A 144,179-nucleotide genomic window follows, 5' to 3' on the forward strand; every position below is an offset into this window, starting at 1 on the left:
GTCTGACAGATTCTATTTTGTTTATGTCAATAACAAATCTTCTTCAAACTCGTCGGCCCCATATGTTCTGTCAGCTCCTGCCTTCATCATTGATTCTGGTCTGCCACTGTCTGCAACCCTTGGTCAGTTTGGTTCTGCCATTAACCCCACCTGCATCCTCTGGTCTTCTGCCCATTACTGACAGCGTCATCTGAATATTGGGTTCACCAGCAAAAATCCTTACAAACAGCCCAATGACAAATGGACAAGTTGTGAGGAAAACTGCAGTACCACTCAGGTCCAGCGAGTAGCGACAAGAAGACAGCATAAGTCAAACAGACTTCTTTCTTTCTGTCTGCTCAGGAACCGCAGTGGTATGGGGTGTGTGACTCTAACGGACAGGGGAGACAAGACTGATCTATCTGCTCCAAAGTTTGCTAAATGCAATTTAAATGTAGCTTTATGATTGTATTTTTGCCATGGCGAGAACGACCAGCAGGATTTCCAAGTACAATGCCACAGACTTTTGATCGCATTTCTTGTCAGTAGCATAGTTTGTTTAGCCACCTGCACACATCTTTTGTGGCTTTGTTGTTACTTAGAGCTGCTAGAGTGTGCTGCACCTAAAATCTACTCAGATAGGACCTTTCACAGAGCCAGTTGGGGAGTGTCTAAAGCAAAGCATTTAGTGCTAAGGGTCAGTTGTGCTGATCTGAAGATGTAAAGCCAGCTAACTTAAAACCTTCCATTCCTATCCCTGCATTTTCTTGTTGAACAGTTTACCTGTGAACCACACACCTACACACGATTCAACTTGACCCAGAACATGGAAGGTGACAACAGCCAGGTGGAGATGAAGCTGTCTTCTGACATGGATGAAGAGGTTGGGGAGAATCATCACACTTCCAACGGCAAACCCTACATGGTTCAAAAGCTCGGCCAGACACCCAAGGTCTTGTGCTTCATAGTGTCTGCTGCCCTCCTCATCGTCTTCATTGGTAAGATAGAGGTGCTTAGGGAGGAGTGTTTTTATAGCAGCATGGCACTGCTCTGAAGCTTATGCACTCAGTTGGTGTCTAGGATGAGTAGCAGCAATGTGACATCCATCATGATGTCTGCTTCTGGGAAAATGAAGTACGTCTGACACATTGAGTGATTTATTTTATACGACAAAAGCAACTACTTGAACACATTGATTTAATAAGAAAATAAGTGGTCTGTCTATATGAAGTTTGTTTACTTTTTTCTATATCTTCAGATCATTGTTGAATCTCTGTCCTCCTTCATGCCATTAGTTTCTCCCGCTATATATTCCATCCATCCTTCCATCCATTTTCCGAACCGCTTAATCCCTCATTGGGTCGCGGGGGTTGCTGGTGCATTCACTGGGCGAGAGGCAGGGTCGCTGTAAATTCTCCTAACCTAAATCCATTGATTGCTTTCAGGATTGTTGATTGGATATATAGCTGTAGGGAAAAAGCAGGTGGCTCCTGTCTGTGCATCCGCCGTTAGCCTCACAGAACCCTCAGTTCTCCACGAGACCGGCGCTGCCCCCCTGATGGACTGGGACGATGTCAAAACCCTCTTTGCTCAGAAATTAACTGCTGCTAAACTACAAAATGCCCTCAGGTGATTAGAAAGTTAGCCTGTTCAATTAAAAAAGAACTTTCACTTCCAGCAATGGTTACACTACAGGTGCAAAATTGTCTTTATATTCTATTGCAGTGAGTTTTCTCAAGTCAGCCACCGGGCTGGTTCTCCTGAAGATGAATCCCTGGGAAACAAAGTGCTGCAGAGGTTTAAGGGGTACGGTATGAACACGTGGACGGATGAGCACTTCATCAAGGTTCAAGACCCCCCAACGTCTGGAAGTAACAGAGTCGTTTTCAAGAACACGTTAGAGGAGTTTCCAAAGGGATTCCTGTCCTACAGCAACACTGGATCAGTAACGGTACCAACATGGCCCACAACAGAGAAAACATCCTACCAGCTGTTGTCTGTAGTTAACCAGACTGTTGCTCTGTATGTAGGGCGCCGTGCTGTATGCTCATTATGGCCTGGAGGAGGACTTCAGGAAGCTGCGGAGCAGGAACATCAACATGAATGGAAGAGTCATGCTGGTCAGAGCTGGAAAAATCAACTTTGCTGAGAAGGTGACTGGGTTTAAAATGCAAAAAATATGTTTTCCTAATTTTTAAATTTTTTTAAACCGTTTATTTTTACCAAGATTTTGTTTTTCATAAATGTAGCCCTTTTGTTTTTGCTTCTTTCTGTTTCCAGGTTACCAATGCTGCTAAAATGAACGCCTCTGCAGTTTTGATCTACCCAGACCCAACTGATTACTCTATCGGAGACAAGACTGAACTTTATGGACATGTGAGTGGGGCACACTGTTAAATCAGTGTGTTTAGGCTTTGAGATGGAGGAACTAGTTCTAAAGCACAGAAAAACAGAGAACTGTAATAATGGTGTAATTAAGTCTGCTGGCTAATTATGCACAACAAAATTTGGGAGGGGGCCACTGTGACTCAGTAGGTAGAGGTTTACCATCCACTCACCACCAGACATCGTTATGGTGTTTTGTGTTAGCAGAGGCCCTGCTTTTCATCTGGGTAAGCAAAACTCTGTAAAGCCTTCAGATCATCTGTAGGAAGTGAATCCGGTGTGGCCCGCATACGCAAGGAAGTGAAAAAAGGAAGTGTCTGAGCTTCCTGTTTTGCACCAGTCTTATATGTAGATGGCACACTTACAGACATCAATGAAGCTAGGGAAATGTATTGCATCTAAGTCAGACACTGGGGGGGAGAAAATCTGCCCATCTTACTGCCTCAAACCAATATCATTAAGTATAAATTATGCTGGTACCAAACCTTTTCAAAAAATAATAGTGTTTTTTTTTCTACAATCACTTAGGAACCAGTGGGATGCAGAGCTTGAAAAGCTGCGCCTGTACTGATGGAATCTGGGGTTGCAATGCATAAAAAGTGTTATATTTCCTATAGAATTCTGCCTTTATTATTAGTGGGCTAAAAGCGAAACAGAAAGGAATCATTCCGTCCGCTCCAACCACAACAAAAAAGTATGCGGAGAACTTTAAATTCAGCCTTTGGCTTGCGAGATTGCTCTCTACAGCGTCTGGTCAGGGCGGAGACTCAGATGAGAAACCGCCATGAAAGGTGACAATAAAAGTTTAGAAACTGTAACAGTCTAGAAGTGCATGGAGCTGAAAAGAGGAAAACATCAGCAGTTGGATCATGCGTAAAGACGCAGAGCCACAAAAACAAACAATAAAAACTTCAAAAGCTAGCATCTCACTGGGTTAAAGGCCAAAAAAAGATGTTTTAAGAGAACATTAATCACAGAAAGTGAAATGGGCTGCCTGATATGTAAAGGTACTTGAATCCAGAGTTTTGTGCAACGACAGAGAAAGCGTGCTCACCTCTCAGCACTCTCTTTGTTTTTTGGATGACTGATAAAAACTGATCTGCCGACCTGAGTAAACGAGAGGGAGCCTGCAGATGAATCAGGTCTGACAGATCCTGGAAAGCAAGGCCATGAAAACATTTAAAAACAAATAAAAGAATTTTAAAATCAATCCAGTAGCCAATGAATTGCTGCTAAAACTGGAGAGATGTGCTCTCATTTTCTGGTGCCAGTTAAAAGAAGAAAATCAGCATTTTGGACCAGCTGTGGTCAAGCCACAAGAGTTTTGTTAAGCCCAGAATAAAGTGCAGTGCAGTAATTTAAGCAAGTTGTAATTAAAGCATTGATTAAAATCTTTAGTCAGCTGTCTCAGTTTGAAAAAGCTGGACTTGACCACAGATTTTAACTGTGCATCAAAGTTAAAATTACCATATTCTGTAGTCTTACACTCAGGTCTGTACCAGTCAGTGTCAGATACTGACTTTAAGATCTCACTCGTCTTAGAAACATAAATGCGCCCAAAGAACATAAACTTTATTTTTAGAGCAACTATTCTCCTTTTCAGTGTCATAAAAGTCTGACTGTCTTTTGCCTAAAAAACAAGGCTGAACACTGGTTTCTGATAACTCACTCCCAAGGCATGGGATAAAGAGAGAATAGGCCAAGCATGGAGCCTTGAGGCACTCAGCATGAGTGGTACCTTTTAATACATTGAAATAAAAAAACAGTTCTCTATTCTTAAAAAAAGCAGTGTAATAATAACTATTATTACTTTATTCTGTGATGATTTTCTACACTGGGGTCTGTTTCATTTGACCCCTTCACTCAGGTCTATCCAGAAACAAAATTACAAGAATAAAGCAAACAGCTGGAATGGAATCAGGGAGGTGGAGTTTTGGTGGCAGCAAAGAAGTTCTGGAGACGAGTGACTATCAGACCAATCTGCATTTTCGTAAGAAATCTGGAAATGACCACAGAGGTGTTTACTTGTTTAGAAGGTGCAATATTGAGCGTAAAAATTGTGAATGGAGTCTAAACAGAAGTGACTCTCCTCACATTAGGTAGTCTTGGTATGTTGAAACGATCACAGGAGAAAAGTTGTATTTCTTTCTGTTTTTTTTCCGAAAATTAATACAATCTCACTCCTAACTTTCCTTAAAAGCTGTTTCCTTTTGAATGTCTTGATCCACATTCAACCCCCTAGCTAAAGGTTGTTAAGGGGACCTCATACTGTATCATGTAGAGTAGCCTGTACCTTAATTAAACTGCTTTCTTGAAACTCTTTTAATCTGAAAATTCAAGGACTGAATTTGCCTCGGGCAATGCTAGGTTTAGTTAGCATTGCTAGTGGAGTAGTAGGCTTTTAGTCTATATATTAATTAATTTGCCACACAAGATGTCAATAAACACTCATTCACTACAACAAAGAAAAAAGAAAAAACATAGAGGTGCACATGAATAGTTAGGATTTTGTTTTCAATTCCCATTCTTTTATTTTGAATTCAATCTACTGAAATTAGCTACTGAAGCCTCAGGAGTTTTAAAGACTCTTTAACAACTTTTTCCTCATAATGTTTTCTCAGAAATACCTCTTTCTTTGATAATCTTCAGGCCCCTGTTTAAAAGTAAATGTACAGTTAAAAGAGCTCAAATATAAATTTAGAATCACAGCAAAATTTCATTATGGATATATGATGACAATAAAGATGTGTTCATATTCATAGGTTCAAAATTTCTGCTGCTAAAGATCTTTGCCAATTTGTAATTGGCAAACAGCAGGTGTTAAAGTATGACTTATTTGCAACTTTTCTCAGACAAAGAACAAATCTCTTCTAATCTCTCTTTTGGTTTGATCTTAACAAAGCTCTATTTTTAGAATGTCTCTGCAAAATTTAAATACAACCAATCATTTTATGGTCTACTTAACCCCAATCATTGCAGTATTAAACTTCTGTTTTTGATGTCCTTTATTCTATCATGTTCATTATCATAAAGTTTTCATCATATTAATTTCCTTTATTCATCATATGTATTCTGTCATTCATTTCCTTTATTGTTTATTCTATCAAGTTTTATTTTGCACCTCAAAGGATCAACCACTCCATTCACCTTCCATCCCCATTTCAACGGTTCCATCCATCCATCCATCCATCCATCCATTTTCTGACTCTCTTATCCCTCATGGGGTCGCAAAGGGGTGCTGGTGCCTATCTCCAGGCGTTTGTATCAATCCCATTACTTCAAATTACTTAAGCAAACTGCAGCTATTGCAGTTTTAAACTAAGAGCAAGCAAGTCTGTATTTTTATTCTAACACAGCATGGAAATTATTATATTATTATATCGTTGTACGGACTTGATTGGGATACAGTGCAAATCAACAGACCATATTGTCAAGAAGAGACACAGCTAATTTAACCTCTTCAAGCAGCTGGAATAAAGAATTAATCATTTTTTTCATTCAAACTGTACCCCTGTATTTGCTGTATCAGACTGTGTGGAGACTAGTATGCCCTCTGAGTGAATATTAAAACTATTCCTAGCTTTTTCACATGAAGTCTCTCTCCCTCAGTGTTGTATAAAGTACTGAAATCTCGGAGTCAAGTAAAAGTATAGGTACCTCTCCAAAATATGACTTTGGTAAAAGTCCAAGTCACTGACTGAAATGTTACTTGAGTAAAAGTCTTAAAGTATCTGAAATGTCTTGTACTTAAGTATGAAAATGACTGTAAAAATAGATGTACTCAAGTAATGTAATAACAAGTAAAAGTAAAAAGTAAAACAAAGCAAATGCAGTTTAAATTACATTTTTTAGATTTTGGAATACTTTGAAGGTCATATTTACTTAAAATGATATACACAACCAAGTGTTGGAGAAATTTAGGCCAACTTTAGACAGAAAACACAACCTTTTTGTAAGCTTTCAGTTTTCCTTCTTCAAATAAGGTCAGTGCTATGCACTTTAAAATTGTACACAACCAAGTGTAGGCAAGATTTAGCGGGTGTATACTAAGAACATGGTGAAGTGATAAACCAGGCTTAGTGAACCTACAGGAAGTGGTAAACCTGCTGATAGATACACCTGCAGGCAGGCCAGCTGACAGCTTTGCTAGGACCCGGGACAACACAGTCTTTTTGGGCCCCCCCTCTACACCTGCCGCCACCACACACACACACACACACACACACACACACACTCACACACACACACACACACACACAAACCAAAAAAAGTCAAATTAACTGTATACTTCATGCCCTGGAAATCTCTGCATTTTATATTTTCAACCCATCTATTGAGTTTAGTGCATTAGTTGATCTTTTCTTCATAAGAGAACAGCAAGCACTGCAGCCAGAATATGGCCTTTTTTGACCTGCTGTATATCAGCCAGTCCCTAACAAATTTTCCCTTCCATTGCAGGAGGCAGAATATGTTAGATACTTTGGGAATTCTCTGCCCTCTGAATCTGCAGGCAGTTAATTTTCCGTTGCTGAGAAAGGCTTCGTTTTTGCCATTTAACGCACAACATTTATTCGATCGGAATCAGTCATTTTTGTTGGCCATAACGCAGCATCGCCAAAATTAACGCTGTGATCTGTCTCTGAGCCACTACGCTCAGACTATCCGATCGGGCAGTAAGCCCCTCCACCTGCACTCTGTCTCCTCCTCAAACACACGCTGTTCCCTAGACCTGTTCATGACTCGTACTCAGCAGCTTTCACCTATTTAATGCAGATAATATTTAGTTTCTTAACTGGGACTAGTTTCATAGTCTAGTATTACAACACTGGAGAAGATAGAGTAGAAACACAAAAAAAGCACAGGAATCCTTTCTGTGTTAGAAAGTGTAGTGGCAGATGATCTGCCCTCCTGGATGGTGTCACAGCTAACAGAATGCCAGACCAGGTGTGACTACCATGAAGAGAAAAAAAGAGAACAAAATGTTAAAAGTTGACATAACAACAAATAATACAAATTGAGGAACAGTAGGAGAACTCAGCAGACAGGAAAAGATCTTCATATCCTCCAGCAGCTTAAACCTATAGCAATGTAACTACAGATATAGCTCAGGATAACCTAAGCCACCCTAACTATAAGCTAAATACAAAATTTCACATTAAAATGTCACAGATGTGTGTAGTTCTGTCATGTATAGGCTGTTAATATTTGGTCTTAACATGAAGGTTTAGTTTAATTGGGGGGAAACTGAAGGTCAGACTGTATCTGGTTCTATGAAAGATGGATGTATATTAATTACAGTAGTAGATCAGATCTCCTAACCTTTTCCTGTGGGTCTCCCACAGGTCCACATGGGCTCAGGGGATCCTTATACCCCAGGCTTTCCCTCTTTCAACCACACTCAGTTTCCTCCTGTGGAGTCTTCAGGCCTACCCAGAATCCTGGCGCAGACCATCACACAGGACATGGCAATCAAAATCCTCCGGTAACGCTCATACTGATCTTTCAGTAATGTTGGAGATTGTGTTTTGCACATTGATGTCCGTTAACTCTGTAAAATTATGTTCCTGTGGACCCCAAAGTCAACTCGAGGGTCAGAGAATGCCAGACGAGTGGGAAGGTTACAGCAAGTTAGGAAACGAGAGTGACATCATCACTGTGGAGGTCAAGAACGTCCTTGCTGAGAAGAAGATCCATAATGTGTTCGGCGTCATCAAAGGATTTGTCGATTCAGGTAAAATGGGAGTGAAACTCAAGAAAAGAGAAAAATCAGTATGTGTGTTTGGAAGAGATCGTGGATTAAAACTCTTTTATGACTTTTTCCAGACCGCTACGTGGTTATTGGTGCCCAGAGGGACGCATGGGGTCCAGGCTTTGCAGCGTCAACTGTTGGCACCGCCGTCCTGGTTGAACTGGCGCGCTCCATCGCAGATATGGTGAAGAACGGTGAGTATCGGCTCACTGAACAGCGACATGTCTTGTTGTGCTCCTGGGATCATTTAGAAGCCATGAAGGTGCTCTCCAGATGTGGCGCTGGAACACCCTACAAATAAACACCTGTAACCTTTGTTGACAGATGGGTTTAAGCCGAGGAGGAGCATTGTGTTTGCTAGCTGGAGTGCTGGAGAATACGGAAGTGTTGGCGCCACCGAGTGGTTAGAGGTGAGAAGTGCAGGGCATTTTTTCTGAGCTGCTCTTTTTGTGTTTTATTACTTGTAAGAGCACTTTAATAAATTGCTTGTTGTTTATACAATCCTCACTTTACATCAGTCTAAAACTTCTGTGTTTGTAGGGATATTTGTCTTCTCTGAGCACAAAAGCCGTCTCTTACATCAACCTGGATGGCATTGTAACAGGTACTCGCCACTCTGTTTAAAACTGAAAATATCTGTTTGTTGATTGATATATATGCTATATAAGGCAGAATTTTCTCTTTTATTGAATAAAATTTCTTCTTTTTAGGTCAAAAAGGATTTAAAGTAGCAGCTAGTCCCTTATTGCACACCTTGATTCAAAAGACTCTAGAAGAGGTAAATATCCGGCAGATTTAGCTTTTATGATAAATTTGTTTTTCAAACCTATTATAGAGTTAATGTGCACATTTTTGTCCCTGATAGGTTAAAAACAAAGATCTGACTCTTTTGAACCAATTTGCAAAGAGCGACTGGGAGTCAAATATGTAAGTGTGTTCTAGATAAAGACACATACCATCACACCCTTGTGTCCATAGTAACATGTTTTACACATAATATGCAACATTTATTGTGTCTATTCTAATCTTCCTCCCTCTTGCTGTTTTTTTTTTAAAGTCTGGAGCCAATGGAACCGGATAACGCTGCATATTCTTTCCTTGCCTTCTCTGGAATTCCCTCAATATCGTTTAGATTCTCCACTGAAAATTCAGTAAGTCGTTCTTCTTCTCTGCAATTTTTTTTAACCTGCCATGGTTCCTTAAACCAGCAGCTGATGACACCTTATATCTCTTCCTGTTTTACCTCTCAGGGCTACAAGTTCTTTGGCACACTGCAGGACACCTCCGACAACCTGAACATCGCCACATCCAGCCAGGTTCCTCAGCTGGCTGAGGCAGCGGGCCGCTTTGCTGGCCATATAGCTCTGAGGCTGGTCCACGACCATCTGCTGCAGATGGATGTGATGAAGTACTACAAGGTCATACGTTCTCATGTGGCCAAGATCAATGGAAAAGTCAGGGAAGTTCAGCGGGTGAGTTGGATATTATTGGTTAAAGTGACCGATTTCACTGCTGGTGTATTTGTCTTTATGGGAACTGCATAGTAAATTTGTCTAAGTAAAATTTATTCAAATTGAAGACAATTTTTTTGAGTGGGACCAAATGTTGTCTTTTCTGAGTAAATTTTCTTTAGTTTGAGTAAATTTTACTTAGACAAATTTACTGTGGTATTTGTCTGGGTCACAGTTTTTGTATTTTGCCACAAGTCACTGGTCGATGTGAAGTTCTGTTAAATTACCTAAAAATATTATATAACACAAAGATTTAAAATGTATTGGAATAGCTTTTATTTAAACCATAAACAGCAAAAATTCTTCCTACTAACACCATTATACTTTATACATGGTTACCTTTGTTATCTATAGCATTTGTCAATTGTTAGGTTGTGATACTTGGACTTGAGCAAAATATTGACTAATTATTAATTGTTGCCAAATCTGTCTTGCTTTAAAAGAAAGCAAACATGTCTCAACCTTCTTGCAGCCAGCTGACCAGCAGTGCACAGCATCAGTTGTAGATCTGCTTCTGTGTGCTTCAGTGAGAGAAAACTGTGACCTATAATTTCACTATATTGGAATCTCATTAAAATAACTTTAAACCGTAGGTAGAGTTTGATGAATAATTTTAGCCTTAGAGGCCACAACCTTTCTAAAACCTTGGTAAACCTTTTTGTTGGCCAGCAACCCCTGCCTGTTTGCCACTAGCCTCTTCAAAGCTCTGTGTTTTGGTTCTTCTAGGTAAAACCAGAGCTGTTGCCCAAAGCCCTGACGGTGAAGTGGCTGATCTCCGCTACGGGTTCATACAGCCGTGCCGCTCACAACCTGCTGACTGACATCCAGAACAGTGACCTGGAGGACATCGAAATGTGTCGACTCATCAACGACCGAATCATGACGGTAAGGCCTCCTAAAGTCTGGTCAGCATCAGAGCGCAGAACTGTTTAATTTCTTGTTACGAGGTGGTGACATCACTGTATGAACTATTTCATGTTGTTGATATTGCTACATCTGTAAATGTTTGACGACAACTAATGATTTTGATAATTTATAGTGGACTATTATATTGATTAATGTTTCTATTGGTCAACTAATCACAGTCATTTTTTGTATGATCTCCATCATCACTTCAGTTGCTTGTAAAATATTTTTCCTCACCTGTTGTTGTCTACACACCTTTGAACACCTCTTTATTGCCTCTTGCCACTATCCTTTATTAGCTTTATAAATGATCCTCTGTAAAATATGACTGTTAAATTTAACTTACTTGGTTTATTTTTAAGTATTCTATCAAAGTAGATTTTTTATAGTAAAAATGTTTTTATAACAATCTTTCGACCTTCAAGCTTTTACCGTTGCTTAATATTTTAAAAGAGTTTAAACTATAGCCTAGAAAGAGGGCCATGCTTACAGTCAGACTTGTTCTCTTTAATATAAAGAGCAATATTCCAAGCATCAATATTAAGATCGAGCAAATTATAAATTTTCAAATAAACTCCATTGCTCTTGTCAGACATTAAAGTTCCATTATTGTTATTTTTACTACAGGAAGTATTTGCGTTGCAGGATGTTGTACAGGCGAGACCAGGTTGACTAAAGGCTTTAAAACTGTGGCTCGATTCATCATCCATACAGTGGGAATGAAGTCCACGGCAGCTGTGCAGCAAGCTCTCTGCCGTCATCCAATTACAGGACCACAGCGGAGAGCTTGTCACACAGCTGCACCAGACAATGCTCTTACATTTGTCAGACGATATAGCATTTAGAAATTAAATAAACATACATGTAATAACAGTGTTGTGGATGCCACCTTCAGTGTTGGTACAGAAGTTATTTTCAAAATCAGTTTGTTCGAAAACCCCAGCTTGAACTCACCCACACTCAAATGCGCTGAACATAGGGCTGGACGATATAGAAAGAAAGCATATCGATAAAATAGAAATCACATTGATCGATTTCAAAAATGATCAACAAATTCAAGCATATATTTTAAGTGCAGCCCTGGCCATTTTATGCAGTTGTTTGATTATGTATTTTTAGATAAAGAACACACAAACACTAAATTCAAACTCAACTTTTCAACCAACCTTTTACCAAAACTGCAAGTTTTTAGAATAGAGAGCATGCTCTTTGTACTCTTTGAAGGGGCGCAGCTTGGTAACTGCCTGGGTTGGAGTTTGTGATCGGTTGGGAGGATGTAATGACTGTAATATTAACTTACATTATATATACGTTACCTATTGCAGTCTAGCCTATAATGTGTATATATTATATACATTATAGGCTTAGAATGCAAAAGGAAGGAAAACTTATTGTATTGAACTTTTTACTGACCCTTTTTTCTGTCATCGATATGTCTATCGATTGATATTTTTTGTTATTGAATTATCGTCCAGCCCTAGCTGAGATGATAAGGAGCAAGGGAAAAATGGAAGGCCCATGAAGGGGTCTTCAGTTTAGCCCCGCCCTGATGGCAAAACAGTGCCAGGTTGTAGTGACATCGTAGCTGAAAGAGCTCTGCAGTGACAATGAAAACATCTCTCATTGAAGAAAAGCTGCAGCTCTTTTCAATGTTGCTGCAAGCCGTCACTGTTTTAGTTCCATACAAATACTTTCTGGATGCCATTGTTTCTGATGAAGACAGATATTTTCTCCTAAAGAGAATCTCTGCAGGACAGCATTAATGATCTGGCCTCCAATCCATTCTTTTAAGTCACTTCTGATATTAGCTTTTCTGATCAGTCCGGTTACTTTAATAAAAACACTTGAAATTTCACTAATGACCAAACAATTGTAAATCTAAACTTCCTTCTTCTATCCTGCAGGTGGAACGGAACTTGCTGTCCCACTACGTTTCCCCCAGAGAGAGCCCGTTCCGCCACATCCTGGTCGGCTCGGGCCCCCACACTCTTAAAGCTCTCCTCAAACACCTCGACGATCTGAAGTACGACAACCCCGACGCGGATGCTGACCTGTTCCGCAACCAGTTCGCCCTAGCTACCTGGACCGTCCAGGGCTGCGCCAACTCCTTAGCGGGGGACATCTGGTCTCTGGATAATGAAATCTAACCTGCATTTGCACAATCTTAAAATTAACTAGAAAAAGCTGTTCCTGTGTATCAATGAGTGAGAATGCTATTCTGCAGAATGATTTGAGCAGAAGATGCAGAAGATCCCTGCAGAAGAGCAAAACTAGCTGAAAAACACAATTAAATGAAAGAAGAACCAATCTGAACATGAAAGGACACCAGCTGAAGGATTAGAAGAATGTTATGAAAAAGCTAAACCAGTTAAACAGCAGTATCAGTAGTAGTATTGGTAGTAGTAGTAGTAGTAGTAGTAATATCGGTAGTAGTAGTTGTAGTAGTAGTAGTAATATCGGTAGTAGTAGTTGTATCAGTAGTAGTAGTAGTAGTAATAGTAGTAGCAGCAGCAGTAGTAGTATTAGTAGTATCAGTAGTAGTAGTATCAACAGTAGTAGTAGTGGTAGTAGTATTAGTAGTAGTATCAGTAGTAGTAGTAGTAGTAGTAGTATAAGTAGTAGTAATAGTAGTATGAGTAGTAGTATCAGTAGTAGTATCATTAGTAGTAGTAGCAGTAGTATTAGTAGTAGAAGTAGCAGCGGTAGTAGTAGTAGCAGTAGTAGTAGTAATAGTAGTATCAGTAGTAGTATCAGTATCAGTAGTTGTATCATTAGTAGTAGTAGCAGTAGTAGTAGTAGAAGTAGCAGCGGTAGTAGTAGTAGTAGTAGTAGTAGTAGTAGTAGTAGTAGTAGTAGTAATAATAGTATCAGTAGTAGTATCAGTATCAGTTGTAGTACCAGTGGTAGTGGTAGAAGTAATAGTATCGGCAGTAGTAGTAGTAGTAGTAGTAGTAAAAGTAGTAGTATCAGTTTTTGAAGAATTTGAAAAAATTTGCATTGATTTCAATTAGAGCAAAAAATGCACAAAAAGTTAAATATTTTAAAAAGTATAAAGGTCAGCAAAACCAAGATGTCATAATGTCATGAACGAGCTAAACGTTTTGATATGAAAATTGGTGAAATCGGTTGAAGTATGCAGAATGTTGTATCAGCATTCTCACTGAAAATAAAGAAAACAGGAAAACAATAAGTGTCTCTCTTCTTTCATCTCTATTTTCTATTCACGTGGGATATTTTGCTGGTATTAATGTCAATATCCCGGCCATTGATGTGCCCTTACCTGTCAGCCATTCTTTTTTAACCTGTGCCACATGATTTAAATTTACCTGTTGTGCTGCTACTAAAGCCATGGAGTGACCCAGATCTCTGAACTGCTGACCATTAATATAAATCTTATCTACAGCCACTCTAGCCTTGATGCCCTCTGCAATGTATTTTTTCCTGATTGGGAATAATACTCTTTGATCAAGGATTTCCTTTGGAAGCTGGTCATTGATGCTGAAATTAGTTCCTCTCAGCTCTCAGAGAATAATTCATGGAGACTGCGCAGTCCACCTAATTTGAGGGAAATCAAATCTGCCCTTGATGGAAAAGTGGTAATAATAAAGTCAAACTCATGATTAAATTATGTCATGTTATCAAGTCCTGGTAATGAGCCACCCATGATGGTCAAGTGTGTTGGATCGTCCTGAAGTTGCAGGATGGTTTAGATCAAACACTGATGTTCACAAACACCCTCAATCAACTCTGAATCTGACCTCAGCCTCTTGATGTCCAAAGGTGGTAGAGACGTACCTCAAATGGGTTGCAACACACCGTTGTTCTACAAGGTATTCAAAATTCCTAGGAAAACTTTGACATTTTTATTTGTGAACATTTTCAAAAACTGTGAATCTGTTCCACTTTACCGCCAGACAATCCTTTGTGTTGGTCCATCACAAAAAACAAAAAAAAAGAAATCTCAATAAAATCCATTGTAATTTGAGGTTTAGAATGTGTTGGTTATAAAACCTTATACTAACTTTTTGAAATATTTCTTGTTAGAAAGTTTCCAAATGAATGGCCACTTTTGTTAATTTTAGAAGTTTGATCGTCTGCTTAATGTAGATTAGAACATCTTCTCCACTGATGTTCAAAAAGAAATAAATTCTAATTAAAATGAAGAAAAAAACTATCCTCGTTATAGATGCTATTTTCTTTTTATTTCTATTCAGTCTACTTTGTCCAGTGGCAGTAGAAGTTGGAGGTCTTTGCCCTAATAAATCCCAATACATCTAATTAATCCTCTTTAACTAATTACTTTTGTACAGAATTTCCCTTTACAAACCAAATTGCATTTTCTTGTTAATTTTGGTAGTTGTCTGAGCATTTTTCAACAGTAATCAGTTACATTTTCTTTGCGATTATGGGACCCCAGTTATTTATGTCCTTATCTGTTCTTATTTTTGAACGTTTTTGTCTCCCATTCTGAAAGTCTGAGAGAAAAACTGTAATGATGAAATTCGACCAGGTGAGGGAGACAAAGTAAACTATGTTGAGTGAGAAGGGTTCTGTAAACTGTTAGCTTCCCACAATTTAAAACTGTTTGTGTTTCACAAGATTGTTCACTTAAACCGCAGTTGATTACTGAGGTTTTATTTTAGGCATTTGTTCTCAAAATAGGATAACAGTACTGAAAAACAGATTACTCAATTAATCCAATAATCGAATTATTCTCGGTAAAAATGACATAAGATAATGTATTTAAATATGGTGAAATCTGACCACTTTCCTTACATAAATCAAGTTTTGCATCTCTAGTCAGACATTTACCCGTTTTACGTATTTTAAAGGCAGCGTGGTCCTTTAAGAGTGGGCACAGAGCGCTTATAAATACCCAAGATGTGGAAAATTGAAGAGATCTCACTTCGTCACTTCTGAAATGAGGACTCCAATTTTGTAGATTTTAGCACAGTACTTACACTGTTTTATAAATAAACAGTCAAATAACCTAGTTTATGCCTTTTATGTTTTTGTTTTTATTGGGACAATTTAAAGCAATAATAAGAAAATGTTTCCTACAGAGGAACTGTGAGAATAATGAATTGTAATTCCCAGTTGGACCAGGAATATACAACTAAAGCTACTGCTTAGGGCCAGTTTAGCAGAAAATGTAAGAACATTTGTGTTACATTGATCTCCCCCTTGTTGTAAAACAATACTCGCTGGCATTAAAGCCTAGATTCTTGGACTGCAGAGTTTAGCATGTGGACTGTACCCAAAGGAAAACTTACCAAATCATCTCTGCCAATGGCAAACAACCTTTAATGGAGGCAGAAGTTACCTCCGGAATTTGTCAGAGGAGAGGAAGTAATGGTGAGCCTTCAGTGGCCACTTCATCCCTGTTGAACATTTGTGGAATCAGCTTGGGTGGGCTGGTCATGTTGTTCATACTGGTTAAAGAGATGACATCCAGAGTGTAACCCAGCTGGCGAACAGAATGAGGAGGTGATGCCACGCTGCTGTGTTTAGTTCATCCATGCATTACTTAGGAATGTAAAAGGAATAAATTGCTGAATGCTCTATAATCTCGTTCGTTCAAACTTCTAAATCCAATGAACGACACAACAAACAAATCAACAGCAGGCTAGGCCGTTGATTCATTTGAAAATAGATGTACGTTTTTGAACAATTCAATAGCTTATTTGAAAAAGAGTTGAGTATATGGGCGGAGGCCAGGTTGCTTACGGGTGCAGACCACGTTTTTAAATCATGTTACTCAACCTACAGATGCATTTTTCTTTCAAACTTGGCAACATTTAAAGGGCAATGAACAGGCTTTCCAAATGGGTTAGATTTACTGCCAAAACTCATTGTTACAAAAAGATATAGCTGAAGAATACATGTAAACAAAAGTATAAATCCTGCTATATTATAGTGAAATAATTTTACAATGGACCTGACTGTAAAAGGAACGTGTAAATGAGTACCCCGATCTCTGGGCAAAGGTATTTTATCCGCAAGTAAACTCCAAGATTAATTTCTGCTTACGGTCCGTTCCAACGCTGATTTAAAGAAACAACTTGAGGGGATTCGAAATCAGATTCCGGTTTGATTTTGGAGCGACGCATCGCGACGGTCATAGACGATCTTTGTGTTGCATAAAGCCTGCTTAGAAGCGACGCCAGCATGCAGAGCGTTTAAACTCGCGCTGGTGAGCTGAAACTTTTACCATCAACGCCCTCTGACCGCCGTAAATCCGAGCCCTCAGCGGGATGTCAGGACTTGTTCGTCCGTAGCCGGCGGCTTGTTGTGGCGGTAAAGCAGAGCGGAGCGACAGACAGTGACAGCGAGAATCCGCAGCCGAGATTGACAGGTAGGACTGATTGGAGACGGAGCGTGGGGCTCAGAAAACATCCCAGCACGCCTTTTTCACGGCCAGAACAACGTAGCCTTTCTGTTGAAAGCTGACACAGAGAAATGGCAACAACGAGGGCGACCAGCGGCTACCCATAGTGAGTTCTGACGTCATGACGGCGGCTGCAGGAGGCTGCGGGAGAGGGGTCACCTGTGGGTCAGGTGAGACCCCACCGCGCGGTGTGGCCCTCTTTAACCCCATGGACTTAATGTATGGTTACACCTGGCCCGGCTGTGAGGGCAGGCGTCCCAGTATCCATGGCAACAGATACAGGTGGAGCCGGCAAACTGAGGTGCCTAAAGATGAAAAGATAAATAACTATTTAGGCTGGACGTTTAATCTGAGGATACCTGCTCTTTTAAATGACGTTACAGTGCCTGTGATGCAGTGGTGTTGGCTGACAGGTGTACGTTTTTCACATTCTTCTCCGATTATTGTTCAGATTTAAAATCTGCATTTTAATTGACAAGGGCTGCATGGTGGCACAGCTGGTAGCCCCGTTGCCTTGCAGCAAGAAGGTCCTGGGTTTGAATCCGGGAACCTTTCCGTATGGAGTTTACAGGTTCTCCCGTTGCATGTGTGGGTACTTTCCGGGTACTCTGGCTTCCCCCCACAGTCCAAAAACATGACGGGTAGATTAAATGGTCTCTCTCAATTTGGGCTGGGCGATATGCCCTGGAATTAATATAGCAATATGTTGAGGAGTTCACCTCAATAACAATAAATGGATGTGCCCAAAACGCTGTACTGACATCCATCTATTAAGCTCTGCAGCTTTAACTATTTTCGCACCGTTGTCAGTAGTAATAGAGACAGGGGCCTGTTCATTGATGTCCTACGCAGACAGCATCGCGCTTAAACCTTGTCCGACCACCTCCGTGGTATCGGCTGGAAAAGATGCCGTCTTGAGCTCTCTGGCAGGCAGTTTCCATTCATCGTTGATATATTTGTTCATATATTCATCGTTGATGGACCCCTTTCATTAGCCAGACTAACACCTTTTTAATTTTTTAATCTTAAATTTGAGTTCTTAATTTCTTTTAAATTAAAATTATTTTTTTTAAACTGCAAAAATATCAACATGGGCAAAATAACGTTGCTTATTGTCGGAAATTTCAGTGTTGGTAAATTTTCCGTTTATCGCCCAGGCTTACTCTCAATTGCCCTCAAGTATGAATGTGTGTCTGTGGTTGTTTATCCCGTGTGTCTGTGCTTCCCTGTGATGGACTGGGGACCTCTCCAGGGACAGAGGGGAATGGAAGCAGGAACAAAACTCTGTCAAATCCATGCGCTTCGGACCGAGGAGCACGGGTTGGTTAGAGTTTTTACAAGCCTGTAGTTCCCACAGAAAACCATTTTTAACTTCCTTTTTGTGAGTCAATAATGTATTTAGTACTTTCAGGATGGAAGGATGAGGTTACCCAGTATTACGGAAAGTGTTTCTGAACAGGATTACCAACTATAGCTTTAAATAAAACTAGATGACACATATTTTTCGTGTGTGTGAAAACTACACATTTAGTTTTCTTTACTGGTGTAGATTCTCTTTCCTTTCACATAAAGTTCCAAAAGAATACCTTGAGGTTTGTGTTTCTAAAGTGATCTGAAAAAAAAAATCCGATAAAGGTCAAGGAATTTAAAAGCTTTTGCGAGGCCCTTCGTGTGATAATGTTTACCTTGCATTGGTGTCACAAAAATATTTTTGCATCTATAGATGAACACTTTTTTTTATAAAACTCCTGACTGAAATTTGACATTTTGAGATATACGTTAATGTAACATTTTTGTTTGACTTTATTATGGGACTGGATTTTTAAAATATTGTATCGACCCACTGTCTTTTAAGCGAGTCCAGCTCAATCTGGTTCAGCAGGTTGTTGCAGCAGGTAGCTTCCACATCAGCATAAAGGTATAAAACGAGGCTTTAAATATATCTCACCTTCTTACTCTTCTTGTCAGAAAGTATTTCTCCTCTTGTTTATGATTTTTTAATCCTGCAGCCGGTTGGTTGCACAAACCAAGCGTCATCACAACATTTCTCACTGACCGGTGGAGCCAGCTTATCGCCCCACCCGACAACACCCACACACCCACTGGTGCTTTCACAGAACATCTGGAGAATGCTAAAAGACATCTTAATCCTGTCGAAGTGGTTTGCGAAAGGCGCTATAACTTTGTAGAATCATCTTTGGCTTAAATAACTGCTCCAGATTTTCGGAGAGTTTACGTCTCTACCAGCTTTGCACATTTAGAAGCTAGATTATTATTTTTTTGTTTGTTTGTTTTTGCTGCCATTCTTTCACTCCAAGTCCGACTGGATGGAATTTGTCTTTTTTTTTTTTTCCTGCCAAGTAAAGCGCTTTGCGTGTAGGGCAAAAATGTCAGTTTTAATCTCATTTGACCAGGTCACCTTCTTTCACATGTTTCGTGTGTCGCCTACTTTAAACTGGACATCTTGTTATATTTTTAGCAATAGCTTTCTTAACTCTTTCATAAAGGCCAGATTGGAAAGCTGTTTTCCACCTGAGACTTGGATCTCTGCAGCTCCTCCAGAGTTACCAAGGCCCCTGGCCTGCTTGATGCGTTCCATGGCTGAATAGCATTTGTGTCATAGCATTTCCATGTTTGGATCATAGACTGAACAGAGCAGAGACTAAATCAAACACAGGTGGACTGTTTACCAATTCGGTTACATGTGAATGCAGTTGGTTGCACTGGCAACAAATGCACATGACCCTTCTCAGATGTTCATTTCTAAGTTTTAAAACTGTATCCTTTTCCCAGCACCTAACGATAATGCGATACGTATCTTAAAGCTCAGAATAATTGGATAGTGTTGAAGTAGAAATGAGTCCCATCAAGCAGGTATTCTAAAAGTCTGTCCATATAAAATAGATTCACAGTGTTGGACTGCCATAGAGCCAAGCAGAGTCTGAGTTGACTCACTGTCTGAAGTCAGAAGACGTCTAATTTCATTACACGCTGGCTGTTTGAATTACTTAACTTGTGGGACGAGGCTGACGGTCATGAGACATAAATGCAATACAAAATTTAGAGACAATGTCATGGTGCTCGTCCTGAGGGCAGATGGGCAGGGCACAATCTTTTTTTGAATAAATTTTTGGCTCAATGTTCAGACTTATAGAACCAATTCATTGTTGCTTCTGGCATTTTATGCAAAAGCTGGTGAAATGTACTTGGAAGGGCTTGACTTTCGAAGACTTAGTTGCGGGGTCAGGTATATCTACTTACTGCTCATGTAGGATGCAGCTAATAGATTGCATTGCAGTAAATTTTGAGCTAGGTTGCAAACCCTGAGGTGTGTTGAGGCTTGCAGAAAGTTGATTTTTTTTTTTTCTTTTTTTTTTTTTTGTATTTGAAATTTGAGCAACTTCCTCTTTCAGAAGTGAGAGAGACCGCATAAAGCTAACTTTTTTTTTCTTTGCCCAGGATTTCTAGTTTCACATATAAGTTGGGCTATTTTTTGCCATTGTTAAATCATACCTTTTCTGTAAGAGTTATCACTAATCACTCCCATATTACTTGAGAAACTATAAACAACATACTAATGATACCAGGTTGTAATATTTATAATCACTGCCCTAAGGGAAAATAATAAAGCCAGCACTTTATACTCAACATATTAAGACCCTTATAGAGATATAGAGTGTTGTTACGGCTGATTGGCTACTGCCTGATGCATTGAAAGGACACATTCTGCTTGGTGTTCAGTTGTCAATTTCACAACAGGATGTTAGTCATCAGGGGTGTTGGGCTACCTTCCTGCATGGGGAGAAAATATTTGAAAACTCCACAGTAACTCCAACGGCCCTCTACTTCTATCGATGCATAGTTTGGTGTTTTAGATCATCTATGCAGAGGTTTTTATGTGAAAGGATTTAACTTCTTCACAACACCAAATGGAATAGTTAAAGCTATGGTTGGTAATCCTGTTCAGAAGCGCTTTTTGTTATACTGGGAGAAATGATCCTGCCATCCTGAGAGTCAATACATTATGTGTTCAGAAAAAAGAGGTTAGAAAATTAGACATCTGTGAGAGCTGCAGGTCTGTAAAAACTCTGACCAATCATTGCTGCACACACAGAAGGGCAGGGACTTTTTCTGGGTTTTGGTCCTGCTCTCAACCCCCTCTGTCCTTCAAGTTCCGGGGGTATATTCTTATCTATTGGTTGTCCCACATGGCAATCATTCTGACGCACTCATGTAACGCTAACGTAAGGCATGTTTGTTTCATGTTAGTTTCTGCTTACTGGCTTCTATTGTTTATGTATCTGGTTAGCTTAGCGGTTAGCTTCGGTGTCACAGAATACTTTGAACGTGGAGTTACAATGAACGGCTAATCGCTAAGCTAACCACTAACCTAGCCCCTAACCTAACCGGATACATAAACACCAGGAGTGCGCATACGCCAGCAGTTGGAAACCATGAAGGAACGAGCACGGACACTGGCATTACATGAGCGCGTCAGAATGATTGGCATGTAAGACAACCAATAGATATAGCGATACCCCTCTAACATGAAGAACAGAGTGGAATGAAAGCAGGAACAAAACTCTGTCAAATCCATGCCCTTCGGACGTAGGAGAATGGATCAGTTCGAGTTTTTACAGGCCTGCAGCTCCCACAGAAAACATAATTTTTTTTCTTATTCTCGCCTTTGTGAATACATTATGTATTTACTACTTTCAGGATGAAAGGACTATCATTACATGGGAAGGACTTTACCAACTATAGCTTTAAGTCAGAACCAACGCTTAAAAGCTTTGACCGACGTTCACCCTCGCTTTCCTTATTTTTTTATTCCGCTTCAGTCTGAGAAATGTATTGCTGAAAAGAAGCCATTTCTCCACGCTATCAAAGGACAACTATGATCTGGCAACAACTGAGCTCCGTCTCACATCACTTTAACCCACTATTCCTAATGGTGCAGAATCCTTTCCTGTTGACTTTGGTATTGTAACCAGAAATAAATATTTGTATATTTTGGACCCATCAAAATTTATAAAATAATGTTTTAAATCCTATATATCATTCAGTAAAATGAATACTTTAATTCTGCACCACTCTAGAGCAGAGGTCACGAATGAGTGGACCAGGGTCCGGATCCGGACCAACGTGCTGTCCAAGCTCAACCCAACCTAGATTTTAAACACTGATATATTACTGCATGTTGTCAGTCAGTGTCTAACTTCACTTGCGCTGCTTCTTGTGTTAATACGATATTGTTCTGCAGAGCATCTGCCCCCGGCTGCACAGGATGCGAGTCAGCCAATAAGCTGTCAGACAAGGCTGCTGCTGCTGCTAGCTATTTTAAGACACAGGCAAGTCTGTGGCAAGCCGAAGAACAAGACGAAGACAACAAGAGTGCACTGCTGGAAAAAGTACGGCGGACTGGTGAAAGAAAAGTGAAATGGTGTGCTCAAACATTGGAAAAGTAGACACAGAAAACAGACATTTTAAAGAAGAATTGACTGACGCGTACCTGGTCGTCTTGCCAGGTGGGAGCACAAAAACTGTCTGTCTCATTTGTTCCAAGACAGTCGCTCTCATCAAAAGCAGCAACAATAAGCATCACTACAAAATGAAGCAGATCACATTTTCCCAAATATATCTGCTTACTTCAGCTATTCGTACATAGAAAATAGCCGATTTAAAGGCACAATATGACCGATCCCGCTGCACAGTGTTGCAGTGGGTAGCACTGTTGCCTTGCAGCAAGAGGGTCCTGGGTTCAAGTCCGTCGGTTTTCTCCGGGTACTCTGGCTTTCTCCCACATGATTGACATGACATCCCACTTGTATCAGCTGAATTTAAAGCTACAAGGCAAGGACAATTCAGTCTGTGATCTGCTGACAGCTGTCCAGGCATTCTGAAGAAAACTGGAGATATTCAAACAAGACCTGCAGGGGGACTGCACATACTTCCTTGCTGTCAAGGAACAAGTCAGGGGAGACAAGACTGGATGTGTTGAATTTGTGACTGATCTAGTCACTAGTCCAAGGGTAAAACTAGTTTGACAGTTTCACCCTTGGAGGACAGCCGTTTGTTCATTCAGAACCCATTCCTTATCATTGAGATCTGAGGACTTTCCAAGGAGGTAGGTGACAACTTTAAATGGCCGAATCCAGGGTCTCTTCAACTGAAACTGGCAGCTCTTCTGTCCAATGTGGTGCTAAAAGGCCACGTTGGAGTGTTTTGGTGCTACATCTTTCTGGATCCAAACAATATAAGAGACGGCTTTTCCAACTCTGAAAAAGATGGTCCTACACATTCTGAGTATGTTTGGCTCAACCTACTGCGATGAAGCAGTATTCTCCACCATGAACTTGAAAGATGTGTCAGAATCCTTTTATATATGCCATTAAATCCAGACCACACCATTATCCCATCTGCCCCAAACTTTATACTTTACACAATGCAGTCAGACAGGTGCTCCTGTTCTGGCAACTGCCAAACTCAGACTTGATTTCCAGATGGAGAGGTACTACTTGTCACTCTAGAGAACACTTCTCTACTTCTCTGGAGTCCAACAGTGGTGTATTTAATGCTGCTTCTGACTCTTTGCTTGACCATGGAAACCCATTCCATGAAACTCTCTCCATAATTGAGATAATCTGGGATTGTCCACTAGTTTTTTACATTCAGAACTTTATGGCTGAGTTGCAGTCATTCCTAAGGTCACTTCTGCTTTGGTATAACGTTACCAATGGCTAACTGTGGAATATTTAGTAGCAGGAGAAATTTCAAGGGTTAATGCACTTGCACCTATTGCACAGGTTGATTTCTAGCAGGTTGCTACACTGGAATTCACTGATCTCCAGAGATCAAATCTGTAGAATCAGTCTGGTTTAAGTGTAATAATCAAAAGTCCATCAGTGGCAGCAAGCGGGACAGAACAGAGATGAGATTTGGGCTCAATAATTGACGTCGGACTTTTACGTCTAATTTTTACCAAATTCAACAGAGAACATTTTTTTTTCGTTTTTGTTTACACACTTAAAAAAAACCCAACAGGAATATTCAGTCAATTGGAAGTTGAAAGTTTTCAGTATCTTTTGTGTGTGGATTATTTTTAACTTTTGTTGCTCTCTGAGAGGACAGGCTTTTATGTGCCTGGGATGGGGATGAAGCATAAACCTCCTTCTGACCGTTGCATAACTCAAATCTGAGGCCACGGGGATTGAGTTGTTCTCGCATGTCAGCAGCTGTTTATGAGGTGTGTGTGTGTGTGTGTGTGTGTGTGTACAAATTAATAATTTCCAGCCATTCCAAGTGGCCATTCATCACAAGCTTCTCAAACATAAAGTCACGTGTCTCTGTGATTAGTGTGTGTCACTGTTCCTTGCAGTGATCACAGTTGTATACATGGTCCATTTTGTTTCCTCCCAAACAAAGGAGACAAAGGATTCATTTGTCAAGCATATGGGAGAGTGGGGGCTTGATGTTTCTCCTTGTTGTGTGCTTCTCCTCTGACCCCGGGGCAGCTACATGACTTGGTGGTGGGTGGACTGCGTCCTCGTGTGTCTGAGCAAAGCCAGTTTGTTTCATTCAGTCTGCGCGTTCCTGCAGAGGGCCCCTCAGGCATTCCGCTCCCTGCCCCAAGTCAGAATAATGTCAAAGTCACTTCAGACGGCTTGGAGTTGTTTCCGGTCCCATCACTGCTGTAGCACATCATTCTGCGGGTCACAATTGTCAGATACGTTTTGAGGAATTGGTCTCTGTAATAACTCTCCTGTAGAGTTATATTGTAGATGATGTGTAGTTGCTGAAAGTAAATATGTAAAATGTACTGACTAACCACATTAAAGTAACCCCCAACAAAACGGGTCAAAATTTAACTTTTATCATCTTTCTGTCTTAATCCATTAAAGCTGTCATTTTGAAGATTACACCGAATCTCTTCCAAAAAATTAAACAAAAAAATTATATGTAAATTATGAGTTAATTTCTAACATATCACAATGGTTTTTTTTTTCAACCACAATTTTTCAACATTGGCACACCTTTTTTTAACTATATATTAATAGTGGCTTTTTGCCCGACTTGTACCTGAAGTCAACTTTTAAGTAGCTATGAGCCTCATAAGGCAATAATATCAAGCCATTAATATTAAAGACAAACTTAAGTTTTGTTCTTTTTTTATGAGTTTATTGATAGTATTCTTCATACTACTGACCACAAGTACAAACCAAAAAGCAGCGGGTGCTGTTGTCACATGTAGAATGATTTAGAAGGCATGTACTGTATTTTCTGGACAAAAAAGGAAAGCCTGTTCTTTAATCACAATCTTATCCTAGAAAGACTTGAACATACTGTAGGGATCAAAGGAAACGCATTAGGCTAGTTTAAATCGTATACGTCTGACAATTTGTTCATGTTAATAAATTGGCCTCTGGTAATAAAGTAAAAAATCTTGGTGTTATTTTTGACCGAGACGTGTCATTTAAATTCTATATTAAACAGGTTTACAGGGTTACCTTTTTTCACCTTCGGAATATCGCCAAAATTAGAAATATTTTGTCCAGGAGTGATGCTGAAAAACTAGTCCATGCATTTGTTACTTCAGAGCTGGACTATTGTAATTCTTTACTATCAGGAAGTCCACAAAATGCAGTTCAAAGTCTTCAGCTGATCCAAAATGCTGCAGCAAGAGTTCTGATGATATTTCTCCAATTTTAGCATCTTTTCATTGCCTTCCTGTTAAATTTAAGAATTCCATTTAAAATTCTCCTTCTCGCGTATAAAGCCCTTAATAATCAAGCTCCATCATATATCAGAGCTCTGATTACCCCGTATGTTCCTAACAGAGCACTTCGCTCTCAGACTGCAGGTCTGCTGGTGGTTCCTAGAGTCTCTAAAAGTAGAATGGGAGGCAGATCCTTTAGCTATCAGGCTCCTCTCCTGTGGAACCAACTCCCAGTTTTGGTCCGTGAGGCAGACACCCTGTCTACTTTTAAGACTAAGCTTAAAACTTTCCTTTTTAATAAAAATTATAGTTGGAGTGGCTTAGGTTATCCTGAGCTTGCTCTATAGTTATGCTGCTATAACATTAGGCTGCTGGAGGACATTGAGATCTATTTTTCTCACTCTGCTGAATTCTCCTACTGTCATTTCAACTTTTCACTTTTTGTTCTGTCTTATTTTCCTCTTAATAGTAGGTACACCTGGTCTGCCGTTCTGTTAGCGAGAGGGAAGAGAAAATAACCAACAAAAGGAAAAGTAATAACCGGGAAAAAATAGCCAATATAGACTCTTATTGTTACCAGGTGGAGTGGAAATAATTTGGAGGGAGTGCGGACTCAAACTAATCCGGAGGTTGCAGGCTTTCTGTTGAACAGGTAATTTAATTTAACAGTGAAGTTTATTTTTGGTGTTATGTTAGAAACAGGGCCTGATAGGCAGTGCTATCTATCTCTGTCGGAGGACAGAATAGTTGGACTAAACTGCCCTTTCTTGCATAAAGCCAAAATAAACTTCACTGGTATATTGAATTAACTTACTTGGTTTATTGTTGCTTGCGCGAACTCCGGGCGGGGGCTGCCTTACATGAATGCACTACTAGTTTTGACATTAGTCAGGCAGTCTTGTAGACAGCTCAGGGGTCTGATCAGGTAGTGACACAGTGAATATCCATTGAGCAGAGCAACTTTGCTGCTAACCAAACTCATACTTAAACATTTTAACAGATTTTTGAGCACACTGTACCACACAAAATCAGTCCGTAAGCACAACAAGTATGGTAATTATATATAAGGCGGACCATCAATTTCAAGAAATCTGCTCTTTAATCTTTTACAGCCCTTTAGACACATCAAACAATGCTGTCTCTCTCTGAAATAATGTTTCGTTGCACAGAAATACTTAACCTTGGCCGTGTGATATTTGTTTGGGCATGTGACAGTGATGCAGAGCAGGACTGTGAGATGTTTAACTCAAGCATTCCCATATCTACAGTCTTGTGCCTCCATATCTATCTCACGTTCAACAGCTCTCCATCCCCACCCGCTCCCTTAGCCTTCTGCAGCCTCCTCCCTTCTCCTCTCTGTTCCATCTGCCTGTCTTACCACCATGGGATGCAGAGCCTTCTCTGCCCTTTGACTGAAAACACATCTCTTTAGATAAAAGTATCCCTTTTTAACCTTGTGTATATTTTTAATCTGAGATATTTGCATTACCTTAACTGTTTGGCTTTTAGTTGTACAGTGTCATTAAGTGTCCTGAAAGGTCCTTCTAAATAAAATGTATTATTTCCTATTTTATCTGGTTGTCTAAACCATAGAAAAAAATAGAATCCAATTTTATTTATTTTTTATTCCAGCTCAGTTTGTCTTTAATTATGTGTAGATAAAGCACACGCTCATTCTAAAATGAAAAAAAATATCTAAGTTTGTCCAAATGCCCCCCCAAAAAAACGGAAAATACCCTGTAGCTCCCTGCTGAATCAGAAGACAGCTTTAGCAACTCATTTTCTGTGCTTTTATTTTCTTTTAAGGTAACTCCAATAACAAGAAAAACTCCTGGATTTATGTTCATCAGTGGACGCAGAAGAAGATGCCGTGCAGTGACGTTAAGGCGCCTTGAACCCGTAGCTCAGGTCACCTGAGAGGACTAAGGGCTTCATCATCTCAATGTGACCGACCAGCATTCAGTCAGAGCAGATGCTGAAAGAAAAGATTTCTGCGCCTCAAATATTCCAGGTATGAAGCTTATGTGCATGTGTACATATGAAGTGGGATTAATATATCCAACATATCAGACAGCTAATCAGGACTTTTGTGTGTTTAGTGGAGTCGGGTGTAACTGTGTTCTATGTTTACGTCACACAGTGCCTAAACACACACTTCTCTTTATGTGATACTTTATCTAATCTACCTTCTATTTGCCTTTCTGTCTGTGTGTGGCTGTGTGTGTACGCTACCTATGGAGACCTCAGAACAGAGAAAGCTAATCTAAAATCGGAGAAAGTGAGAAGGACAGGTGAATATAGAAATCCTACCTATTTGGCTTATTGACTGCCGTGCTCAAAATGTTTTATCTAATTTAAGAGAACTGCAGGGATGTTACTGTTGGGTTTTCTGTTTTACAATCATTGGAAATTAATTTATGTTTATTAGTATTTATTTTTTCCATGCCAGGGGTAGGAATTGAATAGAGATCGACCAATACAGGTTTTTTTAAGACCAACACTGATTATTTTGACATCAGGTAAACCAAGACCTGGGGCTTACTCTTTAGATTAGATTAGATTAGATTCAACTTTATTGTCATTACACAGGTACAGGTACAAGGCAACGAAATGCAGTTAAGGTCTAACCAGAAGTGCAATAGCAGGTGGATATTACTGTGAATAGAGTTTTACAGATATGTACAATAGCATAATATATAGATAATTATTATAACAGAGTTTACATGTACTATGAATATATGTACAGGTGGCTATTACTATAGGCAGAATTGTGAGCATAGGCAGGTCTGAATCTTGAAGCCGATATGGCTTTTTCTTCTTCCATTTACATGAGGAAAATAGCATAATGATAACAAATGTTACACCAGTATCAATTTAAACCAAAAATAAATATTAATTAAAAGGAGCATAGTTCCAGAGTTTATGCAAAAGTTTCCCCCCCTCTGCCCAGATGTTGAAATGACACCAGTGTTGTGCATGGGAGAAGAGGAAAAGCGTCTGCTGCTGCGACTGCACAGCTCTTTTGTTTAGAGGTGTCATGTCCTCTGTGATGAAACTTCCAGCTCAACCAATAGCCTTCATTTAATTAGTAAACGTGTGTGTGTGTGTGTGTGTGTGTGTGTGTGTGTGTGTGTGTGTGTGTGTGTGTGTGTGGACAACATTAGTCAGAGAACCATCCAAAACCCATGGTTGAAGAGTTGCATAGATCCACAAATGGGGCATTTTGGAAGAGTGGGGAAAAATGAAAGCAATTTCCTAAAAGAAAGACATTAAAGTCTTGTTTGTATTTTTGGTATGAGGCATGTAGGGGACACAGCGAACACATGGAAAAAAGTGCTCTGGTCAGATGAGACAAAGTCAACTTTTTAGCCTATGTGCAAAACACAGCGTGGAAGAAAACACCCTGAACACACCATCCCCACAGTGACACATGGTAGCAGGAGCATTATGCTATGGGATGCGGTTCTGTAGGAGGAAAGCTGGTCAGGGTTGACGTGAAGATGGACAGAGCTAAATACAGAGCCAAAAGACTATAGAGAATTCACGGATAGATGTTTAGTTTGCTAAACTGTGTTTTCTAGATATTTTCTGCAGCTTCGAAATGGATAATAACACTGTAATAATACAAACAGGATATAGCCTTAGGTTTTTTTTTTCTCAGACAGTATACCAAAAAGTGGTTCTAATACCCATCGACATTACAGGAGGGTTTATGTTTGATTTGATTTTTTATGTAAAGTTTTTTGGGAAGGAAAAGGAGTTTTAAAATCTCTAATAATTAGCCAGCAGTTTGGTGATAAACTACAATCGGTCATTGTGGGATATTCAAAGTAGGATAAATAGTGTGGTTGTAGAGCAGTTAAAAGTAACAATTGCTTTGATTCATCTAACACTTCTAGCTTTTAACTGTAGTAAAATAAACACCATATCTCTGACGGCAGACTGAATGTAGACAGACAGGAAACAAACGAGTGTTAAGGTACTAAACGGATGTTGGACGCCGGGCGGATCTCCCAGAATAGCAGCAGAGGTGGGTGAGGGCCTCAGAGGCAGACAGAGGAGAACGTCGAGGAGAGTTAGCCTCTTGGAGTCAAAGTGGATACGTGGGTGGGAGAGAGGGTGGTGTTATTTTAACCCCACCAACCCACTACTGCGGTTTGGTCTGGGGTCTGGTCTGTCAACACACTCCTTGCAGTCGTTTTCTGTCCTTCGCCTTTCATTTATGACACCATGGTTTTTTTTTTTTGTGTTTGGCCACTATCCCCTCTCAGTTTTCTAGTCCTCCCGGCAGAAACACAGGCATTGTGTTTCAACCTCCCCCCCTGCAAGGTAGTGAGGTGTGTGTTGCCTTCCGGTGCATTGTGTGTTAGCTGTGCTGTTAATGCATTAAGTTTCCACATTGAGTGTCTCTGTAATGGATCACCTTGTGACACCGGCATTTTAGAGCCTTTGGCTGAATGAAGGGATGCTTCAATGGATTTAATTTCAAGCTCTGCTTGTCCATTAAAAAGATGAAAATGTGAAAATAAGCCTCAGTACAAGGCAAAGACTGCTTGTGGGAGACACAGTCTGATTCTATGTCTACTTATGTTGTTTTTTTTAGGTTTCGTCTTTTGTTTTAATTGTGGTTTTGCTTTAAAAGGGCATTCCTGGATGTACCACCGCCCAGCAATACAGCACTACTGAGTAAAGGTGGGAGGAATATACTTACTGGCCTGGGGCCTCTGCTGGGTATCATATCATCCTTTTTTCTGTTTTCTCTGCTTTCCCACCTTTCATAGAACTTGAGTTTTAAACATGTTTCAGGTTGTGTGTCCCAGTCAGAGATCTGTGACCAATTACTGATCACTGGTGTCTGTAAAGCTATGACTTAGCAATATTGGTTGTAGCAGATTATGGTTCCCCAGAGGCACAAGAAAACAGGATTTTGCTCATTTGAAACAAAGACACAATGATTTTGTGTTATTTTACTACTACTGCTCCTAACCCTGAACCCAACATCCCCACATTGACACATAGTAGTGGCAGGCACATCAAGATATTTTTCTTTAACGAATGGATACTGAGCGAAATGACTAGCATCCACTGGAGGTTAGCTACCTGTGGCAATCTGAAATACCAGCATCCATGAAAAGTAACTTTCCACAACTTTTGTTCTTCCTGACTTCATTCTAACTATCTAATTCAGTGGTCCCCAATCCTGGTCCTCGAGGGCCAGTGTCCCTGCAGGTTTTACATGTGTCCCTGATCCAACACACCTGACTTACTTCCCAGTGTGCTGTCAAGTTCTCCAGAGTCCTCCTAATGACCTCATTATTTGACTCAGGTGTGTTGAAGCAGAGTAACAAATAAAAGTTGCAGGACACCGGCCCTCGAGGACCAGGATTGGGGACCACTGATCTAATTGATACTGAAAATTGCAAACGTTGACTTCTCAAGCAATGACTTCCACACCAAAGAGTATCAGGGTTAGTATAATGTACCAACACCTGTAAGTTTGTCTTCAAACTTTTTTCAATCGTGGAACCCCTTGATTAATGGAGAGCGTGTGCAAGGACCCCCTTCCATGTCAGCCGGGGTGAATGGAAGTCTTGATTGTTATTGTTGAATATTGCCATCACAATAACACACACACACACACACCAAATTAAACAGTCGGTGCCTCAGGAAGCAGCTTGTATTGTTTTTAGCTTTCATCTCGTCTGTTTCTCTGCATCACTGCACTCTCTTGGACCGGAAGAGGAGTTTACTCATTGACTACATGCACACGCAGAGTATGGTCGGAGATGATGATGCAATTATTTAGGCAGAACAGCACCACACAGACAGGACCCTGACTCTCCCATACAAGCAAGTAGTGTTCTCATTTGATGGTGCGCCAATGAACTCTGAATGAAACGGAAACCCTGAAAGTCTTTGGATTTAATAGGAGTTGAAAGTTTAAAATTACACACATGCTTACAGATTCTGTGGGATTTTTATTGATTTATTTCTAAACAGAGGGAAAACAGCATGCTGCTTCATGCCAATGTCAGTCATTGGAGCACCTTTTCTGAAAATAGCACACTTGACAGCCCTAGATGTTACAGAGAAACATTAAAGATAATTATTAACACCTAACTTGGCATGCTTTTTGAAAATGCTCTGCATCAATTTCCATTTCAGCTATATTAGTTTAGTGTCATTAGTGTAGTTTTGCCGTATAGTAACTTTCAAATTCAGTCAAAGTTACAAGTTCTTATTAGTTTCTAATGCATTTTCCTTTTACAATTAAAGGACTTTATACATTTATCTGAGAGAGCCAAGGTTTTTTGTTGATTAGTTAAAAAAAAAAAGTTTCATAAAAAACAAATTTCACATGCATGATTGGGGTGAAAATAATTTCTTTTGAAAACATACTTTTGAAAGCTTCAAATTTTACTTTGTTTTATGTTCTCACACTGCCACCTTATGGCCAGATATAGTAATTAAGAATTAAGAAGCTTTGTCATGTGTTACCATAATGACATTTTTGGTGAGAAAATCTCAGAATGCACATAGTTACACATAACATGAAGACACAACAAGACATGATCTTTATTTATTTATTTGCACTGGGCAACCACATCACTCCTGTGGGGTGGGGGTGGGCGGCTTAAGTCCTTAGCAGCTAATTAAAACAGGAAAGGTAAGACTACAACATCATAAAAGTTTAATTGATTTGTATGAACTTTGCGTATACGTCAAGCTGGTGTTACTTTTACCTCATGAGCTGATCTGAACTTCCAAAAATTCCCCTTTCTCCAGCTCTCGCTTCCAGAAGCACTGCTTTGACCAGAGCCACAGTGGTATCCATATCCCTTAAATCTTTCTGCACTATGCCACATTAGAACCAGAAACCTCAGTTTTAATAGGAATGTATGTGATGAAATAAAACAATGTAAATGTCCCTTGGGCCCACGGCTGGAGCTGCCCTGGCATGGCTGGCTGCCGGTGGAAACCACTGGCCAGTCCCCGCGGCTCCTGGGGGCTTCGGCGTTGTGGCTGTTGGGGGGTTTCTTGGGGCCCATCTCTGCCCTTCCCTCAGTTGGGAGAGGCAACTTTCCCTGTGTTGGTCCCTCTTGTGCACCTTTGCTCGGGGGGTACCTTTGTGCATCTGGGGTTGTAGTTCCCTTGGCATCTGCCTCGGTGCTCTAGGAGGCGGATCTTTAGCTCCTTACAACCAGTATTGAGCTAACTTGTCAATAGACAGTTGAGGAATGCAATTACTCTGTATTGACAGCCTGATGTAATAAAGACATAATCCTCTGGTCAACCCCGTCAGTTCACAGATTAAATAGTTATGTGTGTTCATAACTATCTGTCTGTTTGTCTGTAAAGATATATAGCTTATATATAGAAAGAGATAGAGACAGACAGACAGGTTGTTTAATTTTTCAACACAACTACTCAATAAATATAAAACAGTTTTATGCAATTGCTGGCAATAATCATGACTGAAGTGTGTCAGGACGTGATCTGGCGCTATTTAGAAGGGTACATTTTATTAAAATTAACGGTGAACATCTACAAACGTTTAGTAATTTACTACATGCTGTGATCTTCTTGGAGGGTTCTTGTTAGCGGGGCGGGGAGCCCCCCTTGTAGAATGGTAGGGGAAATGCTGAGAGACATGTTCAAAGCTTGGGATATTGTTTTATAACTAGGGCTGGATGATAATTCAATAACGATACATATCGATTGATAGACATATATCGAGGATAGTTAAAAAAGGGTCAATAACAAGTTCAAGAAAATATATTTTCCATCCTTTTGCATTCTAGTCTATCATGTGAGTTAATATTACCGTCATCATTACATCCTCCCAAACAATCACAAACGCAGACCCAGGAACGCACCGCATACTTTTTTCTTTTCTAAAAACTTGCGGTTTTGATAGGTTAGTTGAATAAAGGATTGAGTTTGAATTCAGTGTACGTATGTTCTGTATCTAAAAATGTCGCTAAGCAACAGCATAAAATGGCCAGGGCTACACTTAAAATACATTTGGAGTTTGTTGATAATTATCAAAATCTATCAATATGATTTCTATTTTATCGATATGTTTTTTTTTTTCCTATATCGTCCAGCCCTGTTTATAACATAACCCTCTTTAATCGTCTCCACAGCATCTTCCTTGACTTGTCTGCTGGGTTCCTTGGTCTTCATGATGTTGTTTGTTCTGCTTCTGGTCTCAGATCTTTGACAGAGAACAGCTGGATTTATACTGAGATTAAATCCTAAAACGGAGGTACTCTATTTACTTACAAGTTGATTCGTGGACGACCATTCGTTTAACTTGATTCCATTCAGGGAAAATAAAGGGGATCAATATTAATGCACAAAATGATTTTCAGGTTTTGCTTGTTAAATAAATTAAGAACAATGCACTTCTTTCCTTTTTGTTTTTAAAATCATAAACCATGCTTACTTTTCATATATAAAATGAAATCTCTATAAAACACCTCAATGAAGCACGTTGTTGGAACTAAAGGAAGGATTTGGGCTGTGCTGATTACCAGACAGCACGGTAAGGCATGTGTGCTGAAGGTGTAAAATGTGGTGTCATTGTGGTCAGCCTGCAATGTCACCAAGCACACATTCAAAATTTCCCAGCAGGATGATCTTTACCTTTTGGATTATTTGCATACATCATCTCCTGTGAGTTTTCTGACGCCGAAACAAAGATTAAGAAATTTGGGGTTGGGGGGGGTCCTTGTGAATGTTGGTTTTGCCTTTAACCTTGTGAATGTCGCTGCCCTCGGTGGGGCGCTCCTTAATCCCACCCGTTTTGCCTTCAGGGCTCAGAGTGTGCCAACACCAGGTGCAACCATGTGTCCCTTCAATATTTCCTGGAAAGTCAACATGAGACTAGGATTAGATGGGGTTTGTGTGTATGTAAAAGAGGCACATACGCATTGACCCCCACACTCTGACTTTGTGTCCTTTGGTTTCTGAGCCTCACCTCTGTCCAGAGAGGATTTGCACAGCGTGCCTGCACTGCTCTAATTTGGCTTATCTGAAAATCTTTCTGTGAAAGGAAATGAGAGAGGATTTGTGGTGGATAATAATTTCTAAGTTGGTTTGAGACGCTGAGTGGATGGAAACTATTAGGAGGTCTGACTCTGTCTGACTGTAACCCTCACTGAGCTGGCATCGGCCCATGTGTTTGAACTATCTATGAAGGGCACCCTGTTGGTTAGGAAGAATTGTTTTATTTTTATTATTTTTGTATCCCCACTTGCTGACCCATCTAACCTGACTCTCACCAGATGGATTTCATTCCGTACAGCTCCACACATCCATCTGGGATTGCTCCATTGAAGATGCATTTCAGAAGGAGGGGCCTTATAAAAAAAATCTTGCATATGATTGGATAAACCACTTGTCCGTCATCTTTACTGAAGCGCTACTTCAGCCACTCACATCAAAACCAACCCGTGATAAAGCTTTTGCCAAACCCTGTCGGGAGAAGGGCGTAAACGTCATTTCCACTAACAAAAGCCTTCAAAGCCGTTCGCTGGTGTTCTTTTAAAGAATTAATATTGGGTAGATTGGACAACACTGATTTAAATAGTAGCATAACTGTTACTGCTTGCTTCCTCGCTGCGAGCCGACAATGTTGTCTGAATCCAAACAGTCACTTCTCTGATATGTCACATCTACCAAAATCCCACCCTGCAATCCTGATTGGCTCGTCCATTTTATGTGGTATTGAAATCGCTCTCAATGGCAACGATTCCGGATGGATGTGTGGAGCTCTGTGGAACGAAATCCATCTGGCGAGAGTCAGGTTATGATCCATTCTCTGTAACTTCAAACTTTTCACCCTACTCCACTTGCATTGTGCAGTCTTGGCGACATTAACTGTGATGCTCTTTGTTCTTAATGCTTTCTTTTCCAAAGCTACACGGATCAGAGGTTTCTGGCAAATTTCTTGTCTCAGATTTTTTTAAAGCTTTATCTACCAATACCAAGTTTAGTTGATTTCTCTCTATAGATGGGTAGTAGGTAGTAGGTAGTGCACATGCGCTCGCCCACTCTCGTTCTAACCTTTAATTGTACTGTTTGCCATCCGGCTGCCAGGTCTGGTACAATTAGCATAATGGTTAGCATTAGTAACCATTTAACTTACTTTTCCAGAAGGAAAGCAACAATCTCCGTGTGACTTCTGAGCCTATCTGCTTCCTTAAGTCGGCACCAATGCTTAAAGCTTGACTGATGTTCACCCTGGTTTTGCAGCTTTTTTTTGGTCTGCTTGAATCTGAGAAACGTAACACAGAGAAGAAGCCATTTCTCAGCACTATCATTGAGACTCTGTGTCAACATATTTACTTTGGCATTGTAACCAAAGTAAATATTTAGATATTTTGGACCCATCAAAATGTATAGAATTTTTTTTTTTTATAATATATACTATATATTTTTAGTAAAATTAATAATTTTATTCCACAACACTCTAGATGTTCTGTAGATGTATTATTTTTGAAAAATTCATTGTTTTGATGAAATAGTTGTAGCTATAACCACACTCGGAAGTCTTGAAAATATTCTAAAATGTGATCTTAGCCGTGTTGTGATTGGCCACTTGTTATTTTCATTAAGGATTGAAGTGATGTTGCAACATTAATATCAGGGGAGTTTTACTATTATTTTAAAAACTAAGCTGAATGATCAGACACTTTAAACGTTCTGTAGCACCTTATATTAGCGATGGTATGGTTAGAATAATTAGCATTATTAAATGATTACCTCATTCAAAGAAAAATTACCAGCTGTTAAGAAATATTTACAGTCATGAAAAAACATGAGCAGTCATGATGTGAAACCTAAGCAGCAGACTGGCTACCACAACATATGGCCTGAACAAATAAAGCTAATATCAGTGAGTTAGACTTGTGCTGCATTGTTGTGCAGCAAAAAGGAATGATATTATATTATGCATAAGAACCAGTAAGGTTCTTAAGGGAGACGGGTCCTATTTATTTGATTTCATATTTTTCATTCCTTTATGTTTGCAAAGTTATCAATTTAATTACAGTTGTTTAAGTTAGTCCACACTTCAGATAGTTTTGATAAAATAAATTAACAGAACCACATATGGTAAACGGCTAACTGGGTGTTAGCATAAACCTCCTGTGCATCATTACCTTAACTGGTATGTTGCTCATGCAGTTCTGGTTCTGATGCTTACCAGCCAAGACTGGAGCCCAGTTTAAAACCTGGTGTCATCTGTTCCCACAATGATAGAAAAACAGCCAGTACATCAGTATCTTCATGCAAATATTCCCAAACACTGAATATTTATTCGTAATTTTAGGAAATGTGGCCACAAGTTCATGTCTAAAACTCTTAATATTTGCCTCAGTGTGCTGATTGGGCAAGAGGGTTTAGGAAACATGGATTTAACAGATTCATATGGACCATCAGGTTTTGATTAGAAATAAAAAGGCAGAATGTGCACAGGAAGCTGCAGCTTTCTAGCATTGCATACCGATGCAACTTCCAGCTTTTCTAGCTTCCTAAGTGGGATATGACATCACAGCTATGTCAACAGTTTCCCAGAAACATTGGGCTCGGTGCAGCTGTGGCGTTCCTGTGGTCCGCATAAGCTGCTTCTTTAGAAAGCAGTGTAGTGTAACATCTGGGAACAGTTGCAGAGCTGTGGGAGGGTGTTGCTACAATGGTCTATAAGAAGCAGGGCCTCAGTCTCAGTGCGATTGTTTTAAGTGTGGGGCCAGAACAGATTGTGTCGAGGCTTTGTCTGGTTTCTCTGAGGAAACATGTAAGTAAGTGTTTTTCTACTTTAACTGTTTAAGAAATATTTTGTTTCTAAAAAAGAAAATCCTGTTAAGGAATCTGTGTATATGATCAGATGGTAATTAGCATAATTAGGCCAGTTTGTCTTCTGGTGGGGTGACTGACTAATAATAATAATGATGATGATGATGATGATGATGATTTTTAAACAATATAAATCCCTACATAACATGTTTTGCAATAATACTAATCTGCTGCTAAATGGGACTGGCTTTATGTTTTGCACTGTTTTATTTGTAGTAGAAATTGTACAAAGAAAATTACAATTTCAAAAATGACTATTCTGGTTTTCATTTCATAGCAACAAAAATTTCAATCTATATTTATTTTAGTTGTAAGACTTTGTATCACATCTATTTTCCATTGTCTGTTCTGTTTTCAGTTTGTGCCAGTTATGTCGTATCAAAGTAATGAATGATCTACAGCTAGTCTAAGTCCTAGAGTTAAATTTCTTTAACTTGGACAATGGGTAGATTATTGAAAAATTACTAGAGCTGCACCAATTAGATAATCTTTCTCATTATTGATCACCAGTTTAGTAAAGCTCTAACCTTTTGAGAATCTGACTCCAATTTCTTGTTAAGAACAATAAATAACAAAGATTATTCCCATATTGAAAATTGACTTGTATTAAAATTGTTTATATTAAATAAAATATAAATATTTTTTAAAAGATTTCTTAATAGAAAACTACCTAATTCCCCAACTCATTATGGAAAGAAAAGCTGGAAATTTGTGTTGGATTGTTAAATCCTTGATGTTTTTTTTGTAATGATAAAAAACATTTTAGCATCCAGTCAGTCGTGACTGATCATAAATGATTTAAATTAGGACTAGAGGTGACATCACACCCAGTGTGTGAGAGAGCAGAAGGTGTTACAAAATGTCATAATTTTCTGAAAAGCTGAACTAAAATTTATAGTTGAGGATTTGCAGAAAACCTCCAGATTATAGAAGCCCAGCTTTAAACGAGAGGATTTTGTAAGCTTCCACCTTTTTAAAAGGTGGAAAGCTAAAATGCATGTTTCTCATAATGATTTAGTCTAAAGTCTTTATTAAATGGTTTATAGTTTTATTAGTGGAACAATGTTATCTCACTCAGTAACCTAATTTCTAACCCTGATTGAATTTCCACATTACAAAGCTCACATCAGAAGCTCACACTTCTGGATAAAAGCTTATTGCTGCCCCCAGAGCCTGAGGTCTACCCACTTAATCATAAAGAGACAGGAGGGAGCCAGGACTTGGTGCTTGAGGGGCTCTAAACGGTCATTTAAAGCGAGGGATTTAGGCATCATGTGATACTAGGGCTGGTAACGGTGTGTCATTACACCCACAGCCTGTCTGGTGACTTCTCCCAGAGCTCCATCATGGAGCTAGAGAAGGCGTTTACATGTTTTAACAGGCTTCCCTAGCAAAGGATTGGTCTAGTAGGGTCAAAGGTTGAGAACTAGAGGAGGTCCCAGATTGAGTTTTTTTTTTCCCCCCAAGTGGTTTTCCAGGTTTCTGAAGCTGAGATTTGAAAGAATGGTCTAAAAAAAGTTGTGAATGCTTTTCATTTCTTTTGCTAGTGAGAAATTTAGATGGTCTGTGTTTTTGTTCAGTTAACCATGACAGTGTGGAATATGTGTTTTTGTACACTTGAGATTTGATTCAAATCATTTTTGAACCCCAGACTTTGAAATTTCAGTCAGATTAATTTAGTTGTTCTCACACAAGTAAAGCCCTACAATTGGGGAAAGAGGGTGTGCTTTCTATTTCGTACAATAAATGCTTGTTTCTCCATGTGCAGATAGGCATATCTTTTGTTTGGTTGTGAGCCATTGTTTGTGTTTTTTGTCACAGCTAGCCTCAGAAGAGCAGATAGTGCTTGGAAGAGTTGGAGAAGCGAGAGCAAGTGAGTGTTGTTCAGTCAGCTGCGGCTAACCTGAGGACATTAACAAGAGTCTGAGTACCCCTGTTAAGGAGTAAATTGTCTCACTGAATATTTTTAGGAAGTTCTGACTATTTGAGTGCATTTGGGTGAGGAAAATTGGACAGTACTCTGTATAACATTGCAGAAGGTTGGAGCATACAAAGAGGGGAATCTTTGACCACGTTTCTTTGTACAATCCCTGCAAATCTTTTGCAGTTCTCTCTTCTCTTCAGCCAGCCAAAAGGATCTCCACAGTATTTGGGTCTATGGAAATGGAAAACACAGACTTTATATCTGAACCTTTCCTGTTTTGATTTGATTATATATTTTGGACCATTATTATATGGCATGATCAAGCTCCACATGCTTGCATATGTGATGGAGGGATAGAATTTCTTTTTTTCTCCTTACATTATTCACTACCAGCCTGTTGCTATGTGGATGATCTTTAATGGTTGTTATGGAGACGTGGGGACCTTGGGATCTCATTGCTGCAGTTCTCCAGCAGTAACGTTTGGATATTCATTTTGCCTCCCTTACCATCTTTCTCAAGCTTGCGGCTTGAAGAAAAGGGACCTCTGCCTCAATCGTTATATTTACGCCCCAATGAACCAAAATCCATGGCTTATGAATTAATTTTTCAAGTTGATAAGAGTTTCTTGGAACATCTAAGATCTAACTAAAAATAATTTTACAATTCTGATGAATTTCAATGATTTTCTTTTTGTTTGTACTAATATTACCAGGTCATCCCAAGGCACTTTACAAAGTCAGTCCAATCATCCAGACAGATTGGTTAAAAAGTTTTCTAAGGTAACACAGCTGATTGCATTGAGGCAACATTCACTCCTGGATGAGCATGTAGCCACAGTGGACCACCCCTGAATTGTGTTCACTTCACAGCAATCCCTCATACCGAGCATGCATGAAGCAACAGTAGAGAGGAAACCTCCCCTTTAACAGGAAAAACACAGACTAGGTTTTAATATGGGACATTTTGCTTCAGCCAATAAATAAGCTCAAATTAAATGGCGGCTTTTACATCTTTTAGTGTCACATTATGCTAGTGGACATGCCAGTAAATTCAGCTGTTTGTCTAAAAAATTCTCAACTGCAGCGGTGCAACTCACGCCACAACTTTGTAAAGACTGACAGGCAGGGATGCACGTGTGCATTGTTCTTTTATGACTGTTTTTTTTCCACCATCCAGATGTCCACTTAGTGAGGATCCAGATGGCCCGGATGCCCTCCCTGTAGTGGAGAGGAGCTGTTTCATGTACACACATGTGCACAAACAAACAAACAAACACACAAAGCCACATGGCCATGTTTTTCTCCCTCTCAGAGGAGAGATTAACTCTCCTCATTAGGACTCCCTCCACCACCCCATCCCTGCAACTCGCTCTCCTCTCCTCCCGTTTTCCATCATCTTCCTGCCTCGCACTCATTGGCTACCTCTGCGAGGACCACCACTAACTGGACCACTGTGACCGCAGGACACCAGAGCGGGGAGGAGGTGGGGATTGGTTGATGTTGCCACGGTAATAGAGGAGGCGGTCACTCACCAAGTCATTGAGGCAAAAGCTGAAATGGAAAAAAATAAAATAAAATGTAGACGGGTGCAGAAAGCAGGATGGAGGCTGGAGCAATGAAAGGAGGGAAAACCAATAACAACAACAACAGCGGGGGATTAGCCATGGACCATGCAATTAGTTGGTGCATTTAGGACAAAACTGTGTCAAACATCCCCCACCAAACCCCTGGGTCTTATCTTCGGAGCTGAGCTGCCAGATTAGAATCCTGGGATGATTGTAGATAAACAAAATAACGCGGGTGTGAAATTATAAAAGCGGCTTGTCCCAGCTCTCCGCTGAGGCACGTGTGCCGTCGTTGAGAGAGCGGCGGTTGGCTGACCATAGCGATGCCTGGAATAATAATGAGGTAGAGAGAGAGACAGAGGGAGCACCGCTGGATTTAAAGAGCATGCGTCAGCATGACTGCAGAAGGCACGAGAGCCGGGGAGAGAGAGAGACACGGTGACAGGAGAGCTGAGCACCGTCGAGTCGGATTGAAGCACTGACGGTTGTGACTCGATGGAAATGATCTGCTGGATTCGTCTCCCTCTGTGACACACCTTGATCGCATCAGTATAGCAGTTGTTCCATCCTGCAGCTACAATAATAAAAATGGACTTTTCTGTTGTAGAAGATAGACATTTCCTGCTGAACCCTGCAGAAGCTACAGAGATTCGAAAAGGATCAACTCCGGAGCATCCTCTTCATTTCTGCAGAAACTGACTTTGCCTTGTTTGGCGTGGAACATCGCTGCCGGCTGCTTCCACACACATGCAGTGATCAGCACCTGTGTTCCCACTCATTGGTCGGTCAGCGAAGGACGCCCTGTTGTGAACCAGTGAAACGGAGGTTCTCATTGTCCGGGCCTTTTCAGCGAGCGCTGACTCAGCCCGAGCGTCCAAGGGAATCATGCTGGCATCGAATTTATCCGCAGCATAGTTCAGATAGAAGTCATACTGTAATGTGCCCAGCTGACTGGAATGATGCTGTATGCGCTGTGCTGTGCTTGTCCTCCCAATGACAGCGTGGAGCTCGCAGCCAGTTGACTGAGCGGCAGAGTGTGAGGGTTGCTCGCTGATCGGGAGCAGTTGCTATTAGAGGTCTTTGAGGACTCACATCCACACCCCCACACTTTGGTGAGGGCACCGGTTGGGTGCTTACCCAAAATGGGAGAGACGGGAGAATACCAGAGGCTGCAGGAGACGGCCGAGTCTGACTACCAAAGCCTGCCCAGCGATGATGAAGAGGTAAATGTCTCAAGCTCACCTTGTTTATGCCAGTGACAGATGCATTTCAACAGGTTTTAATCGGGTTTTTTTTTTTGTTTTTTTGTTTTTTTTTTTAAGTTAAACTGCGGCAGGATATTTTCTAGTGCTGCTTTGACTTCATGAGTTTGGTGCAATGTTTTTAGAAATATGTCCCTTCTGCAGTGAGCACAGTGGTCCGTTTTCTTGTGAATGCTATAAGGTTGTACAATCTCACAGCATTCTGGGGTATTTTGGTGCTCAGTCTTTAGAGGGGAGTTTCATGATATTCTATTGTCTAAACTTAGTTTCTTTGTCATGATTATCTGCCTCTGTGAGGCATTTAAAAAAATTACTTCACTCCTCTCTTCGTCACCGGTGACTAGGGCAGCCATTGTTATGCGTTTTCCCTCTTGCTATCTGAATTGAGATATTTCATTACCTATTGTACATTCATGTCACATGTTGAGAAGTTGTCTTCACACTGGTTTGTCACCAGCACCTCTGGTCCACTATGCATACCACACCAAGGGCTGGGCTGAGCTGTTACAAGCATGAGGTCATTGATGATGTGCTCCCGAATAAGCTCAGCGAAAGGCAAAAGAGTGACATCTCATACCTTCCCACATGATGCGTAATGCCCCGCACGTTGTTGTAAATGCAGTGACGCCCCGGATGAAGCCAGTTCAACACTATTTTTGGCATTTAAAAATATATTTACGTTTGGTTACCCGTCACAAATTTTTTTTTTTTTACCTTAACAATTTGTGGACTTCCTGCACACTATGGAAAAGACTGGAATTTGAAACTAATCATCCAAGTTTGGAAAATATTTGTTTTTCAAGACATCATTTCTTTTCACATAATCTAGTAATGGGGTCTCCAACTCCAGTCTTCAAGTGCCACTGTCCTGCAAATGTCAGATGTACCTCTGCTCCAACAGACCTGAACCTAATGGCTCAATCACCTCCTTAGCATGTCATGAAGTTCTGGAACGGCCTGGTAACCAGCCATTGATTGGATTCAAGTGTGTTGGTGAAGGGAGGCATTTAAAAGTTAGATAATGTAAGCTCTTGAGATGTGGAATTGGAAACCCCTTGTGTAGTAGATGTATCCTTCTGTTTGTCCATCAGTCAGTTCATCAATCTCCTTATCCATCAAAATCCAGGAATCCATCTACATGTTTGTCCGTCCACACATCTGTGTCTCTGTTTTTCCTTCCATCCATGGTTGTCCATCCACACATCTGTCTGTCTGCCATCCTTCCTTCCTTTCTTAAACTCTTCCTAAAGGTTTTTGCTGGGTTTCTGTCAGTATCACCAGTGTACAGATATCTTCTGTAGATTCATCACATACTTTTTGTTTTTTCCAAAATGGGCCAAAACAACTGAAGAACTCTGATGATTTAAATCTGGATTAGTTTGATATCTGTAATGCCCCTGTATTCCACCGTGGGAGCATTGTGAGTGATACTTCCCGCCACACACTGCCCCTTTGACCACTAGACTGTCTTTGATACAATTCCCGCTCAGATTAAAGGAGCCCAGTAACATGGCTGAATATGTAGTTTTATGTGTCCGTTTAAAAGAGCTGAATGTTCTCTGTGTGCCGAGGGTTCTGTGCTCCACCTCAGCGGAGTTAAGGCGGTGTACGCTGCAGCTGTCCCCGTCGCTGCGGGCTCAGTCCGATCTCCTCCTGCAGCTGCAGCTACAGGCTGAATAAAGGGATTTGCACGTAGCCGGGTACCGGTGTCAGATGGGACCGGTTCATGGGGTCACAGTATTTGTACAAAAATAGAGTGGACATGTATAACAACGATGGAATTGCTTTAATTTATCACATAAACGCAACGATTATTCTGATTGTTGCTAATATAGCCATGCAACAGTTTATGATGATATTTATGTAAGTTCAAGCAAAATTTAACACAGACTAAATTTGTAGTATCTTTTAAGCGCCTATTAATACTGAACAATATTCCTCTTTGCCATCCTTCAAACCCAAGTATAAGAAAGTGGTATTGGCTTGTTAGTTAGTCCAGCTAGCGGCTTGTAACAGACGTGCTCCACATTGCTTGCCAGTTGTTTTTAAACTGTGTGACCTTAATAATGGTGCTGCTTTATAAATGTCTTTATTTTTATATCATGAATTTAAAATATATATATATTTTTATCCATCCATTGTACTATATATGCCCGCTTTTCTGTGCAGGGTTGTGGAGGGAGGGCTGGTGCGTATCTTGTTGGGTGAAAGAGGGTAAACCCTGGATAGATGGACACCGTTACTCCTCAGAGGCAAATTAGGCAATTTTGAGAGATCTGTTAACTTAAAATGCTTGTTTCTGGACTGAGGAAGCTGTAACCCAGCACATACACAGACACGAAGTGCAAACTCAATGAAGAAAACAAAAAAATGCACGTTTGCTGTATGCCGTCCAGCATGTTATCTGCTGAAGTGTTGTACTCTGTCGCCTGCAGAAATATCTCAACAAGCTGTAGAAAACGGCTTTGTTTTAGATGGCTTCTTCTATCTCTGTGCTGCTTCTGACTTCAGTGTTAAACTCCATTGCATTGCTGAAAATCACTAAGTTAGAGTCCTCTTTATTCAGTTGGAGCATCCACACTGAACAGTGTTGTTCTCAGTGTATCCTGGTAGAAATTGTGTTTGGTGGCGTTTGCTCTTTTTGAAATTGGCCTGGAAGTTAAATATTGTCTGATTCAGGTCAGCAGCCATTTTCTCATCACATGTTTTTTTTTGGTTTTGTCATGAAAAAAAAGGCAAAAGGGTCCCTCCAGTCGCTTCCTGCAAGTTCCAGTGGCTTTTAAGTCAAACAGATTGTACGATTTTGCTGTATTTTAGCTATAGAATTGAGTACATATTGTTGGTTTATTAAACTTTCTGTTTATGCTTCGTGCTGCACCTCAGTCATGATACTTCTATGGCATTTTGCACCAGCACCCATCTCCACCCTCTTAACCGGCTTTACTAGGATCAAACAAAGAATGGCTGCGGATTGGGGTGTATTTTGGGGATTAGGGGAACATCATTGGGAGGGTTGTTTTTGTGGTTGGGATTTATGGGTATTAAGTGTGGCCATCAAAACAATCTTTGTTGCCAAAAGGGTAGACACATATTCCCTACATGGCCTGGTACTGGCTTGTTTTTTTTTACGCAGGGTTCCTATTCTCACCACAGCTGGTTACCGTATCATCAGGCCTCTCCTGTGCTCACACTATGTAGGCTGAGCTTCTGGGGATGGTGAGGGAATGCCAGGCTTCGTCAGATGTGTGTACTATCTGTGAGATCAGCAATGACGCATGTCAGTCTGTCCGTGCATGCAGGACTCCATCAGTGAAATCCTGCGTGTAAAGGGTGTGTTGCTGTTTTGCTTGCACAGTTGTAAGGGGGATTATCACCGCCATCATTCTGCGTCGGCAGCTTTTTGGTACCGGTTAGCAAACCACAAACGCATTTTGCTGCCAAAAGACTCAAAGATGAACTCTTAAGGTAGCTTAAACTGTACGTCACTGAGGGTACCTCTGATGGAAGCACATGTCTTTTCATGCCTTAAACAGAGTACAGTATGGATCACATTGCAGAGACGAGCTTAATGTGATTGTGTGTTGCAGAAAATGCTGACCCCGTACCGCTTTTCTAATTTATGAGAATCTTATTAGCATAGAAACCACTAATTTGATGCCACTTTCGGATAATACAATATACAGGCTTATAATTTAAGATATATAGCATTACCATCCTTTAATGTCTTGCTGCTTGTACAGTCTGGGACTCCTGCTGCTGTTTGAGGAGGAAGCATGAAAGATAGAAGGTAATAAAGACCAGATAGAAGCAGCTGGACATACACGCAGTGGATGCCTCTGGATGGATACCCAGGCAACAGAGATCCAGACGTAATGACTATCCACTGCGTTTCAACATTATAAAATCCGATTAAAATTAAAATGTATTATGCGTATTTATATATCAGTGTGACATCAACTAAACTGTTTTATTTGGGTTTTATGCTATAGATCACCACAAAATAGTTTCTAATTGTGATGTGAAAGGAGAATGATACATGGTTTTCAAATTTATTTTAGTTTTAATTTTCACAAAAAATTAAATCTGAAAAGTGTAATCTGAATTTGTATTCAGCTGTCACTCCTTGGTCAACATTTTACAAAACCACCTATGGCTGCAATTCCAGCTTTATGTAGCATGTGTTATGTTTAGATCCAAGGACTGATATATTTTGACAATTCATATTTTCAAGATGGTTTAAGCTGAATCAGATTAAAGTTAGAGCATATGTCGATGTCAAGTTTCATGTCTTGCTACAGATTCAGTCAGACTTATGTGTAGAGATGAATATGTGGCGTTCTAGAAACCATTCTAATGGTGTTGTCGTGCTGGAAAGTGAACCTCTTTGTTGCTATAGACATGTAGGAATATTACCTGAAATGCTCAATGTAAGAGAATTTTAACATAATTATTATAAATATTCTTAGGCTGTAAATGTTTATTATTGATTTTCTTATATTATCTAGTGTTTGTCATAAATCCTACACTTTGTTTTTGTAATTTCGTCTGCTTGGTGCCGTCTTTTTATTAGATGGTTGTGGTTGATTGTTTCTCCTCTAACGTAATGCAGTATTTGCATGGAATACTCTGATTGGATGAAAAAGATCTGTCACTGTCTGACTAGTGATGTGATTCGTTTCCATACACCTTGTCAATTTACAAGACTGGAGATGGAGCCGAGCTCTCAAACCAGTGTTTGTGGTACAAATATAACGCCGCAACACATCCCTGTTTTAGGTTTTGATCCGGAGATGATCAAATGCAGTGTTATCTTAATAAAAACTATTGCAGGGAGGGCCATTTGTGGTGCTTAAAAGTCATTCCTATCTTGTCTTTATTCTGCCCCAGATTATTTGTTCACTGAATGCCCAAAGCACTGCTGCGCAAATGCTTTCCAGCTGTCCAAGCTTCATCAGTGCTTTTTCAAACACACTGTTGTCTACCAGCTGGATGAGCAGTTGATGTGCAGATTCTTGATGGAGCTGAGCTGGAGCCTACTCCCTTTCAGACTTCAAAATAAAAAAAAATATTAGACACGGAGACTAGAGGGATTCAGGTAGCTTTATAGGACAGACCTTCATGTCCAGGACTCATAATCATCTAGACCTGCTTCTGCGAGGCAGATTGTGTTTACTGTTCTGATGCCTTTAATGAACGCAGGACAAATCAAATTTGTTAGCCTCTAATCTGCTGATCACCACTGAAAGCTAATGAACTGCCGATCACCAGCCTATTGATCGCTGCTTCTTTAGTTTGAGAACATTTACGGCCATTTCTTATGTCTATTGGACCACCCCCCCCCAAAAAAAAAAGAAAAAAAAAAAAAGAAATCTGATACTTCTCTGCTAGATATTTTCATCTGCGATGGCTGAATTTTCTCAGGAAAAACACCTGTGCACACTGAACCTTTTTAGATCTGTGCTTCAGATGAAGAATCGGTTGCAGGCTTCTTGTCCAGCTGCGGGATTCAAGGAATGTGGCTCCTTCTCCATCATCTGGTTCACATTAGTCTGTTGCATAACTGTTCCAAAGCAAAGATTATGTCATTACATTTCATGTCCTGAACTTTACTAGGCCGTTCTTCCTCAATAAACATCTGCAGCTTGGAAGATCAATTCACAATAGTTTTATTTTATTATTTATTTTAAGCAGCTGATGAGGCTGGAGTCTACCATTTTAAAGATATGCCCAGTTTCTTTTATAGTACACCAAAACAGCTAAATATTTAGTTTTCTTTGGGAATGGAGATGCTGAGAGAAAAAGTACAACGCATCAATTAAAGTAAGGCCACTTTTATTTTCCCTGGTACACTTAAAACCTCCTAACGCAGGCAAGAGAGGGGCACAGAGAGCAGCTTAGAAAGAAAATGTGCAGACAAATGCTGGCTTGGTTTGGTGGAGTGCTCTCTGCAAGGAGCAACAGATGAGATAAAATGGCTAAGAGCATTAATCGGACAAAGTAAAGCTTAAAAGTTTCCGGTGAAAAGTGTCTGAAAAGTGGCTGGTGCAGAGCTTCGTTTACAGTCAGCAGAGTGGTGGAAGAGCGATAAGATTTTTGCGGGGATTATAGGCAGGAAGTCAGAGGCGGCACCAAATAAAGAAGAAAACACAACGGTTCAGCCTGCCTTTCCTTGAGAGAGGAAAGGCAGGGATTAATGAAATAGGGGAGGGGAGGGGTGACGGCAGCAGTTTCAAAAATAAACGTCAATGAAGCAGAGCGGGGGAGCAGACTGTGGGTATCATGAGAAAGTTCTTCATGCTTACTCCATATCTTTTATAACACCTACAGACACAGTACTTTACCAAAGGATTCATACCGCTAGAACCTTTTTTACATTTTGTGATGTCACAACCACAGTTTTCGATCAATGTCGTTGCTCTTCCCTCTACAAGTGCATCAATAACTATTAAAAGGCAGACTTGCGCAGTATTGATTAACATGTCATTCCCAGCGAACACAGTCCCTCCCCATGCGCCCAACAAGCCCATTCAGCATCCAGAGTCAAACACGATGAGCAAAAAGAAAATTGGAGTGGGAAAACAGCCAAACAAAAACTACGCCATCTGGCAGAAGTATTCATACCCGTTGAGCTTTTCCACGTTTTTTTCAACTCCAATATTTTCTGAATCAGTTTTAATAATCAAGTTTGTACACAAACAAAAAAAATCGGCTTCAGTTCTACTTTGCTCTCAATGAAGGCTTAAGTTTAAATTTATTAAAAAAAGGGGGAAAAACACTTTTTGTAAATAATATATATAGTTTTGTTTAGTTTTTTTGCAAAAGAGGAAGACATTGTTGGAGTGGCGCAAAAAAAGCATGTTATTGATCCGGCCACTCTGGCTGTTAAGTGTTCATCAGAGTGACAGCCTGGGGGAAGAAACTGCCTCTGTGGCGGCTCGTTTTTGTAAATGGGGATCCGGAGCAATGAGAGCAAAACTGTGCTTGTAAGGTGACAAAATGTGGAAAGGCTCAAGGATTAGTAATATTTTCGCCATGCACTGTATGACTGCATGCTGCCTGTGTGCATGCTGTAGGGTTTGGGTTGTTGCATCACAGGAAGCTAGCTCCCCCCCCCCCCCCCTACCCCCAATCCTGCAGTTGAATGTGACCCCTTGGCCCTGGATCAAATGCTCTGCTGAGCTGAACACCATGAAGCCTCTGTCCTCTGCACCACGCACTGTTCTGTTCTGCTCTGCTCTATGCGGCTTGCAGGACATTGGTGGGGGGGGGTGTATGGGGTGACAAGTACAGATTAGGAGAAGGTAGGAAAGCTGAAGGTACAAGAGATGAACACAAAACCGTACAGGCCGTTTTTAACAAAAAGTTCAACACGTTTTGGCTTCTTGTTCTCAGATGATGTAAATTTGAGCCGGGTCTCTTCCTCTAACGCCTGCGCCGCCTTCTCCTAATGCGGGGGAGTTGAATCGGGGAGAAGTCGTTCCTATTTTTAGTTCCACGCGCGATGGAGAGATGGAAAAGCAAACAGACAGTTGTTGCATATGCAAAGCTGAGAATCTGGCAGGGAGCTGAGGGGAGGGGGAAGGAGGTCAACAAAAAGGAAGGACTGAAGGAAGGAGGAGTGTCTTATGTTTTTTTTTGAAGTTCTGCAAGTTTAAATAACTGGCTCATTACTGTCTGCACATGCAGGACAGGACAGAGGGCAGAGCTGGGAAGCTACTGATCCTTCAGCCTTTTTCTCTGATATAATCAGACATTTTCATTTCTGTTTTGCATGTGTGAATGATATAGCTCAATGCCTTTTTGACTCTTTGATGGAGCTGAAGCTATAAATGCTCATATGGGAACTGTCCTGCCATGGAATGTTACCGAGCTGCAGGAGGTTTTTCTCCCCCCCTCACAGGATGAGAGGTTCGGGGTACATCCGAAGACTGTCTGCCCATCCCAGACTTCCACCAGAGACTTGTCACATCAAACTGTGGCTTCATTGATGGTTTAAAGGACGAGCAGCAACCCACAACTATTTAAATCCATTCGCACTTTATTTTCCACTCTGACCCAGAAGAAGGAATCGGGCATGCGGCGCATCGACAAGCTGAAAAAAGTGTTCCCCTTCATGGCACACTTCCATGTGTATCGTGTAAGTGAGTTCTGCTGGGTTGTGCTCCTCTTTTTAGTGTGGTGCTGATGGTTGTAGCTATGGCCCGGATCATGTGGTGTAAGTAGAACACATGGATCATAATGGTGGTATGGTGAAGCCAGGGGGCTGTTGGTATAAAAGCTGAACTTGAGGGGCTCTCCTCTGGGAGGCTTGTTGTTGTTGCAGCAGCAGCAGGATATTACAGCAGAACATGGTGTGTGTGTGTGTGTGTGTGTGTGTGCGTGTGTGTGTGTGTGTGTGTGTGTGTGTGTGTGTGTGTGTGTGTGTGTGTGTGTGTCTCCACCGCCATGAGGAATGAGTTGAGCCAGAAATCATGTTGCTTTGCTGCTTCCAAATTCCCACTTTGCTCTTCCTTGCATTATACTTTTCTTTCATTAGCGTTACCACGCAGTTTTCTTTTAAGGTCGTGTTGTCTGTAGAATATAAAAAAATGGCTTTCTAACAATCTCTTGTTTGTTTTTTGAGGCAGAAAACAAAACTATTAAGAGACCCTCAGTTCTGGACTTCAGACCAGAGTATGGTTTCTCAGGGTCCTGCAACAAGTCACGCCTTAGGGTTGGAACATTGCAATCCTGCTGTCAGTCTCCCATCTCCAAAATATGTTCTTCCTCGGTAGGAAATAAAAATGACAAACACTTGAATATTATTCATTTAGATTAGGGCTGGGCAATACATTGATTTAATCTTTTAATTAAAATTTACAATTTTTTTTTTTTGGAAAATCGTGATTCTTATTTCTCCCAATGCATCCATTGGGCTTTCATGCAATGCTGAATATATGTTTAGGGAAATATCTTGTCAAAATATTGTAAAGAGGATTTATTTTACCATAGACAAGGTACTTTAATTTACTGAATTACTTTTTTTTAATAAGTTAGTTTGAAGTTCCACAAGTAGGGCTAGAAGATAATTCAATAACAATAAACTGTATATCCATCGATGGACGTATATCAATGATGGAGAAAAAAAGGTCAATAAAAAGTTCAGTAGAATAACACTTTTCCTTCCTTTAGCATTTTAGCCATGTAAGTTAATATTATAAGTCATTACCTCCTCCCAACTAATCACAAAGGCACACCCAGGAACACTCCGTCACCAAGCTGCACCCCATTCAAAGAGTTCAGAGAGCACGCGTTATTTCTCTTTTTTTAAAAACTTGTCGTTTTGGTAAAAAGTTGGTTGAATAAAGGGTTGTTTGTTTGTTCTGTATCTAAAAATAGGTCATTAAGCAACAGCATAAAATGGTCAGGGCTGCACTTAAAATAAATGTTTTGTATTTGCTGATAATTATCCATATCGATCAATATGAATTCTATTTTATCGATATGTTTTTTTTTTTCTATATCGTCCAGCCCAATCCACAAGTAAAGTGAAGCCTGTTCTTAGCTCATTTTGTAATACCACACTAGCAGCAAACATTTAGTTATATTTTCATTGTTTACAACGGCAGGGCCGCCATCTTGTTTTACAAGCATGTTTCACAGCTTGTATTTAATTGCACTTTGGATTCAGGTGAAATGAAGGCAAGTTTTTTTAATTTTAAATTTTTTTTTTTTGTAAAAAAAGGAGTAAAAATTGATTAATCTGATTTGTTATAATAAAATGGGAGATTTTATTTTTAAGCCATATTGCCCAGAACTAATTTAGTTTGAACATTTATCAAATAAGAGTGGATTGCTAACATTTCTCCTCTGATAGTAAAAATGTCATTTCGTGAACTGTCAAACTTTAGATCTTAGTAACTAAAAGCTCTTTTAGTGGATGTGTATCATTAAGGATTTTTTGACTAGTAATTTAAAATATAAGCAATACATTTCATTGTGGTTCTAGTAAATTGTCCACCAATGGACCTTAAAGCACAAAATCATTCTCCTGCTACATAAACTGATAGCTTTGCAGACCCATCGTAAAACTTGACCAGTGTCTAAGCTGTCCGGTAGCTATGCATAGCTGAGCATGACAGGAAGACCAGGAGCTGCAGCTGCTGGCATACTCTCTCTTTGACAGAGAATGTCATGCAAAGGTAGAAAAAGCACTTTAAGAAAAACCCAGAACTGCTAGATCAACAAAATGAAGTGGGCAGCCTAGAATTTAGCCTCGCAAGTTATTCACACAAAAATCAGCTGCAATTTTCCGAAAATATGCAGGCTTTATTGTTTAGTAGTGGTGCAGCTGAAATAAAATCAGACAGTTGGCACACAACAGGTAATGGGAGTTTAGTCACTGGAAGACTGAAATATGAATCATTTAAAAACACTTAGCTAGAATCCGATCTTATCCAAGGTTTAGGCATCCCTCACTCGCCCGTTGACACGGCGATGATTTTCCACCTTATTCTGACCCTTCATGCTTCAGCTATGACGCAGTCATGAAGTCGAGGTCCAAGAGGAAGACGGTCTGTGTCTTTGGCACCATCCTGAGAAATGACACCCACACGTTGACTGCCAGGGAGGAACAGGGGGAGAGCTGCACCACGGATCTGTATTTGGATCAGCCGTATCATTCTAGCTACTGATGGTGGTCCTGTTTACCAAAGGAATGCCTTCTTTAAAAATGTGCCAGGGTCAGCCAGGGGTTAGTTCAGGTGGTGTCTGGTCATATATCAGTAGAGATGGCTGGAGCTCTAGTCTATCCTGGGGTTTGCAAAAAGATGCCATCTGCCCAACTTTTATGAATGTGGTTTGGGAAAGAATATGTATCGGTACATCTGGCATAATCACGGTACAGTTAGCTGTTTTCAGCAGGTTCAACAGGCATCAAATATTCACGCAGATCACAAGAGCACTGACTGCAAAGGCACAATAGCAGGGCGTGAATACACTGTTTTTGGGAGTTCAACTTTATTACTGTGTGTGTGTGTGTGTGTCTGGGTGGGCGCAGGACTTGTTTTTGGTTCCTCATTCCACCAGTCGGTAAACAATGGGGGCCAACCTTTAGCTAAGCGCATGTGTAAGTTTGAGATGGCGCAGAGGAAGCTGTGACCCCTCTGACACTTATTCTGGATCTTATGACCTCACCTTAGTCGGCACAGGAAGAGCCACATTCACACTGCTCAATTTAGTCTTATTATTGCTTTGTGGTCCACATTGTTTTGTATCTTATCTGTTCTTTTTAGTGATACTAAATGTGCATTACTTACTGTCTGTTCTTGCCAGCGGGCTGAGTGTGATGGAAACACCCGGGCTGCTAGCTTACAACATTCTGAATCAATTTCTGATTGCTTAGGTTTGTACAATTTTGGCTTTTTTAAATACAGAATTTAGCAGACTCTGACTCCTCTTCCACTATAGTACAGTACATATGAACAGCATTAAAAGTCTTTTTTTAAGCCAGCCTTACTACTATGAGTTTTTAACTTGTAATGTGAGGAAAGGTGATGTCACACTGTGTATGAGAGGGAGAGCATTTGCTGTAAAATAGATTGATTAATTATTATTATTATTATTATTATTATTATTATTATTATTATTATTATTATTATTATTATTATTATTATTATTATTATTATTATTATTCTAAAACAAATAAAAAAACAATTATGTAGCTGATGCTTTAATTTGCCAGTAGTATCTTATTTCAGCAGTGTGCACAGTTGGCCCATTAGCATTACGAAAACAGCTATATTTTTCTTACTTGAACTTTGAGATTTCCAAAAGGCTGTCAGCATTTCCAAACCAAGCCTGGTCCCATGTAGAGAAAAAGTTGAAAGCACAGAAAGAAACAAAAGAATTTGGGTGTAAAACATTCAGTCTTCATGTTTCTGCTGAAAGGCGTGCTCTCTTCTCGCTCTCTCACAGCCACAGACATGGTGTAAAAACACATTTTACTTTTCAAGTAGCTTCTTAAATGTCGGAGCTTCCAACGTGTTAATTTTCCATTATAGGAGTAGAAATTGGGTTCATGTAGGAGTACCTATAAAGGTGTATATACTTCATTGTTCACCTGGAAAGCCAAATGGACTGAAGTAGTAGGAGTACAGACATCTGCATGAAGGGACACGCAAACTGCATTTCTTGAGGAAGCTTTGGTCCACTGTCTGCAGCTCTTCCAGAGGTCTGTTGTGCAGATTGTAATCTCTTAAACCAGTATGTGTTTTGCTAGCATCATGTTAGCCTGAGGCTTGGATGTTTTCCCACCTTTAGTTTATAGGTTTTCACACCAGTTATGTGTGAAAACACCCCTTAAAAGCCTAACAAGCTGACTATTCTGTTCTGGTGGCTGCGCTGAAGCCTCTGAAGGTGATTGTAAAGGGAGAGATGCTTCATATCCTGAAAAACATAATCAGCCATCACCATTCATAATCACCCTTTGATGAAAAGTCACGAGATTTAGAAAAACATCTGACTTGCCTTGAGGATTAATAGTGTTTTTGAATTTGAGTTTGAGGTAAATATCATTTATTTTTCATTAATGCTGATTAGTTCTTTCCTCAGTTAAAAACATCCACACTGAAGAGAGTTGTGTTGTTGTCAGTGCAACCTGGTGGCGCTTATAGGATAAAAAAATTTAACCAACTGGTCAACGGGCAATTTCTATTATCTAAACTTATTACAGAAGTATACCAAACCAGTGTTTTACCCTCTGAAATCATGTCGTGGATATGTTTAACTGCTGAAATCTTTTGATACAGTATTTACAGTTTTTCACCATGGTTGTCTCAAAGAAAACATGATGCTACAAATTCAAAAACCTACTCATGCCCCGACTTGAAACATGTATTTGGCTTCCAATGTGAAATGACCATGGAAGCTGAAGTGGGATTGTATTTCAGGCTGCTGTAAACAGTCACTGCAGAGGAAGCTCAGTTAGCCCAGTTCCTCCTGTTTCCTTACAGAAAAGAATGGTTGGCCTGTTTTTAGTGACTTTGTCTCGGGAAATGCGGCAACAGCTTTTGAGTCGGTACTGACTAATTTACAGCCAGTGTTATTTTTCTCCATTTGTCCTGCAGAGACTGGGCAGTAGCATGCAATGTGAGGAGGGAACAGAATGGCTGCTGGAGCTGCTGATGGAGGTGCAGCTGCAGCAGTACTTCAAGAGGATCCGAGATGACCTCAACGTCACACGCCTGTCACACTTCGACTACGTAAAGAATGAAGACTTGGAGAAAATTGGCATGGGTCGACCTGGTGAGGCAGAAGATCTGTGCACACGTCATTCCAGATTGAGTTGTGCTCATTGCGGATGTTTCTTTGCATTTATTTTCCATATTTCAGTGCTGACTATATGTATTGGCTTATAAAGCTTTTATGGATGTATAAAAAGCATGTGAATAAATGTTCACTTTTTTTTCAGTTGGTGCAGTATAATTTTGTCTGAAAACATTTTGAAACATGTAGAAAATCCAACTTTTGCTGCTGTTGGAGAGCTGCAGCAGAGTGACATCTTGAGATCAGTGTCTTGATGGCGATCATGAGACGCTATCTTAATGCTAACCAGCTGTTTGTGAAGGAAGCGTGAAAAAAGCCTCTTTTTGTCCTGTCATCACAAACGTAAACATGTGGAGTTTTCTAAACGCAAAGTGTTTCACTGGAACTGTGTGCTTTGGTCAGTGAGACCAAGATTAAGCTTTCCACCCCATGACCTCTTAAGTATGATGGGGTATATCTGATGGTGTGGCCTGTTTCTCATTCAGTAGTCCTGGAAAACCACAGCAACTGTGCAGAAGAATCAAAGACATGATCGAAGATCCATGTCTCTATGCTCACTCACTGAAATCTTGTAGGAAGAGACTTATATTAAAAAAGGGGGATTCCGCAACGTATTGACAGCAGGTGTGCCAAGAAATGAGCCAGGACCATATATACATTGCTTTTTATTGGATTAGATGCACAAAGTATTTGGACCCTGAAAGTAGGGCTGGGTGATGAAGCGAATTAATTGATTCATTCGAATTTGAATGAATGAATGAATCTTTATTGTCATTGTTTACAACGTTTTATGATTTCATTTTTGGAAAATCTGGATTTTATTTTGCAAATGTACTCATTGGGCTTCTATAAAGACAACAGTCTGCAATGCTCAACATGTTTTTAAAATATCGTAAAGACGAAACCTTTACTATAATACAAGGTACTTTAATTTACTCATTTACTTTTTTTTTTACACAAGGATAGCCGGTTCTTAGCTCATTGTGTTAAAATCACTAGCAGCAAACATTTAGTTATATTTTCATTGTTTACAATGGGGGGGCCGCCATCTTTCTTTTTACAAGCATGTTTCACCGCTTGCATTTAGTTGCACTTTGACTTCAGCTCAACTCCCGGATGAAATGGTTTAAATAAAAGCATGTTTTAAAAAATAGTTTATTTTTCTTTTTGTGAAACGAAAAGGGGGGTGGGGGGAAACAAATTGACTAATTGGATTTGGTATGATAAGATTTTATTTTTAAGCCGTATTGCCCAGCCCTACCTGAAAGTAACCTTAGACATAAAACAAAAAAAACCCACATCTGAAACATTCCCCAGCTACTTTCAATATATATATATATATTTTAAATTTGTATAGCCATGTCTTCCACTTGTGGGAAGTAGTGGCTTAGTCTCATCAGAGCTAAAGCCATCTCTCCCTCACCGACGTCCTTAATTTGATTTCCATGTCCCAGCTGATAATTACACAGTAGGAGGAGACAGTGTAGTGCCGAAGCCTTTGTCTGCAGTGTGTGCATGTGAAAGAGATCACAGCAATGATGTTCTAAATCCACTTACTGAAGCCCTCAGGGCCTCCCTTTACAGAGCTACTGCAGACTAATTAAGCCCACATCTTTTGCTCATATATGCTCTCACATCTCTCTTACCTTCCCAGCTCATCCCTCACAAATCTTTTATCTGCTCCTATTCTTTCCTGTCTTTGCTGCTCCTAGTCTGCCCGCTCTTTTAATCGTCTCATATAGCAAAGATGGGTCTTAAACGATTATATTTTTAATTGTTTTTGCATTATTCCGCAAGTTCACGTTGAGTTAGTGGAGATTAGCTACATTGTAAAATTATCTGCTACCGATTTACACCCATTTGCTTTATTATTGATTCAGGCCAGAGACGTCTGTGGGAGGCTGTGAAAAGGAGGAAGGCCAAGAGGAAAACCTGGATGAGCAAGGTGACAGACGGGAATCGTCACACACAAAAACACAATTCATTAACCTGGCTGACTGTACGCTCGGCTGTGTGCTCTGGATAAGAGGGGATGAGCACATCCGTTTTTTTTTTTTAGACCAGACAAGTCAAATCCCAGGAGGTGGAGACACAGACTGAGCCTGCTGTCGCTCAAAGCAGTTTCTCCTTTTAAGAGAAAGCATGTTTGCATGACTTATTCTTCAAGTTAAGGCAAATGGATTACCTAAAAGATAGACTCTGGAAGTCAAGAAGCTAAGTTAAATCCTCCAGGGAAACTGTGGTAAACAAAAAGCAGTGCTTGTTGGCAGTGTAGTCACAGGATCTATAATTACACCTGTCTGTTTCCGCCTCTGGCACCATCCACAGAGTCATCTGCTTCCTCAGCATGCTTTCTGAGCGTGTGTGTGCGCATGTGTGTGTGTATGTGTCTGTGTGTGCATGTGTACTCCCTTACCGCAGTCAGAATCTTATGAATGCCCAGCCTCCTATTTGAAACCAACTGACCACACCGGGACCACGGGGTGGTGGTGTTTTTAAAAAGGTCTGCAGCATTATGTCATGTCTGGTTGCGTTGCGAATGTAACGGCTAGCTACGGTTTATATCCAGACAGTTGTATATGTTTGGTACAGTGGGTCTATTCAAGCTTTGACGGTAACCATATTATCATAATGAGCTCATATAGATGACTTAAAACCACATGTCAGTGACATTGTGCTCTGAGAAAGGCACACACATTTTCATGCTGCTCAAACATGGACTCAAACTACAACTTTGATGCGTTTTGTTGCTATTTTATGCGAAAAATCGGGCACTTCTGCAGACCTACTAGGACATAGTTGTTCACCTGATTTGACACTAGAGCCACATTCACCTGAATCAAACTCACTAACACACACACACACACACATTTATGCACTGCTTCGCGGATCAGTCCCCTCACAGTTACAGGGAAGCCAGTCAGAGTTGTTAGGAAGATGGATGGTGCTACAGAGAAAACATACTGAAGCTGGTATAGACATTCCCCTAAAGACGTGTATGTGTAAACGTAAAAAAAGACCAGCTCTAGAAAGCACAGGATTGCCCAATACAACCACATTACACACCACACTTCAGTTATGTCTTTCCAAATTCCTTCCATTTTACCATGATGCACCAGTTTAGTCTATCACAAAAACCCCAACTTAATCCAGTTAATTCTGTGACTGTAATGTGACAAAAATGAGAAACATTCGAGAGGTATGAGTATTTAAGACTTATGTTATAGACAATCATTGTTGATTTGCTTGGTTCTTAGAAAGTACTGACTGCTGGATGCTGGTTTAAACTGTTTAACGACCTTCTGACATCTCATCGACACTCGGTGGATGCTCACAGGTTTACTGTCCGCTAGTCTGCAGAAAATAGTTTTCTTATCCAGCTCGTTCTCCTGTATTCCAGGTGTTCAGTGGGAAGCGGCCAGATGGAGAGTTCCCTCAGCAGGGCCAACTGGCCTCCTCGTTCCGCAAGCTGTCCCTAACGCCCCCCCTATGTCTGAGCGATGGAGTCCTGGACACTCAGTCAGACGGCAGCGGTGGTCCGCTCAACGGCCAGCAGCAGGCCCTGACCTGCCTCATCCCGGAGAAGGACCTGACGCTGTTTGAGAAGCTGGGGGACGGCTCATTTGGCGTCGTGAAGAGAGGGGAGTGGCTCACGCCTGTAGGGAAAGTGGTGAGAAGACATTTAGTCATTTATTATGCGTGTTGGGAATTACGTGAGCTATTTTTTCCTGTGAGAAATATAAAGAAAAGCAGTAAATGCGACTCTGTCTTTGGAAATCTCTCTGATCCTCCAGCTGAACGTGGCTGTAAAATGCCTGAAGACGGATGTCCTCAGTCAGCCCGACGCTCTGGAGGATTTCATCTGCGAGGTCAACGCCATGCACTCCTTGGACCACCAGAACCTCATCCGCCTCTACGGGGTGGTGCTCACGCACCCGATGAAGATGGTAGCGGGCGCAATCTCATTCAGGCAGCAATACTTTACAACAGAGAACAAATTGTGGTTGCTCCTCAGTACTCTTCGCTATCCTTCATCTCTCGGCGCGTGTTCCGCAGGTGACTGAGTTGGCTCCCCTGGGTTCTCTGCTGGATCGACTGCGATGTGTCCACCCTCAGGGCCCGGTGCTGATCCACACACTGTGTCAGTACGCCATTCAGGTAGCGAGCGGCATGGCCTACCTGGAGCAGAGGAGGTTCATCCACAGGGACCTGGCAGCGAGGTACAGCAATGCCAGGGTTGCAATTCATGTAAAGGAAAGTAAACAAAACAAAAAGTTAGGAATACTTAGGACTCTCTCTGGCAAGCAGAAGAAGTCATGAGTGTTACAGCTTCAGGCGTTACAACATCTGAGAGCGTGTTTCCTTTTTGTAAAACCAGCCAAAAACTGTTGCTTACACCCTCTTCTCTGTTTGTTCAGGAATATCTTGCTTGCCTCGGCTAACACAGTCAAGATCGGCGACTTTGGCCTGATGAGGGCGCTGCCGAACAACGATGAGCACTATGTCATGCAGGAGCATCGCAAGGTCCCCTTTGCATGGTAGGTGAAGGACAGCAACCTTTAAACTATTTAATGGGAGATGTCCAGTTTTTTATATGTAATATATGGTTTCTAGAAATTGCTGCTGCTTTCAGTTTCTCCAAAAAAAAACAAAAAAAAAAACAAGTTGATGATAATCTTTCACAGCAGCTGAGCTCATATGCACGTACATCTTAAAAACATTAGAATGTCATGTCTTCCAAAAGTTGGATATTTTCTCTCCCCTTTCAGAAAGTGAAACATGTATAGGTTCATTACACATAGAGTGAAATATTTCAAGCTTTTATTTTTTGTAATTTTGATAAATATGACATACAGATAATGACAATCCCTAATTAAGTCTCAAAAAATTAGGATATTGTTGAAACGTTATAACATATTCATAGAAAGTGGACAAGGAGTGAACCTTTTTGTTAATAATCTTATGTAATATTTTTAATTTTCTTAGACGCTGAATTATTTGTAGCCATAATCATCAGAAATTACAGGAAACTCCTTCACTTGATTGGAAACTCCCTCTAAGTGATCTGAGAAAGCGCGACCTGTCCGTGTTTTATGTTATTACCTTTTAAATCCACTCTGTGGCTACAACTATTTACCTCTACTGTTCAGCTGAGTTATGTTTGTTTAAAACATGAAAAACAAAAAATAAACTGGGATATTTACAAGAAAGATTGAAAATGTTCACACCTGTATTAAATCTATTTTATAGGAGTTTCACTTTCTTGAATGAGTGAACAAAAAATACTTTTTGAGCTGTACGTGACATAGCCATCAAAGGTTGATTTTGTGTCTGGTGAGCTATTACTGTATTAATTGCTTTGGATCATTATCCTGTTGAAAGACCCAACCATCACTCATTTTCAGTTTAACTTTCTTCAGGTATTTTAGTGTTCATGATGTCATGCTATGGGCTCATACCAATGTTCACAGGAGCATAAACAAGCCCTCGGCATCACAGATCCTCCACCCTACTGAGCAGTGGGTATGAGGCGCTTTTCTTGCTCCTTTGTGAAACACCAAACCTTCTTGGAGTGTTTGTTGCCTGTCTGCTCCATTTTAGCAGCGTCTTCCCAAGACAAAAGCTTCTCAGTAGAGTTTGAGAAAGTCCATGTTAACATTTGGGTGGGTAGAACAAAAAAGCTATTTTCAAGTACCTGATGGTTATCTTGGTGACCCACTTTTTCTTGCAGTTCTGAAACAGTGACCTTTACCATTTACCTCCCTGTGCTTGGTGGCAGATTAAAGGAACTATCCCTGATCCTGCACAAATTCGAACTGAGTGAGAACAGTTCAGTTGGAACTGTAAGCCCCACCCCCAACATTATTTCCCCCATGAAAAACCATCCTAGTCTCCTGCCAGTCGACATGCATGAGACTAAACATGCGCCTCAAGCTCGTGCACAATCCTCCAGAGGAAACCAGGCCTCATCGAGGGACTTTTCTATATTCTCTTTGACATAAATAGCTGTGTCTGGGGTAAATTCTATTTTCTTACGTGAATGGTCAGCACTTACACACAGGCTGTTTAGCTGCGTTTGCAGTGACAGGCAGTGGAGGTATCGCTAACCCTGTCATGTCTGCCGCTGCAGGAGCTGCTGCTTAGCAAAGTCTTTTCTGCCAATGGCACAACGAGGAGCGCAAAGTCGTCCTGGGTGGCCCCCAGTTCGCTGCTTATTCCTACAAAAAAAAAGCCAGGACTCGATTATTGTGCAATCAATTAGTTCATTGTTATTATCAAATTGCATCTTTGAACTCATAATACATTGCGTAGAAAGCATTCTTTCTTCCCCAGACTAAAATAAATTCAGGTACAGCTACTTTAAATATGGGTCGTCATCCAGTGGAGTGGCCCTGGCTGAAACAAATGGGCTTTTGTGTCACGTCATATTTATACCCCAAGAAAACGGAAAACCATGGATCACCAAGAGGTTCCTCCAAACTTGAATCAACTCGCAGAAGAAAACGTTTAAAAATTCTTCAGTTTGATTTATCTTCAAGACATTGTTTAGGGCACCAGTAAGTGTGCCACTGGCGATCTGGTTAAAAGCACACATTTCTTCATGCAGGATGTTTTACCTACTAAATAATTGCTTTTAAATTGGAGGTTCGATTTTCTGAATTGTCGGTGTAGGGATTATGCCACAACAATCAAATCGGAAAAGATTCTATTACTGTGTTCACAGCTGACAGTGGCTTCACAGCTTGCCGCCTGTCCCGTTGCAGGTGTGCTCCAGAGAGCCTGAAGACGAGAACGTTCTCCCACGCCACGGACACATGGATGTTCGGAGTCACTCTCTGGGAGATGTTCACACAGGGCCAGGAGCCATGGCTGGGCCTGAACGGCAGCCAGGTACGAGCTTAAACAACAACCCTCGCCTCTGTTAAGTATGTCGAAGTCAATGGACTCATTTTTACTGTCCTCTTGTCTTTGTCTTTTTGGTGAATTACAAAAAGATTCTCCATAAGATTGATAAAGAGGGTGAAAGGCTGCCAAAGCCAGAGGACTGTCCCCAGGACATCTATAATGTGGTGCTGCAGTGTTGGGCTCAGAAACCGGGGGACAGACCCACTTTTGTCGCCCTGCGCTCGTTCCTGCTTGAGGTAAGATGTCACAGCCAGCGTTAAGACACATGTGGCCCCTCTGGGCTTCATTACTGTCCCTCTGAAGAGGCAGAGGTCTTGAACGTATACTTGATGCTGATCTCGACACCTTTTAAACTAGAGGCCTGACCAATTCCCGTTAGCTCAAGTGAACCATGAGCTCCATCTAGTGGTTATGGCGTGTACACCAACACAACAAGTTCTCCTAAGACTGTTTTTTTTTTTATGTGTGTGTGTCTCTCTCTCTTTCAGACCATGCCCACTGACATGTGCGCCCTACAGGACTTCGATGAGGTCGACAAACTTCACATCAAAGTCAATGATGTCATCACCATCATAGAGGGAAGGTGGGTAAGGGTGATCTGGACTTGGGGGAGAGTTTAGTTTGATCTGTGGCCCTGGAAAGGTGTGCGGACTTGTTGGCAGTCCCCTAACTCGTTCACACCTTTCAGGGCTGAGCATTACTGGTGGCGAGGACAAAACAAGCGGACCCTCAAGGTGGGGCAGTTCCCCAGGAACGTGGTGACGTCTGTGGCGGGGCTGTCGGCGCACGACATCAGCAGGCCGCTGGAGAACAGCTTCATCCACACAGGTCACGGAGACACAAACCCTCATCGCTGCTGGGGCTTCCCAGACAAGATTGATGAGTAAGAAGTAGCTTTGATCTTAAATGAATTCCTTTTGTGAAGTGAAACATTTCCGAATGTCCCATTGTTTCAAATGTGGTGGTGGTGGGTGTGGGGGGGGGTCTTTTTATTTATTTTATTTTTGTATCATTTCTAACCAGCAGATGGCACTCCTATCTTAGAAAAAAAAAATAATCCACCTGCTTATTGTAACTAAATCACAATACAAACATTCATTCTAGCTCTGTCCTTCTCTTTCTTTCAGCTTATACCTCGGGAATCCAATGGATCCTCCTGATGTTCTGGGGTTGGACCACAGTGCTGTTCGGCCCACTCAGCTACCAGGAAGAACAAAAAGTGGGTTAAAGTCAATTAAATATAGATATGGTAACTAATAGCAGTTTTCTGTGTCTTTCATGGAATAATTGCATTGAATTGTCACTACAAAATGAGAAGTACCAGCAATATTTTTTTCTGATCTATTTTTTTTTTCTTGTCATTTGGTTTTAAACATTTTCCACAAATATCAACATCCCATAGAATAACATGCATCCATCCTCCTTTTGTAAAATAAAAAAAATAAAAAAAATAAAAATATTTTAAAATGTAAAAGAACACATATAATAACGGTTCTTTTGAAAATGACAACAAATTTCCTATAGTAGATATTTATCAGAAATTATAAATTGTCTTTTTCAAACAGTCATGAAAAAGTTGTGGTTCTAAATGCCTTTTATTTAGGTGTACCGGGGACAAAAGTGACTCTTTGAATTCTAAAGATCCTAAATTAGTTAGATGGCCATGTTTTGGCTGGTTTGCTGCTGCGCCATAACCCAACTCTTGCCAGATGGATTTCATTCCACAGAGCTCCACACATCCATCTGGAATCACTGCCATTGGGAGGGATTTCAATACCATATAAGACAACAATGGCGGCTCGCAGTGAGGAAGCAAGCGGTAACATTGATGCTGTTATTTCATCGGTGTTGTCCAAGCTACCGAATATTAATTCTTGAAAAGAACACCAGAGAACGGCTTTGAAGGCTTTTGTTAGTGGAAACGATGCTTTCGCCCTTCTCCCGACAGGGTTTGGCGAGAGCTTGATCTTCCCTAACGTCAGTGTCACGGGTTGGTTTCGATGCGAGTTGTTGATGTAGCTCGTCAGTAAAGACGACGGACAAGTGGTTTATCCAATCATATGCAAGGATTTTTAATAAGGCCCCTCCAATGGTGCAATCCCAGATGGATGTGTGGAGCTCTGCGGGACGAAATCTATCAGGCGAGAGTCGGGTTAGATGTGCCATGACCTTTCTATTTTCTGATAACAATTGAACGGCGCTTTTATATGTCAAATGCCCAGGATGTACATTTTATAATTTTATAAGCTAACCCTGCTTTAAACTCTACAGCTCTCTCCCTGAACTATCTGCCGTGTTCCTCGGTCTCCCATGATGCTGGTTGTTCTCTAACAAACCTCTGAGGTCGTCTCAAAACAGTTGTAAATGACCTGAAATGACATTTCAAACGAGTGACTTGTGTTTACTAATTAAGGGACTTCTGAAGCCACTTGTTTGCACTGGATTTTATTGAAGCGCATCAGAGTTCAGGGGTCTGAATGCATCTGCTTGGCCTTTAAAATGGTTTTCCTTCCGCTTAACAATTATGTCCCCCCTTGTGTTGGCGTGTCATGTAATATCCCTATGAAATAGGATATGTTCCAAAGCACTGCTCCAATATTAGAATGTCATGTCAAACCCTAACTTTTTGTATTAAATTACGTTTTCTCAAGCCAAATATGTTCTGCTTGCTTTCATCTGACAAAAAAAAAAAAAATTCCTCGGTGACCTTTGCTTTTTTTTTTTTAATCTGTTCTCACAGCTGCTACTATTCTCTCTTCCCTCTTTGTTTCCTCTTTGCTGCTCTGTTTTTATTTTTGCAGGGGAGCCTCCCCCCCGCCCCCCTCAGCCAGCAGTGTTAATCAAGAGTAAGTCTGGTCTCTCTCAGCAGCTTCTCACCCACTGTTCCTGTCTTCTCTGTTCCTTCTTTGCTCCCTTCTTCAAAGGTACATTTCCCTGTTTTTTTTTCTCCGCATCTTTCCTTTGCCGTGTTTGCTGTGCTTCTGTCCCCTAATAGTTTTTTTCTTTCTTAAAAATCATTCTTCATCTATCTCTCCGTCTGTCGGCTTTCTTGCTGTGCTTTAAGTGAACGGTTTTCCTGTTTGTCTCCAGGTGGCCTTCACCTTATTAATCCTGAAACATTGTGCATTACAGTAACGACGGGTTTCTGTTTTTATCTCCAGAACCCTGCTATGACCCAGTAACTGAAGATGAGGATTCCACCTCTGCGGCACTGAGGAGATTATCTATAAGGAAAACTGGTTCGCTCAAAGGTCTCAAGCTGAAACCTGCTGCGTGGGTCTCTTCAAACAAGCAGAGTGCCAGGACCCTGAGCTCAGGCCTCACTCCAAGCGGTGATGTGTCCCTCATCGACTTCGGGGAGGATTTCCCACCCGCACCCTCCCCTTCCCCGGTGCTTGAAAACCAAAATCTTCTTTTAGCAAAGCTGGGGCTGCAAGCAGGCAACATTTTGGACAAGACCCCGCCTCAAAGTCCGTCTAAGTGGCTGCCACGGCCCCTTCACCCCACGCCGGTGGTAGACTGGGACGCCCGGCCACTACCGCCACCCCCCGCCTACGACGACGTAGCCCAAGATGAAGACGACATGGAGGTACGGTAAAAGCTAAGGCAAAGAAAGAAAGTACTCCTAACCTTTTTAAGGACAGTCTCCAGATGTACTCTCAGAATAAAAACACAGCTGCCTAAAAAGTATGGATATCAGTGCAGGACTTCACAAAAAAAAAAAAAAATCATTCAAGAATCGTGCAGATCAGCTGACATTAGTGAATGCTATGGCAGATGAGGAGTTTTGACTGATTTTCTTTTTGGGTTCTGCAGTATGAGTAAAAGTTTTAGTTGCCAGGAGTTCAACTCAACATTTATGAGCCACGGTTTCAGCCAAAACCATGATAGTACTGGGGATGTAGAAGCTAAAGCTAATAATTGTGATGGCAGTGATCATCTGCAGAACTTTAGTTTCCATTCCTGTCGAGTCGGATTGGTTTCTGACTGTGTATTTGCCACTTGTAAAGCGAGTATATTTCATATTCTGTTTGTGTCTTAAATTGTGGCGGTATTTGCCATCCCAGTGCCGGTGTCTGCAGCTTGAGCTCGCACCACCTTTGCTTACCTGAAGAAGCCATAGGATCCCCCTACTTCCTCCCTCTTGTGTGAACTGGATTGATGGCGACAGTACAACCTCTACTTGAGCTGCATGCGTAGTTGAACTAACTTGTAGAACTGGGCTCATTATTACCTACCGTCATTCAGATGGGAAAAGCTCACTGTTTTTAAACTGTTAGCTTTCCAGTCTGCCCTGGATTGCATGTGTTTCATCGTTGCTACACTTATTCTGAAACCCTTGGATAGTTTTCACTTGCAATACAAACACTTTGCTTCAACCGTACAGAATACAAGTCAAACCCTTTTGGATTAAAATCATATGGATGCACTTAAAAGAAAGCCACCTTTGATGTCACCAGAGGGATGATTGCATGGAACCTTGTTTTTGAGAGGCTAGATTCGGTCTTGATTGTATTGAATTAGCAAAACAAATCGGAACACCAAGAAGACATATGCTATATATGCCAAAATATATCTAATGTAAGTTTGACCGATAAGACAGAAAGTGTAACTTGAACCTTGTTTCTCCTCAAAGGTGAGCTCCATCAACAGCTCGGAGCAGCAGCTTGAATACGAGGAGACTGCAGTCCACGGTGTAGACGGCGCTCGCTCCTCAGGACAGAACACGGAAAGTGACGCGCTCAGCTTGAAGAGTCCAGAACGACCGGTTATGGACGACAACCTCTTCCTTCCCAGCAAGCACAGCCATGCTGCATCCCCATCCTTCTCCCAATCTGCGGAGATCTTCCAAGAACTCCAGCAGGAGTGCATGAGGAAACTCAAAGTCCCGACAGGTGGTGTGTGTCAGCTGGCCCAGATTTCTGCCTTGTTTCCTCAGACTACTCAGAACTCCCAGGAAGGCCATCAAAGTTTCTCTACAACTGAGGACAAACCTCAGATCCCTCCACGCGTTCCAATCCCCCCTCGCCCAATTAAGAAGGGCGACTACACATCTGCTCGCTGGTCGAGGGACCTGTCTGTTTCTCCGCTGCCAGCGGACCTCGCGCAGGGTGTTTCGGGCACAGGCCTGGATCGTCCACCTCAGATCCCACCCAGGGAGCCTTTGTCACAGCCCAGCTCCCGGACACCCAGCCCCAACTGTGTGGCAGTGGGCTCCCTGCCGCAGAGGATCTGCTCCGTTAGCCCTTCCTCCTGCCCCTCTGCGCACACGAACAGCTCCTACCTCTCCACCTCTCCAGGTAAACTCATGCCCACCACACACAGCTTCGCCTCAGACCCCAAATATGCCGCCCCCAAAGTGATCCAAGCCCAGGGTAAGGACAATGCCAGCAGAGGACCCTGCATCCTGCCCATCGTCCGTGACGGGCAGAAAGTCAGCAACACGCACTATTACCTCCTGCCAGAGAGGCCGCCGTACCTCGACCGCTTCGAGCGCTTCTTCAGAGAGAGCGAGACTGTCCCCAGCACAGGGGCCTGTCCCCGGCAGGCCAACATGGCCACTGTGAGACCGATGGTGGTCAACACCCAGACAGTTCAGGGACAGGGGCTCGTCCAGCCGGCTGAGCTGAAGGCTAATCTCTTCGGCAATAACGGCAGTGTGAGCGCACCGCTATCAGGGATGAAGACATCAGTTAGTCTCCCCCGCGTGTGTTCAGACGGGTTGACAGGTCCGACGGTCAATTCTTTCTGCAGCCGGATGGAAGACGGAGGGAACTCTCCCGACAGAGTCCAAAGGGTATGCTCGAATAATAAGCTCCCGTTTTACCATCTTTTTTTCCCCAGTGCATGATGCAAAGATAATGTTACCCATTTCATCCATTTTTTTTTTTGTTCTTCCTGCGCTTCCCTGTGATTGATGAGGTGCTCCTGCACTGGGAGTTTTTTTTTTTGTGCTTTTTATAGCGGTCCTTATGTTCAGATTAATGTTCCTTTGATTAATTGTTGTAAAGCCTGTCAAAGGTGCTGACCTCAACCAGATAACAATTTGTTCCTTTTTTTGCTTATCGATAGTTTAGAACATTTGGCTCTGGTCACACATGATAGGAAATATTAGTCAAGTTTTCTGTTGCGTTGGTTAAATGGGTTTATTTATATATTTTCTGGAGTGATCTTGTTCTGTAAAAAAAAAAAAAAGTTTCCATGCAAGTTTTATATTCTGCGATGTAAAGAGAAACTGGACAGTTTGCGTTTTAAGTCAAAATGAGCTCTTTTCCTATTCAGATCTGTAGCCATTAACGTAACTTCCTGTCGGGTTGTCCTCCTTTGCTGTAAGTTCAGGTTCAGGTTCAGGTGATTAATAACCAAATAATGATTAACAGCATTAACTTAACATCTCATTTTCTTAGGCACGAACTGGTATGACACTCATATGGTATAAAAGTTTGTTGTACAAGATCAAAGCATTAAGAAAAAATTGTTTGGTGTGATCTAATTACTGTAATGTATGACACTGGTAATTACTTCTACTGCTGCAAAATTGATCAAACATTGATTAATGCTACTGACATTTATTCATTGTCACATTTGATACAAACATTTTGTTGAATATTATACCGGTTTTGACCCTGGTAGCAGACCTGGGTTGGTGTACTGTAAAAATTGGGGTCTAAAATTAAGATAGAAATGTTAAATCTATGGTAAAACGGTACTTAAAAGTGAAATTATTTGTCCATACAACAAGATAATTTCTCCTGACACAATTTCTTGATTTAAGATTGTAGTGTAAAGTTGAACACTTAAAATATTATTATTAATATTCTAACACTTCTAAAGCTAAGGCTTTTTATCTTGGTAAGAAGCAGTTTGAGTGTATACGTGTAAAATCAAGGTTTAAAAAGGAACAGTTTCTAAAGTGATGTCTCACCGTTGCAACAATTTATAGTTCTTTTTAGAGAGATGAGAGAAAAAGTCCCAGAGCGACTTGAGTTTTTTCCAGTTTTTTGCGCTCCTTTTAGTTTTGTCGTAATAATTTCTAGTGGAAATTTAAATCCAGTCATTTCAAAGTTTTCTATACTTTGATATTAGTAACCATTCCAGACATGCAAGTCTTCTATTTTTATTTTATTTTTTCTATTTCGTGTTTGAAGAGGCGCATTGATTTGTCCTCTGAGTTGGTTTTAATAGACGAATAACCACAAATTGATTTGATTTATTTTGGAGGCCGTTTGAAACACTGAAAGCTCTCCATTGATCTGACAGATACGGAGATCTTTGGCCAAACTACACGACCAGTGCTGTGAGATTCTAGCACCATATACAAACTGCATAGCAGAGTGGATCAATGGGAGACACAGACATGCACTAGGTAGTTAACTGATGGATTTTGTTTGTTTTTTGCGGTGCTGGTCATGTGTGGAATTAATGCAAAAAATTAATCCTGCTTCCCAAAAAAGAGCAACATCAGTGTTATTTCTTTGAAGTTAGGTTTAGTTGGATTGAGATGAAATAAGAATTCAGGCCGACGTTGTTTAGTTTATTAGGGAGTGTGGGACTGCTGTCTGATCAATGGAGATGCTCAAAGCTCAGCGTTCAGCAAATGAAGGTAAAAGCCAGTCAGTTGGTGGTAATAACATTTGTGCAAAATATCGACTCTATGGCAATACAGAAGATTTCATCGCGTACTCTAGGGGTGCGCTTCTGGTGTTTTACACAAAACTAGTTTGCAGAAGTCAGACCGCAGAGTGTGAGCTGCAGGTGGAGACTTCAGACTGTTGTCAAACTTCTGCTGTGCCATTTCAGGTGCAGGAGGCCGTTCACGGTGTGACGATAGCAGAGTGTCAAACCGCCCTCAAGAACAACAACTGGGATGTCCTGAAAGCTGTGAATTATCTGAAGGTGAGAGCACTACAGGCCGCGGATTACGACGCAAATATTACCTGCACTTTAACAAAGATTCACTGTCACTTGCCTGTTGCTTGATTTTTATTTATATATTTTTTTCATATTGTTTAAGTCTGGTCGGTCCAGTCCAATTACAGACCAGCATGAAGTTACATAGAAGCCGGAAGTTTAAGAACACACTCATCTGTTTGTTGCATGTGTATCTATTTTGAACAATCTAAAGTAAGACATGATTTATGAGTTAATGTGATAACTACATTTTATTTTAATATTTAAGTTCTGTATGTTTTTCCCTGCAATCTTGATTTGGTTGGTGTCCTAGCGCCCCCTATTAACAAGCCGTCGCTGTCAGTAAGCATTGGGTTACATAAACGGTACTAGAGCAGTGGTTCCCAACCCTGGTCCTCAGGGACATTTCCAAATCCAGCTTGATGTATGACGGGTTGAAAGCACAACGGGATGAAACAGCATCTTTCCTGTAATGTGTTCATCTTATCTTATTATCTGCTGAAACTCTCCCACCCCATTCACCCTACCCAGCCCCTACCCAAATGTACTAGATATTTTAATTAGTAATAACATCCACTTTGAAGACTGTTGTCACTGTATCCTGATAACGTTACATACGACGTCCTCACTGATCGGAAAGGGGCCGATCAAACTGGAAATCGGATGATTCTGGTCAGCAGCCACTTGATTGAGTTGTTACAACGCTTATCTAGCACAAGGTCTAAAATGCCAAAAACACTGTGAAATGTTAATAGACAAGATAATGATCCAGTTGAGTAAAAGGTAGAGTTCAAATGTAGTTTAGGTTTCCCTTTGCTTTCATCTGTTAAGAATTAGTTTTTTACCTTTTTAAATCCAGTTGGGAAAGAATTGGAGTCGATTCAACTCGTTAGCCTTTTTTCTTTTGCCCCTCTTTGAGTTTCTGTTTTTCTTGGTGCTGTTGCACAGTTAATCATTTATTGATCTCTGCTTTCCTTTGGGCAATATTTCCAACTTTCCCCATGCTAGTAATGAGGGGGGCAGGTCAAGACATGTCCATGGATATGATTGGTTGTGTGGGTGCGTTCTTGTTTTTGCAGCTGAGCGAGAACATTTATAGGTAATTTTACTAGTAAAGTGAGGACTTTGATGTAAAGTGAGGACCAAAAAAGGTCCTCACTTTTTTTTCTAGGCTACAGTATAGATTTAGGACTAAGGTGTCAATTAGGTTTAGGTTTGGTATAAATGATAAAGGTCAGGTTTAGGCCATAGAAAGGGTTGAAGATGAATGGAAGTCTATGGAAGTCAAAGCACGGTCCTCACTATGTACAGTAAACAAGGTTGTGTGTGCAAACTGTTTGTGTTTATCACCAGCAGAGTAAAGGTGCCTAATGGACCATTCGAGCAGAGAACAGTACCACAGTAACATAAAACACTTTGATAGCTTGCTAAGGAAGACGCTGACCATTAAGTTAGAATCCATAACTTTCTTAGAACAGCTGTCTTCCTCTGGGAAAAGATTTGATCATCAGCAACATTGTGATGAAATTTTACTTCTTTTCACACAAATATTGTGTCAATGCAAAATTGAATAGGTCTCAGCCAAGACTCGGTGTTTCTAGAAGAAAAGGGTTTGTTACATTCTGGATGATCTCACAGAAAACCAAATGTCAATAGAAAGTAACAATAACAAAGTGTGTGTGCGCGTTTGTTTGTGTGTGTACTTGTTTATGTTGCCAATGAAGGATTTTATCTCATAAAATCTCTTACCGTCCCAAGATTAATTGGGTTCATGGGTGCCAAAGCCTTATCCTGAGGAGGCGGACCCCCTTTTTAGGGTTAGGGTTTGCGCTGTAGTGTGCATGAAGTCAAGAATGGGGTGTTTGGGTTAGGCACAAATGGAGTTACTAAAATGAATGGAGGTCAATACAATGTTTAGATTAAGGTTAGAAGTATACACCTGTCTATGTGCATTAGCTTTTTTTCCCTGCTTACTGTAATTTAATGAAAGGATGAGAGGAAATCTTTAGAGACCACCTGATGAAAAAGCTGCGGTGGGACTTGTAAGAGACCTCTTCATAAATTAATGTCTGCAAACCTTAATGAACTGAAGTAATGTTATCAATCTCTTGTGTCCCTGTGGTGGAAAATTAGCCTTTCTCTTCTCTCTAATTCATGCAGGAAATAACTACATCAGGTTATTGCTGCGACTAAACCTGGTTTTACATGCTATTGAATCATCTGGCTTTCTCTGGTGACTATTAAAAGTCATGGAAACTGTATAAAAAGCCACACAGCCTTTTTTTTCTTCATTGTCTGATATCAAAATTATTTTGAAATTCCAGAAAAGTTTTTAATAACTCAAATGTTAAAAGATTTACATTTACATGTGATTACTATGACTTTTAAATAGTTTTGGAAAACCCAAATAGTGAAAGTACTTCAGAAGAGTGAGTTAAACAGGGGCACGCCTGTGTATGTATTTATAACACCTCAAAAACATTTAATTATTTTGTGAAATCATAAAAGACAATCATTGATATCATGCACTGATGTCTCAAAATGGATAGTGTACCTCCACACGTATGTTTCATCCTTGAATACAAGGCGCTTGAAGACATCATGTTCATTCTTTCAAACAATTAAATTGTAATAATCATGATTTACTTGTACATTGATCAGTGTACAATTATGTCCCCGTAATTATGTCATTATTGGGCCTAGCAGGGAAATGTTTGAAATGCTTTATTCTCAATTCACGAGTGCTCAGATTTATTCTCTTTACAGAAGACTAAGCTGGCAGAAGAGCTGAATTAGTCCACTGTCTCTGTGTTTTGCTCAAAGATGGCTCGATGTGTGATGTGCCTTTCTGCAGGTGGAGCAGTTGTTCTGTTTGGGTCTGAGGAGCCGGTCCGAGTGCGTCAAACTGCTGGAAATGTGCGACTGGAACCTAGAGGAGGCCAGCACTCAGATATTGGCAGATTATGGATCCACAACAAGATCAAGGTGCTCTTTTCAAAAGCATTTTTCTAAACCAGAACTTTAGGTGGAAAACCCCATGAACTTTGCTTTATAGCTCAAGTCGCACATGAGCATCCAATCTAGATTGTCTAATCTGCATACATGTGCAACTGTCACATCAATGCCATTTTTAAGATTTATTCATTGTTTCTGGAAATTGAAGTCAGTCACTTTTGACCCAGTTCTTCCTGCTGACACAAGCCATACCTGTTTTAGGAAAATGTATTATTGAAATGTACCTCTTAGCTGAGCTGCTGGAGGTTCTCTTTGTGTACTCTAGCTGCAAGCTTTCTGTACTTGCTCCATCTACGGCGCATTGTCAGGCAGCACCATGATGCAATGTTTCTGGGGCTCTGGTAATGAGGCTGAAGCTCAGATCTGGCTGCCGCACAGACAACATTCTGTCCTGTTACTGTAAAGAACAATTAAAATAGTTTTTTGTTGTCGTTTTAACAAATGTTTTGGTCTAAATGATGCCTTGAACAGCCCCGTTTTAGCTGCACTGTGATGAGTGTGTTTCATATTTGGGCAGCAGTGAATTGTTGCCGCAGATCCAGTGTAGACTGGAGGATGTGGCCGTTACTAAACTCACTCATCATTGGTCTCATTGGGTTGAAACAACTGGGCCAATTACAGTGATGCATGATGACAGCCGCCGCACACGGTGCGAGACCTCTGCTGTGCCCCGACTCGTCGTCTGAACGGAGCAGAGCAGAGCAGCACAGCTCGCAGAGGCATACAGGGCGGCTTAGTTTCTGCTCAACTTGCCTACAGTGTCTTCCAAAAGTATTCACACCCCTTTAACCTTTTCCACATAAAGTTATGTCACAACCACAGGCTACGTAGAGTAATGAAGTATAACTGTGAAGTGGAAGATCTGGCTGTATGTTTGGGGTCAGTTCTTCTGTCGGAAGGTCAACCTCTGTCCCAGTCTTACGTGGTTGCAGCCTCCAATGATGTTTTCTTCCAGCACTGCCATGTATTTAGCGCCATCCATCTTCTTGTCAACTCTGTCCACCTTTCCCGTTTCTGCTGAAAACGAGCTTCCCCACACAGCATGATGCTGCCATCACCATTTCACTCTACGAGTCAGGGTAATGTGCAGTGTTAGTTTTCTAGCTCACGGAGCATTTTACACACGTGGACCAGAAAGTGGACCTTGCCACTCTTCCGTAATTTCTTCCAGATTTGTGGGATGCATGAATAATAGCTTTACTACCCGAGTTGCAGAGCTTTGCAGCTCTTCCAGAGTAACTGGGTGCCTCTCGGGTTCTTCTGATTAATCCTCTCCTTGCCCAGCCTATTAGTGGACAGTCATCTTTTGGTAGGTTTGGTAGTTATGTCTTTTCAGATGCTTTGAGCAGGGCTCTGTTAGCTGTTCAAAGCTTAAGATATGGTTTAATAACCTAATCCTGCTTTATACTACTGTTGCTTTCTCCCTCATCTGTTGTTGTTTGTTCTCTAACCATCCTGTGAGGCCTCCCTAGCTTTTATACTACACTATCTACTAATTATTAAATTCAATTCAATTCAATTTTTTTATATAGCGCCAAATCATGAAACATGTCATCTCAAGGCACTTTACAAAGTCAAGTTCAATCATATTATACAGATTGGGTCAGATTATACAGATTGGTCAAAAATGTCCTATATAAGGAAACCAGTTGATTGCATCAAAGTCCCGACAAGCAGCATTCACTCCTGGGGAACCGTAAAGCCACAGGGTGTTTTTTTGGCTTATGAGGAGAATTGGTTATTTTTCTTGCACATTTTGGAAAACTGTATCCTTTTCTTTCTGCTCCATAATTATAGGTGTCTGAATACTTTCTGCATGGCACTGTGATCGTTCTTGTGCTTTCGGTGCGTCAATTTATTGCAACAGAAAGGAAGACTTTGGTCTTGAATAGTTGAAGATATCGCTGGGCAAATGTCACTTGGTGCCAGTTGTATGACTGGAAGCAAACGAGACACTCCAAGTGAAAGCTCAGCAATGACTGATTGTCTACGGTGTAAATTAATCATCTTCATTGACCTCTCCACAGCCAGTAGATCTGATTCAATCAGTGAATCAGTCTGTATTGATCTTTGTAGAAGCGTGAGTCCGTAGTCCAGATCGGCTGCATGCCGCTACAGACGTCCATTAAAACACCCGGAGCCAATTGAACACTGCAGGACATGTGCAATGATGAATGTATGGCCTCTGATTTCAGAGCGCAGCGCCGTTACGCAACGTCATTTACCCTCACATGCAAATGTCTGCAGGCAGCTCCGACATTACCCTGCACAGCTCCAACACAGCTGGATTGATGGTTGAATTAGTTCTTCAGAAGGTCGTCAGGTTCTGTAGTAGCCTAGTAATGAACCATTTGACTTGGGTGTGTTGAACCAGAATACATTGAACATGAATGGCGCCGATACCTGAGGACTAGAGTTGGGGGGAGGAAAAACTGGTTTAGATCAAAGCACATTTACATGTTAGAATGGCCCAGTCAGAGCACAGACCTGAATCCAATTGAGAATCTGCAACAAGACCATTGGACTATTCAGATGCCCTACATTCAGTCAGCTGAGCTTTTGTTATTTTATAAAGAAGGATGAATTTCTGTCTCTAGCTGTGCTACGCTGGTAGAGACGTATCCCAACAGACTTATTGCAGCTAAAAGTGGTTCCACAAAGAGACATATAGATTCTTTTCTTTCCACTTCACAGTTCTGCACTACTTTGTGTTGTTCTGTCAGTTAAATTCCCAATAAACCACTGACACGTATGTGGCTGTGCAGCAGGGCGCGTGTCGCCGTCACCAAATTGGGAATTATATACATTTATCCTACATTGCTAACCTTTAAAACTGGGAAATATCCCAGAAAACCCACCTGAAAGTCATAGAAGGTTATTTCATAGGACCTGGCATTTCACTTCATTAAGTCCTCAATCTAATCTTAAGCTTCTTTATATTTGCAGATGAAGACAGGTATGTGAAGGCAGTGGAGCTTCGGTTGGACTTTAATGGTGAGCAAATGAGGGTCCTCGCTCACTTTCAATAAGAAGAACACAGAGTCAAGAACAGAAGACAGGAGCACAGACTGCTGAACTTGGATACGAACCCATCAGTCAGAATCATGGACACTGGAATGGAAAACAAAAGAAAAGTCCTTGAGTCATTGTTTGACTTTCATGTGAAGGTTATGTAATTGTTGCACTATCTGGCCGTCTGGCACCGAGGGAGCAATCCTGCTTCTCTGACACAAAAGATACCATTCTGAACTAAAAAGGTTTACCAAAAAAAGATGGAATAATATTCTCTGAGCGCGGAGTCAGCACAAAGTCCTACAGCGCATGCATACATTTCATTAAAGGTGAACCTCATCTGCTGGCAGCGGGATCACCAACATCTAGGGAGATATTTAGAAGAAAGCACAATAAAGCCCAGTGTTTAACTGGCTGGTGAGGAAGTATCGTGGAGGAAATAAATCATTTTCTCTGTTTTTAAGTGGGAAGAAAATGTGTTTGAGAGTTATGTGCTGCTAAAAACTTGAGAGGGCAAAAATGTCTAGGAAAACCCTGCAGTTACAAAGACAAAAAAAAAAAACACTCACTGACTTTATAGTTTGAAGGAGCAAGTCAGTCGCAATGCAGTGCTTCGCTCTCTGTGCTAAAACTATGCCTCTCGGAAATAATGGACAAGTGTTTAGAAAACGTTAAACTGTCGTACGAAGAGGCTTATATTTACAAGATGCACAGTAAATACTTTCTTACTTACGAGGAGGAATGCATACTGTTCAGAAGATTATATAATTAATTTTTTTTTTATGAAAAGATTGTATATTACAGTTTTGTGTCTCACTGAAAAAAAGCAACGTGCTGTGTGAAATATTGCCGCGCCCCAGGTACAAGCTCTCCTGATTTCTTCCCTGTAAGCACTTTGCCCTCAGAGAACTCCCATGCATCAGCTGAAAACTTCAGCCTGTGCAGGTCTCTGCGCGCACCCAGACCACGTTGGCAGCTAATAACGGCAGAGAAGGGCAAAAGCTTTGCTCCGTAATCATCACTTCCTACCGGCCCTGTGATGCTTTCAGTCAGCAGCTTCACGGGACAAACGATTCCACCTGGAAGGACAAGCCGGCTCAGTCTGCATTATCAATACGGAGGAGAATTTATTTACACTGAGGAAGTTAGGGTTAAAAACTGATTGGAAAAGAAAAAGCCTCCCTTTTTATTAGTTGAAATGTAATTTTAATTGAGGTTCTTTCAGTTTATCTTAACTCTTATTGTGCCTTGAGTTAGTATAAATTCCAGATTCACTGGTCCAGGCAGGTGAAGGAAACTGCTAGTCTGAGAGTGACCGAGACCAAAGTGGGCTTCAACCAGCGTAAAACAGCCGAAGTCTCGTGTCGTAGCAGTTTACGTGAATGCTATTTTATGAACCTTAAAACCGCAGTTGTTTGCTTTGGGCACATATTTACACTTGAAGCCAATCATTATTTTCCAGGTCAATGGAGGTAGGTGGCAGTGCGCCGCCAACAATCTTCCTGTGTGAAACGGGTAGAAAACTAAGTTCTGGTCAGATTAACTGCATGATAGAAACGTGAGGCAAGGGGAAAACTAACAAAATAGCATTTACTTGAATGCTCATATAAGTCTTTGCTTGTAAAAAAAAAAAAAAAAAAAGATAACTAATTATGCAGGGCAGATATAATGCAGTGCTTGCATTTTTTTAGTTTGTGCCGTTTTAAGGTAGAAGTCCTCTTTGGTCTCGACTTCGCTGTTAACTTCAGCCTCCTGGGCCAATCGTCTAGATTAATACTACTTGGAGACATCTGGAGAATTATCTACAGGTAGAAATATTTACTACTTTTAACCTCGCTTCAACAAGCCTGAACTCTCCCTTTAAAGTCATGCAGACTGTTTCTGGATAACGCCTTCAAGTCTTTAAGAGATAGTCTGGATTTTTTTTTTTTAAGTGAGGTTTCGTGAATCTGACCTGACTACACGTAGTGAAACTATTATTGATTACACAGTGAGTTTGCAGGAAAATGAATAAATCCCCAGAGTGGTGGGAGGCTAACTGTTAGCAAGACGGACCGACTGTTTTAGCTGATACTGGCGAGCTGTAACAGCTGCCAGCCTCTGCCAACATAATTTAGCTTTAGCAACCTGGACCTTGTTTGGCGGAGAAAACGGTGGCGATCTCTTTTGAGATAGTGGAAGGTTAACACACACTAATGCTGTGTTGTCTCCTTTGGATCGGAACATTTTCAGTTTTTTTCTCATCACTGACCCTGATTTAAAAAAAGAAGGAAAAAAAAAAAAGAAAATCCCAACTTACCTTCTAAATGATCCAGAAAAAGCAGCAGCCACCAGCTTGATATTAAACATCCTGGATGTGTGATCATGATCTCACAACCCGCACTCACCCCTGATCTGTCTGATCACGAAGACTAAGACCCGGCCTATCTGAGCTCACGCTGTTGGATGTCCCTGATAAGCTAATATACAGGAACATCAGAAATCCAGACCTGCTCTCACCAGCAAGGCACGCTCTAGTTATCATCTCTGTATGGATTGGTTCTGATAAACTTGCTGTACTGAAGGATATTCCTGCGGAGGATAGCATAAATGTTTTGCTGATTCTGTGATTTGGGACTCTCTGTCTCTGCCGTCTCCCTGCTGAGGAGATGAAACCCGCAGCAGACATGTTACCCGTCCATGTGCTGTTTGTTTTCACACCAAGCTGCTGTAGTTTTGGACTGAAGCGAACCTTGTGATGTTTGATTTTACCCAACACAATTTTCTCGTATTAAGATGTCAGCAGACTGTTCGTTTCAGTGTAGATTCCTTTTTTCCTCCCATGACGTTGGTTTCTGAAGAAGCTTTTTTTTTTAAGTTAATTCTGCTGTTTCACCATTTAGCTTGTCATTTGTTTGTGTTCTGTGTATCTGTCGTTCTGAATGCCTCCCGTAAAGCATCCGTTGTTTCTCTTTTTGGCGATGATGAAAACGAAGTTCATGCTGCCGAATTTAAAGATTTATTTTTTATTAAACAAGAGTTATTTTTAAAATTGTCTTTGTTTGTTTTGATTTAATTCCACAAAATCCTTATGAAATTGACAATAATTCAGCTTTACCTTGTAAAGCTGAATTGAATGTATTAACTTCAACTTGTATGCCTGTTACCAGTTGGTAACAACTAATTGAATTAAGGTCATCCAACTTATTTAATTTAGTTTATAAATTGTCAAGTCAAGCCATTGTGAATAAATTACGTAAACTTAATTTACTTGTTAGCAAGTGAAGCAATTCATATAAGTTGTTTCAATTTTCTCTTTTAAAGTCTTTTTGCTTCCAGAGTCTCCTGGAACCTTGCTATCATGGACTCTTTGAAGTACCAGGAAATAGGGGTGGGCGATATATCAAGTATACTCGATGTATCTCAAGTTTTCCTCCGCGCGATAGTTAAAATGACTTTAACGAGTGTAAATTTTCATGGCAAGATTGAGCCACTTTTTTTAATTCACTGTGAGTTTATTTTTTCCCAAATGCTATGAACGCATCACTCGCTTCTCCTCCAAACCAGAAAGCGCTCTGGCCCACACACACACACAACAACCAACCCGTGCGCTTACAGACAGCAAGAACCATGGCAACAGCGGGAGTTTCAGGCCGTGGTTTGGATTTCACAAGAAGGAGGTTGAACAAAATGCGGTAATTTGCAAAACATGCCGTAACACTATTGCCACAAAAGGTAGTAGTAGCACAAATTTGTTCCACCTAAAACGTCATCCAGTGCAAAATGAAGACTCTTGTAAACTCCGCGTGTCAACACCCCACACACACACACCGAAGGGAACTTTAATTAAAACCGGCCGTAAAATTATTGAAACTGGTGTCTTTTTTTACTAAATCCCTTATGACAGAAATAAACGTTTTATTTAAAATTTTCGAGCACCTACAGAGCAACGGAAATATTTTTGAAATGCTCTGAATATGTCGCTGCGACTGATCAGTTGATTTTATAGTCACAATACAAGCTTTTGTTTTTGGGATTGTCACATTTTTATTATACAAATTTATATGTCTTAAGCACAAAAGAGCACCTTTTAATTCAGGTTTATTTTGTGTCAGATTTTTCCTTGGCGTTCCTTTTGGCCACTGGGATGTTATGTTTTTAAGGTCCAGTGTTGACCATGAAAGAGCTCTAATGTGACAATATTGTAATTTGTGAAAAGCTTCTATGTGCAGCTGTGGTTAAAGAAATGGCTAAAATAAAACATTTTAAATTAATTTTTATTTTGCAATAAATATTTCATTAATGACGTTATTAACATTTTTATGAGATATACCAATGCAACTTTAGGCACTATTTGGCTAAAAACATTTGTTATTCAACGTTATTTCAAACATATCGCAATATATATTGTGTATCGTGATATAGCCCAAAGATATCGGGATATTAGATGTTCTTCATATCGCCCACCCCTAGTAGGAAATACAACAAAATGTGGTGGACTCGGTCAGTAAACCGAGAACCGAGTTCGTCTTTGGGTATGTCCGCAAGATGATGAAAACATGGTGAAATCAACAGAAATGGTCCTCCAGACGCGAAATCAACCTTCTTCCATGGCCATCTCACTCTTCTCTCTTAATCCTTTACAAAACATAACAGAGGAGATCATCTCTGGACCAGCTAGTGAATTTATGCTTAGAGGAATTAGTCTAAGATCCCTGCTGCTGTATGTGTCCCTTTCCATTCAGCCCCACTGAATGGAATACTGCAATATTTTGGAGATCCGCCTTTCGCTGCAGTTAGAACTGTTAGCCTTTCGGGGCATGTCTCTAAAACCCTTTATAGATCTAGAGATTGAAAACTTGGATGCCAGTTTTATTTGTGTCTGGATTTTAACTGGGCCATTCTTTTTTTTTATTTTTTTCCCCCCAGTGTCCTGTCTAGCAATGTGGCAATAAGAATTGATGTCTTAATGCCAAATAGAGCTCGACAGATTTTACTTTCTCAAGTGGAGCAATCAGCTTTCGCCATAGTGCTCCGCTTGATTTATGCATGTAAATAGTTTTATTGTGATTCCTGCGGGGATGATTTCAAGTTATGTGGACACTACAATGGGAAAGTATGAGAGTAAAGGAAGAACAAGAAGAGAAAAAAAGAAAGAGAAGAGGTGAAAGAAAGAAGAGATAAAGGGGAAAGAATGATAAAACGTCTTCCGTCTGCTTCATCACCCGGAAAGAGAGATGTAAAAAGAACAGCACAACCAACGGACATAATGTAACATATACAATAGCATCTTAAAACATTGCTAAATCATATGTATTATTATTTAAGCTGACGTGTAATGTGATACCTGAGAAAAGAAACTAAAATAAATAAATAAATTAAATAAATAAATAAATTACGGGCTTTCTGTATATAAGTGAACACTTAGTACCTGGAACCCAGCACCTGTGGGTGTTTGTGAGAGTGCACTTTTGTATGTGAAATTTATCCTGAAGAAAAATGCTCAATAGTGGTTCTCGAGCACCGAGGCAGGCGCAAGGGGACCCATAACCCCGGACCTCCAAAGGGGCCCCCAAAGCAGGACGCCCAAGAGGGGCCAGCACAGGAAATCTGCCCCCCCCCCCCAAGGAAAGAGGAGAGCCCAGAGGCCCCAGGGGCGCCCAGCCCCTGGGGCCTCGGGGGGAGCTGCGGGAGCCCCGGGGGGCCAGGCCCCGCGAAGCAGCCGGCAGGAATGGGCCGGCACCAACCCGGAACCTGCTCCGAACCCGAGGGCCGCCAATGCACCAGCGGGCCAAGGCGCCAGCCAGCACAGGGGGGCAGGACGTGGGGGGATGGGGTCCGCACCTAGCGGACACTTGAGATGTTCTTGGGAGAGGGAGCGGTTCGGACCCAAACCTTGCAAAGAAAAAAAAAAAAAAAAAGGACGACGCCGTACACACAGTACCACATAACACTCACATTCAACAATCCCGAGTGGGGGGGGCACCACAATCCAACTATCCGACTGCCTGTGCCCGACCCCCCATCCCACCCCCGTCCCAGGCCCCCCAGAGAGGGGGCCAACATGACCCGTACGGGCCACCCAACCAGAACCCCCCTCACCCCCTAAATGCCTAATAAACCCACTCCCTCCCCCACCTTACCGTAGCCACCCCTCCTCCCCACCCCTTTTTGGGGAGAGCAGAGGCGGCCATTCTAACACTGACATGCTTTGATTTAAATCACACACAAATACACTGCCTGGTCATCTGGATTTAACTGAGCAAATAGGTACGAGCCTCCTGTTGGATAATTACTGCATGGCGGATCATCTTTCAGCTGGCAACAAGTTCTTCAACCCCAGCTGATGCAATGAATAGCTTCTCATTTCTTAAAAAAAACAAGTCGAAAGACATTCTGTGTCATGGAAAAGATGGTAAGTCTGTTTCAGGAGGGTCAAATCATTGGCATGCTTCAAGCATAGAAAACATCTAAACAGCTTGCAAGAAATCGGGTAGAGAACTGTCCAAGGCATTATTAAAAACTGGAAGGACAGTGGGATACCATCATCTTCGAGAAATAAATGTGGTCAGAAAAAAATCCTGAATTATCACGACTGGTGATCACTTAAACGTTTGGCCGAATCAAATCAAAAATAAAACAGTAGAACTCAGGGGTATGTTGAAAGTATAAAAGTAAATGAAAGTAAGAGCATTTCTATGCTCATAAAGCAAAGTGAACTCAAGGTGTTGGGACTGAGTACAGTAGCTGTAATAAAACTGCTAATTAGTAGTAAGGCCAACAGGTAAAAAGGCTACAGTTTGTCAGGGAGCATAAAGACTGGACTCTGAAGGACTGGAAGAAGGTCATGTGGTCTGATGAGTCTAGATTTACCCTGATCCACAGTGATGGGCACATCAGGGTAAGAAGAGAGTTGCTACAGTTGGTCAGGTCTGGGTCCAGCAATATTATACGCCCAAAGAATAAGGTCAGCTCACTACCTGAAAAAAAAAAAAAACAACAACCAGGTAGTTCCATCAATAGATTGTTTGTTCCCTAATGGCATGGATATATTCCAAGATGACAATGCCAGGATTCATCAGGCTCAAACTGTGAAAGAGGGGCTTAGGGAGGAACATGAAACATCATTTTCACACATCATCCAGCAGCAGTTCAGATATTAACGCTACTGAGAATCTTTGGGATGTCCTGGAAGAGGAGTAGTGCCCCCCCCCCCCTCCCATCATCAATACAAGATCTTGGTGCAACAGTGAATGGAAATTAACCTTGTGTCATTGCAGAAGCTTATCAAAACAATGCCACAGCAAATGTGTCAAAGCTAAAGGCAGACCAACAAAATAGTGTGGGACCCTTTTATTTTTGGTGGCAACATTTTTGCCAGACAGCGTATAAAAGATGTCCCTTTACCCCCGTCAGACTGACAAAAAAAAGTCATCCAACAGAAACTTTGCTGTGGCTGATGATGGTATAGCCAAAATACGTAGCAGACACTGCTGTAAAATAACAACAGTCTAAACAGGTTTTACATTAAATGAGGTAAACCGTTTTAATGTTACAGAAAGGGTTGATCTGTAGACCTTCGTTGAGCCCCTCAGGATACCAAAATGGTTGACGGATGTAGGGTTTGGACTGTGGCACTGAAATGGCTTTTTTGTAGTTCTTAGGAGGTTACATACATTTGGAGAATTACATGACGTTATTCATCCATTTAAAATCTATTTGAAATCTTCCAGGGCCTACCACCGAAGCATTTTGCCACACACACATCAATTATGCCTATTTGAGGCTGGATCAGTAGCAATCATGCAGAGATACACAGGTCTCTGGCAAAAACTTCACCGACTCCCAACGTGGGTGCCACAGAGAAGGTCCAAGACCTTGTGTGGGGAAGACTCTAGGTGGACTCCTCCAAGCAATGCTTGAAGCACTAAGAAACAACTTTATATGCTGACCAACACGCTTCGGCTCGTGACCTTCATCAGGGTCATTACAAAACAGTCTGCATTTAAATAAAAACGGTAAATGGAGAAAAGAATTCTAATGAACCAATCACATGTTCTCAATTCACAGATGGACCAATCAGTATTCAGTGGGATGGTACTTGCTCTGGGCTGAAATGCTTCAAACTTATAGGGGAACCACCTTACACATCTAAACATAGTTCATTCCCAGCGGTGCACAGGGAAATGCAGCCAAAATTAAAATTACAGATAGCAATTACAGGAACTCGAAAAGTTAATTCCATTAAGAAAGACTTAATAACAATTATCACTAATGAAAACAAAATTATAAAATCCCATTTCAAACATCAATGCAAGACAGGGTCAACTGTATAAATTCATGAATAGCTCCTCCTTCGATGTCTGTTGCAAATAAAGTTTATTAAACTTCCAGAATGCCTCTTTTTTCCTGATAAAATTCATTTTACCACCTCATTAGGTGGGCTTAATGACTATAGTGATTAAATGATTTCAATGAATAAGTCATTAATGACTCAATGACTAAAATGAATTTCCTTTAAATGTCTAGCAACAGGGCTGATTAAATCATTCCTCTTAATGGAACTTCAGTGTTTGTTGATTCATTCTCTAAGAGGATGAGATGTTTTTCATACAGGTATTTTATAGCATCTCTCATAAACCACGTTTTTGGTTTTGCAGGCGATGAAGCCATTTACATCGATGATCCTGCAACTAATAGGGAATTTAAATTACTTTACATTCTTAGTGTGTTGACAATTCATGCAAGACCCACACTTCAAATTACCTCATAGGTTTGGTGTTATTGGGGTTGTTTCTGGGCTCTTAAGGTCCTGAAAACTGCAAACAAACCTATCCCTAATGGTTCTATTTGTCTTATAGGTTATCATTGGGGGTTCTTTGAAAATCCCTTGAAAGGTTTGGTCACTTTATAGGATGTGACTTGGATGTCTTTCTGTAAAACATTCTCAGATTACTTTAAATCCTGCATGCCTCCAGAGCATCCTGAACAAGTTTCCAGCCGATTCATCATCTCAGGGATGAGTTTGCTCAAATATAACTCCCAGAAATGGCACAACGGGTTAAAATTGTGACTTTAGCCTAAAATGGCTCACTTCTTATTAGTAGCAGTACATGGGTGCAAGAAAGATTTTTAATCAGTGTCAGGGAGATTCATGTCAGTACCAAATTACTTTCACATTAACGTAAAGTCGTTATGGAGGGGTGGGGGGGTGCTGTGGGGCTGGGTTTTTTGACAGACAGATGTGTGACCCCTAAACAGGTACATTCTCAGCAGGCTTGCATAATATCATGATATTATCATCATCTTTAGTTTTCCAAAAAGCAAATTCATTATACTTAAGAAAAATAAGTGGACGAAAAATAAACATCGGAAGTTCAACAGGCCTTTGCATCGTCTGAAATGTGCTGTCAACATGAAGACATATCAGGACATGCATCTGTCCTCCTTTCAGGACTGAGGACAGACTTTATCATCCATTTTATTTGCAGATGGCGAGTGAAAGAAACGAGTGAAAAACTGCCAGAGGGGGTGAATTTTTTTCTAAAAACCCGTAGAAACACCACGACAGAAATAGACAGAGAAGGAGAGATGAGGGGAGATGCATGAAGAGCGGCACAGCCCCATTTCCCTCTCAGGCCAGGCAGCGGTCCCTCCCTCCCTCACCCTCATCATTTTCCTTCGGGTTTTTTTCTGCTCTAGCTTCTTAAATAAATTTCCTCTGTATCCTCCTTCCCCTGTCATGCTGTCACCACTCCATCTACCCGCGCTCCAAAACCAGCCGATCCACCCAGCACCCCGGGTTTGTGTCTGTGCCACAGTGGGCACTCGGCTCTGAGCTGGAGCTTCACATCCCAACAACAAAGGAGACATTGAGACAGGAGAAGAAATGACAGTTATGGAGGTTTTTTTTTCTTCATATTTTAGGATACACAAACAAAAAAGAAGGCAAAGAGACTGTGGGAGTACACGGACACAGTCAGTCACATATATAAATACACACTTTCCCAGATGTCAAAGGGTTCACTCTTATCTGTTGCTTGGCACTTTTTTGGCAGCTTCCCCTTCTTTCTTCTTTGTCTCTTCTCTCTATTTATTTGCCAGTTTTTCTTTGCAGTAATTTCTCCAGGGCTTGCTGGAGCTTACTGGAGAACTAGACATTAATAATTTGCCCCACGATCCTGTGATGATACCACGCACACACACACACACACACACACACACACACACACACACACACACACACACACACACACACACACACAGAATGAGGAGAGAGAGAGAGATCAATGGAAGCTCAGCAGGGGTCTCTCATTAATAAGGAGGAGTTCCTTGTGTCCCAGTGTAAAGTGTGCTTAGCAGAAAAAAGAAAAACTAGGAGAATTGGGATTGATGAGGGATGGAAGAGAATCAAAGATGATTTGTGCAGGTGAGTGTGAAGGTTCAGTGGTTTCTATGTGCAGGTCTCAGCTCCCTCTTCGGTTTTGTCCTGGAATCCTTTTCAGGGTTTATAAAGCGAGAGGCGTTTTTATCGCTGGGAATCGTGGGGCCAGCTCATCGATGAGCAAAAGAGCCTATTAAACCTGCTTCTGGATCCGAACCTCATCGGAAACGTTTTACAGCTCTGCTGCGGACGACTCCCAATGAAGGACCTGAAGGTCAATGGATAGTTGGAGCCGCCAGGATCGATGGCGGTCGACACCACGCTACACTTGGGGGTTTGTTTTCTCAAGGCCACACGTTGCTGGAGTGTCAATGACCGTAAACATAAAGGTGGCCCTAACTGATTCAGATTGATCCGATCAACACATACACTCACTCAGCCTTTATGGGCTGTCTGAGCGAACTTTAAACAGCTACTTGCTTACAAAGTAATGCAATGCTCTGCACAGTTTATGTAAGCACACATTTATCTGGGGTTTCTTTCTTAATCAACTGCCTGATTATGGCAATGTGAAGGCAACCATGTCTGTAGAGAATCTGGAAAAGTAAAGGATCACATAGATGTAGAGATATTTATCAGCATAGGGGGTTTTAATCCTACTCTTACATTGAAAATGTGACTTCTTGATTTTTGGCAGGTATATTCCCCCATGTGTGTTGGTCTATCACATACAATCCAATACAAATGCACTGATGACTGCGGTGACAATGTAATAGAAAATATGGAGAAGGTATAGGGTTGTAATATTTTTGCAGTGCACCCCATTTACATTTGCAAAGATTCTGTAATAGCTGTTGAATTGTGCAAGTAATTAAGGCCTGGACCCTTTCCACTCTCACTTTACTGTCCAACTTATCTCTGAACTTTGTTTACTTTTCCCTTTATTGGTTCCTCAACAATCCGTAAAAATCCAGCACGCTCTGTTCCGACCTTAAATCAATAATAGAAGAGAGAGGACATGCTCTCGCCCACATATAGGAGTCCACTTGGGTAACCGAGGAAGAGCACAGAAGGGGTGGGTTGTGTTTTGTTATTGAGAGAGCAAAGACATTAATAAACTTCCAGAGAGAAAACATCAATTAATCATTGTGCTTATGGCGAGTGGTAGTCTGCAGTTTAATGTCCCCTGTGTGCTTGTAGGTCATTATGAAATCATCTAACCTTTAACAACTAATGAACTTGACTCTGATCTCCAAATTTGTACTTTTTAAAAGATAGTTCATAACGTTTGATTTTCATGACTCTTAGCATAACCTGATGTTATTAAACATGTTGAGGAATTGCAGTTTATGTGCTGTTGTTTGACATAATAAGAGATGAACTCGTGAACCTTAGCTGTGAAATGTTTTTAGAGCCTTTCTGCCGCTGGCCCTCTGAAACGCAGACATAGTAGTAAATTAGGCGCGTGGTCCGTCTGCTGAACTCCACTCATGGATGTAATAGGTTTTCTGGGGAGGTCCCAAAACGTGCACATACCTAGGCCTGTTGTAAAGAGCAGGCATGCTTGTGAAATATGAGAGGATTGTAGGTTTTAGTAGGAAAAAGGATGATTTTAATGCTTTGCACCAGCTGCAAAATGAGAGGGAATCATGCTTAACATTTCTGGAGCAGGAACAGCTGTTTGATCATTTAAACGATGCAGCCTGGCTCCCTGTAGTTAAAAATTAGTTTTTGATTAGAGTAAAATATCAAGTCAGTTGAACCTCTGGAATATTGATCTGGTCAGTTCAGCAGTAGAGCGGGTTGTTTATCAGTGTTGGCTGTTCTGGTATTAATGAAACTCACAACACGTGCACGAAAGGGGCAACAATGAGACGACTCTCTCATTGTTCTGAATGGGAATGGCTGCTTTTGCGAGGCATTGATGCTGCACAGCATCAGACACCTCTAACTGTGCATCTACTGCTAAAACAAAACCTTGAAAGTAGGAGAGCGCTCATTTATAATCTTAGCAGAGTACCTAATATAAAAACAGTGAAACATGATTGGTATTCCAGTGTCTTGCTCGCTGTATTCAGTTCTGGCTGCCAGCAGAAGCAGGTGAGCAAACGGATCCATTTGGAGACTTTGTATGTATGTTTAGCCAAAGTAATAAATGCTGCGATAGACCACATGCTTTGTTTGCTTTCATCTTGAAATGTTCTCGAGTTCACCTCTTCCTCCACGTCATTCCCGCTGTTCGCTAAAGACACACATACACAATCAGCTTGTTGTCCTATAACATTACATGCAGATGTGATATAACTCTAACTCTGAGCTCACCATTTTACAGGAAGTGGACATTTAAAGTCAACAAATGCATTTGCCAGCTGTCTACAATCATGAGACCCCAGTACCAGGGGTACAAACCTGGGAAGGCTAAAGGCCTGAAATGTGCACTGAAACGTTGTCAGTGCAAATTGTTTGTGTGAGAGAGAGGCGAAATATCAAGTGACCAATGACAGGAGATCAATGTGAAAAACTCGCCTTGTTCGCGTTCGGTGTGAACGTATCTTTACACAGCACCATACTGCCAAGACTTTTTAGCCTATTTAAAGTTTCTTTCTTTTTATATCTGTTTGTTCAGCAAGAGTTTTTAAATAAGTTGGATTTGTTTGGGGTTTAAAGTCTCTTTATGTTAGTTTGAATGTCTTTGTGGTTGTTTTTAGTCTACTTATGGTTAATTTGAAACTGTTTATTGTTGTCTTGAGGTTCTCAGCTCACAACCTGCTTCAGAGTAAAGTATCTACTTGATTGCTTTAGTCTTGTTTTCATTTGGTTGAATGTCTTTTAGGGTTTTTTGAGTTTCTGAGTTTTTGAGTGTCCTCATTGTTAATCTCTTTATGGTTTTTATCAAATCTCTCAATTTCTTTGTGGTTTTTTAAAATGTTCCTATGATTGTTTGGATGCTCTGTTAGGTTATTTTTAGTTTTGTTTGGGTTTTTCATACTTTCCATACTCTTTTATAAACTTTTATCATTACAGTGTTACAGGGTGGTACCTATCTTCAGCGGTCATTGGGTGAGAGGTGAAGTACACGCTGGACAGGTCGCAAAACCATCACAGTCTTGGGGATTTTTGTTTGGTTTGTGTGTCTCTACTGTTGTTGGAGAGTCCTTCTGTTTGTTTTATATCCTAATTTGGCCTTTTTGATTATTTTTTCTTTTCTGTATTAGCTCTTTTTTGTGTGGTTTTGTGTCTACTGTAGTGTTTTCTGCCCTTTTTATGTTTTCTTTGTGGTTGTTTTCCCTTTGCTGTTCTTAAAAGACTCCTGTTACCATGAAATCAGTTATTGTAGCAGCGGAAGAAGTGCAAGAGTGTGTGTTGTTTCTTTTTGCTATCTTTTGGCTTTTTTCTACTGTTTTCACTGGGTATTGTTAGGTTAGTTGTGGTTTTCAAAGTTTTTGGCAGGGTGTGGCTGTCAGGTGTGCCTGGGTGGCCGGCCATGTACACATGTAGGGCGCCATGGTGGCGGCTATTGGGAGCTTATCCACGCTGTACAGAGACCCAGCACCCACCTTGATGCCGTTCTTTCGTGTCAGTGTGTTGAAGCTCCCAATACCCGCCGCCATGGTGCCCTACAGATGTACATGGCTGTGGGAGAGGTGACTGGACATAGGTCCATTACGTCTGCAGCTCGCATGAATGGGGCTGTGGTTTTGTTTGTAGAGAAAGTGGAACAAGCTCAACAATTAGTGGAGGCGGGGATTTTGGTGAACGGCTTGTTTCTGCAAGTGTCGCCACTCACACTGTCCAACGTACCTCCATTCATCGGTGATGATTTTTTTGATCAAGGAGCTGACCAGGCATGGAGAGGTGGTGTTTCCCATTAGAAAAGTTTTGTCAGGGTGTAAATCACCACTATAAAAACACACTTAACAGGCCTGATGGAACTTAATGTGTGCTTTCAGGTGTGACTGGATGGATTTGATTGTATATTGTTTGTAATGTCTTCAAGCATGATGTGTTTTGGATGTGGCCAGGAGGGACACATTGGAAAAATGTGCCCTGACAGGGCACATTCGCCGAATTCGGCGAAGCAGCAACCCGCTGCTGCCGAACAGGTGGGGGACCCAACTAATACGACAGGGGCAGCAGGGGTGCCTGCTGTTGGAAACCATGCCAAATATATTGTTGAGGTGCCAGCTGTGGACAGTGAAAAACACACAAAAATACTAGTATATGTGTAGATGGCAACACAGATGTGTGTGGTGATGAGGAGAATGGTGGTGAGGTTGAGACAAAATTGTGAGGTGGACAAGAGAAACGGTGTGCAAGGAGAGAGGAGGGTTTAGAGGGGCAATGAGAAATATTTGGTATGTGGAGATCAGGGAGGGAAAGGAAAGGTGCAGGTGGATGGAGAGAACAGAGGTTCAGGAAAGAACAGCACAGGAGCAGTTTTGAGAGCTGGTCTGGAGGGAGAGCCGGTGAAGCTGAGGAGGTGATGGAACAGGAGGCTTCAGCCTTGGTGAAGAGGCGAAGAAAAAGGAGGCAGGCAGGCAAGATGGCTGCAGAGAGGAAGGAGGGGCAGCGATAGTGAGAGCTAGTTCTCTGACACCAGTGAGGTGTCTGTTTCACAGACTAGCAGCAAAGATCCTAGCTACCCGGTGGAGTCTTTTGTGACTTTCCTCCAACAAACTAAAGGTCTGAGAGGAATAAAAGTTTACTTTTTTCCGAATTTAAGACTATTTTATCTATCAGCAAAACGTCACATTGTGAAAAATGTGAATTAATTCATCAAACAATGAACCAAAAAAGGATCAATGTAATGTATTTACAACAAACCCATAGTGACTATTCTAATGAAGCAGACTGGCGCAGGGAGTGGAGAGGGGAAGTCTTTTTGAGCCACGGCACCTCCCAGAGTGCGGGCTTCCTTTTTTCAAAGACTTTCACTCCCAACCTTGCACAAGTGCATCGCATTGTTGAGGGAAGGTGTCTGTTAGTCAAAGCTAGTTTTGACCATTTTCATGCGTTATTTATTAATATTTTTGTTCTCTATAATAATGCAGAGAATTATCATTGTTTTTTTTTTTTTTTAGAAATGATGGGGAAAAAGTTTAAAGATTTTGGGCTTGAGGATTAAGTTTTTATAGGTAGGGATTTTAACTGCACCAAAAACAAGTTTTTAGACCGTAATCATGCAGAGCTTCTTCCAGCAGCCCAGCACTGTCTGGTGGACGTATGGAGGAGGATGCACACAGTATACATGGTCCTGTATTAAAGAAAATCACATTTCTCTAGCTCGTGTTAACCGTTTACATTGTTTGAAAAACCATTTGTCTGCTGTGAGTGTGAACTGGGGAAAAAGCACAGCCTTTGCAATGGGTGAGTGGCCTGAAGGGCTCCTAGTTCTCCCTCAAAACCTCCCATGGTAGAGAAATTATTTTAAATAGCTTGGTGTTTATCTAGGGAATAAGGATGTGATACATAAAAACTGGGAAAATGTGAAACAAAAACTCAAGTAAAAATCAGATAAATGGAAATGGCTATATTCTCAAATGTCATACAGAGGCCGAATGCTTGTTCTAAATAACTTGGTTGCTTTGCAGCTGTGGCACTAATGATCTGTTTTAGACAGATTTAGACAGTTTTAGGTTTGTTGATAAAATTACAGCCTGAGATGGAGTTTTTTTGGAATGGTCTACATTGGGAGCCACAGCCTGTCCTTTTTTATCAGGAGAGGAGTGGGGTATAACTTTGCATTGTCTTGGTTTTGAAATGTTCTATATAGATAAATTTGCCTTGCCTTGCCTTGCTCTGCTTATAAAAAATTTTATATATTTTTTTAAAGTTAAAAGGATTGCCTGTTTTTTTATATGGTGTGCTTTTTTACAACTGCACAGATCAAAAACGTACAATTCTCTGCACTGGCCTTTTAAGGAGGGGCAAGACTGGATGTCTGTGACAGCATGGTGCCAGGTCTGTCAGAGAAGCAGTGCACGTCTGCACTGGTGAAGGTGCAGTGGTTGGTGGAAGTATCTGGACCGGACTTTTCCAATGTCCAGGAGGTGGGTTCGGTTGCTTGCCGTCCAATCTGCTGGGTGTGGAGCTTCTTGAACCTAGTAAAGGAGAGGATGAAAGCAGGGGAGAGGTGTTTCCTGCAGCTGCATTTTATGGGAGCGCGCCTGCCAGACCCGAAGGACCCTTTTCCAGACTTCTTCCTGGATCCTGATATTGCAGAAGACAGTGGTCCTCTGTTATGCAACACGGACCCAAAGATGAACTTGTGCAGAATAGGCCCAAACGTGCTGTACAAGAACTGTGTAAAAATCTTGAATAAGAGAAGCTTACACAACAGAACTCCAAGAACGTCTGTCCTCCAAGCTTGTGGTACCACAAGCTTGGAGGACAGAAACTTCAGTGGAGAACACCCTATAAAACCTTTCAATGGTGATCTTCAACGAAGGATCCTTCACACCCGCATTGTAACAAACTAATTTTTATCGGTCATCAGTCCTGTATTTTTAAATGAATGTCTTTTTTGCAGATTGTCTGAGAGAGTTTGTCATGATTTTATGGATTGTGTGTGGCTGACAGCTTTTTTTTAATCATTTAATGAAGATATGCAGCCTTTTTGGCATGCATTATTATAGAACTATTCGTCTGACATCCCAAATTTAGAATTTTTTAGCTGCGAAGCAATCATTTTAATTTATTTATCTCGCAGGGAGAAACTGCAGGCTGGACCTCATCTTTTTGTCATAACTCTGTGGAAGTGTGATGTTAAGGCCAGGCTGAGGTTGGATTTTTGTGTTGTGTACCGTTTCTGATCAGAGGCAACTAAAATATAACAAGATGCTGACGTGAATATCTATTTTTAGTTTTGTCCTGACCAGGTTTTAAAAATGTTTTGCTAAATTATTGTGTGAATACATATTTTGTTAAAAATATCTTTGTTTCTTTGTTTCTTTCTTTGTTTCTTTCTTTCTTACACTAATCATTAGTTTTCACACTGGCTTCCTCTGTCAGACAATTTCACTACCTAATTTCTGCTGGCATCTGCATCTCCCCCCTGGCAACATATAATGAAATGGGATTCTTATCAGAGGGACACATTGCAGAATTGGACACTAGAAATCCCAAGTCTGCAATCTTCTTATTGCTAATTTAAGTTGGAACCGGCTACCTCTCCAACCTGAGGACAAAATATTCAATCTACTTTTTTTGTGTGTATATTACTATAAAAAGGTACATCTGCCCAAAGCAGAATTGACCAGGGTGTAATTCAGACGGTTACTCCCTGGGAATTTCAGTCATGTCAGACATGTTGAGACCTGGAGGAAACTGAAAAGCTTGGTAAGAGGGGCAGTGTTACTTTAAAGCTAAGATAGTATGCTCTAAGAAAAATGAGGATGCAATTTAGAATCCTCTAGAGAAATAAATGCAAATCCTATTTTTTGCTGGAGAAGAGATAAATTAAGAAATAACCATCTCTCTATAGTGGCAGATAAAGCTAGAATTAAAATTTCCACACAACAACCACAGCTAGATTGAAACAAAAATTAATAAAGGTCAGAGACCAAACCACAATAAGATATAAGCAGGAGTCTCTGTAGTGTGTGGGGGGAAAACAGCAACCATCAGCCTGGCACATTCTCGTTTGGTTAATGCTTGGAAGATGCTATATAAAGAAAGTTTATCTTATCTATCATTGTCGTCATCCTGGTCACCAGCTTGTTTACACAGTGCTGTGGGACACCATCCCACAGCACTGTGGCTTCAACTGGTATTTGTTGCAAGTCAGCCAACTTGTGTGTTGTTGTGATTTGAAACACTATGTATCATCATTACTTATTGCTCCTTTAAAACTGATTGGGTGAGAGTATGCATACTTTCATTTACAGAGCATGTCTCTAACTTTGAAGATGTGTTAGTTTTCATTGTGAAGCAGATAAATAGTATCAACTGATGGGAAGACTTCAGCATGCAGGTTCAACCCCCATGCCCCAAAGTCAGTACTTTGGAGCCACCTTTTGCTCTCCGTTCCTCAGGGTAAAACTACTCTAGTTCCTTTATGTTGGATTTTTCTCACAGGTGAACAGCAAGCGTAACAACAGATTATTTTCTGGATTGGGATCTGGACTTTGACTAGGCCGTTCCAACACATTTTCCCCCTAAACCAAAAGCAGTTTGCTTCGGTTCATTGTCCTGCTGGAAGGTGAGGTCTCAAATCACAGGCAGACTAACAGGTTTTGTTTCAGAATATCCCTGTATTTAGTCCCGTATATTTGTCCCTTGTCTCAGATCCGTTTCCCAGTCCTTACTGCTAAAACCATCCCAACAACATGATCCTGTGACAATCATGTTTCACTGTGGGGATGATGTTCTTGGGGTGAGGGGATGGGTTGGGTTTGCACCAGACAACGCTTTCCTTGGGGCCTGAAAAAGTTCAGTTTAAGTCTCATCTGACCAGAGAACCATTCCTGATTTGTTCGTGGAGTCGCTCGCATGCCTTTTGACAAAATACAAAAAGTCTTCTTATTTTTTTAATAGCTTTTTGCTGGCTACTCTTCCATAAAGCCCAGATCTAAAGAGTGTACGGCTTATTCTGGGCCTATGGGCAGATCCTCCAGTCCCTGCTGTGGAGCTCTTCAGCTCCTTCCAGGCAACATTCGGTCTCTGTGCTGCCTCTCTGAATAAAGTCTCTCCTGGTCTGTGAGTTCTGGTGGAGGCCCTCACTTGGCAGGTTTGTAATGGCACCATGCACTTTCCATTGAAGATGATTGATTTGATGGTGCTCCAAGGGAACAACGACTTAGATTTTTTTAATAATCTTACCCTGACTTGTACTTCTCTACAACTTTGTCCCTGACTTGTTTCTAGAGCTTCTTGGTGTGATGCCTCTTGCTTAGTGGTGCTGCAGCCTCTGGGGCCTTTCAGAAACGTTTTGTTTATACTGACAGATCATGTGACAGATTGCACTCAGGTGGATTTCATTTCACTAATTATGGGACTTTTGAAGGTAATTGGTTGGCTCAGAACCTTTTAGAAGATTCATAGCAAAGTGGATGCACGTGCCAATTTTTCTGTTGTTAACTTTTAATTGAGTCATATGTTTCTCATTTCACTTCAGCAATTCAGACTACTTTGGGTAGATCCATAACATGACAGAACATTTAAAATACAAAAAAATTATGTATATATATACAGGTTTGAATGGAAAAAATAGATAAAAATCCAAGGGTGTTGATTAATTTTGCAAAAGCATTGTACATGCATTTATATACATAGTACATCACACCGGTTTTTTCGCACTGTGTCATGCTAGTATCTATCAACAATGGTCCGAGTACTGCCCGCACAGATCCCCTGTCTATAACAGGACGTAAATTACATCACAATTGATTTTTACGGTCAAAGCTTCAAAAACCATTCAAGGAACAACACTGCATCTCATCAGTTTCAAACCTGAAGAACCAAGATTTAAGGTCCAGGAGTAATATGAGCCCTGATAGTAGAAATTTAGGACAAACTCTCCAAACCTTTACATAGATTAAACAGTATGCTGGTGAAGATTCTCAGTCATCCAGGTCATGGTCATTTAAAAAAAAAACTAAAAAACAAAGCAACTGGACTTGTTTTCCGTAGTTGAAGACGTTTCGCTTCCTCTCCCGAAAGCTTTCTCAATTCAGAAAATAATATATATTTTTTTTAATTGAGAAAGCTTCCGAGAGAGGAAGCGAAACGTCTTCAACTACGGAAAACAAGTCAAATTTGCTCTAATTTTTACTTTTTTTTTTTGGAATAGATTAAACAGGTACCTAATGCTATAGACTCCTGGATAGGTGTTGAAACACTTTCAGAAGGAATTGAGCGAAAGTCCGGTTGCCTCCGATTTAAGCCTGTTTACTTTTTTTTTGGGAATAGTTTTGAAGAGGAAAAACTGATGTACAAATCTATTGAACTTCCAAAGTTAAACCTTAGAAAAAGCCAAATTTCCCACCTGCAACCCTGCAACAAGCTTGCTGCATCTAGCCCCTGGCAGAAGCTTCAAGGCAAAAAATTTACCAGTGGATCCAAAGTTTTGATTAACACCTATGTGGTCAACAGTCTCAAAAACAGTCCTTGAATGGCATATATGATTCTCAGACCTTTATTATTATTTTTGAGGTACTGTGGATTGTACATGCAAGAAACCCTCAAACATTTCTCAGCTGAAAGTGAGAAGCAGGCCAAACTTCCTTCAGGCAATTATTATAAAAGAAGCATCTCACTGTGGTTATTTCGGAAAATAGGGTAAGACTAGTTGTTAAGGAGAAGGGTGTCCTAACTCTTACTAACTTTTTCATCTTGTGTTTAATACCTGAAGTAAGCTTAATTTCTGTTCTTTTAGAGCCATCAAGTTACTTCTTTCGCCAGAGCTAGAAAAATGAAATTAGACATAAGGAAGTGAACATTTCTTAATAAAGAACGGAATGTTTAATGGCTTGTCTTTTTTTTTTTACTTGCTTGTACATTCAGAAACAAAATAAACCATAGACTAAGGACCAAGAGGAATGCTGACATAAATGAAAAAAAACAAAACAAAAGACAAACAGCAGGTGTATGTACCCATTAAAACCTTCATCAAATGGTGAGCTCAGCAGAGAACTGCATTTCAAAATGATTCTATGCATAATAACTCTGTAAATGTTACTCCTTTTTGGTATTTAATAAGAACTGTGGCTGTGACTTTGGGTCTGCCTATAAAATCTTATTAGGATGCACCGTGCAGCTGATCTCTACTCTTATCTTGAGGCAAAAGCTGCTGAATTGTGAAATAGTTGCAGATGGGGAATTTTAAGCACAAGTAGCCTTAATGTAAAATGAGTTTTGGTAGAAAACCCATGTTGCATTAAGAGTAACTCAAGGGTGATTGTTAAAATTGCAAAAAAGAAGATGTCATCTTATTCTCTCTCTATTAGATTCACTGATAGCGAGAGTCAAACCTGTTCCTGTTTTTCTTCAGCTTCATGATTCCCAGAGATTGAGGTAGACAGAAAAAAACAGCAGATTCCACACAGCCTGATTATATCCTGAATCTGCAAAAACTGGCTTTTTGTTAAGAAAGTATGTTTATTCTGAGGATTGTCTGATGTCATTCTTGGAATGGATGTCGGGCTGAGGCCACCAATCAATCCACAGATTAAGACAGAGAGATCTTGTGTTCCTAGAGGTCATATTCTGACTAATGTTATTCTGGGTTTAAACTGTCAGTCCAAAACCTGTTGCATTCTTAAATAAAATATACATAGTTTTATCATAAACTATGTATAAAATAATATTTAAATTACATCAAGGGATGTATTGTTTTATTTAGCTGATGAGATATAATGTTAGACTGTGGCTCAGCTTCACCTTCTTTGGAGATATTTTAGTCTAGACAAGGAGAGCTTAGAACAAACTGTCTGGGCTTCTGTGTTTTGTTCTAACATTACGAACATTATACATTTTATTAAATTGTTACAGTCAAAATTAACAGGAAGAAAACATTCCATTGGAGCAATCACAGCATGTATTAAACAACTAGAAATGTAAAGGGAACATTTGTCATTATCTCTAAGTGTTTGACTTGGAGAGGTTCTTTAAACTCATTGATCACACCTTCTTTGGTTCATCATCCTTTAATGCTTGTTTATTATTATACTTTTGTGGATATTTAGTTAGTGATTTCTATTACATTCTGTTAGTTCATTCTGTAATAGTTTTGATATTATTTTCTGTTAGATTCCTTCCTGTGTATCCTCCTTGTTGTGTCCCTGTCTATTATTCTCCCTCTCAGCTTTTCTGCCATTATTCGCAGCTCTTGCTCATAATTCATCTGATTGCTTGCACCTGTTCTCCCTGCTTTGACTTCTCAACAAAGATTAGCAAGAATGAAGTAACGAAGGTATTGAAAAGCATGAAGCACGGAAAAGCCGTTGGTCCTCATGCCTGTGGCGGTATGGGAGTAATTAGGAGAGACGGCAGCACAGTTTTTGATATGTGAGAAATGGATGAGAAGTGTACTGGTACCACTTTCCAAGAACAAGGGACATGTGCAACTTCAGACGAACTTCAATTTGATAAGTCCTACAATGAAGTCATGGGAAAGAGTAGGGCAAGCTAGACTGAGGTCAAAGGTGAGCATCAGAGAGCCACAGTATGGTTCCAGTACTACAGGTGTCATATTTGCTTTTAAGGTTGTTAATGGGGAAGTACAGAGAGGGTCAGAGGGAGCTGCATTGTGTTTTTGTAGATCTAGAGAAAACATATGACAGGATGGGTTTAGGGTGACCCTAAATCTAGAGACATGGAGGCTTGTCCTGAAAAGGAGAGGAATGAAGGTTAGCTGTAGCACGACAGAATACATGTTTGAATTAGAGGGGCCCAAATTAAATTGTGAGGTTACAGGGAGCAGAGATAAAAATGGTGGAGGATTTTAGATACTTAGGGAACAGTCTAGGGCAATGGTGAGTGTGGAACAGAGGTGAAGAAGCCAAGGAGGTTGGAACGGATGGAGAAAAGTGTCAGGTGTGTTCTGTGATAAAGCAACAAAGTCTGACTATATTAAGTACAGTTTATGCTGATTAGACTGTATGTAAGTGGATCTAGATCTCAGTACATCTCACTGGGCTGTATTGGTATGAGGTCGGATTGGATTTGAGCTGAATTTGGACTGAAGTACAAACTTCATGACTGCATATGAATTGTCTTGTAAAGGTCTGTGAGTATACATTTGCTGTGAATTACTGTTGTGTAACTGAACTGAACTGAATGGATATTTCAATGGCTCTTGTTACTCTGAAGCAGAAGGATCATCAAAGTAATTTAAAAGATTTCAAAGGAATTAGTTTTTGGACGCACTCGCAGACATTTATATCAGTAAGATCACATCCTCCATATGGCAAGCTTTGAAAGAGCAGGTTTGACAAAGTTAATAAATACAGCCATGACATTCCATCATTACCTTTTCATTGTTTAAAATCTAAGTTTAAGATAATAATAATAATTTTTGAGACCAAGTTATTTTTCCCAAAACAGATGCTTTAAAGCTAATTCTGTTTACAAATGTAAACTTTTTAATCCAAGGTTATTTGTGCTATGATTTGTGTCAACCAGTAGTACTTTTCCAGGCAGGACCCAGCTATACCAAGATTATCAGTGAGAATGCTATACAGCATTCTCACATTCTCAATAAGTGAGAATGCTATACAGCATTCTCACTTATTGTTTTCCTGATTTGCTTTATTATCATTATTCTGTTTTCAAACTCCTTCAAATTCTTCACATTCTTCTTTCTTCTAATTCTTCAATTTTTTTTAAATTCTTCAAAATTTTCAAATCCCTTCAAATTCTTCATTTTTTTTCAAATTCTTTAAATCTGATTTCAATGTTTTTCAGCTACTTTTTCTCTTCTGCAGGGATCTTCTGCATCTTCTGCTCAAATCATTCTGCAGATTAGCATTCTCACTCGCTGTTATGCATTAACAGCTTTTTCTAGTTAGACTAGTCATCACAACTGTTGTACTTCTTCAGATTTTGTCATAGTACAGTTAATGTAACAAAAAGAATATGAAAAAGGCTGCATACATTCTGAGAGTATTTAGAGGCAGCATCATGAAGACAAATGGACCCAGCAGACAAGTCAGGGAGAAAGTTGTGGAGATGTTTAAAGCAGCTTTACATGATAATGTATTATCTCCAGTTTTGATCATCTCATTATCTGGAATTGTAAACTGTACATAAACCTGCAAAATATGCAAATACAATAATACTCATCAGCTGGATAAAAATGCAACAGGCAAGCCTACATTTTCTATTGTATGTACTTATTTAAAACAAATCTATCAAACTCTAGAGATGGGGCACATTTATGCTTGGCTATCTTGGAGCGTGATGAAGCAAGAGATACAGTGTGTTTCAAAAGTGGGGATGTGTAAACAACTCAACAAGATGTCAAGAGACCAGCTCATCTCAGAATTGTTTTCAGAGACACGGCTGAATCTTAAGTGCAGTTATAAGTAGAACAATCTGTGTATAGAGAAGTGGTTAGTGGGAAGTCATTGTTGAGAGAAAGACAGAATAATTCCCATATCTTTAAATCTTTAGCGAGACTTTAAACAAATCATGCTCACAGATAATCACTGGCCGATGGGACCGAGCTTGGGTTATTTTGCAAAAAAAAAAAAAAAGGTGGGAAAAATGGTTCTGGATTTGCACAGCTGTAATAGGAATACACAAAAAAACTTGTATCGCAAGGAGGTGTTGCATATTATTTGTACAGGGGCTCTTAGCACACATGCAAGCCACACTTTTTCGAAATGTGCTTCTTGATTGAAGCATACTCCCATGAACCGTTCAGCGATTCCATGAGTGTAAAGATCTGGTCACCTGTTGAAAAGCCAGAATGAAACAGTCAGCTGGAGCATCCTCCCCAACACCCCAGGCTGGCTAAGAAATGTGATTCCTCATCACACTCTCCAGTCCCCTTTCTTAAAAGCTGGGACCACCATCTCAGTCTGCATTCCAGCTGTTTTCCACTGCTGGAGTGGTGACACTGAAGAAGCATGTCAACCATGAGAGGTCTACAGTGTGCAGAGACTTTATAATCCTCAGGGCGAATCTCATCAACACCTGGCACCCTGCCGCTGGGGGAGCTTTTTAACTACCCTAACCCTACCTATGCAGCTTGACAGCTGTCTAGCTGACTAATCTGAACTAGTATTTATTTCTATTCATTTTTTCAAGAAAAATAAATAAATCAAAGTCCAGAGAGAAGGCAGATTTATGCTTGGCTGTCTTGGAGCGATTATTTACACAGCAGTAAATAACTGAACAAGATGTCCAGAGACCAGCTTATCTCAGAATGGTATTCAGAGACATGACTGAATCTTAAGTACCACTATAAGTAGAGCATCTGTGTACGGAAGAGTGGCAAGGGGAAAACCATTGTTGAATGAAAGTTGGACAATTCACATCTGCAATAAGCCATGCAGAGGATCCAGCAAACAATATTTAGTCCATTTTTACGTTTTCTGCTAAAGTGAAAGAGGTTTAAGGGGACTGAATGATGTTACCAGGAACTGTAAGACATTTGCTGCAGTTTAAGCAACAGTAATGTTGGACTCTAATTAAAAAAGCACACATGTGGAGCTAATGTGTGCTTCTGTGCTTTTCTGTCTCTTTTGTTGAGATCTGTCTTCTGTAACCCCCAGTGGTTCGAGACAGATGACCGTTGATACTGAGTCCGGTTCTGCTGGAGGTTTTTCCTTCCCGTTAATGGATGGTTTTTCTTTCCACTGTCGCTTCATGCTTGCTCAGTATGAGGGATTGCTGCAAAGCCATGGACAATGTAGACAAATCACCCTGTAGCTTCTCCAGGAGTGAAGGCTGCTTGTCGGAACTTTGAAGCAATCAACTGGTTCCCTTATATAGGAAATTTTTGACCAATCTGTATAATATGATTGAATTTGACTTTGTAAAGTGCCTTAAGATGACATGTTTCATGAATTGGTCTTATATAAATAAAATTGAATTGAATTAAATTAAATTGAAAAAAGGTCTTTCACAGTGAGAATTGTATGGAGACCATTCTGTGCATGGAAGAGTGGCAAGTGGAACCATTGCTGAATGATTCCCATTTGCAATAAGCCATGACTTTTGCAGGAAAATCTGGAGCCCACATAACCCCCCCCCCCCCCCATATTAATCTCTACACCCTTTCAGCACCACTCATATCTCAATCGCCAGCATCTTCCTCTACACATCTCTCTTCCTCCCTGCACCCCATTAGTGCTGTGATCAGCCGCTGGGATGCCCAAAGCTTAATGACAACACTTCAACCAAGGCTGACAGGCGAGAAGTATCTCTGTGGAGAAGAAAAAAACAAGAGATGAAATCTTAGATGGAAGCATCTTCTCACTGGGAGGACTTCTAAAGCAGTGAAGTAATGCAATGGTTTGCACAAGACACATTTTACAGCATAACAGAAGTGGAGAGGGGAGATGAGACTGTCTGATTAGCTCCAAAGCTTGCTTTACAGAGTGAAAATGTGGAGCTTTATGAGAAGGTTTTTGCCTAAGCCTTGGCTGGAACGACAAGAAGGACTTTAATAGCTAAAAACCACAGACCTTTGACTGTAGTGAAATAATTTTTATAGGTTGGGTATTGGATATTTACACTGAGTGATCTTTGGTCAGAGGAGCGGGCAGCCTCCCTCCACTGCTCTGCTACACGAAGAGACTGCAGAGATCACACAGCGGTTTGATCAGTGGCCATAAACCAAATTTTTAACCAAACACCCTTTAGAGACAAAACGTAACAACTTTCAGCAAAAGTAAAATGAAAGAAAGCCTCTGTAAATCCACGGATAAGATACAGCACGTCAGCATATACAAAGCTGACATGTCCTTTTTCTTCTTCTTTTTTTTTTTTTTTTTTTGGTTTGCGGAAGAGAATGGATTAATGGTTCATGGTTTGTAAAATAGTAAGATTATATTTTGGTTTGACCCTCTCCATTCATTGTGGTCCCTAAAGGGGCAATAAGTGATAAGTGACACCTTGTGGCTGAAATAGGTACAACAGCCTGACACTCACAACAACGTTGCTACTGTGAATTTTTAATAATAATAATTGAATTTTATTGATCTCACAATGGAGAAATTCACTTCTGCATCTTAACCCATCCCCTTGGGGAGTTGTGGGCTGCCATGTGCAGCACCTGGGGAGCAATCGGGGGTTAAGGGTCTTGCTCAGGGACCCAGAATGGCAGCTTGTGGGAGTTGAACTCAGAACCTCTGGGACCAAAGCTCTGTGCTCTAACCACTAGGCCACCACTAGTCTGCAGGATGGGTATCTGATGTTGTATTTCTTTCTATTTCTGGTCTACCAGAAATAGAAATGGTCTTATAGGATTGGCTCAGGAACCAGGAAGTAAACACGGGGTACACTCTGACCTGATGTCGTTCCGGACCGTACCTCTAGGTTTGAAAGGAGATAAATGTGACTAAGACATTGTTGATGGAGAGGACTGATTGTTTATAGGGAATGTTACTTCCATCCCAGCTGACAAAAGAGAATGATTTAGGTTAAATTTATGGTAAATATCTTACCTATTGCTCCTTTAATATTAGCTTCATGGCTCTTCAGTTTTTTCCTGGACTTCCTCTGAGAAAAAGGATTAAAAATGGATCTCAATAAGAATACCTGTATAAATAAAGGTTAAATAAAAAATAAGACAACAAATATTTTGTTGATGGCCCTTATTTTGTGACTGACGAGATAAGCCTGGCTTGTTGATGACTAAAACATGATGAAGGATGTGTGTTGTTGATGAGACTAAATGAAAATGGTATTGGGTGATCTGTCGGACACTCAGAATGCATGACATTTCTGTTTTTTGTGCATGTAAGCCATTAGTGAAAGGTAGCAGCAATGCTGCTCTGTCCTTGTGTGGTCACAACCACCCCTACCAAGAGTTTAGTAATTCATTAATGGACCATGACAGCCATAATACTTTCTAAACATGAGCTTGGTGGTCAGAAATTACAGAAGGATCCATGGAATACGTCAAATATGATTGATCCGAAAGAAAATGTATTGTAACGGAATGTATTGTGGAGGGAGCCAGCGGTCACTGTGGCAACAAACTAGATGGGAAAATGCCACAAATCAGTGTCGTCTAGAATGGTAAAGGAGGAATTACATTTGATACAGGAGTTCTCTATGAGTAAATATTGCGGGGAAACTAACTGAGAGTGGCATCCTGTCTGGGGGAGAATGGCAGATGTTGAGGAAGAAGCAGAGAAAACAGTGGCATGCCCTGGAGGGGGAGATGGTGTCCACTGCTACAGCGGATCTTTCCTGCTCAGGTGTTGTGGCATCGAAGATGTGCTATTATGGAATGCACATTCAGTTTTCAGGACATGCACTGCACTGTTTTCTGTTAAGTTTAAAGTGATCCCACACTTTTGACGCTGTTTTCTGTTTTCTCTGCACTTCTTTGTGCCCTCCGCCGTCTTCCCTCAGTTGATATAACTACACATTGTATCCATGTATCAGAAGTGTAGGCTATCATTAGTGGAGGTAAGAGACACCTGGCTGGAATACAGTGTGCTGTATTAGTAAAACCGGATTTAACAAAGCCATAATTTGCCTCAAGGAATGTTTTAGTAACAGAGTTATTCTAATCATTTGAGGAATCGTTTTAGCCATAGATACAATTTTGGTGGTCCACAACCTTTAATAAACAGTTAGATGAACAATATTTAAATTTTTAACTATTATAAACCATAAAAATAATAAGAAATTTAACATTCTTCAGTTTTAATTCCTCTGAGAAGCGAGGGTTAGGGGAACTATTCTGCAGATGAGTCAGTTTTATTGGTAAGTTTTGATCAGTTTCTGAGTAACCATTTCGACTAGTTGAGTTAGGGGTATTAGTCATTTAAAGTAGCTTATAACTGCTACAAGTCCCAGTGCTGTTATATCTCCTAATATCTGTAAGACAGCACAATATTTTCCAGACAATAAAAAATTGAATTTTATATACAATACTTTTGATATATCAGAAATGAAAATAAATTGCTTAATATTACTTGAACCAATACATGTTTTTAACCAAATTGTCAAGTTTTTAAAATAGGAAAATGTCCTCCCTGCCCTCTCACCAGCCACTCAAGCTGCGCAGGACTTGCTGCCTGGGCTGCAGCAGCACAGACTCTTGCTTTGGTGATTTACTACATGTGGAGCAAAACAAATTCTCTGATGTGAACAACTTTATGTTCAGAGGTTACAAAACTATAGTGTAGATAGAAGGCCACAACTGCTGTCAGTATTTTATTCTTGTGCTGACCACGGTTCCATAAAAGGTCAGTATTATCAAGAAAGCAAGCTGTTTATCAGCAGTGACATATTAATGAGTCAATGCTCCCTAAATAACAGCATCAATGCACAATGTAGTACTCTATATGTGGGAATACAATGGGGTAAAATTATACTGTCGTAGTTTTTCCCTGTAAATTCTAGTACTAGGCCGTCACTGCTATGCATTATATTTATTTTGTGAACTTGTGAACCCTCTAAACTTTCTTGGAAAATAGTAAGGGAGAAAATGATATCTCAGTGCTGATGCAAGAGTGTGTATTAATAATATGGCATGGCACCTATTGGCATGTATTTGCATGCAAAATGTAATGTTATGTGCATATTTGATATGTATTGTTCTATGTCAGTTTTTCACCTTTAAATATTAATCTTTATCCTCAATATTACTTTAAATGCAAATGTCATTTTTACTGCTTGCTGGCTTTCACATTTGGACATAAAAGACAGAAATGCAAAATAATTAGTCAAGCTTAAAGTCTGATAGGTTTCTTTCGCTCTTTGACCTTTAGCATTTGCCCAACATAAAAGATTTCTATTTCACCCATGAAAGACCAACAATTTGAAATAGATAGCTTGCTCATTTTCCATTACGCAGTGCAACATTCAGTACAGACAGCTCACCTTTCTCATCAAAGAAGAAGTGTAGGGGTCAAAGCACGCGGTCACCTTTAACAAAATTCCATCCAATAATGAGTTCACAGAAATGATGACTGTCGGAAACCAAACTATCTAAGTGTCATAAAGAGAGGAGGAGGCAAAATCAGGTCTGTAGGTGTGAGTGTAGTTACTAAGAGGCCGTCATGAGTCCAACTATCTATAAGTTAAGGGACAAAAATACCCCCACCCCAAAATTTCCACAATGGAAATTATATATATATATATATATATATATATATATATATATATATATATATATATATATATATATATATATATATATATATATATATATATATAATGTAGACATTTAGGGAATTTAAATAGTTATAAACTACATCAGACAGATGTACTGTGTGGGAGAAAAGTGATAAAGAAAGAAAAACATCCTGAAAAGCCATTTTATAATTTTGCCTGCCCTGCATTACAGCAGAAACATTTACTTTGAAGGTATTCAGTTGATAATGCATGCAGATGGTATGCACTGAAAGGGCATTCAGTTGTTTTTCTGGTTTGCTTTGATCAGGTGGTGGTGGCCTGGGATGTTATCAAGTTCTGTTTTATTTTCCCAGTCTGCTCCTGCCATAAATACTAGTTCACTGAGCACCGTTTAAATTGTGTTGCCAAAGAATCCATTCCACTTTATTGTTAGACAAATATTCTCACCACTAAACCTGCACTCTGAGTTGTTTCCTGGTTACCCTAAACAACTCACTGCACCGCATACAAGCATAATTGATGGAGTGAATTGTCACAATGTACAGCATTTAATAAAACCTTATTAAAAGGGCATATGTCATATTAACTCAACCATACAATTATACACACAATATATTAGGAGAAAGCTACTTTTATTAATTCGTTTCAATTAATTTTTTATATAACACCAATTCACAACATATGTCATCGCAAGGCACTTTACAAAGTCAAATTCAATCAAATCATACAGAATGTTTCCTATCTAAAGAAACCCAGCAGATTGCATCGAGTCTTGACAAGCAGCATTCACTCCTTCGCATTGTTGATGGCTTTGCAGCAATCTCTCATACTGAGCATGCATGAAGCGACAGTGGAGAGGAAAACTCCCCTTTAACAGGGAGGAAAAACCTCCAGCAGAACCAGAACCAGGCTCAGTATGAACGGTCATCTGCCTCGGTTGACTGGGGGTTAGAGAAGACAGAGCAGAGACACAAAAAGCACAGAAGCACACATTGATCCAGGAATACTTTCTACGTTATATGATAATATCGGATGATCTGCCCCTCAGAATAATGTCACAGCTACCAGAATGCCAGACCAAGTGTACCTACTATGAAGAGAGAAATGACAGAACAAAACGTTTAAAGCTGAAATAACAACAAATAATGAAAATTGCAGAACAGTAGGAGAATTTAGCAGAGAGAAATAGATCTTGATGTCTCCAGCAGCCTAAAACTATAGCAGCGTAACTACAGATATAGGTCAGGATAACATAAGCCACGCTAACTATATAAGCTAAATATAAAAGTTCACATCAAATGTCATATGTGTGTGGTTCAATCATGTATAGGCAGTTAATATTTGGTCTTAATATGAAGGTCAGATGGTATCTGTATATCAATTAGAGTAGTAGTAGATCTCCTAACCTTTTCCTGTGGGTCTCCCACAGGTCCACATGGGCTCAGGGGATCCTTATACCCCAGGCTTTCCCTCTTTGGATGGGCATTCCACTCCAACCTGTTCTGCCATTGTTGCTGTATGGTAGGGGATGGTGTAATGACCTTTGTGGGTTGAAAATCCCAATAAGCGAACGTTTTGATTTATCTATTTGTAGCTATGGCATCCTTGAACTTGGCTGAAATAAAAAATTACAGATTTGTAAACTTGGTTAGCCAGAAGTCCATATTAGAAGTCCTCGAGAGCCGGTGTCCTGCGACCTTTAGACGTTTCCCTGGTCTGACACGCCTGAGTCAAATAATCAGTTAATTAGCAGGACTCTGAAGAACCTGACTGCATACCGAGGAGCTAATTGTGCCATTTGATTCAGGTGTGTGGGGCCAGGGAAACCTCTAAAAGTTTCAGGACACCGGCTCTCGAGGACTGGAGCTGGACACCCCTGATCTAAACAGAATGTCAATGCAGTATCTGGAAAGACCAAATCTAACTTTTCTACATTCCTAGATACTCCAAGTACACAAAATGTTTAAGGGCTCAAAATTTGAATTATGTTCCCTTTAACTCTATCTGTAGCTCAGGTGAAAGTCCCTCTGCTCTCCATGGTGTCCCTGATGATGCTCATTAGAGTAAACCTCCACCTCACGTTTTGCAGGGTGAATATCAGTGATGAGCTGTAGCTTACAATTGGGCCATTCTGGGCAAGCTTTAATGTTTTTACTACTATCTTCAGCATGTGTTATACCGCTCTACTTCCCCCGCTGCTGTGACCTTATCTGTGTCCCTTGTTAGAGCCTAGTTTGAGGGAATCAGTGTTACTTTACGCATGCCAAAGTAGCTTAATCCATTTAAATAATAAATAAATAAATAATTAAATAAAATAAATAAATAAGAAGAGAGCTTAACCCCCCCCCCCCCCCCCCCCCCCCCCAATGGTAGACCCAGAGTTACTTCCTTGTGTGGATGTTTGGAATTTTCAAATAGCCAGATTTAGATCGCTGAATATGTCACAGCTTGGCTCTAATTTACATTAACTTTTCACATTATAAACAGTGATGCCATGGTGCATATTGTCTTCCAACAAAGTTTGATTAAGTGGATTCCAGCTTTCTCTTTGAGTCTGCTCAGGAGAAAACAGAGATCGCACAATACTTTTGTTTATTTATGAGCTAGGTCACCTTGTGTTTCGTACTTGCATGTGTTCATATGGGCATGTGATTGCATGAAGATTTGTAGGGTAATTATTAGTACCCAAATATAAAGCCATTGCTAAGTCTGCAGAGAATCTATATATTTTATGCACCAGTGCATTTGTCCTTGCTGTGACAGGTGGACTGCACGTATGTAAAATGAATGGAGACAACAAAATCTATGGTGTAAAAGAAACCTATACTGGAGGAGAAAAGCAGTACAGAAAAACCTTATTTCATTCACATGCAATGTTATTTTTTAGATCTTTTCTTTCAATACATATGCCCAATTATAATAAGACTTTAATGCCATTTATTTGGTCCACAAAAATTATTACAGATATACAGGCCATACAAGTACGGCACAAAAAAATATATAAATATTCTGAAAAAAATTTATGTTTTTTCTGACAATGTCATTTCAATCTGAAAAACTCACACGGAAAGAAGAGACAATTAGAATTATTTTATTGATACAATATTTTAAGAATTTGGCGCTCAGACCTCGGCAGGAAACATTTACGCTGAATTATACTTCAATATGCATAAGCAGGCGTATGAGAATAGGAATGTTCCCCCAGGCCTGAAACTGGTGGTGGAGTGGAGATAGATGAAGTTGGTTTAGTCCATAGAGGCTGGTTTGCAAGATGATCTACTTGAGCTGAATTGGTGGGATCCAGTAGACTGCGTGAGCTGATACCAATGCTTCACTTGGGGACCCGAAAGATAGATGTCCAACTTGGATAAACACAGGTTTGCATGAACTGTCCATGATGAGCAAGCATGAAGCGACTGTGGAGAGGAAAAACTCCCCTTTAGGAAGAAACCTCTGGCAGAACCAGGCTCAACATGGCGGTCTTCTGCCAGACTGAATGAGATGTAAGAGGGAATTCCGTAAGAGTCCGGGAGGAATTACACTCTCATAGAGAAGAGGTTGTAGGAGTACCATAGGAAGCCAGACGGAGCTTGCTACGATGGTGGAGAAGGGGATGGAGGTGGGTTGAATCACGTCATCAGAGTCCAAATCAAACATTGCACAGCCACTGCTTGCTTGCTGGGTAGAAGGCTGAGACGTGGATTTGAAGTTCTTTTAAGATGAACCCAGGATGCTGATTGGCTTCGTGGAGGAGCAGTTCAAAATTGATTGGCCTGCGTCGGAGGTGAATGAGTCTCTGATTGGATGGAGGTAGGCAATAGAGTTTCTTTAATTGAATTTCCGCTTAAGCTCCATGTTTATCCTGATAAGTTTTATCAGGTGCACAAATCTGAGCCCTATTTAAACTCCACTGGTCATCCCCACACTGAGGCTCTATCCGAATACCCTTAATTATAGCTCCTAGCTCCTGTTCCTTGACCTTTCATGGGGTCAATAGTAAGAACAGTGTTGTGGGGAGGAAAGGAGCTTCGGACTGCTGTGCCAGTTTCAGACAGCCTAATAAGGGTATTCGGATGGACCCTGAGTTGTGTCTCTTGGAACCACCCCTTTTTGGTGGCATTTTTCAAAGGTGTCTTGGGGCAGGGTTATGCCTTTACATCGCGGTGAGTTTCACTTTAAGCTACCAATTCAAATGTAATTATTTCTCCAGAAATAATTATATTCATTAAAAAGTGTCCTAAAGGTTATTCATTTTAATTTGGCAAATCGTTCTTTAAAGTGTTATTTTCTCAAACAATCTTTCATCTAATTTGGAGTTGCATCGTGAATGGGTTGAAAATATACACATTTTCGTTCTAAATTAATTGACGTAAATTAACCTAATTGTTTAAGAAGAACTTGGTTCCCTAAATTAAAGATCCTCACCGAACTTTAAAAATCATTGAATCATTTTGTATGGTGATGGTTTTCAACTATTTTTATTTGTCCTTTTATTCTTTTGTGTGTACATAGTGCCTTGTTTTCTTTGGTCTTAATTTTGGTTAGCAGTTTTAGATAAGTTTCACTAACCTGATGAAGAAAATTTTTTGACTGAAATATATTGCTAATTCAGATAAACAGCATTATTATTGGCATTCTCTGGATGAGCATTTTTTCTATTAATAAAGTTATTATATTTATAGAGAAGTTGTCACTCATTTATTCCATATCTGTGCTGAGTTTGCTGTTAGAGAATGCTAGTGCTCAAATCCCTCACCTCTTGTCCTACTATCAAAGCCATATTGGGCTGATATTCATAGGACAATACCTGAGAGCTCCAGGGTTCAGTGATTAAAATTGAAATAACTTAAAAGCATTTAATCACACAACATTTTGGAGGGGTTCATTAAAAGCAGAGGGGAGTCAATGCGAGGAAGAAGGAGGAATCAGTGAGCGGAATGAATACTTGATTTGAGTTTAAGTAACAATCACAGCAAGTAATTCTTATTGGTCTTGGAGATGTAACTGAAGCCAGGGGAATTTCATTGTCCAGGTTGAGGGTCCGTGAGGTGGTGAGCTTCCGACATGTGTTAGAGCATTGGAAAGCAGACAGAGTTTGCTGGAGGTTACTGCTTGGCAAGGTTTGAAACAAAGAGACTTTGGAATGAGAAGGTCTAGCTTGAAAATTTAGGAAGCATCAAAGGCACTGAATCCAGGACAGAGCTCAAAAAGGTAATCTTGGAAAAAAAATTAAAATGAGCAAATACTCAGGAACTTCTAAAGGAACAAAGATAATTTCATGAAAGCTAGAAGAACCACATAGGTTGACACTAAGCAACCAGCTCCTGAAGCTGATGAGTTGGGTAGATTGTACACATATATATATATATACTTCAGCACACAAACTCAACCAATAAAACTGACTCTGATTCTGCCCTATAGACGCATTTATTTGACTGATACCTGAGTCCGGGCTCAGCATGTCACTTAATACTGACACCAGAAGCTGCTGAGTCAAAAAGCTCTCTGTCCTCCACTGCTTTCCAACTGTGTGTGTGGTTTTAAAGGTTACTAAATTAAAACATATTTGGAAAACTTATATTTGATAAATTTTACCAGCATGAGAACAAATTCCACAATCTTTAGAGTTTTGCAGTGGATCCTCATGTCTGTGTTTTCTCTATCCCAGAACTCATGTGGGAAGTGGCTGAAACCATTACCAACCCAAGGTGCTAAATGTGCACCAAAATACCCAATAATGCAAATTCAATACATACCAAGCACTTTGCCATCACCTAGTGATTTTTCTTTGTCTATTTCAGCATATAATTGTGGGTTGCTCTAATAAAGAAATATGAACCCTGCGTGCAACCTGATTTGTTGAATCTGATTCTTGATTAAAAAAATGTGCAGTTTTTTAGCCTTGAGTCAGGAAACATGTCAAAGGTTAAAAAGAAGTCTTTTTGACCAAGAAATAGAAATGCACCATGCATGTACTTTTTAAAAATCTATTGATTTCATGGGATAAGTGAATTTTTTGCAAAACATACAGATTACATAAAACAGAACTCAGAGATTAGAAGTCATTTAACAGGTTTTGTCCATCAGGGGCAATTGATAATAATAATCATAAAAAAAAAACATTTCAGATTTTTCCCACTGGAATAAATTTATCCCACACATATTTAACATTGCACAAACCTTGTTGCTTTATACCCCAAACCTGAAAAGGGTTCTTCATCTTGGTCTTCCTTGTTCAAGCACACACACCGATCCTAATAGTGCCAGACCTAACAGACAAACAAGAGTTGAGCCGACATGGAAGCAGAATTTTAATTTGAGAGGTTTCTGCCCCAGAGTCCTCCCCACAGGACCGGTCCCTGACACCATGATGAATGGCTTTGAATTTGCCGGATGAGGTGGTCTACTGTATGTGTGTGTGTGTGTGTGTGTGTGTGTGTGTGTGTGTGTGTGTGTGATCAGGTGTCTGCAGGAAGGTTCAAGGCACAAAGGTTGTCATTTGTTGGAACACTCGTTGGAGCATATTTACATTGCTTGTCTTAAAGGTGTGAATTATGTTTAATCAAGGTTGACATGTTCATGGACATTTTTTCAGGTAATGAAATAACACAGTCAGACAAATTCATGCTGTTCCACACTAAGGGGCGAGTGTATTTATTTATTTGTTCTTGCACTCAAGATTGTGTAAAAAAAAACACATTAAAAAAAGGATTTGGGAACAATGATAAATAAGGTCTGAGTAATATTAAACCTTCCAGTAATTCACTGAGTGACTCACTGATGTCCCACCAAATGACATAATGATGAATACAATGGCCTTGGTTCCAAACTGAATCCTTGAAACAAAATTGTTTGTCAGATTTGAAATCTCTCATGTCCTGAGATGTCAAACATAAGCTAAGGCAGTTTTTAAAAAGGGAGTTACTGACCAAATCTAAAACAAGTCTTTAGAAAGTTGACACTCAGACAAGACTGAATGAAAAGGTAACATTAATTTTAAGGAAAACAAACAAACAAATGTAAATGAACACCAACCAATATAATGAACCCATATCTACAATTCTGAATAATTTCTGGAAAGATATCTAAGTTTTTCTTTCATTAGCATCCAACAAAACTATGTTTTTGATTTAACTTGATCATTCATCTTTGTTTATTTGTTTCTATATTAACACTTGATGAATTTGCTCTTTAGCCCAGTGCAACCCCGCAACGTGATTTCCTAGGTAAGGAAAAATGAATCCATTCAACATATCTGTTTGTAACCTTAAGGACGTTATGGGAAATTAACTGTGGCCTTAATAACAAAGGTGAATAAATCCACCTTCAGACAGTAATAACTCTGCATAGGTTTCCTTCATCCTGTTCACTAAACCAGCTGATGTTAACATCCGTCTCTATCGATGCTGTGAAGCTGGAAATGCAAAATGACTGGAACTAATCTCTGTACAGGCTTTTCACTTTTTGAAGCTGGATTAGACACCTCTGCATGATAGATAAAAGGCAAATATCAAAGCATTGACAATATTTCACTACATGGACCCTAATACAGTATGTGCTTTGAAATGTACTGATAGGGTTAGTTTTCCAGTTGGCTGAAAAATGTTAGCAAAAGGAGTAGTCCGTATTTAACAGTGGCTTATGGCTGATTACTTCACTTATTGTGTTTTCCATCTGAGGGAACTGGGAGCTGGTCCTAGAATAGAAATATCCTTTATAATTAAGGTGGAAAATTAACAGCTTGGAAAATTATGGTGTGTTAGGGGCTAAGCAAGTAGGTAAATTAACACATCAAGGTGCACACAGGACAAAAAATAGCAGGAGTCTGCACATTTCAAAGACAGCTCACTGTGGGGTTGAAAAACTGTGCAGATAGCACATAGATTTTAAACAGGCACACATCTCAACATAAAACACACCACTTGTATTGTAACAGTTCACCACCAGCTTTTAGATTTTTTATTCATTTATACCACTAAATCGCCTCCCATTTTCTCCTGTTGTCCAGGTGAGAAGAAGAGGGCCTAGAGTAAGGACTGTATATTGATCCTCACTGAGATCTAGAAGCAGGATGCACTGAACCAGACTTGTGTGAACAACACAGGGAGAGTTTGTTACGTGGTGCTGATGTTAGGGAACATGAAATGTCCTTGGCACAGTACTTAGTCCAAAAAACATTGGAGTTGTTGGCATCCTTAGCAAGAAAAAATGGCTTAAAAGGATGCTGCCTTGCTAAGAGAGATGGCCCAGAACGCTGTACTGAATCTTTTAGCCAATTAAAGATTTACCATTGTCACTATTAGGAACACACGAAAATTAAAATTTGGGTGGAAATACTGACATCTGTAAGTTTTCAGTTTTCCTGTTGTATTTCATGCTTTATTCCTATGTATATTCCAATTTACCCTTTTTTACCTCATGTGCAATACATTTTTAAAAATGTGCAATGAATGTTTTTTGTTTAAAATGCCTGTTTATTGAGGTATTTTCATGTAAGAGCAACTATTTCTAGTTTAATCAATTAGTTGAAAACATGATCACCAGATTAGTGAACTACAACAAAAAATTATAGCTGCACCACTACATTGTATCTGAGCCTACACTGATAATGGCTTTTATTAGAAAAAAATCTGATCTAAATACCCACATTATTAGGTTGTATTCTAGATATCTGTTCAGCTTTAAATCTTTCATACTATATAATGTAAACAAATCATAACTGGTTTGAATCCATCCATCCATCCATCCATTTTGTAACACGTCTATCCCTTGTGGGGTTGTGAGGGGTGCTGGTGCCTATCTCCAGGGTTCGAATCATACAACTTTATTGGGAAGCTTGAGATAATGTTAAATGCTTGCAATTAGGGCAGACTTTTTTCCTATCAGTCAGCATGTACCACATCATTGCATCCTGCACGTAACAGCCCTGCTTCTCATCATCCTGCAGGACTGTCCACATAGGCTGTAACCACCACAGCAGGTTTATCCCAGCAGCTTTCAAAAGTCTCCCCATGATTCACACTCAGGTTATGCAAAGCACAGCAGGTCAGTATCATGGATTTTACCAGTTGTACAGCACAGTCATTCCTTTTCAGAAGTATTGACAGTTTGCTGCGCTGTTCTTGTAACATAGCCAGCTGAAACACACATCATCCATGATTCACACATCTGAATGAGAAGAAGAGGGCGTTCAGAGATGGCAACCGTGAAGAGGTGAGGAGAGTGCAGGGGGTACTCAAACTTAAAATCAAGGAGGCTAAGGACAAATACAGGAGAAAGCTGGATAATAAACTCCAGACCAACAACATGAGGGATGTGTGGAGTGGGATGAGAGCCATCACAGGGTTCCAGAAGTCCACTGGCATGGGGTTGGATGGTCGCGCGGACCGGGCCAATGAACTAAACTTATTTTTTAATGGGTTTGATACTGCGGCCTATCCCCCACAACTCTCTGCTGCGGGCTTTCCTACAATGACCACTCCACCTCCCCCCACTCCTCCTCCTTACAGACCCCCTGTCTGCTCCTCACCACCTCAATCCAGACCCACCGACTCCACCCCCCCCCCCCCCCCCCGCTTCACATCATGTCCTCCACAACCGGAGGACCTCCCCCCTCCCCCTACTGTTACCACTACAGTGTTCTTCACTCCTGACCTGGTGTGAAGACAGCTAACCAGGCCCCGATGGTGTATTCCCCAGGGTGCTCAAAGCTTGTGCCTACGAGCTGTGTGGAGTACTTAGCTTTGTCTTCAGCCTTAGCATGCACCTCCAGAGAGTCCCCGTGCTGTGGAAAACGTTGTGCCTTGTTCCTGTGCCAAAGATGCCGCGTCCTAGTGGCCCTCAGGACTACAGACCGGTAGCACTGATGTCCCACATCATGAAGACCTTTGAGAGGCTAGTCCTGGAGCAGCTAAGGCCCATGGTCAGGCCCTTCACTGATCCAGTACAGTTCGCCTACCAGCCCCGCATGCGAGTTGAGGACAGCATCATCTTCCTGCTGAACAGAGTCTACACTCATCTGGACAAGCCGGCGAGCACTGTGAGAATCATGTTCTTTGATTTCTCCAGTGCCTTCAACACCGTCCGTCCGGCCCTACTGGGTGAGAAGATGACGCCAAAGCAGGTGGAGGCCCCCATCGTGTCCTGGATTGTTGATTATCTGACGGGCAGACCACAGTATGTACGCCTACAGAACTGTGTGTCGAACAGGGTGGTCAGCAACACTGGGGCCCCTCAGGGGACTGTCCTCTCCCCCTTCCTCTTCACCCTTTTTACCTCAGACTTCAACTATTGCACTGAGTCCTGCCACCTTCAGAAGTTTTCTGATGACTCAGCAATAGTTGGCTGCAATGAAAAGGCTGATGAGAGTGAATATAGGACTTTGGTGGGCAACTTTGTCACCTGGAGTGAGCTGAACCATCTGCAGCTCAACGTGACAATGACTAAGGAGCTAATAGTGGATCTGAGGAGGACAAAAACACCTGTGACCCCTGTTTCCATCCAGGAGGTCCCTGTAGACACCGTGGAGGAGTATAAGTACCTTGGAGTGTACTTTAACAATAAGCTGGACTGGACTTGTGCTTAAAACAACCATGTGTGAGCATTACACAAACATTTCCAATTGACAATGTAACCTTTGGTTTCTCTGTCCAACCTGTCGGTGCCTCATGTGAGCTCGATCCACTTTGGCCATCCACAGAAAAGAGCACTGAAAAGCGGGGAAAATTGTTGGTCTTTTCAGTAGCGGGCTAGCCTGTGGCTCTGCAGCGTAGCAGATTCTTTCCTCCTGACGCTTAAGACAGCAGACTTAACTCTTATTTGTCCGGTCATGTTCCTTGGGCGAAGAGCGATTTCTTCCAGGTGCTGGCTTGTGCGTTTTTCGGGCCCTGTGAGGGCCCATTGTGGTTCAGGCCAGTGTCTCTCTCTCCTCCTTTTGTCTCAGGCAGGAAGCGAAGAATACTGCTGTTCCATGTAGCTTGCAGGGGTAGACTGGGGTGCTGTGCAGGGGTGGCTGGATAGCCACAGCCCCCTCTCCTTGAGGGCTCCAAGAAGAAGTGAAGACGACAATGAAGGGAGCTGAGAGATGCAGAGGTACCCCTGTTGAGAGACTGTCTTTGCAGCAGGGTGGTGAAATTCCTTCTGGTCCCTCCCCCATGGTTCATGTTCAGAATTCAATCTGACTTAATTCATTCTCTCATCATGACTTTATTATTCTTTTTTTATGTGTCATGTCTGGCTGTGTGGCATTAAGAATTGCATTCTCAGAGAGATTTTAACAGATTTACATTCACAAGTGCACCATTACTGCTTTTGCTATAATGCTCCGCTTGATAGATATGCTATATCTGTCATGATGCAGCCTGAAGGCTGCACTCTGAGCATTTTCTGGCTCCTTCTCCTCCAGTGCAGCCCTTCTTAGGCACACCTGTCAGGCTGCAATTGACCACGGATTTGCTCCACCTGCTCACCCTGCTATTAAACTCACCCCAGTTTGTTTCCTGTCACCGGCTTGTAATTCAGTCAATCCATCACCACGCCTGTCCGTTCCAGTCCTCACGTCTTGGTCTCCGTTTGTTCAGTAATGCACCTGTCTGCTGCATTGCTGGATTCTGCTTCGTCGTTTCCGTCTTCATGGTCTCTGGTTTTACTCCCGGTTCTGCAGCAGCCCAGCTCCTTCAAATCCTGGTTATCATCTCCGCTCCGTTCCTGTCAGCCAGCTCCTGCACCCTACAACTCCGCCTGGTAACCGACTCTGGTTCTTCATCGTTCATCATTCTCTGTTGCAATAAACTCTCAAGATCAGCTGTGTGTGTGTGTGCTGTGTCCGGGCTCATCCAAAGACAAATCATGACAATATCCAATAAAAAACTTTATTGAATATTATTTTGGGATTATTTCAAATTCAAAGGACACAGAAAAAGGTAAAGGAGAAAGAAAGGAAGAGAAAAAGATGAGGCAAAACGCTAAAAGGGAGAAAAGGTGACAAAATAGTGCAGAGGAAAAAGAGAAAACAAGATAAGATCCTTGGAGTATGCTTCTACACTGCTGAGAGTGTTGCTGCTGAGAGTGCAATTGTATATGTAAGGTTTATCCATAAGTGAAATGCTCAGTAGTGGTTGTGAGGAGCCAAAGACTCACCCCCCAGAGTGCCGAGGTAGACGCTGGGGAGACCAGAATCCCAGACGTCCGAAAGGGCCCCCAGAGCACAAAAGCCCAAGCAGGACCTACACAGGGATGGACGCCTCCCCATGAGCCACAGGAAATCACCCAGCAATCACAATGCCGAAGCCCCCAGGCTCTGCCTGTAGCCATCTATGCTAGAGCAGATCCAAGCATGGGCCCAGAGGGTCTTATCGGGCCTGGTGTTGTAGATTTTGTCTTAAAAAGGTGTCTGAACTTCTACAAAATGTGATATTTGGCTGGATCAGCTGCTAATTGAAATGAGCTAAACTTTCTGCTCTTATTAGTGATGTTCGGTGATGTCAAACAGCCCCTCCCAGGTCCCTAGGGTCCTCTGGATAGGGTTTTCTGGTGCCCAGAGTAAGACCTAAAACATACAGTGAAGTGTCTACTTCATATTGTGAGCTTCAGCTGGGATACAGCCTTCACAGGAAGTAGGTACCCTCATATAATTTGAAAAATCATGTTTATTTGCTCCCCATCCCCTGACTCCTCCCTCTGCCTGCTCCATCACGCCGCCACACATGTAGGTCCTTGGGGAGAGGGCGTTACTGGAGGTTGCCACCTTTTGGTGACGTCCCTCTCCCCAATTTTTTCATGCATTTTAGACACTTTCACTCCAAACATTTTCACAACGCACATTCATGTAGGCCACGATATGGGGGGGGGTTATGTTGTGTGAGCCTCGCCTCGGGCGGCTCCCTTCACCCCCCTAGGGCCAAAACCAAAATTTCCAGGGCGGGCGGGCGAAACGAGACCCTCCATTTCCGTACAGCCCCGTACAGCCCCAATGCCCAGGTATGCGCGGCGGCGTTCCGAAGCTCGCCGCGGCCGGGCCGGCCCCCTTAAAAATCGGCGGGCGGGCCGGGCAGGTGCAGAGCGGATCCCCGCCCGCCACGCCGCCGCCGCCGTCCCGCCGCCGCGCACGGCGGCCGTGCGGCGGCCCCCCAAAGAAGGCCCTTCTCCGCTCGCAGCGCGGGCTCCATCCACAGTGTGGCGCCCGGGGGTAGGGTCGAGAACCGTACGCAGGCGGAGGGGGGGGCCGTACAGCCCCGCATTGGCCGAGCCCGCGCGTCCGTCGAAGTGGCGCGATTTTGGGAGGGGCCAGGCGGCCGAAACGTGGACCGGCCGTACAGGACCCACAGATTCCCTTTGCTGCTGGCGTCGGGCCTTCGGCGCCACCAACCTGTCGGAGCGGGGATGGCGCCAGCGTGGCAGGGGGCGGGAAGGGAAAAACGGGAAAGGTTCACGCATTGGCCGAGCCCGCACGTCCGTCAAAGTGGCGCATTTTTGGGAGGGCCAAGCGTCTGAAACGTGGACCGGCCGTACAGGACCCATAGACTCCCTTTGCCGCTGCCGTCGGGCCAGAACTAAAAAAAAATACGCCACTTATTTTAATATAATGTTAAAATTATTATTTAACCCGTTTGCAAATATAGATTCCAGACCCCTAATGTGAAATAAAAAATTAATCTCCCACTTCCAGGCTGGGGGGGTCTTGGTCACAGACCTCTCCCCAGGAAGAGGGCCTCTTGCTGGGTAAGAGTGCTGGAACGATGACCCCCCTGCTGGAGCTCTGACATGCATAAGGCAACATCTCTAAATGTTTGGTAGGACAGGTTACAGTTTGTAACAGTGGTAGCCACATGCTGAACTTCATAAGACAATGTTATATTTATTAAAAATAACCTACCGCGATATGTACACTTTAGATGTACGTACGCTACCGCGTTATGTACACTTTATATGTACGTACGCTACCGCGTTATGTACACTTTATATGTACGTACGCTACCGCGTTATGTACATTTTAGATGTAGGGCAGCTACCGCGTTATGTACACTTTATATGTACGTACGCTACCGCGTTATGTACACTTTATATGTACGTACGCTACCGCGTTATGTACAATTTAGATGTACGTACGCTACCGCGTTATGTACACTTTAGATGTATGTACGCTACCGCGTTATGTACACTTTAGATGTATGTACGCTACCGCGTTATGTACAATTTAGATGTACGTACGCTACCGCGTTATGTACACTTTAGATGTACGTACGCTACCGCGTTATGTACACTTTATATGTACGTACGCTACTGCGTTATGTACATTTTATATGTACGTACGCTACCGCGTTATGTACATTTTAGATGTAGGGCAGCTACCGCGTTATGTACACTTTATATGTACGTACGCTACTGCGTTATGTACACTTTATATGTACGTACGCTAATGCGTTATGTACACTTTATATGTACGTACGCTACCGCGTTATGTACACTTTATATGTACGTACGCTACTGCGTTATGTACATTTAGGACCTAAAAAAAACGCCACTTTTTAAAAGATAATGTTCAAATTATTATTAAATCTGTTTGCAAATATAGCTTCCAGACCCTTAATGTGAAATAATAAAAAAAAAAAATTAATCTCCCACTTCCAGGCTGGGGGGGTCTCAGTCACAGACCTCTCCCCAGGAAGAGGGCCTCTTGCTGGGTAAGAGTGCTGGAACGATGACCCCCCTGCTGGAGCTATGACATGCATCAGGCCACATCTCTAAATGTTTGGTAGGACAGGTTACAGTTTGTAACAGTGGTAGCCACATGTTGAACTTCATAAGACAATGTTATATTTATTAAAAATAACCTACCGCGATATGTACACTTTAGATGTACGGCAGCTACCGCGATATGTACAATGTACATGTACGGCAGCTACCGCGTTATGTACGCTTTAGATGTACAGCAGCTACCGCGTTATGTACGCTTTAGATGTACGGCAGCTACCGCGTTATGTACACTTTATATGTACGTACGCTACCGCGTTATGTACAATTTATATGTACGTACGCTACCGCGTTATGTACACTTTAAATGTACGTACGCTACCGCGTTATGTACACTTTATATGTACGTACGTTACCGCGTTATGTACATTTTATATGTACGTACGCTACCGTGTTATGTACATTTTAGATGTAGGGCAGCTACCGCCTTATGTACACTTTATATGTACGTACGCTACCGCGTTATGTACACTTTATATGTACGTACGCTACCGCGTTATGTACAATTTAGATGTACGTACGCTACCGCGTTATGTACGCTTCAGATTTACGGCAGCTACCGCGTTATGTACACTTTATATGTACGTACGCTACCGCGTTATGTACAATTTATATGTACGTACGCTACCGCGTTATGTACAATTTAGATGTACGTACGCTACCGCGTTATGTACACTTTAGATGTATGTACGCTACCGCGTTATGTACAATTTAGATGTAGGGCAGCTACCGCGTTATGTACACTTTATATGTACGTACGCTACCGCGTTATGTACATTTAGGACCTAAAAAAAACCACCACTTTTTAAAAGATAATGTTCAAATTATTATTAAATCTGTTTGCAAATATAGCTTCCAGACCCCTAATGTGAAATTAAAAAAAAAAAAATTAATCTCCCACTTCCAGGCTGGGGGGGGTCTCTGTCAGAGACCTCTCCCCAGGAAGAGTGCCTCTCGCTGGGCTAGAGTGCTTGACTGGACCCCCCCTTCTGGAAGTCTGCCTTACCATAGGCATAATTTGAGCTACTCCTGTTAAATTCGTATCCACGCCATGCTGGAGACAGAACTCAAAAAAAACACGCCACTTATTTTAATATAATGTTAAAATTATTATTTAACCCGTTTGCAAATATAGCTTCCAGACCCCTAATGTGAAATTAAAAAAAAAAAATTTAATCTCCCACTTCCAGGCTGGGGGGGTCTCTGTCAGAGACCTCTCCCCAGGAAGAGTGCCTCTCGCTGGGCTAGAGTGCTTGACTGGACCCCCCCTTCTGGAAGTCTGCCTTACCATAGGCATAATTTGAGCTACTCCTGTTAAATTCGTATCCACGCCATGCTGGAGACAGAACTCAAAAAAAACACGCCACTTTTTTTAATATAATGTTAAAATTATTATTTAACCCGTTTGCAAATATAGCTTCCAGACCCCTAATGTGAAATAAAAAAAAAAAAATTAATCTCCCACCTCCAGGCTGGGGGGGTCTCTGTCAGAGACCTCTCCCCAGGAAGAGTGCCTCTCGCTGGGCTAGAGTGCTTGACTGAACCCCCCCTTCTGGAAGTCTGCCTTACCATAGGCATAATTTGAGCTACTCCTGTTAAATTCGTATCCACGCCATGCTGGAGACAGAACTCAAAAAAAAATACGCCACTTATTTTAATATAATGTTAAAATTATTATTTAACCTGTTTGCAAATATAGCTTCCAGACCCCTAATGTGAAATTTAAAAAAAAAAAATTAATCTCCCACTTCCAGGCTGGGGGGGTCTCTGTCACACACCTCTCCCCAGGAAGAGTGCCTCTCTCTGGGCTAGAGTGCTGGAACGATGACCCCCCCTGCTGGAGCTCATTCCAGTGAGATGCTGACCGATCTTTGCCCCGGGGCCAGGTTTTGGAAGCATCTCACCCACAAAACCTGCGCTGTTTTGAGAAAACTGTAGGAAATAAATGAGTGATAAGCTAAGTTAAGCTCTTACCACTACTCACAGACATTTTGACACATATTTAAAAATTCCACCTCCAGGCTTGGGGGGGTCTCAGTCACACACCTCTCCCCAGGAAGAGTGCCTCTCTCTGGGCTAGAGTGCTGGAACGATGACCCCCCCCTGCTGGAGCTCATTCCAGTGAGATGCTGACCGATCTTTGCCCCGGGGCCAGGTTTTGGAAGCATCTCACCCACAAAACCTGCGTTGTTTTGAGAAAACTGTAGGAAATAAATGAGTGATAAGCTAAGTTAAGCTCTTACCACTACTCACAGACATTTTGACACATATTTAAAAATTCCACCTCCAGGCTTGGGGGGGTCTCAGTCACACACCTCTCCCCAGGAAGAGTGCCTCTCTCTGGGCTAGAGTGCTGGAACGATGACCCCCCCTGCTGGAGCTCATTCCAGTGAGATGCTGACCGATCTTTGCCCCGGGGCCAGGTTTTGGAAGCATCTCACCCACAAAACCTGCGCTGTTTTGAGAAAACTGTAGGAAATAAATGAGTGATAAGCTAAGTTAAGCTCTTACCACTACTCACAGACATTTTGACACATATTTAAAAATTCCACCTCCAGGCTTGGGGGGGTCTCAGTCACACACCTCTCCCCAGGAAGAGTGCCTCTCTCTGGGCTAGAGTGCTGGAACGATGACCCCCCCTGCTGGAGCTCTGACATACATCAGGCAACATCTCTAAATGTTTGGTAGAGCAGGTTAGAGTTTATATTTATTAAAAATAACCTACTGCGATATGTACACTTTATATGTACGGCAGCTACGCCGTTATGTACACTTTAGATGTACGTCAGCTACCGCATTATGTACATCTAGAACCGAAAAAAAAACGCCACTTTTTAAAAGATAATGTTCAAATTATTATTAAATCTGTTTACAAATTTCCCTTCCAGAGTCCTATTAAGAAATTAGAAAAATATTTCAAAGTACAAGATGTTTATTTGCTTTAATTTTGTAAATGAAAAAAATGATGGCCGAGGTGAGATTCGAACCCTGCTCCTCTGGGTGGAAGGCAATGTTGTTATCCACTCTGCTACACCCCTTAGCCCCTATATATAGGGGGCAGAGAGCCGTTTTGTACTTCCATGTTGCCTGTACAGCCTCCCTCCTTCTGTACACCTTGACCCCTCCTTAACCCACATAATTACATAGGCCACGCTCTCAGCCAATAGCAAAAGCTGTTCCCCTCCCCCGGTAGTTGTGGTCGTGTAGTGCAGTTTCAGACACAACAGTGGAGCTTGATTTCCAATGAGTCCCACCTTCAGCCCGTAACCTACCGTGTTATGTACAATTTATATGTACGTCTGCTACCGTGTTATGTACATCTAGGATCGAAAAAAAAAACGCCACTTTTTAAAAGATAATGTTCAAATTATTATTAAATCTGTTTCCAAATTTCCCTTCCAGAGCCCTATTAAGAAATTAGAAAAATATTTCAAGTCTAAATTGTTTATTTACTTTAATGTTGTAAATGAGAATATGATGGCTGAGGTGGGATTCGAGCCCTGCTCCTCTGGGTGGAGGGCAGTGTTGTTATCCACTCTGCTACACCCCTTAGCCCCTAAATATAGGGGGCAGAGAACCGTTTTGTACTTCCATGTTGCCTGTACAGCCTCCCTCCTTCTGTACACCTCTTTGTTGTCCTGCTCTAACTCTACTCTTCAGGTGTGCCTAGTTGGCTGAGGGGGTGTGGCCCACACCTGCAGCTCGTTGCAGGCGGCTTCCTCTGGCTTCTTAAGCAGAGCGCTGAAAGATGGAAGACGCCAGAGCCTTAAGCAGTGGTGGTACGACGTGGCCTCTGACCCAACTCCTGAAAACCTGCTGGTGAGTTTTTTCATCTTTGAACTTTGACTAATTTTGGATCTCCCTGTTTTTGTCACAGTTTTTGGTGCTTCTGGATCCTGCTGGTTTTTCCCTCACTCTGGTCAATCCATCTGTCACCCACTTCTGCCCAGCTTTATGGTAAGCAGTGCAGCTTCTAGTAGTTCTCCTGGTTCACCTTTCAGAGTCACTTACTCTTCTTCTCTTTGCAGTCTCTCCAGCCGTGACGTTCTGACCCTGCCGAGTTGTCCGTAGTCCTGTCCGTTATATCTGCCTGTTTCCTAAATAAACATTTTAAAACTGTGCTTTGCTTCCCGATCGTATCTGCATGTTGGCTCGTCATCTGAAAACCATGACAGTACCAAGTTTGGTACACTTCTTTTTGGGAGGCCCTGATTAAGGCCTCATTAAGGTCAAAAACCAGCTGCTGGAAGACAAAATATAGAGCTAGATGGGCTCCAGTGGGCTTGTTTCGATCGTCTCTATGTACTGTTTCGTTTGGTACCAAGTTTGTGAGGCTACGATGCTCCTTTGCTAAACAGTGGCCCAGAACACTGGTTTCTAGGAGGCCCCATTGAGCCTCCTAAGCAAGGTGAAAAAACAAGCTGCTGGGAGACAAAGGAAAATGTTACATGGGCTCAAGTGGGCTTGTTTCGATCGTCTCTATGTACTCTTTCGTTTGGTACCAAGTTTGTGAGGCTACGATGCTCCTTTGCTAAACAGTGGCACATAACAGTGGTTTCTAGGAGGCCCCATTGAGGCCTCCTAAGCAAGGTGAAAAAACAAGCTGGTGGGAGACAAAGGAAAAAGCTACGTGGGCTTGTTTCGATCGTCTCTATGTACTCTTTCGTTTGGTACCAAGTTTGTGAGGCTACGATGCTCCTTTGCTAAACAGTGGCACATAACAGTGGTTTCTAGGAGGCCCCATTGAGGCCTCCTAAGCAAGGTGAAAAACCCAGCTGCTGGGAGACAAAGGAAAAAGCTACATGGGCTCAAGTGGGCTTGTTTCGATCGTCTCTATTTACTCTTTCATTTGGTACCAAATTTGTGAGGCTACGATGCTGCTTTGCTAAACAGTGGCACATAACACTGGTTTCTAGGAGGCCCCATTGAGCCTCCTAAGCAAGGTGAAAAACCCAGCTGCTGGGAGACAAAGGAAAAAGCTACATGGGCTCAAGTGGGCTTGTTTCGATCGTCTCTATTTACTCTTTCGTTTGGTACCAAGTTTGTTACCCTTTGTTGCTCCTATGCTGAACAGTGGCACGAAACACACTGCTTCTGTGTTTTGTGCATCTCTTTTTCATACTTCAAACGGTTGCCATTCTTAGACGCAAGCACCCAGAGGCACAAAAATCACAGACGGCGGTTGAGGGGTGAGCTAGAACTCATATCTAAAGTTTGGTATCACTGCGCATAAATAAACCTTTCTTCCTCAGCTTTTGAGACTCAAATACTGTCTTGAACCCTTAGGAAGTTGGCTGAATTTTTTGGGGCAAACAGCTTTTGTTGTTTTTTTTCACAGGAGGCTGATTTTAACATATTTTGTAGGTGACCTTATGAGGAGCAGAACCTGTGATTTTGAACTCCCTGGGTGGTTCCACGTGGACACAGTGGGGGTCAAAAGGTGAAAATTTGCAACCTTTGATGGCACACAGCTCACACACGGTTTGTCTGTTCCAGCTCAAACTCGGCATACAGGAGCCCCTTTGAGGCATCTACCAACGGGTAAGAGCTCATACCTGTATCCCCTTCCTATAGCTACTTCCTTTTAGCAATGAGATAAGAAGATGTGGTTAGTGGCATGTTGTAGAGCACTTCCAGGAAATGAGCATTTATAAGTTTGGTCCAAATCCATGAGCTGCAAAGGCCTCAATTATCAAAAATCAAATATTGCTTGGCTGGTGGCATAGCTCCAGAAACAAAACGGCCCCAGATTTCCACTCTTGGCCATATGCTGCAGTACCTTTTCCCACCACCATTGGTGCTATTGATATTTGGACAGGCCTGTACACCATCCCTCCTTCTGTACACCTTCCATTGTAAAGCAATGGAACCAGTTCTGTACAGCCTCCCTCCTTATGTACGCCTTGGCCCCTAAAAAACACGCATAATTAAATAAGCCACGGTCTCGGCCAATAGCAGAAGCTTCCCCACTTTTCCCTTCCCGCCCGTAGTTGGTCCGTGCAGTGCTCTTTCCGACACGTTGGTGGCGCTATGCTGGGTGGGCTAATAAGCCATTGTAAAGCAATGGAACCAGTTCCGGACAGCCTCCCTCCTTCTGTACACCTTCCATTGTAAAGCAATGGAACCAGTTCTGTACAGCCTCCCTCCTTATGTACGCCTTGGCCCCTAAAAAACACGCATAATTAATTAAGCCACGGTCTCGGCCAATAGCAGAAGCTTCCCCACTTTTCCCTTCCCGCCCGTAGTTGGTTCGTGCAGTGCTCTTTCCGACACGTTGGTGGCGCTATGCTGGGTGGGCTAATAAGCCATTGTAAAGCAATGGGACCCGTTCCGGACAGCCTCCCTCCTTCTGTACACCCTCCATTGTAAAGCAATGGAACCAGTTCTGTACAGCCTCCCTCCTTATGTACGCCTTGGCCCCTAAAAAACACGCATAATTAATTAAGCCACGGTCTCGGCCAATAGCAGAAGCTTCCCCACTTTTCCCTTCCCGCCCGTAGTTGGTTCGTGCAGTGCTCTTTCCGACACGTTGGTGGCGCTATGCTGGGTGGGCTAATAAGCCATTGTAAAGCAATGGGACCCGTTCCGGACAGCCTCCCTCCTTCTGTACACCTTCCATTGTAAAGCAATGGAAATAGTTCTGTACAGCCTCCCTCCTTATGTACACCTTGGCCCCTAAAAAACGCCCCTAATTAAATAAGCCACGGTCTCGGCCAATAGCAGAAGCTTCCCCACCCCTCCGTAGTTGTGTTCGTGCAGTGCACTTTCCGACACGTTGGTGGCGCTATCCTGGGCGGTCTAATCCGTTGTAACGTACGGCTATCCTTCCTTTCGTACGCGCCCCCCCCTCCGACACCCCCCGATACGCTAAATCTAGAAGAGAGCGCCATCACATGGTGCACGGAAGGCGGCACGCCCGTACGAAACGCCGACTTGGACCAAGCGGGCGAAATGCTGGAGCTTTTATTGCGCGCGTACGTACACTACCTCGTAACGAACACATACATACAGATTGTATGTGTAAATCCGTACGTACGGTATTCAAAATCATTGCGGCTGTACGGCCGAAGGCGTCGTTTCGTACGATTTTCCCTTGACCCCCTCTTGCATTTAGACATTGAGGGTTCTGGGTAGTTGCTTGGAGGGGGTGCACTGGCACCAGCTTCCTTCCGGAGGGGGAGTGGGCTGTGCCGTGCACCCCCTTCGGTGCTCCCAGTTTTAAACACACCTGAGATCAACATGCAACAACACAACATCTGAGCGGGCGTAGGGAGGATCAGGGGCCTGGAGGAGGTGCGGGCCACTGGGTCCGGGGTCTTGGTGGGGGGCTGCTGCGGGTAGCCAGCGCCTCTGCTCTCCCCAGGAAGGCATGGGGGGCAGGGGTGGCTAGGGTAAGGTCGGGGTGGGAGGGGGTTTATTAGGTATATAGTGGGTGAGGGGGGGCTCTGGTCGGGTGGCCCGTACGGGTCGTTTTCGGCCCCCCCTCTTTGGGGGGCCTGATCTGGGGGGCGTCTGGTCCGGGGGCGGGGCCGGGGGTTGGGCACAGTCAGTCGTATTGTTGAATTGTGGTGACCCCCCCCACTTGGGATTTTTGGATGTGAATGCTATGTGGGAATGTGTGTACAGCGTCCTTTTTTTTGTGTGTCTGTGTGTGGCGAGTGGGGCACAAGGGAGGGATGGTGTGAATGAGTTTTGTTTTTTTTTCCCAGGTTCGTGTCCGGTCCGCTCCCTCTCCCAAGAACATCTCAAGTCTCCGATAGGTGCGGAGCCCATCCCCCCACGTCCTGCCCTCCTCCGCTGCGTTGGCAGGCACCATGGCATTCTGGCGCGTTGACGGTCCTCGGGTTTGGGGCGGGTTCCCGGGTGGGTGCCGGCCCATTCCCGGCAGTGGCTTTACGGGGCCTGGCCCCCCGGGGGGCAGGCCGGGGCCCCTGCCGCGGGGGCGGAGCGCCCCTGGGGCCTCTGGCCCCCAGGGCCCATGGCCAGGACCACTTCAGCGTGGCCGGCTGCCGGCGGAGCCCACGGGCTCGTCCCCGCGGCTCTTGGGGGCGTCGGCATTGCGGTGGCTGGGGGATTTCCTCGGGGTCGTCTCTCCTCTTTCCTCGGGGGGGGGGGGGGGGTGTGCGGATTTCCTGTGAAGGCCCCTCTAGGGCGCATTGCTTTGGGGGCCCCTGACTCCTGCCTCTATGCTTGGGGAAGGTGGGTCTTCGGTTCTCCACAATCACTATCGAACTATTTCCTTCTGGATAATTTTCACCTAATTTAGTGCACTTTCACAAACTCCCACAGGTGCTGGGTCCCAGTTATTAAATGTTCACTTATATACAAAAAGGCTATAATTTATTTATTTATTTTATTTGACTTTCTTTTTTAGGTATCACATTACACATGTCAGCTTAAATAATAATACATATGATTTAGCAATGGTACCAAGGTGTTACACGATTGTATCTGTTGCTTTATGTCTGTTGGTTGTGCTGTTCTTTTTGTGTCTCTTTCCATGTGATGGAGCAGACAGAGGATGTTTTATCATTCTCTTCCTTTTATCTCTTCTTTCTTTCTCCTCTTCTTTCTTTTTTTTTCTTCTTGTTTTTCTTTTACTGTCCTACTTTCCCATTGTAGTGTCCATATAATTTGAAATTCTCCCTGCAGGAATCACAATAAAGCTATTTACACGCACAAATCAAGCGGAGCATTATGGCGAAAGCTGTTTGCTCCACTTGTGAAAGTAAAATCTGTCCAGCTCTATTTGGCATTAAGATATCAATTCTTATTGCCACATTGCTAGACAGGACACTGGGGAAAAAAAAATCATGTTTATTAGCATACTGGATGTAAAATATACATACATCTTCAATATTTCCTCGCTAATCTACACAATGTGTTCCCACAGATACTTGTCCTCTATAATTGATTGATAACTCCTCATTGTTTTAAATTACTAGTTTTATCTGTCTGTTTATTTGATTTAATCATTTTGAAAAAGGAATAGTGTGGTAAACCTTTGTAGAACACTCTGTGTTACAGCTGACAGTATGAAAAGTGGTCTTTAAATAAAGTTTGATTAATTGATTGATGTTGTCTCACTCGTGTTGAGCTTTCTTTCAGAGATTGCAAAATCTTGGAAAGAACATGGTATTATCAACATTATCACTAAGTATTGTCAAAACTGTCTTTGATACCTGAAGGACAACAGGAAAGATCGATTCAGCTGTCTTCTCTCTTTTCCTCAGAGGAGCTCCAACTAAAGTTCAGAGAAAGATGAAACGTTGACTCACTATAGATTCACTACAGTCATCCCAGGCAGGTAATATGGTGTAGGTAATATATGATACCTGAGCTGTGGGTTTCTGTAAGGAATGACTGTATAAGATACTGTATGTGCTTGAGTATTCCTTGGTGGCTTGGCTGAACTACATGTTTAATGCTCATGTCCCATGGTAAACCATTACTGTCTTCTGTTAGATACAGCCCCCCCCCCCCGGGGAAAACTACAACCAATTAAAACTCACCCCGAATGGGAGCCGCTCTCAAAGAGGATTACATGTCAGCATGTGACAGGTGGATGAGGGTGCCATCTTTGCTTCGCGCATGTGTGTGTGTGTGTGTGTGTGTGTGTGTGTGTGTGTGTGTGTGTGTGTGTGTGTGAACTCATACTTGCAGTTAAGTGAGAACATGTTTTTCACATTTTATTACCAAAGTGAGGACCTTGATATGGGAAGGGGACCTTTTTTGGGCCTCACGATTTTCGGCCTAGTGGTCAGGTTTAGGACTAAGGTGTGAACTAGGTTTAGGTTAGGTTTCGATTTAAGACAAGGATGTATTTGTGTGTGTGTGTGTGTGTGTGTGTGGACAGCTAGAAAATACTGGGATAATGTCTGTGCCTTTAAATACTATATATCTGCTGCATCTGTGCCAGTTGCTCAAATAAAAGAACTAAGATCAGAGGGATGGTAGACATGAAAGAGCCTTTTCTGCTTCTGGCCACTGAAGTTACAAACAACAAAATGTACATTTCCTGTGCTGATGTACCCGTCACTCAGACTGTGACAATGAGTAATGAGCTCTTCTCATGTCTCCTTTTCATTTTTTCAGATGGATCCTCCTTTTAATCGGTGTTTGAAGTTTCACATCTTCTGTATGTTGTTTTGTTTGACCTGTTAGCGCCTAGGAGTCTGCCCCATGAGAAATGGAAGTCACAGAAAATCAAATAGAGGTGATACAATGTGTTTGAACTTTAAAAAGAAAAATGAAACAGTAAAAAAGACAAATGGCATGAGAAATGGAGAGTGGCACTTTAAACAATGTGCATATTTAAAGCTCATTACACATCCGAAACCCAAAACAGTACCTTGCAAACGTATTCACACCGTTTAAACTTTTTGGCATGTTTATACCGGCACATCTAGTGAATGATATGTTTACTTATTCTTCTCTACCTGGCTTAATCTCACTCAAATTGGAGGAAGATTGTAAAATCTTGCCAAAGATTTTTTGATCAAACGTAGGCCTGGACCTTGTCCGGGCCTTTCTAACACACAGAAGATTCAACTTGTGGTTCTACCATTATATTCACTGCCATTATCCTGCTGGAAGATGAATCTTTGTTGTTTGTTTTTTTATGTAAAGAAAATAAAATAAAATAATGTTCTCATCTGACCAGAACATCTTTTTCAACATCCTTGCTGTGTCCCCCCTGCATGGCTTTTAGCAAACATTAAACAGGACTTCTTTTGGTGCCCTTTCAAGAATGGCTTTCTTCTGAAGAATAGTTATCCTGTCAACAGATTCTCCCGCTTGAGCTTTTGGATCTCTGCAGTTCCTCCAGCTTTATCTAGGGCCTCTCGCTTCCTTGTTCGTTTATGTTTTTTTTTGTCATATTGTGATGATCGATTGAAAAGTGCTTTGTGAGTTTGCTTGTTCTCTCCATTCATGTATGTTTTTTTTTGGGCACTCCAACCTGCTCCCATAGTCAAAAGGCATGACTGTTAATTAGTCTTTCTAAGTTATCCTTAGGTATGTGTAGCTACATTTCCAGGCTGTAACCTTTCTCTCGCCCTAGGATAGATGGAGATAAGCACCTCCACCCACTTGTACGGACTGATTTTATACAGTTCAGTATACTACATTAATGTTTCTGGTTGTAGCGTCACATGTGTAAATGTTTAAGGCATTTTTCAAGGAACTCTATGGAGTGTCCTTTTCATTCTTGACCTAAAAAGATGTGTACTATGTATCAGGAATGTGCTGAGAAAGTTAATACAATGATCATACAAGGGTCAGATTGTCTGGGGTATTTTCCATATACCCAAAGATTTCAACACCTCATGTTATACTAGTAGGTAAACTTCTGACCAACGTGCAGAAAAATCACAGAGAGACCAATCACAGTTCAATAGTTTATTTAAACAAGCAGGTTCTTAAGTGCCCACATCCTGAGGAAGGGGTCCATTGGGCTCTGGAGAGGAATCCACTGAAAGGAAGAGAAAGGAGATGAAATATAGGGGACAAAAAGGAGAGCTGAACAGTCAGTAGGAATGGCTTACTTTAAAAGAATCCAGGGGCGGGGCTCTGAGGTCCCACATTGGTTAATGTGCGATTCTTTTCAGGTATGTAGGAAGCATTGGAAGTCGGACAGGTTAGTTGGCAAAGGAGCCTTGGGAGCCAGTTGTAAACAAGAACAGGTAGGCTGCACCCAGAATCAGACCGGAGAGCCAAAGAGTTTCTGAGATCAGCGTCTCAGAAGGAGTTAGGGGAAATCTAGAAAAGAACCAGCAGCACAAATCTTGATTAGCAAGAGCAAGTCACAAGGAAATAACAATGAATTTCTCCTAATGTATCCAAATGGTTGACACTCAGGCGTCAACTGATCAGCAGCCGGCTCCTGTTAAGTGGAACATATTGTGGTTTTCAGTTCTTCCTTTTCACATTTAAAGCATCCAGTTGTGCTCTACTTAGGATACGTCCACACAGAGCTGAATACTGTATCTGCAAAGAAAAGTTTGAGCATAACGATAAAACTGCACAAAGCCGGGGGAGCCTTATTCTGTGTTGTAATACCTATGCCATGCCAGTGAGGTAAAGAAGGAAGAAAGGGAAGAAGCGCATGGAGGCTGAATGGGGTGTAGTATTCCACTCTACCCCGTTCAGCCATTTTTGTTGTATGCTGGTGGACTGTGTGATGTAATTTACGGTGTACATTTTGACTTCTCTTAGCTCGTAGCTTCAGTATCCCTTAGTTCGGACTACAAAATCGCAGCATTTATTTTTTTTTTTATTCCGGATTTGCGAAATTGAAAAGCTGGATGTCCATGGAATTACACAGTAAATGGCCTACTTTGATGTATTTGTTAAAAGCAATCATAAGAGAACAGAGAAACCTGAATGGCTTGACTAACATGACCTAAAAAGATACCTATGCATTACCTAGGCGGAGTAAATTAGACTTTTCTGCACTCCTAGGGACTACAAGTACTCGACAAAATGTATTTAAGGGCTAAAAACGTTTTTTTTTTTTTTTTTCATAGGCCCACTGATGACCCATGATACCCTCCTGGCAACCTACAGCTCCAGAGAGGAAAACACTCACATACCCTGAGATCCAGATGTGTAGGTCATTTGCAATATCTTGATGGCAGAGTTTCAAGTGTTAAACACCAACAGCTCCATATGAGCCTGCAAACTTAAATATTCACATGAGAGGTGATGTTTGTCATGTAGGAAAGAGCTTGCCATATTAATGGGGTTGTACATCAGCTCTATGTTTTCAGTTACCAGCAAAAAGTGGCAACACAGGATTAACATGCATTTTTACTGTAAGGTTACAAATATATGTATTTGAAAACTAATGGGATTTTTTTTGTTTGTTTTTCTTATTTGATTAATATTTTATTTTTTGCATATGTCCAGGCACCTTTGCATTGATAATTTGAAGCCCAGTTGGAGGAACCAGTGTATAATTATCCCAAGTTCCAATGAGTGGATAGATTTTATTATGGTTGTTATTATGGTTGTTATGATCTTTTAGTAGACAGTGCTATTTTAATATGTGCAAGTCATTATTAAATTGTTGTATCCTTACAGTTTGTTATTGTATTCCAGTTAAAGCTTAACAGTGACTGTTTACATGGAGATATATTTAAATTTAAGAAATCCTGATGTGTTGGATATGTTTTGCAGAAAGCAAGAAGCAGAATGATGTAAAAATGATGACACTCTATACCTGTCTATTTACTGAATTCTCTCAATAAATCTTACTATTACTGTTATGGAGTTACTGGCAACATTAATAACAGTACAAAATGTTCTTTTGAATGAAAAATGTATTTCAACATTGACATGAAATACAATTTTGTAAAAAAAGAGACAAAGCTGACAAATGTTAATTTATCTTATGTGAAGGGTTGCACAGCCACTGCCCCCCCACACATACATGCAAACCCAAATAAAAAAGAAACAAAAAGCCCAAACAAGCCCCCCAACTTGGTGGGTGTCATCGACACACTGAGTTTTGTTTTATTGTACTTCTTCATAAAGCACACATTTTCTTATTTCCTGCTGAATATTTCACTACTGAACAAAATAAATAAATAAATAAAATAAAAACTCTGCTGAATGTCCCAATGCAATAAAACAAAATGCAACAAAACAATAAACCGTAACTGTACTGGAAATCCTCAGCAGGAATCAATTTATAAAATTATCAAAATAAAATGCAAGCTAAGAATTGTTTACCCTTTGGTTTTTATATTATCCCATCAACATTTTGACATTGCACAACTTTTACACTACTCAAAGCGTATACAACTGTTTAACCATTGCAGCAAAGTATGAACATGGTACGTGATAACACTATAGACATAAAAATATAGTTTATAACATAGCTGTCAGACTAGGCTTTGTGTACAGGCTTAAATAATGTCCATCAACATTAAGTTGCTAGCTAAGATACTATTAAATTCTACTTTAAATTCAGGGTAGTAGCTGTACGTGTAAGTCACCTCAATGACTGCTCCATATGTGTAGGCAACAGGTCTTCTACCAAAACCTGTTTCTGCATTAAAAGTTACCTTGATGCTCTATTTTATGCTCTGTGCATAAAATAGAAGAGCCTGCAAAATTGCAAGAATCTTTCCAGCTGCCACTGATCTGCATTCTTAACATACAGATATCTTAACAAATAGATAACTCTGCATGTAGTTAAGTTAGTAGTTATAGACTTCCCTGGATACAGCATTGTTGTCAGCTGTGGAGGACCAATCCCATTTTTACTTTTCTTCTTGCTTTTATGCTGACTTATCTTTAACCCACTTATTTTCTGTTATACATTTTTCCTGAAGTCTTTATTTTGGATTTGTGTATTTATTGCAAGTGGGGGTTTTTTGTTCCGGTTTTCCACCGCAACCCTTTTTATTGTTTCATATTTATTCACCCCAACATTATTAAAAGATGTTTTTATTTTTGTTTCATACTGGTTTACACCACAACATTTTCAAAGCATGTTTTTACTCCACCATAAATATTTATTTTTATTTTATTTTAACATCCTTCTATTTCTGAAACATGATTTATTTCAACCTCTAACATTTCCTTCTGCCAGATTTTTTTCCCAAAGAATTTTCGCCTGCCCCTTTGTTTTCCTTCTCCCCTTTTTCCACTTCATCTATTTCTATTTCGTATTTTTTTTACTTCCTCTTGCTTCTTCTTTTACATCAGCCATCTCACAATTGAATTCCATTTTTAATTCTGAATACATTTTTGTCCATGAAAACATTGAGAAGGAGATCTAGAATCATGGCACGCTGGATATGTGCATACCTTAACTCCTTGGGTTTTTCCACACCTTCAGTTAAAGACTGAGGTAAGGAAGGGTTTTCTGCTTTGGTATCCCGGTGTCCATAACTTTTTCATCAATTCATAGTAGACTGTATAAGAAAACAATCTGAGTTCATGAAAGAATATCATGAGTTGAAAGTGTTATGGACATATATGATTAGTTGTTTTATTAATCAGGTATTTTTATGAAAACATTAAGAGAGTTACCTTTTAAGTCCTAAACTGTGTCTTGGAGTTTTTTGAAGGTGGGAGGGGGGGTTGCTGACCCACAATTAAGGCAGTGAGCTTCCCTACTGGTCCACTAGTCACTCTGTGTACAGAGCAAAGCGCTGAACAGACTGTGTAATTTACAAATTCTTATTACAGTGAGTTTTGACAAAAAAAATTCTGTGACACAATCGTATAGTGATTTTGATAATACATCTTTAAAATGAATTTAATACAATTTGGTATTTCTTTTACAAATGAGATAAGTTTGAAACATAAATTTAGAGCGCAGTCAAAATTAATTATTAAATTACTTATTAGCACCCTCTGGTGTTTAACAGAAAATAAAGCTAGCCACATCATGTCGTCATAGAAACAACTAACAAACAAACAAACAGACAAACTGACAACCATAACTGACAACACAAATTACTGACATTTAATGTACTATAATTACCTGAAAGGGTCAACAACACACAAATAACACAGTGAGCTTCTCTACTGGTCCACTAGTCACTCTGTGTACTGTAACAAAATTCCAAGTTAGCCTTTAAACATAACCACCAATACAACTCAGAAGAGAACTGGATTTGATGGCTTACTACAGCAGAGTGCTGAACAGACTGTGTGGAATTTTTGATTTCCCTTCACATTCATAGGCAACCACTAGGGGGCGCCAAATAAACGCCCATCACAGGACAATTATGAAACCTATTTTAGCAAGAATTTCATGTGTATATCCAATACCCATTACATATGCATATTTTAAATGTTTGTCTCTGGCAATTGTTTCTCCTTTTCTACCAAATCTACAAACCGGGGAAGTCGGGCCTTCAATGAATGAGATAGGAAGAAGCAACAGGCCCCTTGTCAAAAGCTTATTTAATAACTGTGACATTTCATGAATGTCATAACATACTTGTAAAAAGTAAAATCTATACAGAAGCAAAGTTATCAAAGTTTTAACTTTGCAAAAAACAAACAGTTCTGAAAAGCCTCCAGCTTCTGTCTCTGACTGTTCATCAATGGAAGAGTAGATGCCAAATCACCATCACCATCTCCTGACCGTGGCCCAATGTGGAGTACTCCAGAATCCTCGGTTTCATCCAGATTATCAATGTTGTTATAGTTGGACACTATTGTTTGGGTTTCTTCAGTTGCATCTGGGTTGTCGATGTTGTCAACAACATAGTAATACCCTGTTGTTTTCTGGTTTGATGCATCAGGTGTGGAATGTAAGCCTGGATGCAAAATTTCAACATCTTCATCAAGGACATATACTGGACACTCTGGTGAATCTTAGTGTTGTGGACTCAGGGATTCTTAATCACTTGTGAAAATGTGCAGCAATATGCTTGAGTGTCCTGCCTCGGTGCAAGGAGTTTGTCAAAGCTGAGGTCTCAGTAAGAGAGACAGAAAGGATTTTGTGTTGAGTAGATGTTCTGACTTTGGGATGAGGCTGTATAAAAAAAACACTTAGCTTAAAATGTAATTACAAAATCAGTTTTATACTTTCGTTGGCTCTAAGATTATGACCACAACTTTTATATTTGATTGAATTTAGAAAAAAGCAAAAAAATAAAAATAAATTGCAATATAATAGATTTTATCTATTTTAAATTATTATGCAAAAATAAATGGGCATAGATTTAAAGAGTTGTGTTTTCCATTACTCTGAAGTTGGAGTGACTCAATTGATTTGTACTGTTATTTTTTATGACATGACCAATTTTTAAATATTTCAAGGCTTCAAACTGTTTAAGATAACAAATATTTAGCCAAAAATAGTAAATTAAATACCCAGAAAAAAACTATTTTAAAAGGCTGAACTGTTTTGTTTGAACATATATTTCCTGTTCAAAAATATCTTGGTCCCCTGAAGAATCTGAAGAAGGCACAGAATCCTTGGTGCAAAGATAAAGCCACTACATTTTAAATATACATTGTTCATACAGTTCCACCAGTGTAGGTTCCAGAGGTACCGTTTGTCTTTTGAAGTCACACATGTTAAATGTGAAGTCTGCAATAGGTCCCTTTGGTGGCAAGCTGTCAGGAAAAAACAAATCCTTTGCAATGGTCCTTATCTCTATAACAGTTTTTTCTAGTATCAGATGTCTGGTCCTGCCTCCATTTTTTGACCTTACTTGATGAAAATCATCATTTTGAAAGTACAGCCATCCCACTTCAGTTGTTTGTTTGGATTTTACTGCATTAGTATTTATTTTTGTTTGTCTTGCCATCGAACTAGAATTTTCCCCAAATGTTTGCTGTGGTTCTCCAAGGGGGGCTTTTCTTTTTATCTGTCTGTTTCTCAATCTTTTGTCGAGTTCTATTTAAAACTCCTTCCTTGTGAAAATTTGCTTCCCTCTGTCTACAGAATGTAACAACAGCTAAGGGGTCGGCATAATACAAATGACCCTTCTGTCAATCTGCAATCACAAATAAAAAGTATCAGTTTACTATATATTTCCATTTAATTCTAACAGTTCTCAAACAAAATTAATCTGGAAAAGTGTTTACCCTTAAAATTGAATATGGTACAGTCTTAGATATGTTTATTATTGGAAAGATTGTACCTTATCCACTTTCATTTGTTTTATGTCCTCTTCTGGAACATGCCTTGACCGAAGAAAGGTTTCAAGGTCCTCCTCTATGTCTAAATACAATAATTTGGATAACTTAGACCAATTCCACATACAAAATTACTTTTAGCAGGTAAAGCTTTCAAATAATGACATAATGTCCTCAAATGATATAACTAGCTTTCATATGAACACAGTTTTGATGAATAGTCATAAAAATCATATCCAATATTTCATAAAAGAAATGAAGCCTAGGCGGAAATTGAACTGAAGAAACTGAATTACTTACATTCATCCAGTCAGAGGCTCATACGCTCTGACGCAAGCCAATCAGCTTTGAAGCACACCTCCACGAAGCCCAATCTGCATCCAGAGTTCATCTTAAAAGGTCTTCAAATCCACGTCTCAGCCTGCTACCTAGCAAAGAGCAAGCAGTGGTTGCACAATACCTGATTTGGACTCAGATGACCCTGATTCAACCCACCTCCATCCCCTTCTCCACCATCGTAGCCAAGCTCCATCTGGCTTGTCCACGGTACTGCTTCAACCTCATCCCTATCAGAGTGTAATTCCTCCCGCACTCTTACTGCATTCCCTGTTACATCTCAATCGGTCCGGCAGAAGACCGCCATGTTGAGCCTGGTTCTGCCAGAGGTTTCTTCCCAAAGGGGAGTTTTTCCTCTCCACTGTCACTTCATGCTTGCTCATCATGGACAGGTTCATGCAAACCTGTGTTTATCCAAGCTGGACATCTATCTTTCTGGGTCCCTGAGTGAAGCATTGGTATCAGCTCACGCAATCTACTGGATCTCACCAATACAGCTCAAGCAGATCGTCTCACCAACCAGCGTCTATGGACTGAACCAACTTTGTCTATCTCCACTCCACCCCCAGTTTCAGGCCTGGGGGAAATATCCCTGTTCTCATACACCTGCTTATGCATATTGAAGTATAATTCAGCGTGAATGTTTCCTGCCGAGGTCTGAGCGCCAAAGTCTTTTCTTTCCGTGTGAGTTTTTCAGATTGAAATTAAATGCTGGTAACACAGTAAGGTGTGTTTGTTTTTATACATTGTAGTTTAGTTGCTGAGATCAATAGGATGAAACCAGAGCTTTTAAGTTAATTGAATCATGTAATGTTGATACAACTTATTCTGTCGTAAGGGTTTAGGACGAAACATTTTAAATATTTTATAAAGGGAAATAAACTATTTGTTAACCAATAACAGTTATGACATGGGCCAACAATGATGGCAAAAAGATGCACATATCTGTCATTTCAATAACTTACATCATCCCATCATTAATTGCATATGTTGAATGTAGCCAATTAATGCTTTAGTTGAGTATGGTTAAACATTAGAAAACTTGTAACTTAACCTCAGCTGATTAAACTGGATTTTCATACTTCCTCATGATTTGCTGCCATGTCCTTTCAATGCCTTTTGTAATTAATGCGCCCCCCCCTCCCGCTCTTTTGTGTTGAATGAGTGAAGTGTGAGTAAATAGAATTAATTGTCTGTCAAATAACTCTCATATCACTCATGCATTGACTTTTTCAGCAATTCTCTGCCACCAACTTGCTTTTTCTGCAGCAACAGCATTGTATAATATTCTCCATATGCCTTCTTTAAAAAGTTCTAATTCCTCTCATGGTAAACACGCACTTACAGGCTTCTTATTTCCTGCCGTTGCCATGGCGAATCACGTTATCTGTGTTCCACTGAGGAAGACTTTTTTCATGCTGCCGTTCAACTCAGGGTTGATTGAATGCTGTGTTTAATTACCTGACTGATATCACCTGTTCTGAAGACGAAAACGCTGAGTATGACAGCATGAGGTAGAACTACTCAGCGTATCTGCTTTCTACTCAGGGTAGATTGGCCATTTTTTCTGAAACAGGGCACAGAACAAAGGCCCACACTGCAACCAGCCCAACTATGAAAGCGTCTGCCCCACCTATCAATCAGTGGTGCTCTCTGATCAGCACCTGGAGCACATAGAGTGGGAACATGGAACCATCTCACCAGAATTGCAAAATGGTACAATATAACTTGGTTGGCTGTTTCTTCATCACCTTAACACGAAGGACTGAAACATGATCTAGTTCAGAGTCATCCTTTTCTAGCTCTTTATTCATCTTATGCACGTATAAGGAAGAAATATCTCCTGTGGAATCCATTTGTTCTGGAATAGACTCTTTACATCCTGGGGGTAATAGTAGTTCCTCTGATATTTTTCTATCATTCTAAATTGTTGTTTATTAGATGTTAAAGGGACATAAAAACAACTTCTGCAAATGCATACAGCCCCAGGCATAAGATATAAAATATTGAAATCACTGCTCTTAGAGAATGTTCAGCTGTTTACTCTAAGCACATTTAGACTTCTAGATGTTGTGAAGACAACTTGCTGATGTTAAAAGCAAGCATCTGAATAGGGAATAAAGGGTATTTAAGTGACAGTGAACGTGGCAAGATTGAAGAAATGTTGTCTGGTGTTATGAGTCTCAGTTTCTGCCGAGCCATTTAGATGTTGTGCCTAATCTTCATGGAAGCATGGCTGCATTCTGCTAAATAGCACTAACTGAAACTGGTGGCAATGGTTTAATTGTTTAAGATATATTTTTTTTAGTACACTTTAGGCTCTTTATAAACAACAGAGGATTGTTCATAGCCTTGTTAATGTTAATTAATTTATGACAAGACTGCATCTATCTACACCAGGCAGCAAAATGCATCACACCACAAAAATCAGTTCACCCCACAAAGCAAATAATAATAATGAGACCCACATAATTTTTTATAACAAAACTTTTTTTTCAGGGGCTTAATTTACCCTGGCATTAATTGTGCATTTTCTCTGTGGAGTCCAGTTCCGAATAAGCCTACTAAAACTTAGTGGTGCCGCCACCCCCGAAAAAATAACCATGGTATTATTACATTGTGACCATAAAGATTTGTGCTTCTAATTCTTTCTTTTCACTTCATATTATGCATGCTTATGTTGGTATTTCACAAAATACTCCAAAAAAGCCATTGAGTCATTTTGTTTTTAATGTATTAAAACAAACATAAAAAGTAAGATTTAATGGGAAATTTATGTTGATAAAACAGGATTCATTTTTATGTAAAACAACTGTGTATGTAACTCCATCTCTAAATTAATCCTAATGATGTCAAACTATTTTATTTCCCTAAAGGGAAACAAGGCTACAAACTCATATATCTACAACTTTCTAATTAGAAAATCTATGAACAAATCCATTACCTCTTTGTGTCATCAGTCAACTAATTTGCTTTTCAGTGTTTGCTTAAGTCAGTCAATCTCAGTGTTATTGGCACACAATCAATCTCAAGCAGAACTCCATTTACATTACTACATTTTGAGAAGTGGTGGTAGCCAGAATTTAATTTCCATGAAAATAGGTGGAAATGTAAGGAGCAGACGGCAGGCACCCTGTCAGCCTGTCAAACAGACAGCGAGTGTGCACAGGAAGTGTTTTTCACACTGAATGTCATCATCACCCAATCTCTACTATGTCATCTCTTCACACATTAATAATGCCACAGTGAATCTAGCTGAGGAATGTCAAGAATTAATATTGCAGAGATGCGAGCAGTTTTAAACCGGGCTATTTCTGCTCAGCTTCCCAAATGGCTCAAAATCTTTTCAGCATTTGTTCACTTCAGTCATTGTCTTCCCTTTTTTCCCAATGAGTGAGAAGAGTGCAGCAGTCGTAATCTCTGCCTGCCTATTTTTTCCAACTTTCCCAATCATCCTTCCCATTCATTCCCCAAGATGCTGTTTAAAAAGGAGATGTATTTGTCCCTCTTTATGGCTTGCCTGGTATTATGATGCACTTAATTGGAGTAGCCTGACCTTGCCTTACCCAGGCTTTGACTGTGCTAAAAACACACACAATGAAAAATATGAATTCCCAATTAGGAGCTTTGCAAAAAACAACCATTAGAGAACCATTTGGTTTAATCATTTGGATTCATTCAGAGTTCGATGTGCTTTGTACAAAAGAAGGCAGAGGCATATTGTATTATCAGTCTAAGATTAACTGGCATGATGGTTTAAAATTAAACAGCACTGGACATCATTAGTTTAAGTCATTTTTAACAAGGCAACAAGGTTGAGGACAAACAGCTGAGCATGTGAACACTAGTGATGGGAACAGCAATTCTTTTGAGTGTACTTAATCACTAGAATCAGTAAATGAATTTGATTCGTTCAAAAGATTTGTTTACCAAATCATTCATTTGATGTAACTACATTTTTTGTTCCTTTCAGTTAAACTAGATAATAAGCATGGCTTAGGCCACATTAAAGGCTGGTTCCCACGGCAGAATAAATTACTTGATTTTTGCCCTGGTCTTCTCCTTCCAACACACCCGACTATCGGGGTGGCTCCAAAGATAATTTTAAGAGATATTCCTGCCATATGTGGTGTGTTAAAAGTGAACTGGTCCGCTCAGAAGAATGTCGGGACTGCTCTGACTTCAAATCAGGGATATTCAACATGTTGGGTTGTCTAGGCCCGATACCCTAGCATGTGGGGTGCTCCCCGGCGACAAACGAGCACACAGCCTGTTGAATGTGACACGTAGCCAATCAGAAAGCAAGGTGAGGGAAACCCAGAGAAAGAAAAGCACAACTCGCTTCCATATAGTGCAGCAAATGTAGAGCCCCTGTTCGTGCTGTTTTCACTCCTTTAACCAACTCCTTTTTAATGTTTTTTCTCTGTTAAAATTATTCCACAAACCATCGCATTGTTTTTCCTTGTCGTCCATGTTTTTTTTTACTTTGAACGCATGTTTAATCTTGAGAGCTTTTGCAACATTTCTCATCTGACACTCGAATGTTTCTGAATGATATCTGTTTTTGTGTGGTGTGTTGTGTTTGCCGTTTGACGGAGCAAACTTGTTGTATTTATAATTTTTATCATTACATGTGTTCTCTCAGGCATTGTGAGAGACCACATGTGTCAAATATTACCAATTAATAATGATTAGATTGATCAGAATTAAGTAGTGAGATTTTTTTCTATCACAGCCCACCATTCCTTTTTACTAATGATTATTTAAATAAAAAACACACAGACAAAAACAATAACCACAAAGATCAGCTGTTTCAGCTCAGTTTAGCTTGACTTAGTTAATTTCTCTTAGATCTTGCCATTTTTCCTGCCCTGGCTCAGGATTTAAGCTCTGTACTTCTCATTGTTCACTACCAGATTTTCGTGCCATGCTCTCTGCCTCCCTGTCTGACCTGCC

General features: G+C 41.0%; 2 protein-coding genes across 8 annotated transcripts; both read left to right on the forward strand.

Moving 5' to 3' along the window:
* The first annotated feature begins 1,407 nt into the window (after positions 1 to 1,407).
* Positions 1,408 to 12,695, forward strand: LOC118563401 (transferrin receptor protein 1-like). The gene is made up of 15 exons (XM_036137963.1): positions 1,408 to 1,608; positions 1,705 to 1,930; positions 2,010 to 2,132; positions 2,260 to 2,355; positions 7,707 to 7,846; positions 7,944 to 8,095; positions 8,188 to 8,307; positions 8,438 to 8,523; positions 8,654 to 8,717; positions 8,824 to 8,891; positions 8,979 to 9,040; positions 9,171 to 9,264; positions 9,364 to 9,585; positions 10,351 to 10,509; positions 12,435 to 12,695. The coding sequence occupies exons 1-15, from the start codon at positions 1,538 to 1,540 to the stop codon at positions 12,675 to 12,677; spliced, it is 1,926 nt and encodes a 641-aa protein (XP_035993856.1). The 5' UTR covers positions 1,408 to 1,537; the 3' UTR covers positions 12,678 to 12,695.
* A 3,990-nt stretch (positions 12,696 to 16,685) lies between these two features.
* Positions 16,686 to 78,037, forward strand: tnk2b (tyrosine kinase, non-receptor, 2b). Of its 7 annotated transcripts, XM_021315639.2 has the most exons (20): positions 16,686 to 16,885; positions 27,441 to 27,645; positions 41,986 to 42,208; positions 55,354 to 55,531; positions 57,433 to 57,497; positions 58,953 to 59,222; positions 59,347 to 59,499; positions 59,609 to 59,772; positions 59,971 to 60,090; positions 62,317 to 62,443; positions 62,548 to 62,694; positions 62,947 to 63,041; positions 63,147 to 63,341; positions 63,586 to 63,677; positions 65,260 to 65,382; positions 65,620 to 66,047; positions 67,095 to 68,255; positions 70,259 to 70,354; positions 73,224 to 73,354; positions 76,331 to 78,037. In XM_021315639.2, the coding sequence occupies exons 3-20, from the start codon at positions 42,128 to 42,130 to the stop codon at positions 76,332 to 76,334; spliced, it is 3,630 nt and encodes a 1,209-aa protein (XP_021171314.2). In that variant the 5' UTR covers positions 16,686 to 16,885; positions 27,441 to 27,645; positions 41,986 to 42,127; the 3' UTR covers positions 76,335 to 78,037. The 7 variants fall into 7 exon arrangements, with proteins under 7 accessions (XP_021171314.2, XP_021171317.2, XP_035993862.1 ...); XM_021315642.2 differs by lacking the exon at positions 41,986 to 42,208; XM_036137969.1 differs by lacking the exons at positions 16,686 to 16,885; positions 27,441 to 27,645; positions 41,986 to 42,208 and adding an exon at positions 37,418 to 37,437.
* Positions 78,038 to 144,179: the final 66,142 nt, after the last annotated feature.

Source organism: Fundulus heteroclitus, chromosome 6 (assembly GCF_011125445.2).
Source record: "Fundulus heteroclitus isolate FHET01 chromosome 6, MU-UCD_Fhet_4.1, whole genome shotgun sequence".
NCBI classification, from domain to species: Eukaryota; Metazoa; Chordata; class Actinopteri; order Cyprinodontiformes; family Fundulidae; genus Fundulus; species Fundulus heteroclitus.

Coding starts and splice junctions, on each gene's coding strand:
- LOC118563401 (XM_036137963.1), top strand. CDS start 1,538: ATGGACTGGGACGATGTCAAAACCCTCTTTGCTCAGAAATTAACTGCT. Junction 1,931..2,009: donor GCAACACTGGATCAGTAACG/GTACCAACATGG, acceptor CTCTGTATGTAG/GGCGCCGTGCTGTATGCTCA. Junction 8,096..8,187: donor CAAAGGATTTGTCGATTCAG/GTAAAATGGGAG, acceptor GACTTTTTCCAG/ACCGCTACGTGGTTATTGGT.
- tnk2b (XM_021315639.2), top strand. CDS start 42,128: ATGGGAGAGACGGGAGAATACCAGAGGCTGCAGGAGACGGCCGAGTCT. Junction 55,532..57,432: donor AATTGGCATGGGTCGACCTG/GTGAGGCAGAAG, acceptor TTATTGATTCAG/GCCAGAGACGTCTGTGGGAG. Junction 59,223..59,346: donor TCACGCCTGTAGGGAAAGTG/GTGAGAAGACAT, acceptor CTGATCCTCCAG/CTGAACGTGGCTGTAAAATG.